This window comes from Osmerus mordax, chromosome 13 (assembly GCF_038355195.1).
Source record: "Osmerus mordax isolate fOsmMor3 chromosome 13, fOsmMor3.pri, whole genome shotgun sequence".
NCBI classification, from domain to species: domain Eukaryota; kingdom Metazoa; phylum Chordata; class Actinopteri; order Osmeriformes; family Osmeridae; genus Osmerus; species Osmerus mordax.
In genome coordinates, this window is record NC_090062.1 from 8,424,878 (window position 1) to 8,569,056 (window position 144,179).

A 144,179-nucleotide genomic window follows, 5' to 3' on the forward strand; every position below is an offset into this window, starting at 1 on the left:
TCCATTACAGTTCCATTCTCTCCGCAAGTCTGGCTGCCCAAGCAGACGCTCCTAGCTTATAGCATATGATTCCCCAGTGCTGCGGCCGCAGAGGAGCATTTGGCGTCTCAGAGAGAACGGTGAAGGGGGCCGGGGAGCCTCCGTCCTCTGGCAGGGGCCTCAGGGTCGGCCGACGGGCACGAGTCGGCACACCATCTGCCGCTCTACGCCAAATCAACTTGAGTCTCCCTCAGTCTCCCCCAGCCTCAGAGCTTCCCTACAACACAGCTTTGTGAACCCCATGGGGGGTCTCTGACGGCATCCCACACTCTCAAATCTATCACTAATACTCACCCCAAAGTAGCTCAATCATCAGTCTATTGAGTGCCCTGCTTTCTTCAGTTGCTGTTTGTTCGGTTCAACAGTGGCTTTGTTTTTACCCACAATTCCCTTTTCTTTCACTGTGTGTGCATTTTGCGTTCCTGATCTGGATTTGACATGGATGGCTGATCATTTTGCTGGGGGAGCTTTAAATGAGATTGTCAGCCGTCCTATAGTGTGCTCCTCCTTTCGAGTTGGTGGTTGTGGGGAGGATCACTGAAACAGCTAGTTGAAATGCAAACAAGAAGTCATAGTAAAAATTTTCATTGGATGTGAGGTAAATATAAGAAAGCATTCTTACTTTTTTGGCCCTTCAGGTAATTTTCCAGTATCGACAGGCTTAAAAGGAAGGTCAGCTATTTTGCAGACATACAATACTTCAAACAATTTTTGCCATGGTGTGATAGTTTTGGGTATAGAAAAATATTCTATCAGCCCAGGTCAATTCTGTGACCTGTCCTATGCGAAGATAACAAACAGTAACTGCTGTAAATGATGTACATTCTGAAACCACTGGGTTAGCATCACTTTGGACAGGGAATTTCCCATCATGCTCCAATGCTTTGGAGCATTTCTTGCCTCTGGATCCAGGGATGGTAAAAACATCTTACAAGAACAAGCTCATGGATTAGTTTTGTCACATTTTCTCAGAATTTGGAAAATACAGCCCGACACTCAAGGAGTCAACCTGAACATTCCTACAATGTTCCCAGAATGTCACAGAGTCTGTCAGCTTAGCTGCTCCCATGCCAGCTCCCGTCAGGCCTTTGCTGTCAACCCTGCTCATCACCTTTGCGGCTTTAACGCAAAATTCATTAGGCGGTGAGGTTTGGGAAATGAAATAAGTCTCTTTTTCTGCTTCATCAGTATGATTCAAACTGAGCGTGGGTTATGTAAGCACGGCTAAATTTATCAATGCTCATTTTATGCAAAGCCTGAGCTCCCTGTTGCAGCCTGTGTGATGCCTCAACTGGAGTGAATGCCTTTTGTTCCCCTGCAAGCCATTTGTTACTATTTTCATCTACAAAAAAAAGACAAAAAATAAAACATTTTGTAAAGGTCATGCTAATTTTATCTCTGTTTTTTTTCGAGGGTAAATATGTATGCCTTTCAGTTTACAATAAATGCAGACAATCAAAGAAGACTTCAATCATATTTTAGCTGGGGCTGTGGAGAATCATTTTGTACTGAAGAGTAAATGTGAGGTAAATGCTGCGTCCTGATATGGTGCACGCCTTAGTTGTCTGTGTGTGTGTGTGCTAATGTCTAATGTCATATTGTTGTACTTTGTGACCGCTTTATAAAAGCAATAGCTCTCACGGCCGTTATATTTGGTTATTACCCTGTCTGTGGCTAGAGGGCTGTGATACATTATGTCCAGGCCGGAAGTGAGTAAGTATAGCGTTTCTCTGTAGTCTAATATCCATATAGCATTTGGTACACCAGTTGTATAGCATCAATAGAAGCTCAGCATCAATTTCAGCCAACTCTATGAGGTACACTATTCCAAGATCAGATACACTGTCATATTACTCAGATTTGATTGTGTAGCTACTGGATAAAAATGTAGGCTATATAATCATATTTATACCATGGTATGGGTATGGGAATACTCGATTCCGATTGGCTGCACCTTAGCTTTAAATATGTGCGTAAAATAGACCATTTCCACCTTTTCATGACCATTCAGTTTTCTGACTGTATGAAATCCATATATTGCTGATCTGCGAAATTCCGTTTCTGGGGACCGTTTTCTTAAGCTTCAATAATTGACAAAATATATGGTATGCCTTTTCAACATGATGAACATTTCTTTTAAAATGGAGAAGGAGGAGAGCTCTACCAAACAAGTGCTGGAATCTGATTAAACCCTTTGCCAGGGTATGTTTTTGCTCTAGTCTAGACGAACCACACTGGCAGTTACCATGACAACAAACAGAAATTTCCGTTTTCACTTCACCCAAGTGCATTTTACCCACCAGAGTGACACAGCTCCAGTTTCCCCTCCACGTTACAAACCTCTTCACTCCTGTAGCGATAGCGCAATTTCAGGTTGGCAGGGGAATACTCCTCTGCTGATATCATGCTGCCAATGGGAGCAAACATCGCATGACTGACAGAGTTATTTAGAATAGTAGGGTACCTCTCTCTCTTGCTTTGAATCAATTTCATTGTGACAATTCCAGTGTTTTACAATGTAGGAAATATCTTCCACAGTGGAGAGTGATAGCTTACACCTGAATGGCCATTTGAAAAGATTAAATGATAACCATATTCACACTCTTGGTCAAAGGCTATAAATATATTTATAGCGTAGCATCAAGCAAGAAGGTAGTTGAAGGTGACACAGTTTTATCGGCCAACAAAACATAACAACAATGTATGACAACTTGTATTTGACAGAAGTGCTAATCAAGTTGTATAAGTTATCTTTAGCCCCCATTCTTAACCCTAACAGACAAATACAGTTGTCAAAAGGGATACTGACCTCCTTTCAAGGCCACTCACATGTGCCTCGCACAACACATTTTTACTAAAAAGGTATTGGCTACAATTCACAACAACATTGAACTTGCCTTGAATATAGATGTATTGTACAGGAAGTTAAATATAGGCCTACAGTTAGCCATTCATGAGGAGTCATTGGAACTGGCAGACATTACTTCACTTTGATGGTTTTTCTTTGACCTTTGACCTTTTGATATGCAATGCAGAGGAGTCATGAGGAATGAAGCTCTATGTGTTAGTGTTCACTGACAATTACACTACAAGATACACTTTGGTTTTCACTTTTATAAATTATAAAAATAAAAATAGATAGAAATCATATTGAATGTGCTATGTATTTCATGGCTAGTAAATATATACACATATTGTACATTTAAGTCAACAAAAAGGTAGTCAAGTTTCAATGCGTATGCTCCTCGATCACAAATGTTTTGAATCTCTTTAACTGTCATTTTAATAAATCTAGAATGAAAGTAATTTGCCAGGGGGTTGTTGTCCAAGGCCACTGAAAGTGTCACAGATGAACAACCCTTTGGGGAGGTCAAGAGCCTGACACCACCTTTCTCTTCATACTGTTGTTTTTCAAATGTAAAAAAATGACTTCACCCCTCAAAAAACTCAATGTTTTGGTCTGGTAGGACTCCCCTGGTTCTATTACAAGAAAGAGGAAGGGGATGGAACATTGCTGTATTGTCAAGAAGTGTACCTGTGCCTTTTGGGGATTTGGAAGGTGTCAAATGTCCAGAGCCTGTAGAGTACTGTACCAGGGGGCATTATGTTTCCAGTGCTGTGCTGGGGACAACAGAAACGATGAACACATTGGCTGGCATGCAGCGTAACGTTGGGCCTACCATGTGCTGGGATATTGTTCCCTGTCAGGTTTCATGTTACGCCTTTGAGTGATGGGGCCTATTCCTGGAAGACATATGCAGGCGCTAACAAAAGCAATGGAACCGGCAACAAACATTATTCCATATGTGGTCTGTGTGCATGTGAAAACACGTATGGAGGTTTGAGGTTAAAGGTACATGCAATAGCTTGTGAAGATATGTGTATTGTGTAAATGACTAAATGAAATGACTAAATGTGTAGTTTTGGAATGTGCATATGTGAGTAGCCTACATGTGTTTGTGTTTGCATACACACAGATTGCACCTTGTGTATCACCCACTGTAGGTTCACCCAATGTTTAGAGACAGCTGTGATGACTGTCTAGCTATATATAAACTCCACACAGGTCTAATTTACATCCCTGTGGTAGCCTAGTGTTATACTCTGACCTTTTCAAGAGAACACCATCACACCCAATGACAAATGCTTCACTTCTTTTTTTCTCACATGGTGAAACATGATGAAGCAAGGGTATGGACTAAAGCATTATGTATATACTGTAATATTTTAAGTTGTAATTTTTAGCATTGTATACATATTTCCTATCTTTAAAATATTCAATGTATACTTTGTGAAGTATAATTTATATGTGGATACTATTCACTCATGGACATTGAGTGTTGTCATATGTGAGCATTCTGTCAATGCATCCCTGTGGATCTCTGTTCTTGAGGTAAGCACTAGGAACAGGTAGCACTGGGTGCATTGTTCCTTTGTTGGAGGCTTGACTGATGTGCTGGCTCAAGTCCACAAATCAAGTAATTGCACCACAACGGACCCATTTAAAATATTTAAACAGTGTCGAACATGAATGCCTCAGGCATCAGGTTTCAAAACCAACCACCTAAAGGTCCCCTCTGAATAAGAATGTCCTGTCATCCTGATATTCTGCCCCTGCTGACAGACTTGATCCTCAGTGAGAGACACAAGGGCCTGGTCATAAAAATGTGCTGCATCATTTCATCTCTCTGGACAGTCGCTAACTGAGACACTCAGTGCCTGAGATATACACACACAGTAGAAGGGGCTTTGGCAAATTAGCCTCCATCCAAGTTGGCAACAAATGTTTCACTGAATGACATTAGCGTTCTACTGTTGAACTGTGATGACAGTGGATAAAAAGTACAGTGGATGACAGTTGTCTCTCTAGTTTGATAAAATACTTATTTTACTGTAAAGTTATTCTATTTGCCTTCTATTTTGCATCAATCAAGTAAAAAACTAAAAACATTCCTGCTGTTTTAATGTATTACTGTATCATATCTGTGCTACTGGTGGGATTAAAACTGCAGCATGTTACATAAACAATGGTTGGTCTTATCAAAATAAGGCCTGCACTGTTTATGGGGTTAAAGAGTTGCATGTTACATAAGAAAGTGACTTTTTGTAGTCACTTGAAATTGAAGGTGACACACAAGCCCTGTATACCCCTCATGCATCTCATTGTCGTTAGAATACTTTAAAATACACTGACCACAGGGAGGACAGGACCCAAACACGTATATTTTCTGACTTTTTATTTAATATATTATATATTTTTCTTTATTCAACATTGCACATACTCCGTTTTCAATCACATCTCATATTGCTGCCTACAAAATGATATGAATGTAGAAAACCCAAAACTTTTAAGGTTTTAGAAAAGGAAAAAGAAGACGAGTGGAAAATGATAGAGAGAGAGAGAGAGAGAGAGAGAGAGAGAGAGAGAGAGAGAGAGAGAGAGAGAGAAAGAGAGAGAGAGAGAGAGAGAGAGAGAGAGAGAGAGAGAGTTTAAGAGAAAGCATCCAAAGAACACAAACATATCTCAAGTTAGGATGCACTTTTAAAAACAAAGCTTCATGCAGAATAAATGCAAGGCTTGCCAAAACTCACACAGATATTCTGAACATCTTGACTGAAATATTTTACACATAAATGGCCTTGACTGCCTTTTAAGGGACTGATTCTTAACCCCTTCTCAATGTCTTTAGTTAATGGAATTTAATGGTTCAAACATCAAACATATACACAGTGATAACTTCTAAACTTCCAAAATGAAAATATAGCTCTTCAGATGAGAGTATGACAGTTTAGAGAGAAATTATGGTCATGATTGTACATACAATATAATACCATGTTTAATACCATGATCTATAATGACTTCACGCAAACAGAGATGTATCCATCTTCATCAAAATCTTGAATGAAAGAAAATACTCAAGGATCACTATTTCATTCCCTCATCATTCATCAAAGCCAGCCCAACTCCACTGCCTCAAATCAATTTGAAAGTACCTGTATATCTGTGTTCAGTACAAGTCTGCATGGTGTATATGATACATCCTTTATATTTTACATTAACTTCTGACAGTCATCAGGACAGACCCAAGGAGAAAGTACATTGATTAAACATTGTAAATGTTTGGCAGTTCATGTCAATCAGAGGGCAGCCCCAGTGTGCAGTACTGTAGTACCATCATAATATGAAGATCTTGAATAACTATGTAAAGAAACTCAGAAACAATATAACTATGTCATTATGTGAATCTTTTAGTGGTATGTTTTTTAGAATTGATCAAGTCAGAACTATTAAATTGACAACTGATCAGGAACATTTTGAATTGTTGCCTTGTTGTCAATGACAAAAGGACTGATTTCCTATTGTAATGTTGAATAATATTATACGGGTGACACCAAACTATAAATTGTTAACAGTTTTTCCATTAATTTTTGATTTACGTTTATTAAAGCTTAAAAGTTGCAGGTTAAAGAGTTTCAACTCAACTACAGCATATTAACACTAACAATGTTTTGCTAGCTTAAGGTTTGAACATTTGACTAGTACACTTGACTGACAGAAAATAATTATTCCAACTGCAATATTCTATTGTAATTGTAAGAGAAAAATGAAACGCTTAAAACAGCATTTCCTTGTTTCTCATTATAGGGTAATAAAGCATTAATTTCCCAACTTAACTGACAAAATGAATATGAAAATGTGAAGGCTAGTTGTGGTCTGATAGGGTTTTGAAAACTTGACTTGAAATGCAATGCCTAGGCAATGTGAACAGACATATTTCAACAGAGTCAAGGGAAGAAGGGTATCCTTTGGATTGTCTTTATAACAAGACAAAAAATACTGAGATGAAGGATTCTAAATTCAAGTGTTAAGTTCCTTTTGAAAGGAACACAGAAAGATGATTTTGTTATTTGTGTGGAAGAAAACAGGAAGAAAAACATTTTCCACACAAATAATAGAGGTTCAAAAAACAACAAAGAAAAAAACATAGTGTCGATGTACAATTGCATCCACGGCCGACATCACAATATCATACAGTACGCCCAAGAATGGGCATTACTTGGCTGTTGACTGAAAGTATGCAGATGGACATGAACATGGCATATCGGCTATAAAAAGCTAAATGCTGGTTGGACAAGGCTGCAATGAGCAATCTACACAACCCTGTTTTTCAAAGAAGGCCAAAAGAAAGTGGGTGGATTTTTGATGAGCAATGAGATGGAAGCCATACAAAAAACTATGACAATAATACCGCAAACTTAGGAACCATGTATAACGTTGGAGCAGCATTCACAATATACAAATTTAAATCAAGTGTATCAGTGATGGTAAACTTAACTGACAGACTTCTGAGGGTGAATAACAGTCAAAGAAAGTAAAATACTCAAAAGACTTCTTGTGACACATCGCAGGACGCATAAATATAAATGTCAGCCTATTTACAGTTCTATTCAATATGCATCTATTTTTTACAACATCTTCAAAAGAAGTGTCCACAAAGTACAATAAATCCAGGGTTTCACCTTTGGTTACGTAATATTCAAGGCTAGGTTTAAAAAAATATAGAACATACTTCCATGTTATTTTGCATACAGTTAACTTTAAGATGGAGACTCATCATCAAAGAAGCTGGTCTACTGTCAAATAATGCATTTGCAGCCAAAGTAATGGTTGCATCTTGAAGAAAAGCTCTTTGTATCTCTCTTGTACATTTCACGCCTTCTTTATAATTGAAAGAGCATGATGATACGCACAAGTGTGTGTATGCCTGACATCTTTGTGTGTGAGTTGGGAGGATTTAGTCCAGATAACATATAGAATGTGGTTGAATGTGTATCTTGTTGTATTATCTTTATACTATACTGTATATGCCTCATAATATTGGTGTCCCTGCTCTTTTCATGTCATGTTGTGAATTATGAAACTTTGTAGCCAGCATCTGGGCAAGCAGCTCAGGCCAGCCATGTTTGGTTGACAATACGAAATAAGATAGAAAATAGATCAACGCATACTGCTGGCTGCATATAAGCAGAGAGCAACTCCGTCATTTAGTTATTAGTGACACCTACAAAGCAGACCCAACTAAAACATTATGTCAACGTTACATCCAAACAATGTTCTCTATCATAGTAAAATATCTGTTCCTTACAAGAGACTGTTTTTCACATGTAAAGAAAAAACATCTTTGAACTTGATAAACTGTTAAGTCTCTAGTTTCATCACGTCATATGTAGGTATAGGTGTAATAATTAAGGCAATCGATTTGGGCCATGACTTACTAATTAGTCTATTCCAGGCTAAACTGTGAGGGACTTCAAACTCTGCCGGTCCATTTTAATGTCAAAATTCCCGTTTAACCTCTGATGTCTGAATGCTAGGTCCACTCTTGCATCAGTTGTTTACAGTTTGATGTTCTTCCTTGGGTCCAGATGAGGGGTCACACCAATTTTTCTCACTCTTCCAATTCCAAGAGTCTCAGGACACTCTCCTAAGCCCTGCGTTGGCAGACCTGCAACACAAGGGAAACAGGAAATAAATACTAGTCCGTCATCTCCCCAGAGGAAGTGGTAGTGTTTGTAAACAGCTGCTCACATAACATATCATGTGCAACAAACATATACTGTAGTCTCCTTTATGTTTTTTGTATGTTTTTTTTTGGTATTGGGTTAACATCTGCAGCATTCTATTGAAGAAAAGGACTGCCCTCATCGGGTCATTAAGTAACAATTATTGGGTCTCTGACACTCTTTTATCTGCAGTTAAATCCTTTGCCAAAACAATTAATAATGTCCTACATTAACCTATGCTGCCAGGGGCAGAGTAGGGAGCTGCTTTGTGACATCATGCTTTATTTTTCGTGTTGTGCATCTGGATTTGAATCTTAATGGGTGATTTTATATAAAGTGTAACTTCAGCTGTTTCTGCTGACAGACAAAGGTACAGTATGTAGATAAGTCAAACATTTTACATATAACAATATATATTCTTATTTCATACCTATTAGCAGTTAAGTAGACATGAAGTGTTCAACACAGCCCTTCATCTTAAAGCTAACCAGCTGGCATATAATTCTCCAACTCAATAATTTTGATTCCCACACAGTACAAACACTTAGAGAGTGTGTAAAAAGTTACAGTGGAGAAATGTCAGTTATCAGACATTCAATGGTAAATTAAGTGACAACACCTGGGCCTTTCACACGGCACATTCAGGGCTTACCTTGCCTAGATAAGGGTAGCAGTAAATATGCACACATTTCTTCACATGATTTGAACAAACAACTATGATAAATAGTTTAGTGTATAACTAAACCAAAAGTGACACAACAATACCTATCAATATTCAAATTACACTGAGCCTACATCTTAACACTATGATATTTGGGTTACATTCAACTCAATATGAAGTAAAGCACGTGAATAAAGATAACAAGAGAATAATGAAGACTTTAATTGGCTTTTCACACGAGTGAACAAAGCCTGTGGCTGTCCGTACGCAGGGATGAGATTAGCCAAAGGCTACGGAAGCTTCTCCCAGATTTCACAGTATTTAGAAAGACTGAAATGGACATTCACTGGATTAACTCTCAAATTTCACATGTACAGGATAAGATGGATACTTAAAAAAGAATTCAAAAATACATATTCTACTGTCACATACTCTAGGTAACTTTTTTAAGACCCTCTTGCCATAGTATCCTGCCTCAGTCTAGAACTGAAACTCATCACCCTTTGAACGGCCATTGATGGGGTCTTTATAGGTATAGTGTTCATGTTTTGCTTTGACATTATAATACAACTGTCATTCAGTATACATTACATGATTTTTAAACCCCAAACCTACTGTTAAGTGAGATCAGTTGTGTCTGGAAGGAACACCATTTTGAGTATGTTATCAACTACAGTGAGCATTTCAACATCAGATTTTCATTAACAAAACTCTTTTCAAAGTTCATCTGAAGTCTCTTTGAATACTCCTAAATGATTATCCCTGACATCCTGCTTTACTATAAATTAGGTGATATGCTGTCTAAACCTCCATAGTCATCCATCAACATGGTATAAGACAAAGAACACACAAATACAATTAGACAAAAAGGTTTTTGGCCATAACAAATCAGGCAATGGTTTTAAAAGATAGCTACATGCCTGAAATGGCCATCTCCACTATTTGCCAAAATTGAATAAAAAATGTATAACAACTAGACCAGTCTGGAAAAAGAAGCATGTGAACAGCCAGGACGATGTCAGCTGAACAGCAATCCAAAACAAACCTCCAAATACACACAAAAAAATTGGAAGATCTGGAGAGTTTCTGTGTGAACTCACACTCAATCACTAACCAAAGACTGTATACTATTAAAAGTGAAAGACAAGTAAACACCAGTGTACAACCCTGAAACGTAGTACATGAAGGGTGAAATGTGGTGCTTGTAAGATGTTTGTGATTACTTAAATCTGTCTTGAAACTGTTTAGTCTAAACTGAATAATCACAACCTCCCCGTTCATACTGACAAGACATTTAATTGTAACATGTGTAAGATGCATTATGAAAATAAGTCAGACATGGTAAAGGAGATGATTTATGGTCTTCTGTTAGGCAGCAGTCTCATGGAAAAAAACATTCCAGGAAATTTCCCTAATCTGGCCAAAGGGAAATCAAAACACAACATAAAATTCTTTTCTTCAATAATTGCTGCCAATTATTGTCTGTGACATTTATTTACAGAGTTTCTCTCCTTCTTTCAGGCATCTGTAAAATCAACTAATTTTCAGTGCTACGCAGTAGCAGAGGTCTCACAAACACATGTTGGAAGGAGGTATGCACTGGTCCTTTAGCTCAAAGATAGACATATACTGTATATAGGTCCATATTTTATATTTGCTTAAGTGCTTTGGAATATTATTTGGGGTTTGGGGTCAGAGAATTTGGTTTAGGGTCAGAGTTAGCGTTACGTTTAGGAGAGTGGCACGAGATGAGGTCATAGGTAAAAAAAAATTATAATACCTTTCTTACTATCTTCTTGGGTCTTTTCAAGAATGTGATGTGATAGAATATGTTGTTTTACGATTACACTGTTGTTGCAATGTCATGTTCCACAAAGAGGATGTCACAATGTGGCAGCTCTTGTTGCCAAATATCTCTACAGTCTCAAAATGAATCCGCCACTGCCATCAGATTCTCAGCTAAACATACATACAACTGTGTGTCATGGATGTTATAAGCTACCATCATCAAAGCGCTATCATCAATCATCAAGCGCAATACGGGAACAATACAGATCCCTAACCAATCAAATGTCTTGCAGGCTGTTCGTCAGACGTACACAGAGATAAAATATGCTAAGGCTTGGCTTGCCTGTCAGCCAATGAGGACAACATCAATACTTCCCTGAAGAGGATCGTCATTCAACGTTCAGAGCTGCTTGTTGACAGTTATGGAATGGACAGACACGAATGGTGAGGATTGAGGACTCTGAGCCTAGCAGTCAGGATAACGTTAGTCATGGTGACAGTGCTCTCACTTGAGAGAGGATTCAGACACAGACACAAGTAAGAGAGCAATGTATATGACGAGCTGAGGGGAGCTGCAGAGTTCTGCTTCCTGCACATTGACACTAATCCAATGGCAGGGGGGGATTTTATGCCTCTTGCTGCTTCTTGCCTCACTCCCCTGCAGCGACACTGCTCTCAGATCGCCCCCCCCCCCCCACATACACACACACAAACACCCCATCCTCAGCACACACACACACTACACTATAAATATTCAGGTCAGGATTTGGTACGTCAACACAAACACACACATGCAATGCAAACATGCACACACACATACAACAGAGACATGACCCTCAGCACAGACTGCACTTCTTCAGTTTCCCAGGTCTCTGGAGATCTCGGTTGAGCACACAGTCTGCTGAGAGTATTCATGTGTCTGCCTATCTTATTCTGCTCATCTATGCAAGCTTGTGAGCACATGCACTCTTTAGTGCCACAGCCACACAATCCTCATTATTAACTAGATGTGCTGCCCTGGTCAGCTGCGATGGTGTTGGCAGCCTGGACATGTGTGTCCATATGTGAGAGAGAGAGAGAGAGAGAGAGAGAGAGAGAGAGAGAGAGAGAGAGAGAGAGAGAGAGAGAGAGAGAGAGAGAGAGAGTTGCGGGTCCTCACATTGATGCAAAGCGACAAAGGGGGGCGACACTCTGAAAGCACATGTGCAATGCACTGTGAGTCATATTATGCCATGACAGGCCGTCACGGCGAATTAAAGGCTCAACGCTGGCGGGGGCGGCGGTCAGAAAACATCATTAACGCAGACACGCTTTCGTCCCCTCTAAACAAGCTGCATGTGGATGGAAGGATGGGCAGGAGAGGACATACATACAGACAGACAGACAGACAGACAGACAGACACACACACACTCACACACACACACACACACACACACACACACTACCCAAAGCATGATGAGTGCAAGAGAGGCCACTCTCATCTCAGTGAGAGGCTTTTTATCTGCCTTCTTAATATTATTACTTCAATCAAACAATTGATAAAGAACAATTGTAAGGTAATAACAATCCGAATTATTTTCTCAGCCAGGTGTCAATCTGATATCTAAATACAAAGTGGTGTGCAGTCCTGTAAGAATATTGTTCAAATGTCAAAATGTGATGTGTGCAACATGAGTTACAATGAGTTCAATATGGGTAACACTAGTAAATATAGCTCAATTAGCTGAAACATTATTAACCAGAATCGGGACCATTCTCTTGACTCACTCAATAAAAAATAATAATATATCCCTCTTGTGTCTCAATTGAGTGCCACAGACCTTCACAACAAAGTTATAATCGTGGTTGCAGCCACTGGTCTAAGAAGTTATTCACAATCTTTGTATTCTTTTCTAACAACCGTAGAAGCTCATTTTCCTCCTTCTGCCTCAATAGAGTGAACAGATAGTGTTCACTCCTAAAAACAAAAGCAGAGAAAAGCCTTGTACCTGAGGGAAACACATGGGGAAATGCCAGCATGGATTTGCCTTCCATGGCCTGTCTGTGTGAATCAGATGTGTGGGACTCGGTATAAGAGGACAAATGCCAGCGTATGTGATTTATGGCCACACATTTTGACCTAATAAATTACACAGATGCGTCTGAAACAAGAAATGATATCAGCAGTCGTCTCCTGCCAGACTTCCATCCTTCTTCGCCACTTGGAATTTATGCTGCCAATGACCTTCATCCTTATGTAGACGATTAAAGGCATAACGTTTCCGATGGGTTTGCAGCTCAAGCAAATGAACCCATGTTGCCTTCTGGGGCAGGGTGGGGGTAGAAGGTAGGGCCGCCTGAGAAGAACTACACTGAATTAAAATTTAACAATGATGTTGCTTGTTGAAACATGTATTTCAATGTTCCGGCGCTGTTATAGGTTATGAATTTTGAATGGATTTTATTGGTTGCGAATACATGTTTGCATGCACCAAGTAACATTATATCGAATCCAAAGCAAGACCTCAGTTTATGAGCTGAAAATATTAAATGTACTGTAATGGCTGCATGGCAATGCACATAATATGCTACTGTACATTCAAATGTACTTTGTATGAATCTGAAAGATTTTAGTCAGAATAGTGTCCTCAAGGAAGATCATCTAAATGATGTAACGGAGATTGTTCTCAGTCAAACCCTGCTCTACTAACCATAACACTCCAAACAATGTATTAGCCAGGACACTTGACTCAAACAGAGCTGACAGTTATAGCTTTTCCATTCCTCTGCATTACTCAGTTATCATTGGCTGTTATCTTTCTCTGTGTTACTCAAGACACTCTCTTTGTATATCCTACCACTCACCCTGAACTGTTTTCCTGATAGGGCTGAAACCATCCTTCTTAACCTCAAACATAGCTAGTCTCTTTTCATAATAACCACAATGGCAACATAACCATTGTAATCCACTCTCATTAACTATGGTTACAATATGGTAGCATATAATACATTAAGCCTGATAAGGGGATGTCATGAATGTCTTATGCATCCAAAGAAGAAGGAATGTTACTGTAAAATGTTAAAACACCAGGCATATAGAACCATTAGTAGAATTTAAAAGAACTGTCCTACTGCTACTTTTATGGCATCAATAGTGAAAGATTTGCATATGATTTTTTAGGGCCATGATTCCTGTAAAGAAACATTTCATTGGCACCTTGTCAAGGCAGCTAACTTTAACATTTGGACTTCATTAATGAGCCATTAAATACTTCTTTATTTCTGTACAGGAACATAATTTAGATTAAAAGTTTTGGGATGAATTGCTAAGGTGGCTAGGGTGGAAACAACTGGGTATGATTAGGAAACTGATTTAATGAGGATTGTTCCTGCTCTTTCAGAAGCTGGTTGTGAATTACCTTTGAGAACACAGGAAATGGTGACTGATTGCAATGCCACCATCTCTGAAACACGCAAAGTATGTACTATCCACTGTTCTAGTTTCTAAGGAGCTCTAAAGAATGTATAATTCATCCACCCAAAGTTAAAACTTTCCCAGTTCAAGTGATTGAAACCACTTAAAGGACACATGTAGCAATTAAAAAAAGAACTGAAAATTATAACAATACCATTGCTTGTCCATTACTGATGTGCAGTTGGATTTAACTAGCTGCTAAAGCCCACAGGTGTTTGTGGGAGGAAGAAAAATAAATTGCTGATATTTTTGCACGCCCTCCAGTTTGCCAGTGTTTTGTTTAGGAAAAACTGTGCTCTGTACAACACTGACACATATTTTCCAAACAGAGTGTGAGACATGGAAAAGCACCGCCTCTCTCACACACACTTAAAAAGACATATTCGCACGCAAACACTGACACACACAACTTTCTTTCTTCCTATCTCTCTCTCACTTCTCTCTCTCTCCTTCATTCATGCTCTCTTTCTCTTTGTCACACACACACACATGAACACAAACATCCCATATCAGAAATTCCAGTCCTGGTTGCTATGACAACGCTTGCATTTACCACAAACATTAGAGTTCTCCTCTACAAGTTATCATAGATAGCCCTCCCCTCCTACCCACTCTGGCCCTTGGGAGACATGTTTTCTAACCATTATGGCTGAGAATGTAACACCGGAACAGCTTAACACTGTACTGATTGATTAAGAATGACACCTAATTTAGTTTTGAAAGCAGAGTCAGGTATACAGAGGGTAAGTTGTGTTTTTTGGAAGAAAAACACAACTAATAGGAAAAAGAAATAGTAGCTACAATTCAATTTTTTTTCCATGCAGCAGCAGTACTCCATTTAATGAGTAACCTAAACAGCCTGTAAAGAAAATTGGCTATACACAGTGAGTTAAATAAATACAAATGATGTCAACACGTGTATTCTGATCTCACTCATTTGAGATTCAAAAGTATTATGTTAGATTTACATTTAGTCATTTAGCAGACGCTCTTATCCAGAGCGACTTACAGTAAGTACAGGGACATACCCCTGAGGCAAGTAGGGTGAAGTGCCTTGCCCAAGGACACAACGTCATTTGGCACGGATGGGAATCGAACTGGGAATCGAACGGGAATCGAACTGGCAACCTTCAGATTACTAGCCCGGTTCCCTAACCGCTCAGCCACCTGACTCCCCCTGTTAAAACTATATGCACTTTATGATCAGGTTAGTTCATCCAAAATTGTATTTGAATAACATCAACACCAGTGTTTCCCCTACCATTATATTAGGGGGGCGCCCCACCCCCCCAACGGCACCCCCCGCCCCCCCTGGAAGGTCAATTTAAGGTTACCTCATTTAAGGTTACCTTTCCTATAAAACAGGTTTATAGCTTGCTCTTTTCTAAAACAAACTAAATGGCCTTATGCTATTTATCTTATTTACACAACGGCATGTCATTTCTGTCTCTATATGGTCGCCGTCGCCCCCCCCCAAAAAAAACTAAAGCTATAAACCTAGGGGAAACACTGAACACAGTGGCATTTCAATCTCAACCTCAAAAATTCCATCCAACATCCAACAAAATGAAGATCATAAATGTGTGCCATATGAGTTGGTAGATGAAAAGTCATTGGTGTGTGTTCCTCTAGTGTAAAGATAGCTTCTGACAAAAAGATTGATCCAGGGAGTGGAATAAAAAACAATCTGTCCACTATATCTATTTTCAGCGATAAACAGTTTCTGCTGGTACTCGTGGGAGGCACAAAGTCCCAATTAACTCACCGGAAACTTGCAGAGCCAAACATTGAGATAACTAATAATAGGCCTCTCCCTGGATGCTGAAACACACAGGACTTTTTTACATTTAGTATGAGGCACACCATTTCTTATTGTTGTTGAAAGGCTGTACCTCTATAAAGTTTGATATTACTATATTATCATTACACGACCACAAGACAAAAATAAATGAAATAATTGTTTCAAAGAAAACGGTAAACAAATTATCCTTGTGCAGTAGACTATGCACAATAGTCCAGTAGACGATAGCAGCTTATGATGACCTTCTGTCCCAGTCATTGTTAATAAGCAGCTAGCCTCTAACAACTCATTTTGGTTGAGTGTCCAAGGGTGTCCATCTCCAAGAGACCAACAGTACAGCTCTAAGCTCCTGTGTTATTTTCCCCCAATTTTGTGACTCATAAAAGGCGATACAGTAGCCCAGAATTTTCCATCATTGTTATTGCCTTTATTTAATGTGCCAGCTGTAGAGAACCTCTTCCAAAATAGCAGAAACCATGGCTGTATAAACCCAAGACCTGGCTTGAGGGTTAAAAAGGACTTACTGTTAAGGGTAGGAGAAGAAAAACTAAAATAATTTAATGTGAATGTTGTTTTTGCACAATCCACAGAATGTTCAAGTACAATAATAATGAATTATTTATGATTCATTAATTATGTGGGTATAGTCCAGGTGAAAAAATATATATATACAAATCCCTTGAGCACAGACTGCTACTTAAGTAGCAAGTTTCTTGCTCAGAGCTAACAATCTATATCCTTACAACACCACCACTGAGGTCCAAAACTGCAAAGATTTATATCTTTATTTGAGTTTTTCAGTATAAACCAATCAATTATAAACCTATTTTTGTACAACATTTTGTTGTCTTTGACCAGTGGAGCCATCAGAGAACCAAAAGGTAAATTACTATAGACTGTCACTGTCCCCTACCACAGCAATATTTCTGTATTGTAAGTTATATAATAGCTCAATTGTAAAACATTTTCCTTGATTTATCTTAACAGATCTTTGCCAAAAACTTGTACTAACCAAATAGTGTCGCACATTAACAACATTTTAATTAATTAAAGTGTGTCATTGACATGGATATCCTTACATTACGACTCGAATGACAAGAAAGAAACTTTCAACCGTGTGCACATAAAACTCCAGGTGTAGAAAATAAAACCCTCTCTCTGCTTCCAGATGAAGTGTGTGGGGGCTCATGGTCTTTGTAGTCTGCCAGGCCAGCGTCTGAGTCATCATGTCAGTCAGTGAAGCTATAGTAGGTTGACTCGTTGTATATGGCAGACACAAACACACACATACACCGATACACCCCAGGTCCTGGACAGCTAGCGTTAGTCACTCCACATAAAAGCATCAAGTCACTCCAAAGCAGTAAAGCACAGGAAAAGAGTGTGAGATTAGGGCAGCCATTTTCCGAAGCAAGCAGATGCCGCAGAAAAAAAGAACAAAAAAGATGCCACTGCTTTTTATGTTTGGGAGTTGGGCTTAAGTTTACATAACCTGATCAATACAGAATGAGGCACTCTGTGATTGCTGCTGATCCTGCTTCTATGGTATTCTGATCCATGGGAGGGCTGTGCTCGCATTAGGTGCTTATGATTAAAAATGAATGGGTTACTGTCCTCCAGGTTGGAAAACATGTAGGAATTCATAATTATTAACATGAAGAAAAGCATCAGTATTAGTGTACATTGTGGACATGTTCAATTACAAATGATTCTGTATCTGCATTCATTCTGTATAAGATCAGAAGAAGGAGTATGGTGAGACTAATCCAGTATACTACATTAGGCAGGCCAGGCATTCATTCTAGACAGTTGAGAAGTGCACCTACTCAAAGTCAAATTTTGATCAATTAATGCTAACAACAACCCTAGTTTGAATCTCCTGTGAAGCTTGATATTGTTTATTTACACAGATTCAATGGACTACAAAATGGAGTGATATAAAATCCCTAACAACAATAGAATGTAACTGTTAAGATTCTAGTAACCTTCTTACTTGCCACCCCAGTATATAACTTAAACATTCACTAAAAGATACTATCGGTATCAATGCAAGAGACCAGTTTAAACACAGCAACCCAAATTGCTTAGATTACAACAACAACAACAACAACAACAACAACAACCAACCCTCCCTGCTTTATCTTCTCCTTGCTTATCCACCCCCCACAGCTCATGCTACATCTGGGGCTCAAGTTTGGCCAGCATGGTGCTCGCCCTCCAGCCCCCAGCCTGTCTTCGGAGAGAAAACTTTCATGGTCTAGCAGCTGCTGCATTGAATTAAATCCACTGCTTTTTCACAAACTGCTGCATCACCACAGGGCTTCAGGAAGCACTGAGCAGGACGGTGATGAAATGTGCTCGGGTCTATGTGACAAATCTTTGAAACGCTTACCTGTTCTGTGGCGTTCCAGACATCTGTAATCCCATTCTGCCCCAGATTGTTTATCTAAAGTACCTAAATGTTTGCTGGAGAATGTGGTGTATGAAGAGAGCGACACCACACCCTTCTAATCAAGCAGTTTATCAGTCTGCAAAACTGGAATGATTTACATTACACTTATTTCAGTGTTTACTCTGTCTTCACCCCCAACTCCCTACTCCGAGCAGGCTGACAACAACAACCAAATATGAAAAAGAAGAGAGAACATTTTAACTTTACTGTAAAATTTACACCAAAGAACTGACCAAATACTGACCAAGGCTGACAAGGCCTTCTTCTTAAGGTTAAAAAAACATGTATACACGCATATAAAACTTCAAGTTTGCCTGTAGGTGAAGGAGTGGAGTCATGTGGGGGTACAACATATCAACTACAGTACAAAAGGACTGCAAAATCAGGTAATAACTGCAATTACTTACTAATTAGAGTGTAGTGGCTAGTCATTACCTGGTAACATCACATAATTGCAGGTGACCGCCACACTTTGGATTGAGGAAACTACACATACACAAAAGCGTATGTGTAATTAGCAACCTAATCTACACGTCTACCGAGAGGTAACATAAGCAACCCTCAAGCCACTGTCAGATTAATTAGACTCTGTGGAAAGATCTGTTGTAAGATCGATAGATCTTTCACAACACAATAGAGTGTTGTGAAAAAAGACTTGGGTTGCTATGTTTCAATATAAGTACATTACGTAACAGCTCAATCAAAACCACAAGTGGTTTAAGCTTACACTGAGGTAAGGATTCAGAGGATTCCATGTATGCGTAAATAAATCTTCCAAGCAATTGAGAACCTAAATGGTTTCCAGAATTAAACTTATCCATGTGAGTGTGTGTGTGTGTGTTTATAACTTTTCAAGTCTTTAGATGTACAATGGAAGTATGTTCTTTAGCTGTACATGGGACAGGGCCCGTATAGCTATAGTAAGTATTTACATTACTGCATAAACATTTACTTTCATTAATATTCAAGGGGACAAGATATTAATCGTTTTAACGGTACACAGGCTTCATTTAAAGTATACATTTTTTATGATAATGACTATTGACAGGATGAAACCATAAGCACATAAGCACAGGCCTATGGCTCTTTTTCAGTAGTGGTCAAAGATCTAGCTGTCATGGTGACTACTACAGACTTTGAAGCTGATGCCACAGTTGGAGAGACAACCTGAACTTATACAGCCAGGACCTTGCTGACTGTTCGTTTACCAGATCGATATTGCGTACAGATACAGCTGTCTTGCATAAGTTGTATCATAGGTATTCACAAAAGCTTGTAACTCTATACCCACTTCGGCCTTTCTTTGAAGGTTGAATAATATTTTAAGACAATATTTTCATTAGAAGCCACGCTTAAAATACCACATATTCCTTACCTAGCCATTATGGTATGACTCATCATGTTGGGTTAGTGCCAAATCAGAGAAATAGCATGCAGGTGCTGCACTGTCATTTATAAGGAATACTATGTACTACCCCAAAAGTACAAGCACAAATAACTTTCACCTTGCTAATTGCAATCTGCTGATGCAGTACAAACACATTGGCTTTCTCTGTAAACTAAGGCGGCATAAACTTGCAGACAACCAATGAATGCAAGTGAATATATTTCTGTGTGAACAGATTTACTGATGAACTCGACCATAAGGAGCAGTATAATAAATAAGAGAATGTTACATCTGTGAACCTACACAACTCAGTAATTACTCAACAATGTAACCTGGCTGTATGAAAAGCCCCCCCCCTGAATGACCCCATTGCATGGGCCTGTGAAGGTTTGTTCTTCTAAAAGGTATGTTTTTCTGGGTTTTGTGAGACCTAAAAAAGTTTGTAGCCTTAACCAAGTTGTCAACCCTGGAAACTTTTGGAAATATATACAATGTAGGAGTCAAGATACATGAAATAAACTTCATATAACAAGGCATTATGGTTGCCACAAACAGTTACGATAGTTTCATATATATGTTTAACTTCTAATGTAGCTACCAGGTAATTAAAGGTAATACCCTCGTTTTGTGCTAAAGCAAGCCAAAAAGCTTGATTTATGTGCTAAGTTTAAGTAAGATACAGTTTACTATAGGCTACATTCCTTACAAGCAGGTAATAAAAAATTTACATTCTTAAAAAATATATAATATGCATTATTTAGGCTATACATCAAAAGGCTGTGTGAACACATTTAATACAGTTTAAAATTGTATTTTGAACTGCTCTATGGTGTAAGGGGGCACATTCATTACCCATGAAATCCTCCGTTGTTACTACGTCTCAATTTTGATTCTTGTTTATGCAACTAATGTGTACAAATTGTGCTCGTAGCTGAAAAACAGGAATATATAACTTCCTGACCAGACAAATTACCTCATCTCATCATCTATTATCATATTTCATCGATCACCATGTCACCAAACATTTCCACAGTGCATGTGAACATTGCACGCTCGTTCGTGGCTATGCACGTGCATGTGACACATCCTTGTTCATGTGAATTGATTATATTAAAGGAAGGGTAGGTAATGATGTTGAGAAGCACCTCCCAGAAGCACCTCCCAAGTTCTTATTTGTCCTACCTTGTCAGATTTATTATCTTTCATATATCTATAGATCCATCCTACCACATCGAAAAATACATGTAGGATGATTGTACAGTGCAAAATATGTCCTTAGATTGTCCTTCCAGTCTAAAATAAAATAAAATAAATGAGTAGGATTATTTTACAAGCCCTTGTAGGACAATCTTAGCCTGGATCTGCCCTCCTACGTAATTCCGCTCAATTTTTATTTTGCTTCTGTAGGTCTGGGATTTCGGTAGCCTGGCTCTGCCCTCCTACATACTTCCGCTCAATTTTGATTTTTCTTCTGTACTAGGTCTGGGATTTCGGTAGCCTGGTCCTAACCAGACTCTAGTACATTGCATTTGTACAGAGAGTCTGGCCTCGCTCCATTGACAAGCGTTGACTTCCTTGTAGGTGGGTTCTCTGTTGAAGTTTAAAACTATTGGGTCTGCCCAGAGCCACTCTTATCTGCCATAACCAATCGCTAGCGTTCGCCTTAGCCAATTCCTTCACCACTACTGTAACAGAGCTAGCTGCCATAACTGGAAAATCAAACTGTTCCCGAACCCCGTGGGGAGGAGGGCCACAACATCATGGCCACCAACAAAACTCAGCAAAACTTGTTCTTGCTCCGGCTTTAGCTGTTGGATATTCGGCAGCGTTGCCACAACGGACCGAATGGCTTTTCTCGCATCTTTCTCCGCCGCCATTACGGAACTACAACACAAACTAGCGCACGACATCAACGTCATCGTTGTCAGCCACTCCCTCTGTTCGCTGATTCGCCGGTATAAAATCAACTTGAAAAATCTGACTTACGTACCTCATGGCCAGACCTATGTACAGAAGCAAAAATTAAATTGAGCGGAAGTACGTAGGAGGGCAGAGCCAGGCTAGGATTTCGGTGTGTTAGTTGGATTTTAGAAACAAATGTTTTGTAGGTCCAATCAGCGAACAGAGGGAGTGGCTGAGAACGATGACGTTGATGTCGTGCATTAGTTTGAGTTGTAGTTCAGTAATGGCGGCGGAGAAAGATGCGAGCGAACTTGCGAAGCCATTCGGCCCGTTGTGGCAACGCTGCGGATTAACAAGAAGTTAAAGCCGGAGCAAGAACAATCTTTGCTGTTTTGTTGGTGGCCATGAGGTTGTGGCCCTCCTCCCCACGGGGTTCGGGAAATGTTTGATTTTCCAGCTAGTGTACAGCAGCTAGCTCCAGGTCCAGGAGTTGGCTAAGGCAAACTCTAGCGATTGGTTATGGCAGATCAGAGTGGCTCTGGGCAGATCCAATAGTTTTAAACTTCAACAGAGTACCCGCTTCAAGGAAGTTACCGCTTGTCAATGGAGCGATCCCAGACCTTCTGTACAAAATGAAATATACCAGGGTCTGGTTAGGACCAGGCTAGGACAATCTGACTGGTAGGATGAAATGTCAGGACACTGGACGCTGTAGCCTAGTCAGGTAGCGTAGCACGTTCATGTGTTTTGGAGGAGTGGCTTTTAAGAGGAGGTGGGATATTTTGGATTGAATCCTTTCAAACTCAAGCAAAAATTGCTGTTTGCAAAACGTACTATGTATACCTATCTTCATTAAGCAACCAGAAACATTGAAAACATTGAGTCATTATAACAATAAATTGAACATACCTTGGATGACACATAGCCTACTCCTTACGGTCTTCTGTACGTCCTGGGATGACCGAGTCCTCAAATTTGAATTGAGTGTGTGCAACAAGTCCACTGGACGAGATAGTTAACACATTTCCACGACAGTCCTTTGCTATAGGTTTTCGTCAGCGTCCATGACACGTAAAGGGATATTGTCATTTTGAGTTGGTTTTAAAGGGACGGGGTTTGTTGTCGCCAAAGGCATACCCACAAAAACTTGAGAAAGAGTAATTTCCCAAATAAGTCTGTGAAGTAACTAGAATGGCGTATGTGCTTCCCCTCGATGTGTGTAGACGTCTTAATTTCAGCCGACCTACTAACGTTTATTTGTGATTACTTTTTCTTGCATCACTTGCCTTGAGGATTGTGTTGCCAAGGCTGTGGAGCGTTGGAAAGAAAAATGCCTGTCATGCTCATGCGCCTTAAGATCTTTGCTCTTTCTTTTACAATTTCATTAGGCTACTAATTTTGAAATTGTATTCAACAGGGAAGGGGGGATCTGAGCCATCGGCATTCTAACACAATACAAATTGAATTTGTCGATGCGTGGTGAAAATAAACGAACAATTATCCGCTATACGGTCTGAAGGTCTGCCACATGGCCTACAGTTTCTGTCTCATAAAAAATTTCAGTGTCTGTCCAACTCCCTAAACAGTCGAATTATGCTTTTACAATAGTGCAAAAAAACTGCAAAACGATATATATATATATTTATCACTTTCCATTATTGACAAAAAAAACGGATAAAGTGCGAATGCTTAAGCCTGTATTTTGTCTCAATCTCGCAAACTATTTTTCCCGCTAGGTTTGGGCCCTCTACCTTAGGTCATAATGTCCTTGCTTAAAGCAGATTTGGGCGTCTATTTTCCATGGGCCTATACATCTAAGCAGCCACATGGCAAAATAAAACACATCTTATACCTTTCAAAGATATAGGCCTACAGCAAAATTGCTTGTGTTATTGAGAGAGCGTGTGTGTGAGAAACAGGGGCGTTAGAAACAGACCAAGAGAATGCATGCGTGCGTGTATGTCTGAGAGAGTCTGACCACCAGTTTTTGTTTGAAAAACACGTTCACGAAAAATATTCCATTCTTTAGTTGTCACACATCAGTCTGAAGAGACTTTGAGTTACTATTTTTTCTGCCAATATCTGTACCATTCCCTTTGCTTGGACTTTGCTTGTCTACGCCGCAGAGCGACTCTGTTACCCCTTCTTCCATTTCCATATACTCTGCTTTGTCGCCCAAAGAAGAGCCAGAGGGTGAGCCTTTGAATTTCTTCAGAAAGTCTGGGAAATACGGGCAGCCAGGGGGTATGCTTTCAACAACCGGTGCCTGGTCTTCGTTGTCGGTTTCCCTGTGGTAGAAGTAATTGAAATTGGACACAATTACGGGCACTGGAAGTGCAATGGTTAACACACCCGCTATGGCACATAGCGAGCCCACTATCTTGCCCCCAACTGTTATGGGTTTCATGTCTCCATATCCGACCGTGGTCATGGTGACAACAGCCCACCAAAATGCGTCAGGAATACTTGTGAACTGGGACGAGGGTTCGTCTGCTTCCGCGAAGTAAACTGCACTTGAAAATAAAATGACACCAATTACGAGGAAGAATATCAGAAGCGCCAGCTCCCTCATACTGGCACGGAGAGTATGTCCGAGGATTTGCAGTCCTTTGGAGTGTCTCGAGAGCTTGAAGATGCGAAAGACCCTGACAAGACGTATTATTCTCAAGATTGCAAAACTCATTGCCTGCTGCCCATTGCCTTGATGTTGAGCAAGGTCTGTGCCGAGAGTTATGAAATAAGGCAAAATGGATACAATGTCTATAGAATTCATAATGTTTTTAAAGAAATCAGCTTTGCTTGGACATGCAAAGAACCGGACTGTAATCTCAAAGGAAAACCAAATAATGCATACCGTCTCCACTAAAAAAAATGGGTCGTTGAAGGGAGTAAATCCATTGTCAGGTTGTGTGGAGTTGTTTCGCGGTTGAAGATATTCTTTTTCGTCCCTGAACTCTGGCAAAGTTTCCAAACAGAAAATTACAATGGATATAACTATAACCAAAACTGACACGACTGCAATTCCTCTCGCAGGGCTAGAGCTTTCTGGGTACTCGAAAAGAAGCCAGATTTGACGTTTGAACTCGTCCACTGGCAATGGTTTTTCCTCCTCTTTAACAAATCCCTCATCCTCCCGAAACTTCAGCATCGCCTCCTCTCCGAGTTCGTAGAACTTGACTTCCTCTGAGAAGATGTCAAAAGGTACATTGACGGGTCTCTTCAATCGTCCTCCTGACTGGTAAAAATAAAGAATGGCGTCGAAGCTTGGTCTGTTCCTATCAAAAAAATATTCGTTCCTTAGTGGGTCAAAGTACCTGATTCGTTTGTCGGGGTCTCCCAAGAGAGTGTCAGGAAATTGTGTGAGGGTCTTCATTTGCGTTTCAAACTTCAGACCTGACACATTGATAACCACTCTCTCGCAGCACCCATACTCACTGTAAACATTTTCGTATCCTGATTGGGGACGCCTGTCTGTGAGTGAGACAGTCTCCTCTTCATCATCCATATTACAGGGAAAACTTGATCTTTTGATTACCACGTCCTCCTCTTCTGCCCCTTCCGCCTCCTCCTCTTCTATCATAATATCCTCCTCGGATCCGAGCAGCGCCAACTCTGAGTGGCGCAAGTCCCCACCGAGAGTCGGGCGACTCCTTCTCCAGCGTCCTACACCTCGTTGCTTTTTCCGTTCTCTGAACGCTTGCTGTTCAGGCTCTTGTTGGTGTTGCTGTGGTGGTGGTGAGGAGGAGGGGCGCGAGGCGGTACCGCCGCTACTGTTGTTGGCATTTGATGAGGAGGCGGTGCAAGACTGATGCTGCTGGTGGTTGTTAAGGAGATGGCTGGAGGACCCCCCTCCTTCTCCATTTGGTCCACCTTCAGCAGCCACCGCTGCTCGTGACTGTCGCTCCTTCTCGCGCTCCCTCTCCCGTGCGCGAGCCTGGGTATAGCCATAAGGCAGGTGACTATTGCACCCTCCATCCGCACCTACCATTGCAAACTCCATTTTGATTGGTGAGTAATTTAGTCTTTAGTGAACACTATAATCCCTTTGGAGACACGCGCATGCAAGTCAACCTAACAAGTTGCAGCCTCGGACGCACAGGGTGGCTGAGGTGCATTGACAGGTGATGCACCTGTGAGGGTGAGGGGTAAATTAGTTCGGTTTCATGAGTATAATTCTATTTGAGATTACAATCCATGCCCATTATATGATACACTATGTATTTTCCGTATACGCGTCTGAAATATTTATGACATCATTATGAGATCCAAGCATGCGGGAACCATATTATTTAAAGCTTTACTCTTTCCAATGAGTTTACTGTTCCTTTTACGTTGTATACCACTGGCTGATATCCTGGTCAATATCTCATCAGATTGACTTATTTTGTGCCTCTCTTGTGGCTAACTTGCAGAAATACATCATTTTTGCCTCTTCGTGGTCACTCCTGGATGCCATCTTAAGTGATGAAAGATCTGGCCCTTTTATCTTGCATTTTCTCTATGGTGTGAAACGACTTTATTCGTCAGACGTCTTTATTATCTGAAAGGAAGAGACGAAAGCTTGGTTAAAAAATATTGAAATTAATACCAACTGTTAGGCAATTGAATCCCTACGCACATCTTGCATTACGGTAAAACAAAACCATAAAAATCGTTTGGATAGTAGTAAATAACATATATTAATAACATTAATAACTATATTAACATATATAGGCTATACATGCGTATTAGTATTGACCACAACGGCAACAGGAGACAAGCATGAACCACTCATGAACCACTCATGCAACAGCATGTCTGTAAACATTACGCACGTTTTTATCAAAGAATGTATACCTTGTCATTCATTGCTTTTCAACTTACATATTCAATAATCGCTAAACAAAATCGTCCCAGCCTCCAACAAAAATGTACGGGAGGTAGGCACAGATGCAAATCGTTGGGATACCCAAATTCCAGTCTTGTTTTGGGAGTATTAAAATTCCTCGACGCAACCAGCCGGCGAAAATATCACCTATACATCCGTGCTCTTTGCACTCGAGGAATGACACTTTTGGACTCGTCTCGGCGTTGTCTTGTTTCAATTCAACAGGATCTATCACCCCTTGAGTGTCGCCCCCCTTTCCGAAAAACGATGCACCGCTGCATATGCTGTCTGGCAGCAACAAAAAGCAGGTGTGCAGGAAACGAAAATAGGTAGCCTTTGAAAAGCTTAATCCATACACATATGCAGCATCGTGGTGAGAATCAATAAAAGTTTATGTTGATATGTAAAATAGCCCACGGTAAGTCAGAGCATTACACATCTGCCTGCTGCCCCTACCTTCCCTATTTCCCATTGTGCGTGTTATTGAAGTGCTTTGCCTCGACCATGTAGAGGGTGTACAGCAGGGAAGGCAGGACTTGATCGTCCCCCAGTGGATACTTTGGGTCACTACGGACTGTGCTGCAGTCTCACAAACTGTGAAGGTGATACTAATAAGGTACTCTTGTCGATTGCAATGTTGTCCTCCAAAATGACTAATGTCATTTGACCATTCAACGCAGCTGTCTTGCAGAAATCGCACGATGCACATATTCTTTCAGACAGCCTGAAGAGGAGCACTTGTAATTACGATGTTGGTCAGACTACAAAGTTATGATTCAATCATTGGAAACTATACTGGCCAAATAACAGTTAATTGCATATTGCTGGTATTTCACCTTTCCTTGATTATCATTTACGATCGATTGTTGTTTGTTTTACTTGGTAATATATCAAGAGAAGGGCATCAATCATAAATTATATCTTCCTATAATATAAGCTACGAGGGCATCACATTAAAACAGTACAATAATGTAAAGTCATTAATGCACATTCCTTTGTGACACATTAGGCTTTGTCAAACAAGCTTTGATCTTGTAGGTTAATCCACAACACCTCTAAGCTGTATCACTGCAAATCTTAAGTGTCAGACTGCAAATAAAATAAAGGAAACCAATCTAACACATATTCTCCCAACTCACCCTCTCCCTCCCTCTAAAAAGGAGCCTGTGTGCTGCATTGATACACACTGCACAACTACAGTATGCAGCAGAAACAATTTTCAATGAGGATATCCACACAAAAAACAGTCAGTTGGCATCAAATCTGCACCTTATGTAGCAACAAACTGTCAGCACAAGGGGGAGATGTGAGGTCAAAAATGATAAGGGGTGGTGTCGTGTAAACATTGGTGATTGAGTACACTGTACCAACTGTACACTGCTTAAGGTTGCACATAATATCTTCATACGTCATACAATCATACATCTTATAGCTTTTATAGCTTAAATGTGTTTGCTTACAAGATTGCTGAAGCACAAATACAACCAAATACAAGTATAGATCCTTATCATTTTCATTTAAAACATATTGTTACAATTCACAAAATACATGGAGAGAGGTTACATGCCATGTACATAAACAATAGAATTGGAATCCTGATGTTTGGAAGGGCATGCATGTCAGGAAGATAAATTGTGACTTCCAATCAAGTGAGTACTGTCAATGCAACCTAACTAGGCTGCGGTACAACATAAACTTTATGGAATGCAGCAAACCCAGTTTTGTCTCTTTTACAAACAGGCAGCTGACTTGTACTTGCTTTGCTATGTCAACTTGTGGGATACATTTAGGGAAAAGAGCAGTTACCTTAAAAGTTGAATATTTACAAGAACATCCAGATATACATTTCATAGATATCAGGAATGGTATAGCTCTGATGTGTTTGTTCCACCAGAATAAAACGTATTCTTTTTATAAAGGTGGAAGTTGTAATTGAGATACTATTTTGTTGCAGTTTCTTTTGTATGTCTTGTCATTGTTGCTAAAGTAAATGCCCCAAAACAGCTTTTACATAATTTTTAAAGAATTAATGTATTGCCCAAGAACACACACACATTGAATATTTGTGAAGGATTATGGTAACACTGTAAAGTCATGTTACAACGATATTATATGAAATAGAATGACTTTTACACCAATAGGTTTGCAAAGGCAAAATAGCTTCAAGGAATACATCCTCCACTGACACTATTTCCCATTCATAATATACAATTTACAGTTTTTGTAGTATGTGTATTATGTTATGTATTATATTTTCATGAATCCTCCATGAGCACCCTCCTTTGAGTCACAATCTGGTTTAAATAATCCACGTTGATTCATGTAGAAAGGGAAAGTATTGACTAAGAATAGCTGGCATTGAGATTAATGTAAAGAGTAAGGAATTAGGTTTAGAAAACCAAAAAAATAAATGGTTCAGTGTGAACACAGACATTATCATAAAGTATTTTTCATTCCCTCAGAGTGAAAAAAGCAAGCTTTCATGAAAGCAAACCAGGCCTACTACAAACGTAGTTCTGCCAAGGCTTCTCCAGATGTGAATCTTTTGCACACACAATAACTGTACTCAGAGTTCCATTTTCCCACATTGATCTAACCCATCTTCCCATTCCTACCTTTGGTTCGTTCCCTGGTGAGGACATGACTGGCTCAACAGAATATGACATGGATCTGATACACTTTGCCACTAAGCTTCTTTGATTCGTAAGGATTAACATCAAACTCGAGAAGGGTTTGGGCAAATACTTGCCCTCTAAAAAGGCCAAATAATAGGACTTAAATATTACCGTACCTGTCATTTAAAATATGCACAATTTGTAAGATGTACTTGCAAGTTGTACTTGTCAGATGAGTATACAGTATGTACTCTTGAAGGTGCATACATATACTGTATATGCAAGTCCATACTGTATGATACAGAATATGTCATTTCATTTAAATAGAAGAGTAATATCACATTATTATAACATAATAACAAGACCAAAAGTGTCAATGTCTGCCTTGTGCTTTACATGCATATATAATGATTATTTCTCTGTAGTATTGGTGTTGTGCTCAAGGGACCATTCGAGCAGGGTTTGCATGCATTTTCCATGAGTTGGTTGATATGTTTTTGTGGGAGCAGACACATCGTCTGATACTTTAAGCCCTTCAGCCGCATGTTTTCAGACATTATCCCAAGTCAAGTCAAGCGCATCCACCTTATGTGTGGGACTACAGTCCTTGAGCTGGCAACCTGAGCTTAACTGTTGGGTTAAAAGTAAATCCCTTACATTTGCACTGAAACAGTCTGGTAGGGAAATCCATCTTGAAAGGCCAAGGCAAGAGAGATTAAGAGATCTGGATCTACCCCTGTTGAAGATACAAAGGAAACTTTGCATCATAAAAATCCTAAAACCAAATATGGTCATGGTCAAATATGGCTGGTAGGATAAAAGACCTGTCTCTTTGCACATGAAGCCATTGATTCTAAAAGGTGAGCATGCTTTTATTATTTTTCATCACTTATGCTTATCTATTTTCATAAATCGCTGAGTAGCTGCACATATTTCTTTTATTTCATTGTTCTATATATTATCTGCAGTGCTCTAAAATGAGTCATGGTTAGTGAGGTTATGGTCAAGTAAGAGCAATGGTCTTATGATAGTTTCAAAAATGTTTCATTATGTAGACATGTCAAGTGAAATGGATGAATGTTTTTCAAAGGGAGGGTAATCTAGGTTATCTAGCTGATTGGTAAAATAGTTGTCATGCATATTTCTCACATGTAAAACCCACTCTTAGCTTTAACAATTGAAATAGTGAAACATGACTAATAGGGATATTAAACAAATATATATCAATAAGGATTTGCATTGATACAGTTTGTCCCAGCCCTGCCTGCCATCTGTTCCCTTGAACATAATATGAAGAATACACACAGTATACAGTTAGGCCCATAAGTATTTGGACATTGACACAATTTTCAGCATTTTGGCTCTGTATACCACCACAATGGATTTGAAATGAAACAATCAAGATGTGCTTTAAGCGCAGACTTTCAGCTTTAATTTCAGGGTATTTACATCCAAATCAGGTGAACGGTGTAGGAATTACAACACATTTTATATGTGGCCCCCCCCTTTTAAGGGACCAAAAATAATTGGACAAACTAACATAATCATAAATCTAATTGTCACTTTTAATACTTGGTTGCAAATCCTTTGCAGTCAATGACAGCCTGAAGTCTGGAACCCATAGACATCACCAGACGCTGGGTTTCGTCCCTGGTGATGCTCTGCCAGGCCTCTACTGCAACTGTCTTCAGTTCCTGCTTGTTCTTGGGGCATTTTCCCTTCAGTTTTGTCTTTAGCAAGTGAAATGCATGCTCAATTGGATTTAGGTCAGGTGATTGCCTTGGCCATTGCAGAACATTCCACTTCTTTGCCTTAAAAAAAGTATTTGGTTGCTTTCGCAGTATGCTTCGGGTCATTGTCCATCTGCACTGTGAAGCGCCGTCCTATGAGTTCTGAAGCATTTGGCTGAATCTGAGCAGATAATATTGCCCGAAACACTTCAGAATTCATCCTACTTGTTTTTGTCAGCAGTCACATCATCGATAAATACAAGGGAACCAGTTCCATTGGCAGCCATACATGCCCACGCCATAACACTACCTCCACCATGCTTCACTGATGAGGTGGTATGCTTTGGATCATGAGCAGTTCCTTCCCTTCTCCATACTCTTCTCTTCCCATCATTCTGGTACGAGTTGATCTTGGTCTCATCTGTCCATAGGATGTTGTTACAGAACTGTACAGGCTCTTTTAGATGTTTTTTGGCAAACTTTAATCTGGTCTTCCTGTTTTTGAGACTCACCAATGGTTTACATCTTGTGGTGAACCCTCTGTATTTACTCTGGTGAAGTCTTCTCTTAATTGTTGACTTTGACACAGATACGCCTACCTCCTGGAGAGTGTTCTTGATCTGGCCAACTGTTGTGAAGGGGTTTTTTTTCACCAGGGAAAGAATTCTTCTGTCATCCACCACAGTTGTTTTCCGTGGTCTTCCGGGTCTTTTGGTGTTGGTGAGCTCACCAGTGCGTTCTTTCTTTTTAAGAATGTACCAAACAGTTGATTTGGCCACACCTAATGTTTTTGCTATCTCTCTGATAGGTTTGTTTTGATTTTTCAGCCTAACGATGGCTTGCTTCACTGATGGTGACAGCTCTTTGGACTTCATATTGAGAGTTGACAGCAACAGATTCCAAACACAAATACCATACTTGAAATGAACTCTAGACCTTTTATCTGCTCCTTGTCAATGAAATAAGGAACTCCCTTTATGAGGGAATAACATACACCTGGCCATGGAACAGCTGAGCAGCCAATTGTCCAATTACTTTTGGTCCCTTAACCCTCGTGCTGCCTTCGGGTCACATGATCCAAAGGTTCATAACGAACCATCGTTGTGTTTACCCAATTTTACCCAATACAAAAACAAATAAAAATAATTTTCTTTTAACCTTCGCAATGTGGGGGGTCTGAGACAGCCCAACGGTTAAAAGAAAATGCTTCACTTTGTTTTTGTATGCGGTAAAGTTGTCGCAATACGACGGTGGGTCACAATGACTGATGGGTCAGAACGACCCGAAGATAACACAAGGGTTAAAAAGGGGGGGGGCCACATATAAAATGTATTGTAACACCGTTCACCTGATTTGGATGTAAATACCCTGAAATTAAAGCTGAAAGTCTGCACTTAAAGCACATCTTGATTGTTTCATTTCAAATCCATTGTGGTGGTATACAGAGCCAAAATGATGAAAATTGTGTCAATGTGCAAATACTTATGGACCTAACTGTATATCCATGCAATTCACAGCAATCGATTTATGTAAACTAAAACACTGTAATTAAACACTTCGGATGATTGAATACATTGGCTTGACATAGCCTACAGTATATTTGAATAAGGAACTATTTCTATTTTGTGAATTTCTCTAAAGTGTTTTGATAAGTGAACAGCCTATTTACATGTTTACAACATATATTGAAGCATTGGACACAATAAAGCAAAACATTGAGATTAAGGAAATGGGGTACAATTGAACATATATTCCAAAGCATTAGATGACATGCAGGAATGTGAATGGGTGATAGGTAATAATCATGAGATATAAAAAATATTGATCTAGTGTAAGTCAGCTGGCTCTCACTGAAAAGATTGATCAGTCACCCACAGAACAGTCCATCCTTCATCATTCTCTTCCTCTGACAGGTATCTGAAGGCAAATCTGTCCCCTTGTGGAATACTTTTGTACTTCACACATATGAGGATGCAGCTGGTTGTCATGGCAGTGCTGCTTGTTCTGGTGAAGGCCGAATCCAACTGTGGGTCTGGCTGCCAACTAACAAACATCTCCATCACCTTGGAGAAGACAGAATGTGGGAGCCACCCTGTTACAATCGAAACCACCTCCTGTGCCGGCATGTGTGAAACCAAGGTAATGAAATAGGGTGTGGTGGATGTAACTTCAAATCACTCTTAAACCCCATTATATACCCCAGTATGTTTTCACAATAAATAGTATGTAACATTTATTATTTATACAGAATCCAGGTGATTTAAGCCACAAAAACAGTCAGTCACTTGTGGTGGTTTGCATATGAAGATACTGTATTCTCACAAATCTAATTTCTGTTGTTGCTCTTAGGACTGGAACTATTTTAGCCCTTTGGTACAGGTACCTCAGGCCACCTGCAACTTCAAAGAGTGGTCCTATGCGACTTACTACATCCAAGACTGCCCCTTTGGGGTGGACCCAGTTTTAACGTACCCTGTGGCCAAGAGCTGTGCATGTACAACGTGTTCCATTGCCAGCACGGCGTGTGATCCCATGCACAGGGACATGGCAAGTTGCCTGTCCTTCTGAAGAGAAAATTGCTTGATGAGCATTAACATAAATATACAGTACAGCCATTATTTGCAATGCCAGAAAAATACATTATTGTGTCCTCTAATGCTTGAAACTTGAAAATAAAAAAGATTATCAGCCATGAGTTGCATGTATCACCTTTACCTCAATGTACTCAGTCTGCAAAAATATGAGCCAAATCTGCTGATCAGATAGCTTGAAAATGACAAAGTGACATATCCATTATGAAATAGTATAACATTTTGTGACCTCACCCCTTTCCTAGTTCCAATTATTCTATACACTGCAGCATTCTCATTACTTTAGTGTTTTTGTTTTCCCATAGTATTTCAGATGCCAAATTGATTCCACCAGTCGCATGCTTTAAAAACCTAGCTCATACTCAATAAGGCAAGTAAAGAAAGCTCAGATATACTGTAGGTGGGTCTTGGCAATGCCTTTGTTTGTGCTAGTGTGATGAACTGCTGTGTCATGCTGCCCACAATGCCGTAGGGGTGTACATTGATCATGAAGACATGACTGGATGGAACAGGAAATACTGTAGAGGAAAATATGAGGCTAGCAAAGGTCTCAATGTGTGCGTTACATATTGCAGTGTCCAAGGAGGGAGTGGCAAAGGGGGGTAGCAACTTATTTATAAAACACAAGCATAGATACATTATAAGAAAGTAACTGTGACGATAAAACAAAAAAGCCACCTTATTTTCAGATAAAACCTAAACCTTGGAGGTTTAACTTGTGTAGACATCAATAGATTAACATACCGCAAGTATAAAAAAAAAAATATTGCAATATTTTTTTAATATCATGGATCTTGGTTCTAGGAACACCCCTCCACCACATTCTTTCATTTTCCAGAAGATAATCATAGACCTTTATATTCTTTGTTGTAAATTCAAACATTTTCACTAAACTCCATCTTCATATAGGCACTCCTGAGTCAAGTTATTAAAGGGTGTATTTGTTGCGAATGATTTCCCCACCCTCCACCTCCACCTGCTCGTACATCCACTTCCGGTCACAGCGGCACTCTACGCCGCACTTGCGTGAGCCACAGTCGGGGCATTGGTAGAAGCAGCCCATGCAGTCCACATCTAAGCAGTCACACATATCTTTGTTGCATGAAAGTAGCCGTCCTCTGCTGTCATACACTTTGCTCCTGGCACCCATATTCTGCCTGTTAGGTGAAGAGATGAAAACATACAGTTGGCATCAGTTTCCTTAGAATCCAGCCGTGTCTGGTTTCTGTTGCTGTACCATTTCCTGTCCTTAAGTTTTACAGAGGCTATCCTTTAAAGCAGTCTATTAGCCAGCCATAGAAATACCATTAACATATAAGTTGAAGTAAAAACTAATCCGAATGGGTACCGAAAAGTACCCATTATTGGAACACATTGACTCAACGGTCAATGTGTTAAATGCCAACGGCCATGTCCCATGTGACAAAGTGGTGGAATCGAAACACAATAGTATCACACCAAGTATTTATTCCAGCATTGGAATTTGTTAACCATCCTTACCTGTCACTGGTGCTGGAAACTTTTCCCCCTCTCTTTCGAGTTACCTCACTGCCACCTCGTGCCTGACAGAACATAAAAGAGAATAATTTTGGTGAGAAAACTTTGTGAAGGGTTAGGAGCAACAGATAACAAATATGAATAGACCAATCATGAACCTTTAAATATTATTGCAATGTCTACCCTGTTTTTTTGATGGCATTGCCTTTATTATTTTTATGATAGAAATAGTGTTTGGAGAGGACAGGAAATGCAGGGAGAGAGAGAGGGGATGACATGCCGTAAAGGGCCTGGGCTGGAACCCAGGCTGCCATTATGCCTCAGCCTACATGGTGCCTGCCTCCATGTCTACTTTATTTGAAAAAGTGTGAGAGTGCACATCATTGATTCGAAAAATGAAAAACCTGCTGGTATGAGAGTAGCTCACACAAAGTACTCCCACAATGAATTCGCAAGTAAGGCTTTTACCTATGTTTTCCTTCTAAATGAAGGGGACAAAGGAAGACAGATGTGGTTTACTGCTACTATACTTGGAATTGGTGCAAAACCTGAACTATACAGCTACTGTGACCATTTCCCTCTGTAGCCATTGTATTGGAAATGGTTTGTCCCTGCAATAACAACTTATTTTTCTAGAAACACAAAAGAAAGCAGTCTACTGTATATTTAATTATTCTGAGTGAACACCATTTTGGAGACAACTTGTGAAGCATTACCATGCAATCCCCTTTTTTGAATATATAATTAAAATGTTATCAATGTAAATACACCCATTTTACAACTCACCTTCAAGCCAGCCTGCCGTCTGTCCTTTCTTTGATTGGCAGTATCCTTTGCCCTCTCTCTGTCAGACTGTGTTCCAATTCTGGTGTCCTTCATGATTGGTACCCTTTTCCTAAGCTCAATCTGCATTGATATTTGTGATAAGCATCGGTATCATTACATTTCTTCTAACACAAATGCAATGTGTAAGTACATTACATTTAGTCATTTAGCAGACGCTCTTATCCAGAGCGACTTACAGTAAGTACAGGGACATTCCCCCCGAGGCAAGTAGGGTGAAGTGCCTTTCCCAAGGACATAATGTCGTTTGAAGGAATCAAACCAACAACCTTCTGATTAATAGCCCGACTCCCTAACCACTCAGCCATCTGACCCACAGTAACTCAAACAGAATTATTGGCTAGCTAGCACAACCTACCCTTTATTGTTTAATTATTATGCATACAAAATCTATGTATGACCTCAAGTTAATATGACATGCCATTCACAAAATTGTATTTCATATAAAGTACCACATACCTTTGATGCATCTTGTACTTCCCCAAAAATGGTAGGCACAGCATCCTCCCTCAGAAACTGTTTGCCGTTATAGTCTCGAAAACAGTCAGGTCTGAAATGCTCTGAGCAGAGGCAGGTGTTTTGAGTAGGGATGAAGTTTTTCATACCCAGGCTATGTACCCATTGTGTGGCAAGCTGGGGTTTGCTAATAGGGAATCTAAAATGGAAAAGAAGGTTTTGTTATGAAAGTATTTCGTAAATATCAATGAAACAGACCTTAGGTTAATTATATACTGTATATTGTCACCAAAACCCATCTAGCGTTAGTTGTGGAATTAGCTTCACGAGTGACTGATTCTACAAACAAACAAGCATGGCTCATGCGTTTGCTGTTATGTTTAATCAACCTGTCCTTGTCCCAGGCTGCTGTTCCTACACCCTTGTTCCAGAACGGAGCAGTCTTGTGTCAGAATATGACTATAGCCTCTTTCTCCATCATAAAGTAATCTGAGAGGCTGGTGATGGCATCCACTTATATAAATATCCCTAACAACGTGGACTTGATCTCTTGATTATAATACCGCCCAGCATATTACTAGGCTAGCAAACAAGCTTGTGCACTTACCTATAAAATCGTATTTCAGATCCTTTAATAAATTTGTTGGTGCAACCAGTTGCTGCACAAATTACAGGCATGATGACGAACTCCTTGCGTGTCTGACCCAGCAATTATTTTGTAACTTTCTGAATTGGAAGCGTACAGATTGAGACTCGTATTTTTTGTTATCGTTTTTATTACGCAGGAACTGGTATGAAACGTTTCCGGTTCATTTCTTTAAAAGAATAAAAAAGGTCCAGAAAAAGATGTATACCGGTACTTGTTATTTGGGTAAACTGTACACCTTTCAAAACACGAATAAAATACATATGAAAATAAACAATTTGGGACAAATACGGATTTAAGTAAATAAGTAGAATTTGAATTGTGAAATTAATTCAGGAATTCTCTTCTGTGAATCTTTTGTGCCTTCCCCATCAGAGGTAGATTTTTTATTTAAATAAAATCATAGGCGTCGATTCTGTCACCAATCACAGGTTTTGGAACATGCTCTTATTTTGAAGACAAATCGCAAGTTGGACACAACACAGGAAACGTGTTTGACGCTAGTTTTACTCTACAGGGCAGGGAAGATTGCTGAAGGTGAACGTTTTCATTATTATTTTTTATTTAACTGTTATAACTGTATCTCCAGGGAAATGGTGTTTCTGTTTTTTCACGTTTGTATGTGTTATAAAAAAAGTTGTACACATCATCAACAACGCTCGAGACAAATACTACACCACCTACAGGATACAATCGTTCACTACATAAAAGTAGGCTTAAAATGTCCTGTTGAAGCAGATATACAAAATTAGCATAAGCAACACTTTCTTCCAAGCCATAACCGTTCGCGAACCCCATTGCTGTATTTCCCCCCGATCCTTATTGCCATTAATGATAGCCAGGCTCATTCAAGCTAGCAAAACATGTCTGAGTGACGTCAAAAACAGACACGTTCACTAATGTAGGAAATAATTATGTTTAACCTTTATTTATCACAATGATTACGAATCTTTGGTGTAGCAATGGTTTGATAGCGGTGTCATTTTACTTTAAAACCGCCAGGAGCGATATCAAGTTGACGTGATTTAAATTAGCTTGTAAGGAAATTCTGCTTTCGCGACCGACCCATAGACGCAGTCATAGATATCTATGGCCGCAGTCACCCAGCTCAGCTTGCGACTACTTGACCATTTCCTGCTTGAGTGTCACATGATTCAAAGAGCTGCGTTCACTGCTTGCTAATTGTTAGCATCGCCTGGAACCACAGCACGGGGTAACTATCGGTTACAAACTGTCAGATAAGCCTTCAAACTAATTTTTTTGGGAATGAAAAGTTATCTTTGTCTCAATGAGATTTAGACAACATGTATTTACCCTCATAGTCAGGGAACACCCTGGTAGTAATGATAAGCCAACGTACTATGTAGCCAAACCTTGTAGCTAGACTAGTGGTCTCTGTTGTAGTACTAGCTAGCTTAGTAGTAGCCACTAGTACAGTATCTAGATTTTAACTTGACTGACATAACTTATTAAATAGCAAGCTAGTTATGTGTGTTTTGGTGAGGGGCCTGACATTTTTAGCTAAAGAGAACATGTATCGTGCTGGCTGGCAAAACACGACTGTTTAGAACATTTGACGAACTATCCAGCCTCTACTGTATATTATTATTATTATGAGCACTTGTTACTAGCTTCGCGGCTATTATGCACAGACGTTGCCTGGAATAGTTGCAGTAAGTGAGTACCTGAAAGGTAGAAAGCTAGCAATATGCCTTAACAACTACAATGTTGATGTTTAGCCTGCTAGATATACAGACCTATGTTGCTGGTTAGTTGGTTATAACGTTATAGCTCTGTCCTTATAACGTTATAGCTAACTTGAACATGGTAGAAGAACGACATCGACCAATGCTGTCATGACATGATTGAGAAACAAGAATAGCGTCTATAGCCATGTAGCTGGTGACTGGTCTCTTCTAGACATGACATGGATTAATTTACAATATTGCTGGATAACGTTAGCTAGCTCTAACGAGTTGGTAGCTGTTATCAATAAGAGTCAGGTCATTGCGGCTTCTATGTGTTATTTATATTGCCATGGGACTGTCAATGATTGTGACCTAGCCTACTTCTTTTTGTGTGTGTTCTTTACGTGGTTGTTTTTGAAGTAACCTTCATTGGCAAAACTAGGACCCTCCTATAACAACTTGACTTAATGAAGAAATGTAGAGGTCGTGAACTATTTTACTTTAGTACATGGTGCTTAGTCTGTAAAAAAAAAAATCTTTACAAGGAAAGTTTCTACCTCCGATGACGTGAGAATGAGAGAAACCTAGATTTCCCACCAAAAACACTGAACTGATGCGAGTTTGCTATGGAACCTTTTGTTCTACAAAGTGAAAAACTTTCCAGATGACACGCACACACCCATGCTTATAATGCAAGGAGGTAGTGAAACTTGCCATGAGACAATTCTGTTTTTGGAGCTTTGGTATCTTTACCACTTGATTGTTTTTAGGATAAAGTGGTCATCCAAAGTAGATGTCATGATTTATCATCAAAATAAACCATACATCCTATTTGTATCTACCCTAAAAATCTCTATTTACAAACAAGTTTAAGATGGCCTGATGAAATTATCTTTTTAGACCTGAATATTCAACCAGGAAATCAAGTCTAATATTGAGATTCACACTAGGACTAGACTATCGTGATGGCACTTTTGATTTATTTTCCATCAGTCTTTGAAAGCTACCATTGGGGCAAAGGTACCTGTGACAGATAAGCTGTACAGAACATTGGACTTGGAGAGAAAACGAGCAAGGGGTGTTACTTGAGGTCAAAGCCTGTGTTGACCTAACCTGATCTAAATGACTGAACTTTTAAGAACTCAAGTGCGCTATCTATCTTTCAAGCATCCTTATAGGACCATAATCCAGTCATATTTTTTCCTTGAATGCCACTCCATTTTTCATTTTACATGGTTAATGATTCTTATTTATTTATTTATTTGCCCCAACACATTTTTTCACAAAATTCCTACTCTGTAACCCACTGTTTTGCACCCTTGTATTTACGAATGCATGATTTTTGTTCACAACAATAATCTGATCACTTCTCTCTGACATGGACTCCCCCCCTTCTCCCCCCCGGCAAGTGTGCACGGACTGAGAGTAAGAGCCCCTGTGGCTGATGTAATGCACTGTACACAGCTGTTTGGACTGTGATTCATTCAGGGAGGATGAGGTATGAGTGAGGATCCAATCTTGTAGTATCTGTGTAGTCTATGTTATAAGTGTGTGTTGGAGTCATTTGGTTAGGGTTTTCTTGAGGCCTACCCTACATGTGTTTTCTTTTTTAAAGGAATACTTATTTAGGTAAGCCCCTTTCATGTTAAAACTTGTATACATTTTTCATGCAGGTAGCTATCCGGGTGTTTGTGAAATTGACTGCTCAGACACTTACATTGGAAAAAAACTTGTGAATAGGGCCCAGTGGGGATTTCAGAGCAATGCAAACGACCGATAGTAACCTCTTCTGTTCCTGTTTTCACCCCTCCTTCCCCTCCCCTCCCTTCCCTCTTTCTCTGTTTCTTCTCTGCTCCCCACAGGATGCAGTGATAGTGATTGCTCCTCTCTCCCTCCCTTTTAGCTTTTATCTCCTCAAGATATTGGTTTGTGTTTTCGTGACGAAAAACACTCACAAAAAAGCCAGGTATCCTAATCAGTAACGTGTCAAGACAAGCCAACTGAAGGGTCTGACTTGAGTTTTGGTCTCACGTGGGCAAGATGGAAAGATCATAACACATTTCTAGAGTGGTAAGTTGAACCCCATGTGTTTTTTTTCTCACTGAATAACAGTCATTCAATTTGCTGTCCAAAAAGGTTATGGGACACACTAAACTGGTGCTATATTAGACCAAAAAACGATTGCCTTGGATTTAAGACCTGACATTCCCAGTGTTAGTACAGCTCTTGATTTAGGCCAAGTCTAGATTAATTTAATATTCTAATATTTTATATAGTATTATGCACATATACTTGAAAGAACAGCATAGCTTAAACTGTTAACATTTTGTACAGTTTTCTGACAGTCAATATCTGTCAAACAATCACAATGTTTGATTTCATGATCTGTGACATTTCTTCACATTTTGGCACATTTAGAGTAGCATTCCAGATTCTTCTGCCTTTACAGAAATGTCATGACTCAAGTTTAGGAAGCGCTAATATGAGGCCATTGTACTCACAAAGGTCAGGTTATAGCCTATATATTTTTTCAATACTTTATTGCCCTGAGTTGTGACCAGATAACTTTCTTCATCAACCACTTCTACCTGTTCGACCACTTTTCTCATTTTAACCACTCCAAATTAACTGTAAACATGACTATATACCTGTCTTACTACCCATTATTTATTTATTATTAATAAGCTTGTTAGTAATTATGTCTAACAAGCCTATTATTTTCCAGTTCTTGTTAACAAGACATGTATTTCCCATTTCTGAGCATTGACTGTATACTTATGATGGCACAGTAGATTTATTTCAGGCCTTGAACTCTGTTCTCATAGGCATATTCCATATTTTAGTTTCTCCCTTTTCGCCTCTTCTGCTTCCTATTCACATCTTCCACGTTTTCTTTTTAATCACTTACACTGGACATGCACACGCCAGGCAAAGTTACAGTTTTTTGTAGAAAAACCTACACACTTCACCCACATTGTAACCTACAATTAAATAGTTTGAGATTAGATAAAATAACCTGAACTTTGTCTGTTGGGATGATGATGGGAATGTATACTGTCTGATGGCAATTTACTGCTTGACAGTTCAAGAATCTACGAAGCGAAGAAGAGCACACATTAAATACTGACTCACACACAATAATAACTTTTTTTCACATGAGAACATACATCTGTAACAATCTTTTTTTATATTAGGTTGTTCTAATGAATAGGCATCCACCCAGTAACCAACAATGCTTATGAAAAACCTTTGCTTCATAAAAAGATTTCTACAGCATCTCTCATTTACTCTTGTATTTCTCCTTAAAGGTGCAGATTAAGTTCGTAATGACAAGCTGCTGTGCAGAAGATGTCAACACTCTCTGCGACTGACTTCACAGATGTTGGTCATGGTAAGATTCCTCCACTAGTTGAGTTTGGATTATGTCTTTTTGCCACTTGACCAAGGCCTGATTGATGGAGTGCAAGTTTTCCCATCTGTACAGCAACAACCAGATCTAGGATGAAGCTTGGTTGTTCAAAACTTCTTACCTCTCCTTATGATCCCACTGTGCACATTTAATAACCTTCTCCAAAGGTCTATGGAGAATTTATTTGCTTGGTTTTTGCTCTTACATGCACTGTGGGACTGTGTTTGGAAAGGTGGCTGGCTTTCTAAATGTCCAGTCACTACATTTTTTCACCTGTGGAGTCCAATAAAGTTCTAGAGACATCTTAAGGAGGAACAAAATATTTGAGATTAATTTAGAGCCTTAGGACAATTGGTGCCATAGCAAAGGTTCTGTACTTGTGTAAACAAAAAAAGACACTTAGATTAAGTTTGAAATGCAACAAAATGTGGAAAAAGCTTATGGTTCTGAAACTTGCCAAAGGTACTATAAGCCATTATATACTAACCTTATTCTCTCCATTTCGCAGGTGAGAGTAAGGTGTTGGATTGCACGGGTGACAAGAGCGGCACTATCGAAGTGAAAAATGAAATTGTCCTTCCACTGGATCTGCCCCCCCCTTCCAAGTTTTCCAGTCCCTCACAGAATGGGCCCTTGCTGGCTGAGATGAGCAACCCTCTGCACATGGAGCCCAGTGACATGAAGTCAGATCCAGCAGCAGGAGACATACCTGCAAACACTGGTATGTATGGTGTCCTTGATGTATTGCTGGTGTCATCAAACAGGTTGTACTGTCTTCAATGCATAGGATAACTAAGGAATTATGACTTGCCATATACTGTCGGTGCCATAGCATTATTTCTTGGTCAAAACAATGCAAACGTGCACTTGAGGATCATTTATAGTTCTGTATTGAAGGGTTTTGTATTTTAATCATAGATTCATCATGGAATTATGTTCAGTAATATCTTAAAACTCAACCTTGTTGCCCTCAGATGGCCAGCCAGTGAAGAGGAAGAAAGGGCCAGCTCCTAAGATGCTGGGGAACGAAGTGTGCAGTGTCTGTGGGGACAAGGCTTCAGGTTTCCACTACAATGTGCTGAGCTGTGAGGGCTGCAAGGGTTTCTTCCGCCGCAGTGTCATCAAGAGCGCCCAGTACTCGTGCAAAAACAACGGCCGCTGTGAGATGGACATGTACATGCGCCGCAAGTGCCAGCAGTGCCGCCTGCGCAAGTGCCGTGAAGCAGGCATGCGAGAGCAGTGTGAGTGATAACCACCATTTGTGCCAGTTAAAATTCCACATTTATTGTTTGGTCAGTAAATATGTACAGTACATGCATAGAAGTGAGGAAAAACATAAAGCTATTCCCCCCCCCCCCCCCGCCCAATTCTGTAGATTTGTATACTTTGATTGTAACAGTGTTTTTTGGTTGTTTTGTGGAAGCATGACAGCCTGCCATTATGATGTGACGTCCATCATGGCTGTGTGCAGTAAACAAGTTGGAGTAAGACTTTCACAGTGTTCCGCAGTGACTAGACTAAGTCATGTTGCGTTGTAGGCGTACTGTCTGAGGAGCAGATCCGGCTAAAGAAAATGAAGAAGCAGCACGAGGACGAGACCGCGCGCCCGTCGGCGGTGGTGACACCCACCCTGCCGCTGGAGGTGCCCACGCTAGCTCCCGAACAGCTGGAGATGATTGAGAAGCTGGTGGCCATGCAGAAGCAATGCAACAAGAGATCCTTCATTGACCGACCCAAAGTCACAGTGAGTGTTTGCCGACCATGATGTCCACTGCTCAAACAAAGACCTGATGAAAATATATCTGAACTTTCTCATATAGACTTGAGTGGCTGAGATGTTGTGTTAGTTGCACAAACCCTGCCAACCTGCCCTGGTTCAGTATTGATATTGGCTAAATATGCTTCACAGCAGCCTGTTCATGAATGTTTGCCGGTTCAGGGGCTCATAGTTCAATCTCTTTGATTACCGATGAGCTTCTGAGCCTCTTTGATCTTCTTCAATCACACTATGTGTTGTTTCCTCTCAAGCCCTGGCCGCAGAGTCAGGACCCACAGAACAGAGAGGTGCGGCAGCAGCGCTTTGCCCACTTCACAGAGCTAGCCATCATGTCGGTCCAGGAGATAGTTGATTTTGCTAAGCAGCTTCCAGGTTTCCTGGAGCTAACTCGAGAGGACCAGATTGCCCTGCTCAAAACCTCAACCATTGAGGTGAGTTGAGTGAATTTTGTAGTGGTGCACTACATTGTATTGTCAAAAAGACAGATAGAATAACTATCTATATAAATGTGTTATCATTGACCCAAGAGCACCCTCTAGGGTTGATGAAATATTACATAATGAAGCCTTGATTGTCTTGATATTTCTTATATTCAGAATTTTAAATTTGAAAGTGCTTTGCTGAAGGGTGATAAGATACTAGACTATGCATATCAAAACATGAGACAATGTAAAATGGTCACCATGTTATCTACTTGTATTTATTTCAACATAAGTAATTGAGAAGTTTGGCTAAGCATTAGATTTATATAAATCAGCAATTGGGAACATCAAGTCTACTGCAGCTTTCCATGTATTTATCTGAGGTTTATTGACCAGAAAGACACTGATCAACATGGCTGACTTCCCCCCCCCCCCTTCATTCTGCAGGGAATGTTTGGAATTGTCTATTGACATGCATGCAAATTACAACCTGCAGGATGTTCCACTCAGTAAAATGTTGTGATTCTTCTGCAGATCATGCTGCTTGAGACATCTCGGCGATACAACCCTGCAATTGAGAGCATCACGTTTCTAAAGGATTTCAGTTATAACAAAGAGGATTTTGCCAAAGCAGGTGCAGTGTCTTACTACCATTGTCAGTTGTACATTGTTGTCACTTTCAGATAGCAGGCCCTGAAGTATTGCCAGAGATCACTACCAAGGTTTTTAATTTAAATTTGATTAACTTCCCCCACCAGAAGGGAAAATGTGAAGTTATGGGCTACAAACAAAAACAACAATTCACAAGACCTTTTGAGAATGTTACATGGGTAACTGAATTTACTTAAGCAGCTCCCAAAATATAAAAGCTTGTTTTTCAGTTTCTAGTTGCCTGCTGAGAATATCCTTCCTGCTGAATTCTATCCTGCACCCTCATAAAGCATCATTACTGGCACACATGTTGTTCCTGAAAGCAAGCATTTAATTATTTTGTTTTGACAACCTTTTTTGTATTGTTTTGCTTCATTTCATTAGGGCTTCAGTTTGAGTTCATTAACCCAATCTTTGAGTTCTCCAAGGGAATGAACGACCTGCACCTGGATGAGGCGGAGTATGCTCTGCTTATCGCAATCAACATCTTCTCTGCAGGTCAGACATCAAGGGCTAGCAAAGGGACTTTTGATTGTGCTCATACTAGATGCTATTGCAGAACATCCTATTATCCCTGGTACACAAAAGAAAGGTGGTGTCAAGGAGGATATATTGATGATGGAGGGAAAAAGAAAAGACAGGATCACTCAAAATGTGAGTGGATTTATGAATATAATTGTTGGTGTCTTCTCCAGATCGGCCCAATGTTCAGGATCATGACCTAGTGGAACGTCTTCAGCAACCGTATGTGGATGCACTGCGCTCTTACATCATGATAAAGAGACCAAACGTAAGTTACCTCCTAGTAGAGACATGATTAGAAATACCCTCTTGCATAGAAGTACAACTGTCCACAAGTTGTTGTGAGTGCATTAGATCATGGCTGGTTCTGTTTCTTGGCAGTATGAGGTGCGTACTATTGTACAATGAAGTTACAAAGACCAAAACAGGGTTAGACACTTGGTACCTTCTCAATGTGTATCAATGTTACCTAGAGAAATATTTATTATACATGAATGAATGAATTGATGCAACACCTTCATTTGAATCTCCTCATCCTATAGGACCACTTGATGTTTCCTCGCATGCTCATGAAGCTGGTGAGTCTCCGCACTCTCAGCAGTGTCCACTCAGAGCAAGTCTTCGCACTACGCCTTCAAGACAAGAAACTCCCCCCACTGCTTTCTGAAATCTGGGATGTCCATGAGTGACCCTCCAATACCGTGGGAGAATTTGAAACATTTTGGACATCTTAAGTGGACCTGAAAATAACAGTGCATCTCCCAGGCTCCTCAGCTCTCGTTTTTACTCGATTGATGGATTTAGTCCTTTTTATGTTTTCTATTTCTGCTTCTTTGAGGTTTGGCAAGATGGCAATGCCCCACTCTCATACCGACAGGGTGACTGTAAATTGCTTGATGGGGAGTGATTTGATGGTAGTTCACTTGGTCATCCTGCCCTAACTCATCCTTTGTTGAGAGGGGCCTATATGTGAGACTGCTGCCGATGGGCCTTCTATGTGCTATGACTGGCCTGTGTTATCTGTGAATGTCAACCATTAACATTTTGTGCAGATATTTTCTATAGCTTGCTTACAATCCAATGTGTGGATGAGGGCCACAAACTACAAAAAAGTAATATTATTGCCCCTGTGTTCCAAAGGATAGGAAACAGTGGTATGAGACCTGTTGGAAAGAGATGTCTTATTCTTGTGATGATTAGTTAATGGGTAGGTCTTCTGGATTGTGTTGTGCTTTGTTATAGAACAGTTAGTGGTTTGCTTTTCAGAGCAGGACAATAATTCTGATTGATTACAGGTATTATTATGTTTTGATAGATATTGCTCCACGCTCTACTACTTTAGTTGTCTCCTCCAAAAATGTCAAAGGTCATAAATGTCCAAAAATGTTTTGTTCATGTACAAACAATCTTGAAGGACATATTTAGCAAGAAACTACGATTAATTGTACAATCAACACACTTTTAATGCACAACAAAGCAATACTTCTCTGTCATCACCGAATATATGACTAACAAGATGAGTCCTCACACACTTGACTGGTTTCGTTTTGTACTTTAAAGCTTTTTAGTTGTGATCAACAGCTCTGGTTGGTCGATTGGTCAGTCGGTTCTCAAACATTTCTCCACCCTTTGGTGGCCACAGTTTTTAGGAGGCAAAAAGTTTGGAGTGGACGTCAAGTCTGTGTGAAGGTGTGTTAGTGTTCATGCCAATTGGCTAAATTGGGGTATGGCAGTGGGAGTGGCCTATGACAAAAAGGCAATGTATTCACATAATATGGCCAATCTTGGTAGAAAGACACACATCGACACACACACTATTTTGCCACATCCCTTTGTAACTTATAAACTGTTTGTCGTAAAGCCTTGCAAAAATTGTCAGTCCTACACTTTAGCCACACACTGTGGGAGGTATCCTTGGAGTCAGTGGAGTTCCATTTTCACTGGTGTGTTATTCTCACCCTTCCCACACATTTTAGCAACTCCCCTTTTCATAACTCATAAACCATTTGTTATACAGCCTTGCGTGAGGTTTCATTAGACCCATTAGAGAGTAGTTATTAGCTGTGACTAGCAGATCAATAGCTCACTGTCAGTCGGTTGGTCTACAAAAACTGCATCCGTGTATGTGGTTGCAGCGATTGGGCAAAACAGTTTCATTACAAAGATTTAACATTGAGCACAACTCAAGAAGGTATGTTGAGTTGTTTGTTCAGTGGTGTATCACATTAATATTTTAGGCAACACTTTACATTAAGGTTACAATAACTACTTAAAAAAAACGATAGTAAGAACACTTTATTATTGATTTAGAGGTACATGTTACACAAGAGGAACATGATTGGGGGATGATGGGGTTTCCAGGAGTAAGTGGATGTTAACATTGATCTTTGGTGACACAACCTTTGTCAACTGCCCCTTTAGAACAACCACTTACACCCCTTCCCCATACTGTGCCACCTTACATTTTGTAATAACTTGTACGGCTAACACTTAATACTATTTTACCATATAGCATTTCCAATGTACCTACAATGTTTTTGCTTTTGCTATGCATTTATGTGGTAGTTAATGTAACCTCAATTTAAAGTTTTGATATTGCTGCTTTTTTAACTCAATGTCTAAAAAGCATTCCCAGGGAGATGTGCATTCCTACATTTTTTACTTTAGCAGTTAGGCCTAATGGTTTAGTAATCTGAATCTGTTTTCTCCAAGGTCGTTCTAGTCACTTTGGCTTCAAACATATTGCTTCTCATTGATGCTTAGTCTACTAAATCCAGATAATTCTGTTTTGCATGGTATTTTTTTAAATTATTTTTTATGTTTAACTACCTGTCATAGGTGGTGGTATATGTATAAACAGTTGAAATTATTTTAACACTTACCAATAACCACTACAACAACAAATTCATTGAACTAGTCGGTTCAACTAAGGTTGGTATAGTCTCATTATCAACCAAAAAATGGCAAACTCCAGCTGAATGACAAATAAGTGTTCACTGACATAGTACTACTCAAACTTGTTGTACTCATTTTTGTTGATCAACTTTGTGGCTTACATTTTATGAATATTTCTTTCAAATCAACTCTTAATAGTTTTTATGTTATTGTAATTTATCAAAGACAATATTAACTATCCTTATTAGGAATGAAGTACAGTTGCTTTTGATCGTGGCTCCATTCTTTACTATACTTGACTGTAATAATTTGAAATAGTGTGTCAGAGATTTTTGTTAACCAAATAAGATTACTATGGAATAAACTGCACAGATATCAAGTATAAGTAACAAGGGGACTCTTAATATAAAACAATTAGGTGGGGGAAAGGGGCTCAGTGAATCAAGAAAGATCCATGCAAATGTGACAAAGTATTTACATAATATATTTCACAGTATCCTGTTTGCTTACTGTATTTTAGTTACAGTACAATATTTCAAATGTCTGCAGACCTGACTCCATGAATGATGATAAATAATGTTATTGTTTGAACCTCAAAGCTCCTTTCTTTCCCACAGACTAAAATATGTGTGTACATGGTATATGCACACATACTGTGCTTTGTACAGTGTTTTATTCTTTGGAGAGCACAGTGTCCACTTGTCTTGCCTACGGTTCTACTGCCAGTGTAAATGTGAAAGAAGGCCATTGGTAATGTTAATAATTCTATGAAATGAAACTTTTCTTTGTTTGAGAAATCACAGATCTTACATGAGCATTTTGGTAAGTTTTGAAAGAAGACAGTTTCACCATCAAATTACATCTGTCGTTGCATTTCCGGCAAATTCCAATGTAGCCATTGTATCAGGGATGTGACTTCAAGAAGGCTCAGAGGCAGGTCAAACATATCAGCCTCAAAACCACCTGGCCCCCAGAAAAAGACCAGAATGGATGTGGTTTATTGGTGAAAGAATATCTTCATGAACGAATATCTTCATGAACATTTTAGAATGATTGTTGGCTACACTGAAATTACGTTATTTCAGCATTAACCACAAGGTATGTGATGAAATGGTGTGGTTCTTCAGTCAAAATTGATTGTTTGGAACATGTTACTGTAGTAGATGGCTAACAAAGTTAGTTGAATGTAAATAAGTATAGACTGGAGTGCAAAACTTAATTATTCTAGAGTAAAAATGTAAACAATGTTGATATAGAAATCCAGACCTATTTTAATATTGTAATTCCTTAAGACTGTATATTCTGCTTTATGTATAAATTAAAATCTTGACAAAATACTAAAGCATACTTTGATTTGTTTGAAAGATGGAGAAATCATATTTTTCCAATATTCTCGCATCATATTTTCAATAATTTGAGTTTAGCGTTAACAATCTGAATAATATGTTAAATAATGATTGATAATTTTAAATGCATGTTTGGGTATTATGCAGTTGACTTTAATGTCAATGCCACTGACAGTGGTTTGAGCTGTGTAATGTAGAGAGGTATTCTATGCATACAAGTCTGTCCATGTCTGTAGCTGTTCCACTGTTTTTCGTTCGTAGACCCATCCAAACACTAGTATGGTACAGTCTCCTCCCAGTCATTCAGTATGCGGAACTCCTCCTTGCAGTATGATCTGAGGAAGACAGGTCCACCACCAGCTAACCGTAAACCATCATCCAACCACCGTACATCGGCAACGAAGGTTTGACAAAAATTGCACTTTGAACAGCTAAAGGAATCGTTTCACACGGATCATGCATTCATGATATATATTGGATATAGCTAGCTACATCGATTCGAAAGCAAGATACTACACAGGCTTCTAACCCAAGGCAAGAGGCCGACGACATCAGCACTAGCAGCAGCTGGCTTTCTAGCATTGGCTAGCTCGCGAGCTAGGTAAGGTGTTACCCTATCATGCTCCAATGAATGCACTGGCTTTTACGAACAAGGTAGTCATCTCGTTTGCCAACGTTTCGACACTCACATTTTCACTTAATATCGTCAGGGTGGGCTGTTGGTATTAATACTAGCCTACACTAATAATGTTAGCCACCTAATTAGACCCCAATATATTTAATCCCCTCGTGACGTCAGAAATGATGGAGCTAGCTAGCTACTATTACTAGCCTGGGGAGGATGTTTATTATTTATGGATGGTGCCAGCCAGTTTGGAGTTTATGGACGCAAAATGCATTAGCGACTGTATGCTTGTTTAGTGTATGTATATTGCATTCGCTTGTACACTTGCCCTTGCACTACTACTTACTTGCACTACTTAATTCAAGCTAGCATAATGCATGCTTATGAACTGACAAGCGGGTGCTCAATTTGAGGTGGCTAGTTAGCTAGTCGCCTATAAGCTATTGGCCCGTCACCTTCACCGCAACAGTGAGGACGTAAACACCCTCACTACTCTAGCTTGCTTAAGTCGACGATGACAACTAGCTAGCGCCTACAAAAACGCCTCCGTTCAGTGCCCATATCATATGATGATGATGATGATGCACGTTTTTGTTGTTGATGGTACTTGAGGTCAGGGGCGTTTATTTTACATTCGAAACCAGTGAAAGCCCACACAGCTTTTGTATTTATAAGACAATATAGGAATGATGGGACAATGATAAGTTTGAGCACTGAGCTACAGATATGGCCTGTCATTGACCTACCTCCATATGTATAGTATCACTGATTTACTATAGCCTAGAAATTGATTACATGATTTTGCTTAATAATTTTAAGTTTGACCTATACACAATAATTGTATAATGCTTAGCCTAGTAGTCTTTGAATTACTCTACTAAGATCAGTAGAGTGGGAAACCATGTCCGTGTCTTGGGCCTTTCACTGTTTCAGGCCTGAGTTGTAGCCCATATTAAATTATTTGCTCGCCACTCAAGTTCAATATTACTGGCAAAAATAGGTGTGTATGTAGTAAAGTAACTGTGATGAATATTTCTTTCCATCTGTCCTTACATAACCAGAATGCTGCCTGCAGACCACTGTCCAGATTCAGCTATTGTCAACCTTTGCCATTTAGCCTGTGAAGATAGTTAAATTGTTGTGGGCTCGGTTTATTCCTAAAGAATAAGTGCGTAAGTTTGTCTACAGAAGGTTTGGAGTGTTTTTCCCCAATGCTCACCTCTGGTTCAATGGCTGAAAGTGGTTATATTACGCCACAGGAATGCCAAATGAGGAAAACAGTGTCACTTACAAGGCATAAGGTAGACTAGTGGTGGTCTATGGTAGTTGCTTACCTTTTTCATTGGATTCATATTTTTTATGTGAAAGAGAAGATCAGAAGGATGAAGATGAGATGCCAGAAACACAAGTAAATACCTGATTGGATTGAATTGTTTATGGACTGTGCTGTCTACGTACTTCCTCTTGCAAATGGAACTCCTGTCAATCAACTGTTAGGTGCTGATCTCTTAATTTTCTACTTTTTTACAAAAAATATCCTGTAGGGTTAGGATTAAGAATTTCATCCTCCAATATACTTTGAAAAAATTAGTTTATTTCATTCTTATTTCAAGAGTTTCTGTCTTTGAGGATGCATCAATGATAAATGGCATAGCATACACTGTTTGAAACCGGTAAATTCATTTTGCAGTGTTTGTCTTTCTGGGTGGAGTTTAAAGGCACAGTATTCATATTTACCTTTCTATTCAGCTGCTGGTTACAGTCCAGAGGTAAGGCTTCCGGTGCCTGCAAAATACTTTATCTGTCTGATGAGATCTGGGGAAGGTCTACCAATTTTATTTCCAATGCTGTGATGTTATTCTTTTATGATAGGCTATATCTTGATAGCATAGACACGACTCTTAGTTTTATGTATTATCACAATTAGCTAATTACTTTAGTGAGGTCCCTTGTTGATCTACCCCCACACGTTTAATAGAGTTATATTAGTTTTTTTTTTTATAGCCTTAACACAGTCAACTAACTATATAATGGCAGATAAATTTTTCCACTGATGAAGTGTTGATCGAAACTGCTGGGGGTATTACAGAGGGTTCTTCAATTTAATTACCCAACTACAGTGAAAAGAAACATTGTTGAAAGGATTTCTTTAACACCAGATTACATTTCACTTTCTTTATTTTATATTTTACTGTAACAGTATTGCAAGAGATGTACTGTAATTTCTGTGATGTTAGGCTGTAATAAGCCTTCATACCACACACATTGGATCCAACTATCTCTTAATGTACTTTGTTTCGAAGACATAAATGCACTCTTACATGGCAATCACAATCAAGCCTTTTCCATGGCCGTCATGTCTAGGTTCATAGACAGGTAGCCCTAACACTTTGTAATGAAAGGAGACTAGCTACTGTTAAACAAATTAGTCACTGCTCTCATGAAATTGAATAAAGCACACTGGTGAGTAGCCCTATCACACAGTCTGTGTCCTTTGAGTGAAAGGCCTGCGACTCACAGATTTAGGATGAGACGGGGTGTCCTCACTCCTGCCAAGTTCAAGATATCCGCAGTTTGATGTCAATTCTACAACTGAATGTTTAGTGGTTTGATATGAATGGAACCAGAGATTCATGTTTAAATCATGCTGCATGAACAGTTCCTTTTTGGTATTTTGTTTAAGAAAATAGATTTTTTATAGCATTTACCTAGCCTAATTTTTCAGTTATGCTTCACACATTTCCAATTATGCTTTATACATACTTTATAAAGTACACACTCCACCAATAAAGAGCAAACTGTGCTTTTGATTTCCCTGGTCTTGTCAAATGTTATCAACCTTGGTTCCAGATAAGTGCTGGCTACTGTATTATTCTGATCAAGAATGGACAATCCAGTTGAACAAGAAAGCAGTTTGGGTTGCTATGGCAACCATGCTGAGTTGTATTACCATTGGGGCTGATGGCAGTTCTGTATTCAGCATGAAAGATTGACTGGCAGGGTATAGCTGAGCATGGATGTTACTGTAGATTTCCTGTTGCCTATTTTTTTCTTTCTTTAATCTTATATGAAAAGCCATCACAGATAACCATGAAAGATGTACAGATAAAATAATGAGTAGACCCTTTTCCAGCAATGCAACTCATCTTTGATTAGCTTGTTTATTTGTTTTAATATTCAAACCAGAAAGCTTAGATAAGCCTAGTGATTTTACGAGTGCACAAAGGAACAGACTTAAGGTGCACACCGGTCTTCATACATGTTAGCCTATCTGTTGTAATAATACATTTTTCTTAGACAGTGTTAGGCCTCTACCTCATGATTCGGCATCATTATCTCATGTGATAATTTCATGTAGGCTAGGCTATGTCTGCTTGACATATTGTAACTCAGGCTAACTGGGGTCCTGGTATTAGCCCTAGGTTGCAATCAAAATGTTACAAGACTCTTGAAAGAGCTTGATTCAGAGACTTGAGTGTTACCTCGAGGGTTATTATTTGAAATTATTAACAAATAACTAAATTGTTTGTTAACTGGTACTCTAGTTGTCACAGAAATGCGGGCACCAAATCCATTCCATATTTTGATCCACCAGTTGCCGGATATCTTTTTTACATGCTTGAGAACAGTTATACGGTTCTCCTTCCTCTAAAAAGATATTGGATGTATGTAGCCTGTAAACGGACAAATTACTGACACTTTACATTACCAGCCTGACAGTCTCAAATCTTTCAACACCACTAGTTGGTTTCTAGGATATATTCACTACGAGTAGTGACTGCTCTTTGTTTAATTTGAATGTACTTGTACAAAACCCATCTAATTCTTTGTTAAAAGCAATTTCTTGTTTGCCAATGCAGTATGTCCCAATAGATGTGTTGATGTAACGCCAGCAAGCATCTTAGGTTTTCCTGGTGATATTGGACATACAAAAACCTGAGAGGAGAGATTTTCATGCATTGTTTTAGACATCCTTTGCAGCTACCCATTGATAATAATTCCCAACAATACCAAACAACTAGTTTTGTGTTCCGTTCTGCAAACAAACACTTTTGGACAAACTCATTTCTACAGCTTTGTAGGCCTAATCCCTGCTTGCTTCCTTGTTGCTGTCGAGCTCTTGTTTTCCAAGTGGCTAATACGGCATCATCGCCTTTTGTAGGGTCCTACCAGATGCCCCGTGCCTCAGAGCTGATTAGTCCTTAGTGGTGTACCTGTGACGGAAGTGGGATTGACCACACACACAGTATTGTTACTACAGACCACACACACACAGCATTGTTACTACAGACCACACACACACAGCATTGTTACTACAGACCACACACACACAGTATTGTTACTACAGGCCACACACACACACAGTATTGTTACTACAGACCACACACACACAGCATTGTTACTACAGACCACACACACACAGTATTGTTACTACAGACCACACACACACACAGTATTGTTACTACAGACCACACACACACAGTATTGTTACTACAGGCCACACACACACAGTATTGTTACTACAGACCACACACACACACAGTATTGTTACTACAGACCACACACACACACAGTATTGTTACTACAGACCACACACACACAGTATTGTTACTACAGACCACACACACACAGTATTGTTACTACAGACCACACACACACACAGTATTGTTACTACAGACCACACACACACAGCATTGTTACTACAGACCACACACACACACAGCATTGTTACTACAGACCACACACACACAGCATTGTTACTACAGACCACACACACACAGCAGTGTAACCTTGTTTGTTAGATTTAACAGACTGAATATTTTTGCTTATTGGTTAGGCTAGATTGCCTACAGCAGTTACCAAAGTAATGTAGGCAAATTTCATTACGCTTCTATGTCACATATGAGTGCTAAGTACATTTAGCAACAACATTATTTAATGTATTGTTGCATGTTGTACATGGAACAGTTCCTACAAGCTTGTCCCAAGGGTCGTGACCGTCTGTGTTTATAGGGAAAAATTACATTGCTGTTGATGCTGCACTACATTCTTAAGTGGTTAATTATATTGTGGAGGATGTTTGTTCCTGTTTCTTACTACCTGTAAGAATCAGAGGGCCGTCTGGACAATACAGCAAGCTCACAGGAAGCTTATACTCACGGAAAACCTGTAACTCATGGACCTAGTCCCCCAAAGTGGCTTACCTCATCAGATAAGTCCAGTTAAACTCCATCACAAACAATCTGTTAGTTCTTCAACAAAGACATATTATACCCAAGGAAACTGAAACAATTAAAGATGATGGATTTTCAAATAGTTTCTAGTTGTCAATGCGGAACTATGTTTGGGATTATTTGTCATTGAACCTCTACCTCACTAAAATGTAATTAGATGGTGACTTTAAGGCAGAATTAAGAGTACCACCGTAACCTAAACCCCTTTTTTAAATTTTATTATTATTATTACACACAGCTGCAAAATTTACATTTGAAATTAGGAATAGACAATAGGTATCTGACCCCCTGTTATTTAATATGCCATCTTTTTTTCCCCGTGTGTTGCAGGTATTTCCATTATATTTTGTCAATGACAGCAATGAATTTGAAGGGACTGGTTTCCTTTCCTACGTCTAGGCCTGCTACAGCGTGACTTGATTGTTCCAGATTAATCCAAAGGGTAATATAGTCTGAGTTGCCATGACTTAAGGACAACCTCATCATTCCAAGATGGAGAAAAAGAAAATGTGCCCTCGTTTACTGGACTACCTGGTAGTAGTCGGAGCCAGGTAAGAATGTGTTTGTTACACACAGCTTTTTAAAGCAGTACATGCACCAGCATAACAAACCTAAAGAATATCGGATGGACCTTGTGAGCCGCCAAAGAAACAACTTCAGCTCCTCTACAAAATACATTTCCTTTTGCTGGTCCTTTTTCTCCTAATGATAACCTCTCTTTACCTCCTACCCGACAGACAACCAAGCAGTGACAGTGTGGCCCAAACTCCCCAGCTTCTACGTCGCTACCCTCTCGAGGACCATCCTGACTTCCCTCTCCCACCGGACGTAGTGTTCTTCTGCCAGCCAGAAGGTTGCCTGAGCATCCGCCAGCGCCGCGTCAGCCTCCGCGATGATGCCTCCTTCGTCTTTACGCTGACAGACAAGGACTCTGGCATCACACGCTATGGCATATGCGTTAACTTCTACCGCTCCTTCCAGCGGGGACACCACCGCAGCCGTGGAGACAAGGTATCGCATACCGAGGCCGCCACACAATCAACAGAAACGGCCAGTGACGGATCGGACGGCAGCAGTGTAGGCCCGGCCTCGTCCTCGCTGGCTCCACCCTGCAACGCCGAGACAAAGGCGCCAGCCGAGAACAGCACGGAGCCCAGACCCCCGGGCGGGGAGCCGAGCGCAGGACGGTCCCCACGGCACAAGCGCAATGCTGCCAAGATGGCTAACCGAAACCGCAATAGCACCCTCACCTCACTGTGCATCCTCAGCCACTACCCTTTCTTCTCCACGTTCAGGGAGTGCCTATACATTCTCAAGAGGCTGGTGGACTGCTGCAGTCAGAGGTTGACACTGCGAGCTGGGCTGCCACGTGCTACTCAAAGGTGAGAATTATCATTTTGTAGAGTTTTTGCCGTTTCACGATTGATAGCCTAAATCTAGATGGGATTAAGAATCTCTCTTGAAAAGTATGATTTGGGAAAAGATTATCTAAAACTGCATAATGTGACTATTATCAAATAAGAGCCACAAGTGTTCATCCACTCTGATATGAAAGGGGAGCTTCTGGATTCCAAGACTAGGTTGGATCAGGGTGACATTGCAGAATTTCTACATTGATAGTTTAAAAATGAGGGAGTGACTAAGATGCACATTTCAGGAATTCCATGAGGTTGATCTTGAATATACAGTGCATGTGCACTTTTTTCAAGCATGTCTATTTCTACAATGTGTGAGGTAAGCAGAGTACTTCCTAGTTTTTCCAGGGTCAGCATGGCTGTGCTTTGTCCCCTCACCAAATACAGCAGAGGGTGATTTCCATGTTTGCTTTAGAAAGACACCCAGGTGGTTTTCATTCAGTGTTTATTGAGTGTCATTTTAAAATGATAATTTATACAAAAGTTAAAATCTTCAAACTTTATTTCTTGTGTTTATCATCTTTAGTTACGTAATGACTTGAAGCTGCAATAAGTAACAAAATACAACAAATTCAAATAGGCATATAAGAAATAGCGCCCCCAATTATTATCAAAACATTGATGCTTTCCTCCAGCTTGAGATTGATTGACAGTGGTTTCACAAAACAAGACAAGGAGAAAGGTCTGCCTCGCAAAGGCAATTGGCTGGAACATAATTACTGGAATATAATTGTCTGGAAAATTGCAGCACTGAGCTTTCTGTGTTACTAAACAACTCGTTGGCTTTACACAACATGTTTATAAGGGAATAAACGTTTCTTTCTACAGAAAAAAATGACCAATTGTACCTTTTTAAAGGTTTTCAAAACAAAGGTGACCTTTTCTTACAGTAGCTTCGGGGCAGTGTCAGAACCTCTGGATCAATACATTGTGAGTAGACAGTCATGAGGTTTTTCTCATCACCCCAAGCAGCATGTGTTGTCCAATCCCTGGGCAGAGTATTCCATTCTAGTAAACAACAAAACCTAGCAGTTGAGGATAGTAAAAATGTCTTTCACTACTCACTCACTATCCTGACATTTTGGCTTAGAAGTGACTGAACAGTGATAGAAACTGGGGTATAATTATTGTGTAGGGACAATGCTGTGATGGCGCTGACAGATTGAGGTCTTTGCCTGCCTTCAGGGAGCTGCTGCAGTGGGCGGGAGGACCTCTGAAGAGTTAATAATTTGTTTCTCCCCTCGTCATTGATGGCAGACACTCTTTCCGAATGGGGTTTAATACCGCCACGTGTTTACACGTGTAGAGAGCTCTAGAGAGCTGGCTTGTCAGCGTACCAGAGGTCACTCAAGGGCCTTTTGCGTGTTTGGTTTACTTATAGCTGAAGATCATGGAATGTAGGGTGGACAACATTAGTCCAGTAACAATAAATCCAAAAGATAAAAGACCTGTCTGAAAGTGTAGTCTCGGGAGAACAAAACATAATTATGAACTGCAGTCATTTATCCCCTTCAGAGCTATCCTAGATTCATGGTGATTTATGGTTCAACAGTGTTGTTAGTATGTTAGCGCTGACTCATAATGCACACCTCCCACATTGTTTTGTTTGGTTCAAATATTGTTATCAGGGACACCATGTGGCGTGTGTTCACGGGAGCTCTGTCAGTAGAGGAGAAAGGCAACCAGCTGTTGTCCGACTTGCGGGAGATCGAGTCCTGGGTGTACCGTCTGCTCCGTTCCCCGGTGCCCGTGGCGGGTATGCGGCGCGTAGATGTTGAGGTGCTTCCCCACGACATGCAGCCAGCGCTCACCTTCGCACTGCCCGACTCTTCACGCTTCTCCATGGTGGACTTCCCCCTACACCTGCCCCTTGAGCTGCTTGGCGTGGACGCCTGTCTGATGGTGCTCAGCTGCATTCTGTTGGAGCACAAGGTGAGCAGCAAAAGGCCCTCAATGTGGACTCAGGATTTAATAGTGACCCATTTGTCCTTCAAACCTAATAGTAATCAGTTGTTTTTGCCATATCTCTGCTTGCCATCCCTAGTTTTGACAGCAAGTATTTCATGATTCCTGCAGTATTGTGGTAATCTAAATGAATACATACATTTTCTTAATCTGCACCTGAAAATGCACACTTCCTCTGTACTAGCTAAGTGAAATTGACTTGCCATTTGCCTGATATGTGCTTAGCTGTATGTCTTAATTATCGTATATTTTCCTCTCCTTATTACAATTCATCATCTTCCAAACCACAATGTAAGTGTTGGATGTACAAGGATGGATGCAAGCAAGGTCACTAAGGACATCCATTGCAATGTTTTCCTCCAAGTCTGGGAATTTAAATTAGTATTTAAAAGTGAGAAGAGGTGATGAAAGGAAACTAAATTAGACTGTCCTCCTCAATGCGGCCATGTTCTTCTTCCCTCAGCAAGTTTGTGTCCCTTATCTGCTTCTACTAAATGAGACTCCCAAAGCAATATCCCAGATGACCCACAACAACACCCACATATTTTGTATTAGGATTGTTGTTGTTGTGTTTGGGGGTGGGGGGGGGGAGGGTGTAGTAGAGGGGGTAGAGGGGGTAGAGGGGTAACTAAAGGTGGGATAGAATAAACAATACTGCTTGTGTTCAGAAAAATATACTATAATGCTTCCCCTCAAGCAAAGCTGGGTCTTTGAAACCATCTTTTTTGTGTGTCCCCCCATTTATACTTAATATATATGTTGAATTGCAGTCTGTATGTAGAGTCTCTTTTGGTAACTTCAATCCTCATCTCTGATTCAACCAATCCAATCTTATTACAGCTTTTGATGTGCTGTGATGACTAATAGCACAATCATCCTGCCATCATGGCTCCAAACACATACTGCACTCCACACGTCCTAGTCACTTTTCTTTTCTCACATCTTCCTTGCTGCCACATTTCCTAATAGCCTCACCCCCTTTTCACTATTATCGGTTTCAACCCGAACCATTTTTCTTTTCTGCAAATCAAACTCCACATCCTGACACCATTACTGCTCTTTGTCCAGCCCATTGTTAGTCTGAACATCTGCAGAGACCTGCTCATGCATCAGTGCCTTAAGGAGAATATGTCATGTTAGCCTTGAGCATGGCTTTGTTTTCTAGTTCTACTTGAATAATAACATTTGCTGAATCCCCAGGCATATCTTGCTAATAGGCTATATTGTTATTTTAAAAACCTTCCTTTTTCTTGACCGGGAAAATGATAAAACTTTTTGCAACTCTAGACGCTGTTAGACAAAGCAATGGCAACAATGTTAGACAAAATGCTTTGTGGAAATACATATACAGTTTGTGTGCAGTATGTACAACCATACTACAGAACTGTGAGGATGTTTCACACCATTCAAGTTTAAAAATGTATTCTAGAATATTGACAAATATTATTTTCTAAGACTCATTCTCTTTTTTCCAGGTGGTTCTTCAGTCGCGAGATTACAATGCCTTGTCTATGAGCGTCATGGCATTTGTTGCCATGATCTATCCTCTGGAGTATATGTTCCCCGTCATTCCCCTACTGCCCACTTGCATGGCCTCTGCTGAACAAGTAAGGAATTGAAATCTATGTTGGATTTGTATATTTAAATTTTCTGGTGTTAGAATTTGTGTTATTTATAGACCGGTACTTGAAGTGTCTGTAATTTGTAATTATTGAGATTATGCCCTCAAAGTTTTATCAAATGACTTGTACTGAGTACTTTAAAATATCACTATAAAGGATTTAATGTTTTGTTTTGTTATGTTACATCTTAGAAGATATAAATTGTGAACTGATTTTTTATTCTTTTTATTTCCCCTGCAGCTCCTTCTGGCCCCCACTCCATATATTATTGGTGTGCCAGCCAGCTTCTTCCTCTACAAATCTGATTTTAGAATGCCGGACGATGTGTGGCTTGTTGACCTTGACTGTAACAAGGTCAGTATCTCAAAATTCTAGATACCTTTTTTACCACAGCTCTTTAACTTCACTTCAAATGTATGATGATTTACTGACTGAATTGTCAAATATTAATTGTCTACTGTTCGTCAAAGCATCTTTTTATATTTTCAATATACATGTAGAGGCCATCACAGTCTTACTTTGTCTTGAGTATTATGGGGTGAACATATTTGTCAGTGCCTTTTTTTAGACTTCTGCATCACTTGCAGGTCATTGTTAACATGCAAGTCCTCCCACTTGGTGTGAGTGTGTCACTACTTTTGAGAGCTTAACACTCACCCACTTCCTAGCCTTTTGGAAACAGGCATCTGCCTTTAGTGGGTGGTGGGGTATACTTCCATCAGGTGAAGAGGTGGTGTGTGATCGGTGTGTTTTTTTAACATTTGAGCATTCTGCTTTGCTCAACAGGTTATAGCACCCACGAATGCTGAGATCTTACCTCCTCTCCCTGAGCCAGAATCCACTGAACTCAAGAAACATTTGAAACAGGTAAATCATCTGCCCCAAGTCCTTAGTTAATTCTGGTGCTGCTTATCTCTCTGTGTGTGTTTGTGTGCAGTTAAGAGCTGGAGCAGAACTAACCAGGCTACAGAAGTGGTGCTAGTATGTTACCAATGTTAGTCAAGGTATTCAGATTTGTCACTGCTGCTGTATTAGTAAAAGCAACAGCATATGTATGTACAAGCCAGTTGCAGCAGCTCCTTTAAAGTAAAGTATTGTTGTACTTGATGTGTAACCATCTCTTTTTTCAGCTTTATGAAGAGGTTTTTGGGTAGGGACAGGCTCTGGTATCTTACTCCTGTAACTACTGTTGGATGTAGTTTGCATAGTGTGTGGGAGCATTTTGAATTGAGCGTTGTTCTAACACAGACGGTTGTTTTTCTTTTCTTTTCCTCTTTTCCTTGCATGCTCTAGCTCTTGGAGGTAAAAGTAGATATACTATGTCTTACCCCCAGGACCTCAGTAATGACCGTAGCAGTAGAACTAACCAAACCCCCTTAACCCCTAAACCACACATTAGGATCTGGTTCTGATTCATGAAACGATTTGTATGGTTTTGTAATTTTGAGTTTTTTACCTGTAACTTGAATCCTATCCTCCAAGATATGAATATCAGACCAAGATATCAGGAATTGATTTTTATTAATGGGCCTACTGGCGACACACTCTACACTGTTTAGCACAAGTAGAAGAACATTGTTAAATGTCTGTAAATATAATTACTTATACCATATTTCATCATAGTAGTTGACAGTTGATCGTGCAGATGACCAAAGATGTGTATAATCTTTAAATAGAATCTGTTCCTCATGCTCACCAACTCATTAATTACAATTTCAGAAGACAAAATATTTTCTTGTGATCTTGAAATTCATTCATATCATGTCTTATTTGACCATAGATAAGCATTGAATCAGAACTAGTCAAGTTGCTGTGTGTGATTAACTTTTACCCTAATGTTTGTGTGACATTAACTTAGGTGTGTGTGTGTGTGTGTGTGTGTGTGTGTGTGTGTGTGTGTGTGTGTGTGTGTGTGTGTGCGTGCGTGTAAAAGCACATTACATTTACAATAATTTAAAACTTAGGAATATCTAATTTTAAAGATTTTAAACAGCTTTTTCCCAAAACATATTTTGAGGAAGCAGAATATAAAATACAATAGTTAATAGGATATCAAGCAGTATGGCACTGATGCTACAACTTACAATGATACAGACTGTAATCTGTTAAAGCATTTCACTGGTGAATCAAAGTAGAATAGAGAATTCCAAGGTATGTTCTCACAGTGTATTTTTATTATAGGCATCGTTTCAGCTCATTATGCAGGAAAACCACTGTTCCCTTCTATCTTAAAAATATTATTGTACAATTCAAAGTTTATAGATGAAAACGTGTTACATTGCCACAGACAAACAGTGGGTCCAAACGTCCCCGTCCCCCCATCTCCTTTTTCGTTATTGTCAAGAGATCTGCTCCCTTATTTGTGTATTTGCATGACCACTCCATTGTAACCACTGGCTTTACCAGTTGGTCACCATGGATGGCCTGTAGTGTCCCTAGTGGCAGAAGTGTAATGTGTTACTTTTGTATTGCATTCTTGTATTCATGTGTCTCTGTCTCACTGTGTCTTCTATGGTTTGATCTGTAAACATATGTCGTCTGTTCTCTCTCTTTCTCACTCTCGTTCTTCCTCTCTGTCACTCCTTTGAGTCAAGAGTTCCTATTGAACTCTGGATACATACCTTAACATATGTTTTTTCTAAAACTGTTTATTTTGTCGTAAAAGCCCTGGTGAGCCCGATGATTGGCTAAAACAATACATTTACTGTATAAATAAGTGTCCCAAAAAATCTCACCAAAATTGACAACACTTTTTTCTTTATTTATTCAGCTTAATTTAGTAAAGTGCTAAATGACTAAATGTAGTAATCATGATTAAGAGCTTTTTTATTATAATTTACTAAAAAACACAAATGGAAATTGGGGGATTGCATCTATCTAATTTTTTCTTCATGTGGTTCCTGTCACTCTCAGCAATTGGTCATCCCAGCCTTTCATGTGATCCTCCTGCCATTTCTCTTGTCCCCCCTCCTAGTGTCTGGTTAGGTTGACCGTGATCACCCAAAAGCAGATCTTCTCCTCTGACAATAAGGTTCCTAATTTTTCCTCCTGTGGAATGTGCTTTCCCCATGCACGAATTCTCTCCCTGACAAAACAGGATTTTCTTGTCTTGCTTGTTACTATTGATATTATGTTTCTTAATTACCAAGTTTTATAACCTCTTAAGATTTATGTACTGGGTTATAGAGACTCAATAAACCACATTTTGATAGCCTTTTGTGCAGACCCACCATTGCTTAGTTCTGGCTTGAGCATGACTGAATTTGTGTGCATCTGTCTTGCCTTCAGTGAGTGTTCTTAAACTAACTATAAAACTAGTCACTGCAATGAAGTTAGGTGAGTTCAGGACTAATCAGCAATAATCCATTATGCTAAGCAAAACACTGAATGAGTCTGCAGCAATCCCAGAGTGCTTTTCAAGCAAACATGTTTGGTGAATCCCCAACCCATCGCTCTTTCTCCTGACCTTTTTCTAAAAGACACTCCCATTTCAGGCATCAGCACACACTATTTAAGTACTGTTCTTGTTGACTTCCTCTTTAATATGCTCAATTATCTCATATTATTACACTACAACAGGATTCGCCTTTTTGGATGAGAATACTTGAACAACTATCTGTGTGGTCTTAATGTAAAACATTTTTGCACTTGCTGATGCCTGAGGTGAGAATGCTTGCTCATCGAGCTGTGGTTTCTATTTCACAGTACTGCAGTATACCACAACCCTTCTCTTTTTACCCACTCCAGGCCTTGGCCAGTATGAGTTTGAACACCCAGCCCATACTGAACCTGGAGAAGTTCCAGGAGGGCCAGGAGTTGCCGCTTCTTCCACCTGGCCGGGACAAGGTGTCACCCTCATCAACTGAGTTTAACCCACTGATCTATGGCAACGATGTAGATTCTGTGGATGTTGCCACCAGGTAAGACTGGACCTTTAGTTATCCTAATCATCCTTGTTCTAGCGGTTGTAAAATGCCTCCTACTGCAAGATGTGTCCAAACTTTTGACTGGTACTGTAAGTGAAGACGTATTTTAGAGAGCTTATATGGCTTAGTCTTTGAGTACAACCCCTTTCCAAAAGTTTTTTCTTATACATATCATTTGTTATTCTCGAACAGGGTTGCCATGGTGAGGTTCTTCAACTCTCCGAATGTGCTCCAGGGATTCCAGATGCACACTCGCACCCTGCGTCTGTTCCCACGGCCTGTTGTGGCATTCCAGGCTACATCCTTCCTTGCTTCACGACCCAGACGCTCAAGCTTTGCTGAGAAATTGTCCCACACCCAGGCGGTAGAGTTCTATGGAGAGTGGGCCCTAAACCCCTCCAACCTAGCTTTTCAGAGGATTCATAACAGTAAGTCTTTAAAAAAAATTCTGCTGATATCATGTTAACAGTATCTGCTATTTTAATTGGACTGAATAAATAACAAAACTATGTCTAAGAGTTGGAAATGGAGGGATTCCAAGAAGATTTTACTATGACTAACTACTTCCATGTTTCAGACGTGTATGATCCCTCCCTGATTGGAGACAAGCCTAAGTGGTATGCGCACCAACTACAGCCAGTGTTCTATCGTGTGTATGACGGCAGCTCCCAGCTGGCCGAGGCCATGGCTGGGCCCCTGGAAGACGATGGCAATGACTCAGACCCAACAGATGATAGGTAATAAAAAAATAATTTGTTGTCACAGGAATCCCATCCAAGCTTATTGAAAGATCAATAGAAGTATTTGAAAGTAATTTAGATACTTGATTTTCCTAACAGTTTGTACTGTAAGTCTTAATCGATTGGTTGAGTTGGCAGTCGATCAAACTAATCAAGTTCAGTCAAGACACTCACGTATTAGATTTGAGCATTTATTGATAACCATGACATGGAAATAGGTTTGACTTTGGCGGAGTGGATGATCTAAGGGAAGCGCTCCCTGCCTCCTCGATGCGACACATACATACATACATACATACATACATACATGACATATGAGGCAGGGAGCAATAGAGATATAATCCCCCTGGTGGATAGAACATACAGACAGCATGGGGGAGAAGGGGATGGTGGAGGGTGGCAGCAGCACTGATCATACCACAACCGGGGTGTGTGTGTGTGTATCCGCGCTGCCTTTTTAATGCCGTCTTATCAGACGTCGCCCAATGGGCTTGTGCTGGCTAACACAGGTGTGGTAATGAGCGGATGATGCACGCTGCCCGGGTGCCATGCCTGAACTAACTTCGCTCATTGCATTCAAGTAGTTGACAGTGTTTGCAAACATTAAGTGACCCAGATCTGCAGTCCATTGTAAAGTTTGTCTTTCATTATTTGTTGTTTTTAAGCACATTGGGTTTAACAAGGTTTTTGTCTTGGTAGTAGCGACAGTGAAGCTTACGATGACTCCAGCTCTTCCTACTCCTCCCTTGGAGATTTAGTGAGTGAGATGATCAAGTGTGACATCCAGGGAGACACACCAAGTGAGTATATTTCAGCCATTAGCTGTCTTTGACATTTGAGCCATCACAAGAGCCACCACATAGACCACAGATCCTCTTCTGACTACATCAATGAAGAAAGTAACATTTGAAAAGATGAAATACATGTGTTTGATGTGTAAATTATAAATGTTCAATGTGCACATTTGTTTGGATTTCTAACCTTTTAATAATCTTGTCATCTTTTTTCTGTGAATGGAAATACATTTCTTTCTCCGGGATTTTAGGCGTACATCCCCCAACTCATGCGGCTCTGGGTGATGCCAGCGAGGTAGAGTTTCAGGACTTCCAGGAATTCAAGGAAGGAGAGGGTCCAGATCGTCCTTCAGAGGTCTGCGATGGACCATCCGAGCCGTCTGATGGACAGCCTCTCCGTTCCAGTTCCAGTACCACAGCCAGCTCAAGCCCCAGCACAATCATTCAGGGAGTCAACAATGTTAGTGACAATCATCCAACCAAGCATAAAAAAAGATGATAGATTGTAAATACGAGGACATTTTCTTTTTTTTGTTTCTGAATAATTGACTACCATCTGTCTTGATTAACAGGAGCAAACGGAACAAGCGGAAATGGAAGCGTCTGCAAGTGCTGCTCTTCAGAACCCTGTCCCGGTATTGGGTGGTCCACCCTTCTCCCGACCTACCCCCGACTCTACAGCTGTGGACTCAGTCACAAAGAAGCGAGAATATGACAATCCCTACTTTGAGCCCCAATACGGTTTCCCTGCTGAAGAAGACCCTGAATCAGAGGAGCAAGAAGAGTCATACACACCTCGATTCAACCAAAACCTTAACGGAAACAAGTGCGTTCAACACACCTACACTTTCCTTTCTGCCCATAAAAAACTGCATATTTGAGAGAGAGGAAAAGGTTAGAGGCTACCGTGACAAACCTGTCTGTTTTACAGGGCCCAGCGTCCACTTCGCCCAAGCAGTCTAAGGCTTCCAGGAGAGTCTGATGGAGAAGGTGACTCTCGTAACAGCTCCCCTATCTCAAACAACAGCGGTGATGGTTTTGGGGGTCTCATGTCCTTTGCCAGTGAGTGTCCTTTTACTGGTTGTAATTTAAAGGTGACATGACATGCTGTTTTTGGATGCTTTTATATAGGCCTTAGTGGTCCCCTAATACTGTATCAGAAGTCTCTTTCCCGAAATTCAGCCTTGGTGCAGAATTACAGCCACTACCAGAAGTCCCACAAGGAGCTTTCCTCAGAACGCGCTGTTTTGGTGTCTGTAGCTTTAAATGCTAATGAGGAGCGGAGGGGCGGCACCATGCGCTAATGTTTACTATGGATGTATCGCAATGGCTGTAGCCCCGTTGCTGTAAGATGCCTTGAATTTGCCCATTCTCATCTGATAACCCTGGTTTGCAGAGGTACACACTCAGTCATTTCAATGAGGGGAAAGGCGGATATCGCGCGCACCATAACACCAACAGCAGAACGGTTATCCAAATAACAAAGAAGTGTACAACACTCACGTTACAGCATGTGTATTCACACACATACTTGATGCTATCTATCTTTCCATTAGCGACAGTAACTCAGCTGTTAGCTGCAGAGCTAATGTTACAGCCACATTCTAAGGGTAGCAAGCTAGGTAACCATATACAGTAAAGCTACAAAATGATATAGCGTTAGTTAACTTACTTGTCCGAGGTTAGTAGCTGGACGAAGGAGAGTTAGTACTGATCCAGAATTTAATTTCAGCAAAGCCAGTTTTGTATTAGCTCAAGTTGAGGAAACAGTCGTGGCTGAAGTGTCTGGCGCAGACATACAAAACAAATGCGCCTACAACAGAAGTTGTGTAGGCTCATTTCCAGAGAAAATAAAATTAAGACACTGGGTCTTCAGAGGCTCGGATGAAGGAACTGTAAAAAGATTTTTGTTTTCCTTTGTACATCCAAACTGAGCAAATGTAATGCTTCGTTCGTTTGCAAGCCATGATGTCTCTCGAGGATAAAAACACTTGCACGGTCGCAGCTCAGTTTCTTATGGGCGGGCCAGATTCTCTGGGCGGGCAAAGCAGAGAGAGGAGAGGTAGCCTTCCTCCGTGTGACGTCACAAAGAGGAGATTTTCAAACAGAGCAATTGAGCCTTCATTTTCTCAAAGGCGGAGAAGAACACCCAGGGCTTGGTTTACACCTATTGAAAATTCTAGCCACTGGGGGACCAAAGGCAGGCTAGGGGAACTCATATTAATGTTAAATAACCTCCTAAAGTGAAGTTTTCATGTCATGTCACCTTTAAGTCTCAAAATGAGTTTTCATTGGTATGGTCCATCGTAATTTTCTATTCTCTAACTCGTCTTGATACTCTCCCTGTTGCTGTAGGTAATCTGTACAAGAACCATGGCACCAGTTTCAGTCTCTCCAACCTAGCTATCCCCAACAAGGCTGCAAGAGAGAAAGCCACACCCTTCCCCAGTCTCAAAGGTACAGTGACCCAGTCAATTGGATCTGCTGTCTCTCATGTGATCTCCACTCACTTTTTTCCTTTTCTTTTCTTTATTTATTGTGGAATATCCTGTTAGTGTCTATCCTTCCTTCCCTTAGTGTGCATTTGTTCACATTCTTTTGTGGATTAATGTATGTGCACACTTTAGGGAAGGTGTTAAAATTCAGGTATTCCGGCTGTATTCAGATTTCCAATTTGAGTGAACTTTCCAGCTACAATCTCCATTATCAGTTTTTAGTTACGTTTTGTATATATGCCCTCCAGCTGATGTATCCTAAAGTTTATCACCACAATAGATTAAAATATCCATTAAAAGCAATACATTTTCAAGGCTCAAAGGATAGTAACAAAATGATTTTGTTTATCATCATCAGACAATCCTTCAAAATAAGAAAAAAACATATACTTTTGCTCTAAATCTCAAATATATAGTTTACAGAGCAATGCAGTTGGCTACTTGTATGTTCAGCTGCGATAGTAAACCTGCCAGGTGTTGAAAAGAGAGACTGGCATTCAGACATGGCTTTGTTTCCCTTTTGTTCATGTTTCAATTCAGATTTAGATGGAATACATTAGCGATCTTTGATAGTGTTTTTAGCATACTTAGCCTTCAACATGTATCTTCACTTTCTTTCTTTTTTGTCTTTTTCCTCATTCTGTTCACTTTCAATTTGATTTATATATTTATATTTGATACTCCAAAAGAATATTTTAATTTTGATGTTGAGGGAGAAACGGAGCAAGGTTTGTAGCAATGTTTCTTTTCAGCTTGAATATGTCCCCCCTCTGGATTGCAAAGTGAATAATATGGCACTATTTTCAAGGAGTGTATTGAGCACCTGACAAAGTTAGATCTTTCTCTCAAATATTTAGACTTATAATGTTCCATGGTCTCTTTTGTAAATGTTTACGTTTCAGTTTTGAGAGAAAAAAGAAATGCATGTGTTCATAACTCAATAGCTCCATCCTGTGTGGAATAGCTGCCATAGCAACTTTTTGTTTCTTTGATGGTCATGTGTTTTGTCTTTGTTCAGATGAAAGCCCTGAAAGCCCGGGTATGTTATTGTCTGGTGTGGTAGTTTGTTGTTTGACTAGACCCTAATTTGACCCTGATATTAGCACCCCCTATCCCAGTGGGTGAAGAAGTAGATATACCTGTATGTTTATTCCTGTACAGTATATCTATACCCTTTCTTCTGTCCACTTATCATTCCTCTCTGTGTGACTGATTGGAGTCCTTTTGATGCGCTATGATGCACACATTTATAGACTACAGATCTTTTAATTGTCATACAAATGACTCTTTTCGCACTGAGGTCAGTTACTGGAATGTGGTGTTTTTCAGAACGGTTGGGGTCCTGTTCAATTCCACTGAACTTTAGGATTATAGGACCTATATATCTGAGATTGAATGGAAATTCAGGTTCAACCTGCCTTCCTTCCCCATGACGTCTGGTCCCTTGCTAGTCTTCTTGGTGACGCTCCCTTGTCTCTGTCAAAATTCCCTCTTCTTTTATTAAGACAAGTTTTTTGGTAGTGATGCAGAACTTTAAAGGCCTCTTGTTGAAAGCAAGAGTACACATTGAAAAGAAGGAATTCTCACACCGTCATAGGTTTAAGTTAAGCTGTCTGAATCTACTTCCTACACAGCTTGGTCTTGGAGAGATGACAAAGCATCTTATATATGATGTACTACAAATCCCCTTTAGCTAAATGGTTTTACTTAAATCCATGCTTAGCAGTCCCAAGGAATTGAAAAGAAGACCTGAAAGGCAATATGAGAACTGGTCCTAACACTTGAAGATCTAATGTCTCCAAATAATGTTGCGCGTATTCCACTCTTTCATTTCTAATGTCTTTCCTTTGTTCTACCTGTCCCACTCTAAACTCAACCCTTCTATCACACCCAGTCAGTAAGCATGTGTCTTTTTTTGTTGTGGGTTGATCTTTGGACTGGTTTTGTCTCGGCCGGTGTCCCTCTCTGTATCTCTTTCCGCTGCAACTAATTCTGGGTTTTGTGTCCAGTATTTGGGCTAAATTCTCTAATGGACATAATAACAGAGGCCGGCCCGGGGAGTGGAGAAGGTGGGTTCCCCCCTTGACTGCGTGAGCTGCATGCTTCTCCAAGCCAGTCAACCACGTCTTCCAGCACTCTCCTCTCTCACGCCCCCACCCTCTTGAGTCACCTGTCATGTAGCCTACCATAGAAGAATTATAACAGCACCACATTCCAGTCATCCCGTTGTCTTTCATTATTCACGGTGACTGTTGCCCCAACCACTAACTTCATCGAGTCATCCATCCATCTTACAGTTGGGGTTGGGCCCTTTTTACAATTTCGATTTAAGATAATGTTTTTGTACGATAAAATGTGCAATTTGTGCCAAGATAATACTGTGTCGTTTTTGAGCCAAACCTCTTTGCAGCCAAAATATTTGCAGAATCCTTGCATCAATAGCTCTGATGTGTTCCAGGATGCCAATATGTTTGACACTGTTATTTAACACACAAATATAAGTAGGTTTTCTCTCACCATGTCAGCGAAAGCAGGCCTTGCAACTTTGTGCGATAGAAACTACTTTTGGAGGAAGGTATGACATTATTCATACAATGCTGTAAAGAATATGATATAACAGCATATCCGGTTTAGTGGAAAGTAATGCGTTGATTTGTTTATTATAATGTACATTATAGCTCAATAAACATACCTTTTTTTGTTATTGAACGTAAGGAGTCTGGGATGCATGCTGGGCACCATATCTTTAGATCACAGGTTACTTAATCAAGAAATGTTGTTTGTAATGGTCATCATAATTTTTGTGAAACTAAAACATACTTTGTACACCTGGTATCTACAGTATCCACTGTTGTCGGTTTTAACTCTACTATTATTAGTCATTGAACTGAGGCTTAACTGGGGCCCAACCCCGAAATGGCGCCCTTGTTTTTTTGGCCATAGTATGGTTAAATCATGTGATTGTGATCCAGCCGTTCAAAAAGGTGTTTGGAAACACCAGTGTAATATGTTTTTCTATCCTCAAGTTTTTAGTTGCTTGGCTGCCTCTTCCGCATGACACATAACTGGTCTTGTTGCCTCGCAGACCCTTCCTCTATCTGACCTGTCCTCTCTGTTCTCTGCCAATGTGTGATTTTACCAAAACAGCGCCATTTTGACTCCTGTGTGTGATGTCCTGTTGGATGTGTCCTTCACCTGTAGTTAGTTATCTTTAACATTTAGATATCCATGAGCTGTGTGTGCGTGTGCGTCCTTACTTGGTGTGCAGAGTGTTCCTCGTCTTTATCTTTGTTGTACTTGTGTGTAGCGTCCTTGGCTATAGAGCCATGAGCAGTAAATCCAGTTTTGATGAACTGTAGTTGCAGTAGTGTGTCCCCTTGAGTTCTTTTGGAGCAGTGAACTTTTGGCAGGTGTTTTACTCAATCAAAGTTAATATACATATCACATTTGCATGTAGACCTCATGTATTTATAAAATGTTTCCTCCACCCCATTCCCAAGGCGCTCGGGCTCCCAGGGCCCTTGTAGACCAGAAGTCCTCTGTCATCAAGCACAGTCCCACAGTCAAGAGAGAGTCGCCTTCCCCCCAAGGCCGCGCCAACAACACCAGGTAGAGAGCCTATTTATGTATAACTGTCAAATGAATATGTCCAACGTACTTCTCTGTTTCTTGACAATGAATTATTAAAAACTCAAAACTGGAGAAGGTGAAGGGGTCTGAATACTTTCTGAAGGAACTGTTTGTATTTACAAATGTAATCAGGCTCCTAACAGTGGGTATTCCTGTCAATCAATGTAATTAATATTATGTGGTAATACATTTACAGAGAAATAATTATGTTTTAAAGCGGTATGTGAGGTTGCGGATGAAGGTTTTATAATGGATGTTTGCATTCAGTTCTTTCTCCAACTGTATGCACGGAGGCAAAGATTGATTAAAAATATTCTTTACCCAACCCCAGTGAGAACCAGCAGTTTTTGAAGGAAGTGGTCCAGAGTGTTCTAGAGGGCCAGGGAGTAGGCTGGCTCAACATGAAGAAGGTGCGTCGTCTGCTGGAAAACGAGCAGCTGCGAGTTTTTGTGCTGAGTAAGCTAAACAGAGCCGTGCAGTCGGAGGAGGATGCCAGACATGAGGTTATCCGTGATGTGGTGAGAACATTTCTACGGGCAAAAATTCAGTCCATATTACATTTTGGGATATATTGGGTTTTAGTTTGTTCTTTTTACTATGTGTGTATTGGCTGTGTTCCTCTCATTAGGAGGTAAGCAGAAAAGTGTATAAGGGCATGTTGGACATCCTGAAGTGCACAGTTTCCAGCCTGGAACACTCTTACACCAATGCGGGGCTTGGAGGCATGGCCAGCGTCTTTAGTGTACTGGAAATAGCACGCACACACTACCAAACCAAAGGTAATATTGAAGAAGTCCACCTCATAAAAAGAACTTTCAACTACTTTTAGAAAAGTATAAGAAATATGTTCTTGTACAAAATGCGCTTGTATCATTAGTGCTGTAATTATTGATCTGTGAGTGGTTCATATCAAAAACTCTTTTCTAATCTTCAAATCTTACACCGCTGTAATTGTGGTGTCAGCGGGAAAAACTCAATATTTTTTGTACTCTTTCCACTACTCTATTTTCCCCTTTCCCCCTCATTACTCTCTCCTCTTATTGGTGGATTATTTCATTTTGGCCCCTTCTTTTGGGTGGCCTGGTAGACCCAGAGAAGCGCAAGCGGAGCCCCACAGACAGTGCTGGCAGCCCAGGCAGCAAGGAGAGTCCATCGGCTCGTATAGAGGGTGCCAGGCCTCAGGGTCTGCTTCTTGTGCCTCGCCTCCAGCTGACACATCCCACCCCGGGCAAAGGTGCCCGGCACTTTGACACCCGGAGTCTGAACGAAGAGAATTTTATTGCTTCTATTGGTGTGTACTACTCTCTGACACCCCTTGCATGCGCTCCAGAGGACCCCTCCTGCCCTGCCCTCCCCAGCTCAACACCCTAAACCCTTTTCCTCTCGCCCACCTCTCTGTTCAACTAGGCATCCTGGGGAAAGCCTCTACCCTCTCAAAAAAGGGTATTGCATACGTGAATGTCCATTAACTTGGACCTACACAGCGTAATTTGCTGAGTCTGTAGAGTATAAAACATCAAAAAGTGCTCGTCAAACCACACAATGCACACCGCATATTTTCAGACCAAATCTCTACCAGCAATTCTGAATTACCAGAAAATTATTGTTTGTATTCCATGTGTGGTATCAAATTTGCCTTGAGAGGTGTAGGCGTGCGTGGAATATTCCCAGAACCCCCAGCCTGGATAATGTGTTTGTGCCCCCCCTCCTTCCTACTGAATGTTGAAACCACAAGCCCTCAATTTCCAGCTCCTCGTGTGGATTCTCATTGTTTGCTTTCTAGCACCTTGATTGCATGTCTTTGTTTTGTGTTGTGGAACCCAAATCTGCAGTACTGTGCTGGGGAGATACAGTAGAAGGCTTGTGCATAGGTAGAGTCTGTGCCCGTCGGCATCTTTACTGCAGGTTTCTGTAAGGCCTGCTGTAGGCAAGGCAGAACCCTTTGATCCAAGCATGGAGGGTGACAATATCACTCCCCAGTAAACAGTCCCAAGAAAGACACAAATTCCACCTACTTGCCTGTTTTGTAAACCCAAGTTACCCAAAGTAGGGTAGAGGGAGATACTTGGTTCTCCTTTTGGGTTCTATTATTTCTCAAGTGTTACTTTGGGTCTGTGTACAGGGGAAAGATTTACCCGACCACCCTCACAATACCCTTCCTCCCCTTTTTTCTCTCTGGAAAGATGCACCTTCAATTCTACGGAATGTCTTTTGAGACTTGCACCCCTGCTTTTGCAACAGCTCCATTCCACCTGCTGGCTTGCTGGCCAGCCTGTCACTTTCATTCCATGCCCCCTTCAGAAAAACCCTCCCTTGCACACCCTGGTTTTAGAGAGCCGCACACTCTGAAGCATGATCCCCCCCACACCACCCCCTTGACTCAAGCCCACTTTTGGAGGAAATCATGATCTTCTCTTTTGTGTGGTTCTCCAGGACCATGGTCTACAGAGGATTGGATGTGTTGTAATGTTAATTCCATAGCAGTTACTGGCCATTTTACTGTCGTATTGATCATAGTCTTTTGTGTTCTCATAACAAAATGATGCTACATACAGACATTACAAAACATCCTCCGTTGATAAATTTGACTCTGGATTTGAATGGTTAATTTTGTTTTATGTTTTTCTCTTTTAATGCTCATCCTCCATACCTGCCTACTCAAACAAGCTCTCTGACTCTCTCTCTGTCTTTCTCTCCTTGCTTGCAATGCATCTTGGGTAGAATTGTGGAGCAAGCACCAGGATAAGCAAAAATCTATGGAAAAACAGAGTAAGACATTTTCTGCACACCAAAAACGATTGGGGTGTTACATAAATACCACCTGTTAACTTTTGCAGTCCTCCTTCCTTCCTTTTCCAAATTTGACCTGTTTTTGTAGTTTCAGTACATACTTACTTACTTACTACAGCCACAAAGTTTGTCAGAAAGGATTTAAATGGAGAAAAAAACCCACCAAAACGATATGTTGTGAGACAAAAGTCTCCATTGGTAAAATGCAAATGTATTTTATGCAAAACTGAAGCGAGGATGGCATAGAAGGTAGTAAAATCAACAAGTCAGGCACAAGTATCTAAAACAAGCGTTTTGATAGAATAATGATAGAATGTAGTTTGGTCCCTAATAAATTGTAGTGACTATGAATTTAACTATTTACAATTTTCTGTTTCATGCTTTCCAAGTATGAGACTGGTTACCTACTTCCCTTATCTCTTTAGACAGCAGGTCTGGGACAGTGTGGGATGCCTGTGTGAGTGGTTGAAACCAAGGTCTCATGAATTGGTATCTTATCTAACATCTTCAATGTAGTTCAAAAAAGATTTAATAAAAGTCATGTAAACGGAAGTATGGTGAAACGTTATGAAGTCATGTCAATCATAAAACCTTGTTCAGTCAAATCCTTTGGTGACCTAGAGAGACATTTGAGTTATCCTGAATTGATATTCAAGACAAAGGGATGAATAGGAATATAATCGCATCAGAATTTATTCATACAGTTTTCAAAGAAAATGAAGCAAAGGTTTTCTAACTGAAATATTTTATATGCAAATTCTTATCAATCTGTTGCGAGACACAGATGAAATGTATTCAGAAGTAAGTCTCCCAGCTATCTTGACTGTCCATCAGTTTGTCTGCATGTACTGTAACTGCCTGTGTGTGTCTATATTTGTACTTGAACCTTGTAACTTTGACTCTAATGAATTATTGCTGTTCTCTTACAGTGTGATCTTGAACCATCTTTTAAAATTCTGATTTGTTTGCGCCACTTGGTCTTTGAGTCACAACTTTGTCATTTTTATAACCTGCAATCTACAGTAATTTAAAGTAAAATACCTATACTGTACCTCTGTTTTTTAGTTTTTTATATGTTTTCTAATAGTTACAGTTAGCATTATGCTTTTTCAGATGAATAGATTTGGTGTTTTGAATATTCCTCATTGGGCCATTGTACCTATTTGAGCTTTTTGGCTAATGTAACATTAGCCAAACATGTGTTACATTCACTAATTAGATTGTGACTACAGCAGAATTGCCCTTCTTAAGTGTTGTGAAAAACCGTATGCGGGTGGGGGATGTACACACGGCGACCATGCTGACCATTCTGTTCTGCAGGAGTGGAGGGAGCTAAACAGCAGCGTCCAGAGGTGACAGACACTGAGGAAAAGAAGTCTCAGATCAGTGCAGATAGTGGCGTCAGTGTCCACTCAGGGTCTCAGGTAGGCTCCTCCTACTGTTTACTGATGACTACTTATTCACAATATTCAGACTTTAGCCGTTTCCTTTACTGTGGTTGTTCATTTTGTGTTGCTGGTGTGTCATACTGAGGATGGTCACTGTTATGAAAATGTCCTTTTATCCGTACAGATGTGATGTGTGCTTCTGCTGTATCTTTCTCTGTTCTGTTTTGCAGAAGAGTGACACAGAGTCAGTGACCAGCTCTGAACCAGCAGTGCTGACCAGAAGCACCAGCCAGGATTCAGAAGCCAGCACAGTGGTAGGGCACGGCCAACACAGAGACACTGAATCGCTCCAAGATCTGCTCGATTTTATATCTGTTTTGGTTTAGATCCAGTAATCTCCTAGCCATGACTCATACCCTTTCTTTTGAATGGTATAATAACCGTTTGGTGTTCTCTTTTGTTAGATCAGATGTTTTGAGCCTTTTACAGTTTTCTTGTCTCAAGGACTACAGGTTTTCATGCTGTGTTTAATGAATCTGCATTGTACAATATAAAGTACTATCGACATAGAAAGTGGCAAATGGGAACAATGAGTAATCACATGTGATCTTATAATGATATATAATTATAATGTGACGTCCATGCGTCGCTATTATGCCTTGTGACAATTCTCTTTGTCACCCCTCCAGATAAGTAACAGCTCGGGGGAGACGCTGGGAGCAGACAGTGACCTTAGCAGTACTGCAGGGGACGGGGGAAGGCCTGCTCCCCATCTTGCTCTCTCCAGAGGGACTCTCTCTGATAGCGAGATTGAGACCAACCCGGCTACAAGCTCTGTGTTTGTGAGTATAACTTCAAAGCAAATTGCTTGAGATGTGTTGAGCATGCGGGACAGTTCAGACTCTCATGTTGTACCACTATTGATACCGAATATGTTAATGTGTTTTTTTCCTATCTTTATTAACCGGACATTAATAGATCCTCCAGTTCTCTCCATATAAAATAGAAATGACATCAGTTAATTACATCGTTGGCCTATGTTAGATGTGCCATGTAAAATGCAAATTACGAAAATAATAGTTTTTTCCCCCCACCAGGGTAAAACCCAGAAATTAAAGCCTGGGATGAAAAAACCTATACCTGTGGTAGCTAAGGGACCCCCTGCCCAACCAATGGAGGATATCAGCATGAGGATCTACTTGTGTGAAGGCCTTCTGGGTATGCTGTACTCCTTTTCTCTTGTCAAGACCGTTATTGATGCAAGTCAACCGCTGCATCGTGCCATTGGTCTTATTCCCTGGTCTCCATTGACTACATTCCATCTATGCAATCTGTGAGGCCGGCCAACATTTGGGGTCCAAAACTACTTGGTGGCCAATAAATTCAATCGGTCTGTTCTGCTGATTCATGACTTAAACTGTTGTCTTTCTGTTATGCTTTGTGCAATAACTGCTTTAAACTCTTGTGTGGGCTTTGTATATTCTGCATTCTGTTGTATTGTGCTGTCATCAAAAATATGTACAGCCTCACCATACGTTAATGCTTACTATCTAATCATGGCTGTGACTAACCTAATGCATGCACAGCAAAACATTGGGATAGGTCTGAAAAACTGCTCTGAATGGTATGTGGGAAAATTGCCTTTCCATCTTGTGGTCTTTCTTTCTGTGTCTGTCTCTACTTCGTCATCTAACCCACTCACATCCTCCTAACCCTCTTTGCTCTACCACTCCTCTTCCTCCCTGCTGCTCCTCCTGGGAATGCCTCTCAGGGCGGGACAAGAGCTCCATGTGGGACCAACTTGAAGATGCTGCCATGGAAACCTTCTCTTTGAGTAGGGCTGAGTCTTCAGCTTTGACGTTTATGTTTGGTTGTGTTTTTGGGATAAATGCATTGCTTCCGTGTGTTGTTGGGATTTGGGCTTTGACATGCTGATTGGCTCTTTTGCTGACACTCCCCAAATCAAATGTACAATGTTGCAAGTGTTTACCGAATGTTTCTGACTTTGAAAAGCCCAGACATTTTAGAAAACATGCACACGACTTGCACACGAAAACATGCAGACAGTACCTGATGTGTACTGTACCATTGAAGTGTATGGGTATTTGGAGCACATTGACAGTGTGTTTGCTATGTCTATATAGGTAAGGAACGCTCCACTCTGTGGGACCAGGTTCAGTTCTGGGAAGACGCTTACTTGGATGCTGTCATGCTGGAGAGGGAAGGAATGGGAATGGATCAAGGACCTCAGGAGATGATTGACAGGTAGACTATCCCACTGCAAAAATGATTGTTTTGTAGGTGCTCAAAGCATTTCACACTGTGATAGTCAAATGTTGTGATGGAGTGAAAATGTCAGATTTGGTCAACCTAGACTTTAATGCTTGGTCCATTTTACAATTGTGAGCTTAAAATATGTTTCCACACAGGTATCTGTCACTAGGGGAGCATGATCGCAAGCGTCTTGAGGATGATGAAGACAGGTTATTGGCTACTCTACTGCACAACATGATTGCCTACATGCTAATGATGAAGGTAAACTTTTGTGTGTGTCTCAACAAAACAAAGTATCCAACCTTTTTTAAGTCATAAAACATGTCAAATATCCCACATAAAAATTTAGGTTTTCTGTCTGTCTAGGTGTCCAAAAATGACATAAAGAAGAAGGTTAGGCGTCTGATGGGGAAGTCCCACATTGGCCTCTCCCACAGCCAGGAGATCAACGAGTCACTGGATAAACTGGCTCAAACAGTAAGACCCTACCTACTTTACCAAGCAACAACATTTTAAACAAATTATGGTTTTGTATATGTATTGTGGATGCACTTCAATGTTTGTAAGTGTCTGTAAAATGTGTCCATCTGTTTTCAGGATGGTCGTGAGCTATCTATCAGGCCCAGTGGAAGCCGACATATCAAGAAGCAGACGTTTGTGGTGCATGCTGGGACAGATACCACCGGGGACATCTTTTTCATGGAGGTATTCTGCACTGCACATGGCAAACATCATTATGATTTATCGTCTTTCCAAAAAAAACTTGTAGACGTTGCTCTTTTTGTAGTGGTTGATGACCATCTGTCTGTAGTTTTTAAAACTACAGACAGGTTTAAAACTGAAGGCAAATGTTTTACAACAGGGTTACTATTGCAGTACAGTGAAAATTATGCAGTAATCAGTTATTGAACAGGGGATCAATGGTGTTTTCTTTATCAGGTTTGTGATGATTGCATAGTCCTGCGCAGCAATATCGGCACAGTGTACGAGCGCTGGTGGTACGAAAAGCTCATCAACATGACCTACTGCCCCAAGACCAAGGTGCTCTGTCTGTGGAGACGCAACGGCCAGGAGACGCAACTAAACAAGTTTTATACCAAGAAGGTATGCTGCATTTCCACACATTTAGATTGTTAAAATCTTATTAACTATAACTAAAAGAAAAATCTAGATTCTATTTGTATTTTTTTTATCTTTATGAATGCCTTCAGTTTGGGTGGGCAGAATAGACAATACGAGTGGAAATGTATGTAAATGATAAATAGTATAAAATAAGATATTTGAATACTGAAATGTTGCCTATTCTTGGCCTGAGCTGCAGATTCCATACTTAACTGTTGTGTTTTCTTTCAAGTGTCGTGAACTATACTACTGTGTCAAAGACAGTATGGAGAGAGCGGCAGCAAGACAGCAGAGCATTAAACCAGGTATGTTGGTGTATGTGAACAATACTCACAAAGACATTGAGTTGCCTCAAAAAATGCTATAGCAGGGCTTCTGAAATTTTCTTTTGACCTTTTTGCAATCATTTATTAAATAGTTTTGACCTGGATAACAAAAACTTAAGTCTATGCCATATGCTTGAATGTGTGCACTAACAACCATTATGGTGAACTGCAAACGTCCAAGGTTATTCATCTATTGGGGAAACAATGTGCTTTGTCAGGTCCAGAACTGGGCGGTGAGTTCCCTGTGCAGGACATGAAGACAGGCGAAGGAGGTCTGCTGCAAGTCACTTTGGAGGGCATCAACCTCAAATTCATGCACAGCCAGGTAGGAGGCTTGCACTATCATAGAGCCAGAGGAGTACTTGCAGTACATTCAAATGCACACACATGCATTGCACGCACATACGCATGTGCAGAACCTTGCAGACTACTGGTTGTTCTTCAAGCACCAGGTCATTCCCTCTGCTCCCTTCAACCCCACCTCTTTTTTCTACTATTTCTTTTCCTCCTCTTTCTCTATCATAAGTGTGGCATTAACTTCCTCTAACGTCCGTCTGAAAGTTGTGAGTCAAAGTAAAAGTATTACAAGACCAAAACTATTTAAAAGTAATCTTATGATGAATATTATACTTTTATATTGCCCTATCTTTTAAAGGGACTTTAGAGGAAGATATCATTGTTGTGCTTTGGCTGCCTTTGGTTGCCTAGATGTTCAGTTGTGTTTAGTTTATCAACAAGATTAATATGTGTCTGTAAAACGTTTGTTTCACAAACGTTTTGATTGTGGTGCCCAAACCTAGATGTTTGTTTTTGTGTGAAGGGGAAGCAAACAGAATTTTTACTGTGTGAAAAATATTTATGCATCCGTGGTAAGATGCAGGAAATGACCTTGAGCAAAGACTTTTCATTAATAATTGGCATTTTCACTTAACCATAATATCCGCAGTTTGACCCTTTTATTTGAACACCTTTGGACAATAAACGTGTACAGGGACATGTCTTCACAACAATTCAGGTTTGAAACCATTGAGTTAATCAGCCAAGTGAAATGTATTTGAGGCAAAAAAACAAAAACATAATTAGCACACATTATACCGATGGTAACAGCACAGATCAGAAAGCAAATTGTAAAAATCCATAATCTTGCTGAAAGGTAATAACATGGTGCCGATTACTGTATAGTGACGGATGCAGAACATAAACTTGAATATAGAAATACATTTAAATCAATCAATATCAACTGTTCAATGTTACCTACTTTAACCCAACATCTGAAAACAATTTAGGGGGGGAAATATCAGCACAAGACAGTAAAAGCGTAAGTCTTGCAAGGAGAGAGTTATTTCATCCTCAAAGTTTTAAACACTGTGCTCAACATTAAATATACTACAACCGTGTGAACTGATTTATTGACTATTTAAGATCACTGCAAGCTTATTAGGAATATTTGCTATTTACTGCCATCTTACTTTCTTTTTTGCTTGACCTTTATGCTACTTTGGATTTACATTTCTTGAAACTGAGCCTCCTTTACTATTTTTGCTTGAACTACATACTTTGTTCCGATATAGACTGCTTCCTTTTATTATTTTACTTTTATTTGGGCACTAATATTTTAACTACTTCTCCAGAACAGCTTAATTATGAGACTGATGCATTGAACCATTCAATGTTCAGCCATAGATTGCTTACTTAAATAAGTTTGTTCAAGAATATTCATATCCAGGTTGGTGGCAAACTGTCGTGCAGGGGAAGTCATATCAGCAGTTGCCCTCTGGTATTTGTATTATAATGTAATGTGGGGAAGTGTTGTTGGTGCCAGCCCTCGTTGCTGGAGGATGAGGCATGGAGGGCCCCCCCCCCTGAATCTAGGTGTTAAGATGAACTGTAGTCCAATTTCTAATCCATTTTCCTTATTTTGAAATTTAGGAATTGTTGTCTTTTTATTGTTGAATTATCTGCAATCAGTATGTAGGTACATAAGATTTATAGGTATATGTATATATATTCACATACATTTTGAATTTAGACATTTAGTTGGCAGTTTAATCCAGTCCATTAGGGGGTTATGTGAACTAGAGCAGCTCCCTCTTGGATTGCTGTCGAGTGTTTGTGCTCTTCTGTCCGATAATAATCCAAACCGTTTCTCTCCCATGCTCTCTCCCCCTGCAAGGAGCGGAAGGTACACAACCTCTGCTGTGTTTGCTTGTTAGCGGTTACATTAATTTGGATTTATTATTTTTCTTTATGTTCACAATTTCTTTCCTGCTGTGTGGCAAACCTAATTTTCTGTCCTCTTCTGTTTAAATATGGAATTTTCATGTATGCGATACATGGGCTGCAGCACATTAGCATTTGCTGGGGGAAAACATTGTGGCAGATCACAAATACTTTACTCACAATAAACATTTAGCCATAACAAGTTTGCTAAACAAAACCATCAATATCAAACGTAAAAATTGCTGCTGCCAAATTGCAGTTTACAGTGTATTGTTTTGTCGAAAGCTTCTTTCCTATGCAATTATTTTTTACTTATCCCCCGCCCATGTATGTGTTAAAACATGGAAACTTCTGTACGGTTCTGTCCTTTTTCTTTTTGTAGTTTTTAAAAGCTTGCATTTCTTCTGTCCTTTTCCCTTACTTTGTATTTGATAGAGGATATTTAACACTGTTTATTTATATTTGACATGATTAATTTCAGTTGGTGTCATTGAGTTGCTAATGTACTGTCTTGTTTTTGTTTGTTTTTTTGTTTTTAGGTTTTCATAGAGCTGAGTCACATAAAAAAGTGCAATACTGTGAAAGGAGTCTTTGTCCTGGAGGAATTTGGTAATTACCCCATCTACTGATTCTAGGCCTGTACTCGACACGGCAGTAACTCAGAACAAATGCTTTGACAAGATAGCTAATCACAGGGTCTGAGGAACTTGACATTGGATTCATATTATGGGTTTTCACGGCAGAAATACATTTTCATAGTGATACTGTTCCCGAGATGTACTTCTGAGATGTGGTCAACTGCTTTGATGTAGTTATTGGGTAGGAATCTTCAACTTGTGAGATTGGAAGTTTAGTACTTGTTCTTAGGATAATCTATTAAGTGTGCTTGAAAAAGATTGTCTGAGCAACAGATACTCTGTTGCAATGCCATGTGAGATTATCTCTACTAAATGTGGGATCAGCACTCCAACAAAACCCATTTAAGTTCCTTTGGCTAGCAAACTTACTTTTAAGCTTTGAACAAAACAAGGCAGGAGTGGTAATCTTGACAGCAAGTTTGAAGTGTTTCTAAAGGAGATTTAGTTTTTGGCTGAATTAATCTTTTGGATTTTGTCTCTAGGATAGGAAGTTTAAACCAAAATAATGTATCCTAGCTGATAGATGTGCTTATCTTATGCCCCCATGATGGTTTATAACTTTTTAGCAAGGCCACAGCAAGATACAGTATTAAGGTAGAAAAAATATTTGTGCGATTGTCTCAAAAACATTAAGTATTTATTGTAAACCTACTGAACATAGTCCATTTGGATTCTTTTGTAATGCTATGAGGTTTTTTAGGAAAGGTTCTCATTCAAGATAAGGTGCAGGGAAGACAGTTACTGTTGTTCCCTTGGAGGCCACCAGGACGGTCAGCTGATGATTAAACACTTACCATGTGAGACTGTTGTAGGTGCTTCTGATGGCTAGTAAGATGTCTGGATCTGGTGAGAGTTACTGTAGTACAAGTGATAGTTTAGCCCATCTGAGCTCTGAACTGGGTTACTGCCGTGTCTCTGTGCTGCTTTGTAATATGTAACCCTCATCTTTGCCGCTATGAAAACCTTCATTCTCCAGCAGGTAAAGTGCTGTCACCTTTCCCCTCTTCTTATTATTCTTCCTCTTTATAGAAAGACACACCTTTCATTCCTTCCATTGTTTTTGCAGATCCTTCCTCCCTTTCTTCATTCCTCTCTCTTCCTTCTTTACTGTAGTCCCCTCCCAGCTGAGTTTCCTACTCACCATCCCTCTCTTTCACCTTTAAACTGATCCTCTTCTCCCTTTGTAACAACTGATTTAGTTCTGAAAAACTGACCTGTCACTTCAAGTGATGATTGAATGTTTATCAATGCTGGAGAGTTTGACCCAGTAAAGGGGAAAGTGGACTTGTGGACTGTGTGGGGAGTAGAGGGTTTCAATCCGTCATGAACCCTTCGCTATCATATACACCATCTGCCCCTCTTTCATAGGTTCACAGTTACTAATGAAAAGTCTAGCCTATCTGTCCACTTGACAGTGGCCTTGCCCTTGGTGTAGGGATTTGGGCCTTTGTAAAAGCTTTTCTGTGATGACTTTTTTGCTTTCAGTTTCTTGATCAACACACCATTTAACCCAGCGTCTTTTCCCCATATGTATGTTGTGGTTGCTCCTGGGCATATGTCCTCCCACCCTGTGGCTCTGGCCTCTGTGGCTCTGGGCTCTGTGCTCCATGCTGTCTAGCTTTGTGTTTTTCGTGGGCCACGAATGTCCTCCTTTCTAACATGATCACCTGATGTCATGATTCAAATGTTTTGCCTGACGCAAACACTTGAATCCATTCACCAACCAAAAATGTAGTTTTGGGACATGGTTACGTACAGTAGATAGACAAAAGGCGATTTGCACGAATACATGCATACCTATACATACTTATATTATCCTAAGCAATCCTCAGTAAATGTGTTCTTATTATGGGTATCCCTTGTGGTAAAAAAATATCTTAACCCCAGAGTTTGAAGCACCATGCTCTGCTAACTGAGCTATAAAGACATTATCCACTCAAGTCTATCCCAATGCCTGCCTTGTAGCATCTTCTGAGGAGACTTGAAGCTCAAGTGGACTCTCTTGGCCCACAGCCTCTTTTTGCACCCTCTCATAGTTTATAACAATTATCACATGCAACCCCCTCACACCCCTCTCAAATTTGATCTACGGGGGTATCCCACTCCTGTTGAATTCTTTGTTTTGTCTCTTGCATCGGCTATTGTAGTTCCTGAAACTAAAGAAGTGGTGATCCACAAGTACAAGACACCAATGGTGAGTAGTTTGTTTCTTTTAATGCTAATGGCAAATGCTACGTCTGGGCATGCAAAGGCTACCAGGTCTGTGTGCCAGTATTGCACTGCATTTTTCCGTTTTATCGTTTCAACAGATCAGCGATGCAGTTTGAAATGCATGTTTTCGAGGGTTTGAGTTTTGCACGTTAAAAGTCTTTGAATAAAAAAGTCTGTCTCCATCTGAATTCGTATTAGTTCAAGTTCAAGTAGTATTATCAGTAATCATCAGGAATCATTGATGACAAGGCAATCCACTTTATGAATATAATAGATATAATTAGCTTTGTTTTTTTGAGCAAACAGTGGGACATGATGTATAAGCACCTTCAAATGAAAAACGAGATCACTCTTGGGCTCTTCCGCTCACATTTTGAAAATCTTTCTTTTCTCTTTTCTCACCAGGCGCACCAGATCTGTTACTCTGTCCTCTGCCTTTTCTCCTATGTGGCTGCAGTGAAAGGGAAAGAGGGGGACGGCAAGGCCAAGCTCCTATCCCCAAGACCCCTGCCTAGCTAGTAGACATCCTCTAAATATGCCCGGGTATACTCTACCCCACCCCTAGACTTCCTCAACACCCCCTTCTTGCGTGCCTCTGAGTCCCCAGCAATTACTGTGTATTTCAGTCCATTCATATTCATCGATAAATGACCCTTGATAATCCCTCAACCTACAATTAAGCACACGTCCATCGCTTCTCCTTGCCCACGTGAATCCTTCCTATGGAAACACCATCCCACTCTCCTGTGTGTAAATCTGTATTTATGAACCTTGCCCAATGCTGTTGTTGTCCCCCACCCCACACACACACACACACACACACACCTGCAGTCCTTCCTTATGGCAATCTTAATATTTGCTCACTCTTTGGTGGGGTGACAGAATTTTACCCTCTATGTTCTTATTTGTGACTGTAGTCATTCACTCTTGTCCCTGCTGCCAATATATTCGTTTTTAGTTGGGAAGGATACTTTGTTTGTGTGTGTGTGGGGGGGGAGGTTAAGAGGCTCTAGCTAGCATGCTGGTCACATGCAGAGCCCTGCCAGTCAATAAATAGAGAGCAATGTCCCCTACCCCCTCTCCACTCTGACTGTGCAAAAATAATTCTATGTGCTGTGTGATACTTGTGTCTGTCCAAGTCTAAACGAGTGAAACATTTCAAAAGCATCTTGTAGCGCTGGGTGTCACGTTTGTTAAATGCTACCGTTTAGTGAACCAGAACATCGCATGTAAGCGGTTTTTAAAGGTTTCATTATTTGAATCCTAAATACTGTGAGTGGTCCAAGATGCGTGTTATCTCTTAAGCTTGCCCTGTAAGGCTAAACTACTGTACTAGTTCTACTGTAACATTTCTTGTCTGTAGTCAGCTAGGCTATATTGAATTGCATGTTACTATGAAGACAAAAAAAATATTTAAAAATAATAGAAATGCTGTACACTTCCCATAAGAACATGTTACAAACTGTGGTTGATTCACTAGATGTGCAATACTTGATGTAGTTAGCCAGTACTGGATTCATATCATTGTTTCAATTGAAAATATGTTCCAGTTTGGGTGTTACCAGAGCAAGGAATGAAATAAAGAACTTCATTGTCTTACATATTGATTGGAGTAATATGATGACGTGTTTAAGTGCGAAACGATTGTGTTTGGAGATTCTGTTGTCTTCAGGTGTGAACCTGCCGCCGGCAGTCTCTGATGTTGTGGTGGTGTCCGTCAGGGGAAGGGGTTTACGGTCGTTATGTTGTGTCTGTATTGTAATAGGAGCTGAAGAATTCAGTCTGGCCGGACTGCAACCCTGTGTAATTTCAACAGCGTGAGTGTGTATCTGCGTGTGTAGTTTGTTCATGCAGTGTTTTGTTTCTCCAGATCAGCAATATATGAGTAACACAGCTATATAATTGGGAGGTCATTTTTATGTTGTGGCTTTTGTTTTTAGAGATGAAATGTGTGTAAGAAATCTGTTGTTTAAACTTTCGTGAGAGACAATTATTTTAGGCATTCCATTGTTGTAAAAACACACACAAGTGTATATAAGAGAGTACCGGCCTAAATGAAACGTCTCCTAAACAGTTTTGAAATAAGGACCAATAATTGGTGGTGTTCATCAGACTGGAATTCAAGAGAGAATTATTTGAGACAAACCCTGTCATTGCTAGCTTGCTGCTTACAGAGATGGAGTGAATAATTTAAATGAGACATTGGGTGTATATATTTCAGTGTTGAACAAAGTATTTATAGAACATGTACAGGTTTGGCAATGTCAAATAAAAGTTGTCCAAACTGAAGCCCCTCTATTTTATTGTATAATCATCACTGGTATCAATAAACTCCTGTACAGTAATTCACTACAGTGGGGAAACTGGTTATATCTCACCAGATAAAATATTGCAGTATGAGCTCTCAGCCAGAAATTGACTAATTCACTTATTTAACCGTCATGTGCAAATGGCAACCAAGGAGTTCAAATCTGTAATGTAGCCTAATAAATTGTATTCTTTAATCATGTATTGGGGATGTTCATGGTAAGTGGTTCATGGGTCACATGGGATGAATAGTTAATCACAAATATGAAACTTTTAGAAAGTAGCTACTGTACACGGAGTGCATGTTACTGGCAAGCTTAAGGACATTGTACTAAATGCAACTGTAATTCTCAGAAGTTTGACAATCTGTATAGGGCCACAGATGGATAACTTTTAAAAAGTGCTTTCCTAAAACTCTTGGAGTGGTTGTCTGGAAACAAGGGATCCTCAACAGGAAACATAAGTGGCAAGGATTGATGCAGTTAGACTGGAAAGACATGGCGTTATATAGTTTTCTTGCATAAAACCTCCCCCCCCCAATATATTTCATAGTTATTAATTTAATTTATTATAATTATTTAGCAGACGCTCTTATCCAGAGCGACTTACAGTAAGTATAGGGACATTCCCCCTGAAGCAAGTAGGGTGCAGTGCCTTGCCCAAGGACACAATGTCATTTTGGCACGGCGGGGAATTGAACTGGCAACCTTCAGATTACTAGCCCGACTCCCTCACCGCTCAGCCATCTGACTCCCCCATGGTTTTGTCATGATTTAGCCTACAATAATAAAACGAGGTAGCTGGACTGCACCTGTACCCAAACTGGTATATTCTCCTGTGACTCATTAAGGTATGCATTAAGCAAAAGGTTCAAATCCAGCCTCACAAATTTTTCCACACACACATTTCCACTGTGAACAAGAGCAGGGTTCGATTATGGTGGTGGATTGGGGGGGTCTGACCCCCTAATTAAGACTGTGAGATGGGATGATCCCCTGAAGTGGATCATCCCATTTCTTTACCTCGACATGAGTTGAATGTCTCTGCCTGCCTCACTTCGGACAAAGTTTACCTGAGCCCCCCACCCCCAATGTCATTCCACTCTGAACAAGAGGACAGGTCAACAGAATATCACAGAATTTCAAGATTAAAAGAGGGGACAAATAATGTGCAGACGTTAAAGGCAATACACAGATACAATACATAGCAGTTCAACCACAGCTTCCATAGCTTTGTAAAACAACTGGCTAAGAGTCCAAAACCCGTTATCGATTTTTGTTCTTACGGGGTTTACTTTCCTTTGTAAGGTCTTCAATAGAAAAAGTTTCATTTAAATGATCACCTTATCTAAAGAGAATTCTTTCTTTGCTCATTGTCATGGCCAAAAGTATGTGGACACCCCTTCCATTAACTACCAATAAGAGCAAATCCCACATTAATGTTCCAACGTTTATTGGAAAGTCTTGCCAGAGGAGTGGATGCAGTTATAGAAAAAGCGGGGACCAAAAAAGTGCTCATGATATTGGAATGAGTGGTTCAGAAAGCAGGTGTCCGCATACCTTTGGTCACAGTGTGAATGTAGGAGACAATTGACTTTCTAAAGTCTTGTGGATCTAATAGTTTCCGTGGACAGACTTGCGAAGTATCCGCAAGCGTGACATGACCTCATCCCAGTCCAGGTAGGCTCCCTCCAAGTGTCTCAATGCGTCTGTATGGCTTATGTAGCTTCTTCGCCCATGTAGAAGGCGCCAGTTATCAAAGGTGACCAAGTCCCCTGTCGGAGCAAGACACAGACACTACAACTTTACACCAAACACAATAAAGTGGAACTAAATTTGTACAGTAGGAGATGGAAAAAATAGTATTTGAAATAACCTCAAAATCAAGTTTACTCATATTTAGATAATATTAGTTTTTAGGCAATGACTTGTACTCACCAGGTTCCATCATGTAGGTAACTAGGTTATCAGGTCGGATCATGAGTTCCACATAGGCCTTGAGAGCATGGTAGAAGGGCTGGACCTGATGCAAGGGGAGATCCAACACAGAGTCTCTTGTGGCATTGTTGTAGTTAATCCTTACGACCTGTTCCTCATTGTCCACACTGCTCAGAAAACAAGGAGGTAGACAGAAAACCCATTTATAATAATGTATGTATCATATATTTTACCTAAATTTACTATTTTAGAAAGTATGCAATAAGAATGTATAATGAAAACCAGTAAGTATAGTCTTTGTTTAATATGCTGGCTATACAGAAATTGACAATATGTTAACATAATTTATTAAGATGCATGTTCATGACAGACTTTGCAATCCCCAATCTGAACAGCAGATGGTGATGTCTTACACTTTTCCTAATTCACACCATCCAAATGCCAGTCACTCTCCTGAATACCATGTTGGGCAATCTTGTACTTGATGCATTACTCTCCTTTATAAAATGCCATAACACTTTGTGAGCTAAATGTACAAAACAACGTTTTACTCACTCAATGATGCGGTTCTTGGACTGCACCTTGAAGTCACAGTAGTCAGCCCCTGTGTCTGTGAAGTCCACTCTGTGGGAAGTGAGGGTACTAAAGGCTTCTGGGTCTTCTCTCCGCAGAAGTTCAGCCATGTGGAAACCATCTACCACTTCACTTTCTCCTCCTTTGCAAGCCTGGTTCAGGCAGTGCAGGAACTGCACCTGAAGAAAGACCATAGTGTACAATACCATGTTTCATGCAATATTACAATTCAGTTTACTTGTTGAAATTATTCCCCAAGGGAAAAATACAATAAAGTAAAAGGAGTCATTTTTTCTCAAAATAAATCAGACAATGCAATGAATTAAAAAACTTTCATGAGTTTTCAAAAGTCATGCTGCTCTGCACCATTTACTTCAAGAGTGTGTTCATGAGTACCAGTCTCTCTTAGATTGTTATGAGAAATGTCACCAATCCTCTTTGAAAGTATTTGGAGTACTGTAAGATGAGAACAGTAGGTAATTTTGTTCAAACATCTCAGTTATGATATTTATTTAAAAAAAACGATGTAAGATATCCATTTTGTTCCTTTCTAAAAGTATAATGCATATGAACTTGTGCATGTATAGTACTCACCCCAGGTGGGTTATGCAGTGCTGGGTAATCTGTGTGGAGACTGAGTTTCCCAGAGGTGTAGGCAACGTTGTTGGCCATAGGTTTGTCCTTGACCTGCCACGTGTGCCTGTAGGATGTGAAGGGATGAATCACTGGGAATAATATAAATGTATTATGCACTCATTTGGTCAGTCAAATTAATCTATGGGAGTTACCTAAATACTGTAGAATCAAATATTGACTATATACAGTATATACTCTAGCCTTTTTAATGATAAGTCTTACATGTTGGGTTGCAGCCTATAGCTTCCACTAGAATGAGCTAATCTATTGGCTATGGGTTCCAACCTCAGCCCTGATTGAGCGCATCAGGTATTTTCTCTGGTTTAATGCTCTCTGAAGGGTCTTAGACTGGTTTATCTGTCTGTCTGGTGGTGTGGGGAGTAGTTGTTACTCACCCATAGAAAGTCAGTCTGAGATAGCCAATCCTTTCACTCAGTCTGGCAACCTGGCCTTGCTTCACTGGCGCCCCCTTCATGTAGACTATGCCAACTTTGCGTAGTGCTATCAGCCAAGCCAGAGCCGCTTTGTCATCATGGAGAACCTCCTCAAAATTGGCTGTGGGGATCTGCAGCTTTGAGTCCCAGTAAACACGCTCTAAAAGAAGGAAACGGTAATCCAGTAATTGTCAGGGCAATTGGATTGTTAGAAAGCTGACATGCAGTATGTGATTTAATTCAGGATAGATGTGTCTTGTCTTCTATAGTAGTTAGTTATAGAGCACGTAGGAAGGTTAGAAGGGAAACTGGTATTTCAACTAAGTACAATGATTACCATGTCGATACAATGCAAACACACTAAAAGGTCGACAACTAGCATAGCTAGCTTTGACAACGACCGTGGTCGAATAACATAATTATCGGCTTCACAAATCACATTCATAAATTCTTTAAGACGCAGAACCTGCACAACATGATCAAAAAACTGTCTGCCTCTGAAAAGTAGCAAAATGGAATAGAATGGCCAGCATTGTTGTCTCTAATATTTCCAGTTGGCACAATCCGTACAAGCACACACAGGTAGTCACCTCTGCCTGTCTGCCGTCAATGAACAATATACAGCAATGGAAATGGGTCTTGTGAAAAGACGGGATACTTTGTTTTATGATCCCAAATACACAGTCCCTCCACTATCTGCACATAATGTACTATATCTGTCCAGAACGTTTGAGGGAGGAAGGCCAGCACGCTATGGTTGGAACACTTGGTGTGGAGTGGGGGAGGAGGAAGAGGGGGGGGAAGCTTAGCGTCGGCATTTCTCAACAGACAGCAGTGGAAAAACCCTCCTGTGGCTCCGCACCGAGCTGGCTCAGGTCCTTTTTCCATCTAGACTCTCGTGTGGCTCCTGCAGACACAGCTGCTGAGCACATTCAATGTGTGTGTGTGAGGGGGGTCTGGGGGGAGGGGTCTCTGAACACTGTGGAACTGTCTGATGTTTGTGGATCTTCATCGCCTCTCACTTCCACACCCACCAATTTTGTCCGTTTGAGCAAGCGGTCCAAACAGAAGCAAAAAAAGCACTGAGTACACTGCTTTAACGGTGAGATTATCAGAATATGGAGTAGGACACCTGAAGTCAGATGTGAAAGTAATTTTATTACCACTATTGTAAATGCTTGAGTCTTCACAAGTTCGTACTGTTGAATGACTCTGCAACAGTATTCAAGTGGAATGTCAGTGAGAATATAGTAGGATTCTATGGCTAAACTATGAGATAAAGACACAGATGTCTGAGCCGTAACATGAGTCAGACACACCATGACTTCAGCCGTGGCAAGGTCTTCAAATGTCCCTCCAAAGTTTCATTGCAAACATTAACTCCATCATAACAAGTCAAGAGGTTATGTCCCCCCCCCCCCCCCCCCATGAAACCTTGTTTAGAGGGTTGGATAACACAAAACTGATGCTGTAAAGACCAGCTGTTCTTAAAGATCACCCAAAAGAAGTTCTAATAATGAGGCTCTAGAACTAAGGCCTTCTTCAAATTACAAGTTACAATTGCTCCCATTAAATCAGACCAGCTGGCATGTATCCGGACACAACAGGGAAATGCAGTGCTTCACTTAGCTGGTTTGTCTGGGGGAGGACTGTCTCAGGACAGAGCCATTGGGTTTCAGATGTCACACATGGCAGAGAAAGCCATAACAGAGAAGGTGAAGCGAGAGATGGATCATATGAGCAGTGTGGACTGGGTCCCCCTTGTAAACTGATCATCTTCCTTGTTTGGTCATATTGGCTAACATTCCATTGGCTAACCAAGAATATACAAAGTTAAAAATCATTCTTCAAACATCTTTCAAGCCTAAAATGCTGTAAGGCTGCCAGGTTCACAGATAATTACAAAAAGTATTATAGTATAGTAGAGACACAAGAAACAGATCTCTCTTCACTTATACACATTATCATTATGTCCAATCAGTCTGTGAATAAGTGTCCCAAGTGTGTGAGTAAAGCACCAGCAGGGTTATATTCGTAGGATATTTAGGGGCTTTGTGTGAGAAAGCTGCATAAGATAGATAGACAATGGAATAGTTAAACAAGAGAATATATGAAGATATGCTCTATGAAAACAGTGCATTCCTAAGCCCGATCAGGGTGTATTCAGGGGGGGGGGGGGAGAACTTTCCGCTCTTATTGGCGTGAAATGCTCAACACTCGTTCTCACCGAACACAAATATGCTGCTGTGATTTTCTGGAACAACTTGTGTTGCCACAGACCTCTTCTGAAATTTGTCTCACTCTTGCAAAGTTTGGTGAAGGGTGAACTGAGGTACAATGTCAGGCTTTGAGTTTGTGTAGTCTGTTTTTCTGTACCTGTCTCCATACCTGGGGCAAATTTCCTTACTTGGATCCTTATTTATTACTATTATTCCTACTTGTCTGATGGGAGCCTGTGTAAGTCTGTGTATCTTTATGTCTGCGAGCATGCATGTGTAATCTCTTTCCCTCTCTCTTGGTTGGCTGCTGTGGCTTTTCCAGACGAGGAAACTCGAAGCCCTGGCTCCCGTGGCTGGCAGGCAGCTGATGGCAGTCTGGTTCTCTCACTCTCTTTCCAAGAGCTCTGTTCAAGCTGGGTACTGTGCTACTGCTTTCCTCACGGAGCTGTGAGCTCTTTCAGAACACTCTTTGGCTTGATAAGTTATTTTGAGTAGTTCTTTCACAGAGCTTTAATCAGGCTAATTAACTTCCTCACAGGGTCACATGCAGAGTGAGGTTCCCTCAAAGTTGCATTTGGCAGGGGTTACATTTCAGCAGTTAGTACATATGTCTAAATAAATTTAAAGACTAATTAACTAACTCTCAAAGCTGCCATTGCAAAGGGTCACAGGGAATGCTGATGCCAGCATGTCAGAACGGGCTAATTGCAACTGTGCTTCTTTAGAATGATCAAGTAATGGCAATCCTCCATGATATTATCCACACCATTTTCTTTTCCTATAACTTCAGAGCATCACTGTGTTCGATTATCTGTTTTTTTTCCTTTTTCACATGGTACAAGACGAATACAACTTTGTGTACAAAAAGCAATTACTGTTGTTCCAAATGAACACCATGATTGATGGATGTAAATGTGATTTAAAGTTGTCAGGCATGTTGCCTGCCAAGCACAGTTACGCCCCAAATTATTTATTATGCTGAATCTGAGAGGAATTGGAGTCCAATCATGTAATTGATAACAACACACACATTCTCGCAAACTGTTCTGTATTGTATCTTTGTGCTTATGTTTACAAAGGACCTATGTTTGAAACAGACCACAACTTAGAGACCTGTTGCACCAACCACAGAGAAACTAGCAACTTTGTAGGAGCTTTGAGGAGACAGAGAGAATATTGTTTCTACTAGGAGAGTCAAGGACCCATGTACCAAATTTAAAACGAATCTCTGGCTTCATGGTCAAATGGCTGAGCGGTTAAGGAGTCGGGCTAGTAATCAGAAGGTTGCCGGTTCGATTCTCTGCGATGCTAAATTACGTTGTGTCCTTGGGCAAGGCACTTCACCCTACTTGCCTCAGGGGGAATGTCCCCGTACTTACTGTAAGTCGCTCTGGATAAGAGCGTCTGCTAAATGACTAAATGTAAATGTAATGTAAATGTATATATAAATGCATGATCCCAACAAAATATCGGTCTGAAGCTCAACCAAGGTCTGTTGCATTCAGCGACCTTTACTTTCACCACATTTTGTTACATCCTTTCCCTATCATCCTTATTTCTTCATCATCATTGAGATGTCACCAGAGCTCGATTAGAGTCCACAGACTAGAGCTGTCCATCTGGCAAAAACGAAGCAATCCTGAAAGCCTTTTCCAAGTGAGGTGGCCAAGAAGTTCCTCTGCAGAAATGGGAGCATCTGCCTGAAGGACAACTGTCTCTGTAGTACTCCATTATTCAGTCCTTTATGGCAAAAAGGCTAAACAAAAGCCTCTCCTGAGTACAGTAAAAGACATACAACCCAGCACGTTTTAAAGGAAAAATATTTGTAGGTTTGACAAGACAGAAATTGAATTCACTGACCTAGAGCAAGCACTACATCTGGTGTAAACTAGGTATGGTTATGCTCGTCACTGGTAACCATTCATAGACTGACCAGGATTGAAAGAATGCTGAGCCAAATAATTATACAACCTTAAAAAAACTGCTACAGAACACACTTTTAGCTTGGCCAACAATTCACTTTTCAGAATAACAACCCCCAAAGCACACAGCCAAAACAGCTGGAGTAGCTTCAAGAAAATATGTTTTAGTGGCAATCTTTGGAGAGACCTGAACTTTGATTGAGAGGATCTACAAGGAAGAATGGAAAAAACTGCTCAGTCAAAAGAATGTGAGCGTAGAGCTTAATTTGCATCCTAGCACCATACTGCTGCATAAGGTTATCCGCACATTGAAAGAGACATCCAAGCCATGTGTAGTGCAGCCTATTTTTAGCAATACAGTCAGAGGGAGGAGGTGGGATCATGTCTACTAAGCTGGTAAATTGGCATTATAATATTGTCAATCATTTTCTTCCATTACTCTCTTTTATTTAATCATGTGCATAACTTCAGGCCTATTCTTTTGAAAACCCTAGTAAAAGTCAGTCAGCACTTCCTAAGCTAAGTACAAATCAGTATTCCATATGGTAGAGTGAGAGGAAGGGGCTTGAAAAGTGAGTGCATGCAGGCACACTAAACATTGTTGAAGGTCTCCTGTCTCAGAAATTAAGCTCTTTCACATATGGGCCATGGCGCATACCTCAGCTGTGTAGTCTGTTCTAGGGCAATACACACACAATATATTCATGCTGCCTGAATATCAGCAAATAGTTTTGCTGATATTCTCTGAAATATTCATTTTGTGTTGAAACATAAACTAACTAATGTCCTAACTACATGTGCATCTAACAATGTAAGGACAAGCTTGAGCTCAAGGCTTGGTTTTAAAATTTTAATCGCAAGGATTGTGAGAATACACATTAGGTTTATTCACCTCGGTCCAATGATAATTTTATTGATGGTCAAATAATCATTGATGGTTATAATTTTCACAACCAATGAACAAGTATGGTAATTTATTTATTTTAAGGATAGGATAGGTAAGTTTTCAAACCTAGCAATTTTAGCTCAAGTTTGAAAGGATTCAAACCAAAATATCCCACCTCTCCCTTCAAATACAGTCCCCCAAAACACATGAACGCTCTGCTTGAGTACTGCCAGGAGGTAGGTAGATGGACAAGTAGCCCCTCCAATAATGGCATTCGGTCCGAATGTCTTCCAGTCATTAGTGTCAGTCCGACCTTAATGATTGGTTGTGTTTACTACAGTCCTGCAACGCCCACAGATCGGATTGGTTTCATTTTACTGTCAAACCTTTAAATGTATTGGTTGCTATCATGATGTCTGCAAATATGTAAAAAAGTGCTTCTCAAAAACATTACCTACCCTGCCTTTAACTGGCTACTACTGCCCCCATCACTAAGCATAAGGTTAGCAATGGATGATCTGTCCATTTACATTTATAAGATGTTTCTTACTTCTGCAGTAAAATAAGTGAGACTGACCTCAACAATAGATAAGTGGTATATATTCTAATGTGAGAGGATTAAATAAAAGGGATGATTCCTTTTTTATTACAAACCAGCTCATATGATCATTTTGACCTTGCTGTGTTCCCTGTGGGCTACACTTTTACAATCTGCAACACTTTAACAGGCTAACCAGGGCTAATAAAATTGTTCTCCATTACAATATACAGAGAACTTCCAGGCCCATTCACAGGAGACAAAAAAGTTAAATAAAGACATAGAGATGAGAAGAAAGAGGTAGAAAAAGTTAACTTGAAACACTGAGGATACAGAAAAAAACAGTAGAAGAGAACATTATTCACCTTTCATCAAAAAATGCAAGCCTTTCCAGGATTTTTCAGTGGAAGGAATTTCAGACCAGACCTCAGGAAGATATAATTAAACCCAGATACAGGGTTGTGTGTGTGAAAGAACAGGATCAGACGGAGCATGAGCTCAGGTCTGCACAGACCAGTTCTAGTTCTGAGTTGGCAGTGCTGTAGTTGGAGAACAGAAACCCAAACACTAACAAAGAGTGGCTGGGGGTGATCCCTAAAGGGGGCTGATTTCACTATCCACACAAAACCGCACACACACAGCCTCTAATCGCTCTGGAACAGAGACAAAGCAGGAGCCGCTCAGCCCTGCGGGTCCTTCAGGACCACGTGGGGACACAAACTGTGGAGCTTTTCCTTCACTGAACCACAGCTGAAATTCTCCTTCTTCAAATGTTTCTGATAGAGTCTTGAGATGTAAGTTGGGTTGTAAATGTAATTTAAAAGATACGTTTGATTTGCTTGTGTTCAGAGCAAGCATGCACACAAATCCTGTAATCCTACAAACACTCTTAAGGAAATCTGTTTAGATCCAGAGTGACTGTTTTGTTAACCCTGACACAATGTTTCAGGGAAGAAGTCCCTTTCATACAACACTTATGTTTTAGATGTTTTCATGTATTTCCCCCCCCTCAAGAAACTAAAGTTGAATAATAAAACAAAATACCTAATGAGATGTGTGCCCGTGTGTGCACAGTTCTGGGACAGAGGCACAAGGTGATCGCTTATAATACCGTATACAGCACAGAAACATTCCTAGACGTATTGTATCACACAGAGGAGGAAATCGCAATAGATGACCACAACCCTGAAAATCTGAAAAGATCTGTGCTACCTCAAGGAAAGATTTATCTTAAGGATTACTCAGTAATAAAAGCAGAATGCAGGTAATCATAGTGAGGCTTGAGTTCTTCTTCAACACTGTTTACCCAAAAAGCATAAGTCAAAGAAAGTCAAAGCTACTTATATGGACTGCATTTATATAGCGTGTTTTCTACCTTAGCGGCACTCAAAGCACTTCACATTTGCTCACACTCACCGACGGTGGCGGAGCTGCCATGCAAGGCGCCGGCCTGCCCATCGGGAGCAACTTTGAGTTCAGAGTCTTGCTCAAGGATACTTGGGCACATGGCCGGGGAGGAGTCGGGGATCGAACCGCCAACCTTGCGATTAACAGACAACCCTCTCAACCCCCTGAGCCACAGCCACCCATATATATATATGTGGTCTCACCATTGAGGAAGAGCTCTTCCTGCATTACTTGTCTGACAGCAGGAGAGAAGCACCTCTTCTTCAGCCACTCTGGATCAAACTCGCTGGTGTGCTGGTCGGGCCATACTATGCACACCTGATGACGAGAATGATGATGAGGTTAGACAAAGATTGCTAACACTTAACATTAGTGTAATTACAGAAAGTACTGTGTACTAGAAAATGTAACACCACAACAGCCACAATGCATTTACATATTAAGTATGTGTTGCTCCATTTGTTAAATTGTCTACTATACAGTACTTGCTTAGTAAGCTACAAAAACACTATTGTGAAGTCTTATCTAAGTATTACATTGCCAGACCTTCACTGTGTGTCTGTTTGTCTTAACTTAGCATGTTGATTAAGCATGTTTGTCACATTATCGTGCTGAGCACTGATTGAGCTGCAGTGACATTTTTCAATCTTGAGGACGGTTTATTTGTGTTTCAGCCGAGGGAGGCACTTTCACCAGCATATCATTTACAGTACAGGTCAATTCAACAAGTGCAATAAGGTGGTATTATATAATAGAAACCTGATCATGTACTGTAGCGCAATACAGTGTTGGTTTTCTAGACACATATTAAGAAGCAGACTAATCCTAGACTAAAAACACATGGGCTTATTCTGTGTGCATGACACTGATTCCTATTCAACATTGCATACAGTGTGAAACCTTTCAATATTACAGTTTAAATCCCAGATTCCTACCTTATTGGTATCAGAGACCTGGACACTGTCCACTCCAGTGTGAATGTCCAGTTTGGAGAGCAGCAGACTACGGGCCTGTGCAGACTGCAGGGTGCAAAGTGGACACTGGCAATTGTCCCGCAGCCAGGTGAATGGGTAGAAGCTTTGCCCCCCATCTTCCCACTCTATTTCTACTAACCTCTCTTCTTCCAAAGTTTTGAGCTGCCTGACTACCTGAGCTGTGGGGAAAGGGGCGGCCTGCGTCTGCTGTCCACGAACTTGCCTCAGTGTTGAGCGAGATGTTTTGGTGGCTATTGCCTGCAATGGCCTGCCAGCAGCTCTAATGGCCTGGCAAGCCAAAACAGAGCTGCTTCTTTTCAAAACTGCTGGAAAGGTGCATCGAGATAGCATGGTTGTCCACATCTTGAAGCGGTACTTCCAAGTGTCAGACACTGAGGCACTGACAGGTAGGCAAATCTGGAGGAAGAATAATAAAGAAACATTGACATAAGGGTTTAAAGAACACCGTTTATATGATCTTTACTGTGTACTACACAGGTGGGTTATGGAATTCCCATAACCCATAAAACTGTGTAAAAACAGATTTTAATAAATAAAATGATTCAACTTTACTGCTATCGATGTCTAACTGCAACTAGTAAGACTGCAGAATTAATCTTTTTATTTAGTGAAATATGTTTTAAATTGTGGTTGTTTCACAATTAATATAATAAACCCACCTTTGTAGTATGCAGTAAAGATCAAATAAAAAAAACGGTGTACTTTAAACCCCCTTTTCGGTTTCGTCACGTACAAGTTCGTTTGCAACAAACATGATCGTCTTTAGGCAATAAACCATCTTCTATGTAACCACAATAAAATTTGCAGTGCGTGACTCATAATAAATCCAAAGGTACACAGTAAACATAAAACGAATGTGTTTCTGCTTTGTAAAAAAGTACTAGATGAAAGGTCGATCGCACTGGACAAGCCAACCCAGATTAGTAGTAGTGCACAACAAAACAAATGTGTCATGTGACCTGTTCAGAACATGACGTTAATGTAGATTTTCTTTTACTGATCTATTTCCTTTATTTAGTAAGTCTACTGCAAGTAGCATTCTTTTTTTCCAGCTAAGCTAACTAGCTAGCTACTCTACAGTAACGTTACACATTACTGTGTACACCTGCAGATGTTCCAAATGTCTATTCCTCTATATGCTTGCTCATTTCTAATATCAAGGTAAACAATGACAATGTTCTGTTACTAGTTTAACGCACTGAATAAAGCACAGCAATTCTATTCACTTTAATGCAACTTGCGAGCTAGCTTGTACAGTATAGCTCGAATTGTTATTTTTGGTTCAGTTTCCCCGGTATTATACTGGGCTAATAGATTCACGTTTCAAATGAATGCCTTTTATCTCAGTTCGTGAAATATACAATTATATAAAAAAACATACTTACTTGAGATGCTGAGGGACTACGAAAGTGTTGAAACGCAAACCCAACTGTGTCAGAAAGTAGGTGAGAGGTTACAGCGAGCTTGAGGACCATGACATAATCACTCGGCTACTGTCACAGACTCAGTCTGCGAACTTTGATCCACTTTTCAGTGACAGATCATAATAAAATGATCCAATGGCCAAAGTGTTGCTTGTGTAACCTACTGTTTGACTGATAGGTTTGAGTGATATAACAGAAAAATATTTTAAATGTGTAAAATAGTGTGAAAAACATGCAGTTACTCAAAGACGTATGTTCAAGGCAGATTACTTCATCCAAATGCTTGCTTTGTTTTGTTTTACATGGCCTAGAACAGAATGCAGTAGCCACATGACGTTATCAGGTTTTTGTCTCATGTATTTGTATGTACACATGAGACAAAAACCTAAGAGTGTGTGTAGCCTACATTTAGGCTTACTGAACAATTAGGTATAATTTTGATATTGATCACAGAAGAAACAAACAGCAAACAAGAATTGCCTTTGTAAGATTAGTTTATCCCTTACATGCTTAAGGCAATTTATTTCTATAACCCTTTTTACAAGCAATATCACAGAGGGCAAATTGGACAAAATTGGCTGATAGCCTTCAAAGTTTACAGATGATGGAAGGATTGTCTTTTACCAAGTTTATCTCCAAGATTCAATGTGTCACCTACAATATAGAATTACCACTAAGATAGATTTTTTTTTTGAAAAGTTCAAGTTGAAACGTTCCATCTTAGAACCTGTCACGTGCATCTGAGGTGTATAAACTTAGGTGTGTATAATTGTGTATTTATCTCCTCATGGGTTGTATTTTATTATATTATTATGTTATTATAGGCTGTATCCAGTTTTTCCTAAGAACTGGTTCATAACTTTGTTGATTGCACTTAATTAACTTAATTGCCTTTTTTTTTGTCATTTAGCAGACGCTCTTATCCAGAGCGACTTACAGTAAGTACAGGGACATTCCCCCGAGGCAAGTAGGGTGAAGTGCCTTGCCCAAGGACACAACGTCAGTTTGCATGACCGGGAATCGAACTGGCAACCTTCGGATTACTAGCCCGATTCCCTCACCATTCAGCCACCTGACTCCTATAGTACAGTATAGAAACAGTACAGTTATGAAACAATACTCAGTGTACAAGATGAAGACCTTGTCATCATCATTGACAAATTATCTAACATTAGTTGAGTATACTTCTTTGTGACACAGAAGAAGTTTAGAGTTTATGCTGCTTTAATGGTTGGGAAGTAAACACAAGGCTTAACATTACATCACAGGACCATTACTTGAGGGACCATTACATAAACATTCAATGCCTGTTTATCTACCCTAAATCCTAACATTTCTGTTCACGTTGTATGCATTCTCCCTTGCATGAATAATTTACCAGTTGACACAGCATGTGCCTGTGTGTGTGTGTGTGTGTACAAAATCTTCACAGTACATTCACACCCTCACAGCGGTTTACTCACAAAAGTTTTATTACAAAGCCTTGCAGTAAAACTCTTTAGGCGAATGTACAAAGACACTTTGAAGTCTTCCCTGGAAGCCCCATGCTGTACGGTGTATGAATAACCATTCACCTAGAAAGCTGTGCACATCAATATCTATGCCAGCACAAATATACATTTATAGGAAAGTGTCGCATAGAACTTCAATCCCAAAACAAATATTCATATAATGTCAGACATAATCTCCCAGGAATGTCACCACACACAGGTGTCTGAAGTCCATGAGTGCTGCCTGCAGTCTTTAAGTATTTCTCATACCTTTTGCCATTTATATACACATTGAGTGGATAAAAGGAATATAGATATACATCAAAACAAAATATTTTATACTGAGTAAATAGTTATGTAGGGTTTTCTACAAAATATTGACACTCACAGTATTCTCATTATGCACTGTACAGTACAATTACCAAAGTGTTAATGCCTTTACCTAACCCTAGTCACAAACCTTATCAATGAGTTTTGCTAATCATTAGGCCTATAAGTCACGTATCATATAGGGCATAAACAAGTTTAATAGTTAACATCTTGATCAGAAGACAAACATATTTCCAAATCCAGACACGTTCAATACTGTAGGCTGTAAAACTCACAGATATAAATCAGAAATGTATGCTGCCATAGTTGTGTTTTTTTTTTGTGGTAACATTCCGCTTGTGCAGGCCAAACAACACACGTATGTTATGTATGTTTCCCATACATAATCACGATTTACGTCAAAAATTTGTTCTTGGGAAAACATTCGATTTCTAAATTATATGTAGAGTGTAAAGGAACAATTTGCAAAGGATTGTCCATAATATTAAGCAATGGATTTATAGAGAGGTTTATCAAATTGGCATGATCAGACCTGCTAGATATAGGCAATATAGAGGCATATCATAAATAATACTTTTTCCCCATTGACGTCACAACACTTGCAAAATCGAAGGCAACCTTTTTTGTGGTTGTTGTAAAAACACAAAGGAGCACTTTTTTACACTTTCATGTATTCATTTTTCAGTCGACTCAGTCGGGTGCCGTGACTTCGAACAATAAGGGACAGCAGCTCGTGCTTGTCTTTTAATCCCATGGAAATATCCACTGTCCCTTTTAGCACGTCTCTCGTGTGGACAATCATGTTCAGAAAGTCGTCATTTATGCGATGCTCCTCCTTCAACTCATTCTCCTGACTCTGTTTGAATTTCACTTCCAGTTCTAATAGAGATTTTTCGGAATTTGTAAATGCCTCACTTATCTGAGTTGTCTCCCGTCTCAAATATTTACCATAGCTGTCTTCGCCATCCAAATCATACGAGATGCTTTTCCCAATTCCCTCAAGCACTCTGGCAGAGTCTTCGATGTGCCTCTTGATTATCGTGAAATCATCCCGGATGACTGAATCCTGGTCCTCGTCAAGACGGCATTTACGGTCATCTGTCATTTTAAATAGCATTTGGCATTTTTCTGGGTCGTCGTTGTCCTCATAGTCGCCATCTGGTACAAAGTAATGATGAAAAGTGCCATTTGACATCTCCGGATACAGAGGTCCATTAAAAAACGCACCGCACAGCGACAACGATAACATCCCAGCAAGTAGTATATGGAAAAAAGCCATTCTCGTTTGTTTTGCTGAGAAAAAGGCTACTAAATTGTCCTTCCTTAGATGAGCGGTAGCCTATTATTCACTTGTCCTCGAAATGAACATTTCACAGCTAAAAATAGTTGCGGAAATTAACGAGTATCCCGTTGCTTGTAGTAGTTGTAATGCAATGTTCACTTAAATGTGACACAAATGAAGTTACGTTATTTCAGTTTCAAACACTAAATTCAGTAAATTTTTCTTAACAGAGTAGACGTCTTTCACGACAAGAAGAAATGTGCCCAACTTAACTTTGTGCCTCAATTTCAACATCTGGACTTTTTTTCTCAAGCACCGCTTTTGGTTTTGGCTGATGATACCCTTTCCCGACTCTCAAATTACAGCTACGCTTCGTCACTTAAAAGACAGCGCAGTTTTGGGAGGGCTGACTGAAGGAGGACCTTGTCATTAGAGCTAACAAAGTGCCCTTGAAAACCAAACGGCACACGAAAAAACGTAACACCAGCGCAATTTGGGCACTGGTAGGCAGTAAGGAAACTTGACAAGCAAACAGGCCTATATACCTTTTGCAATTATAGCCAATTTAAAAACAACTTTTGCTAGCGTGGGCTAGCGTGTTATACCTGATGATATCCTAAGTTGAACTTGTGAGTGATGACTGAGGGCCATGACCTGCATTAATTGATATTGAACAGACCTCATACTGTGTTTACGTCAAGCTGTCATAGGAGTTGGATTTTCCATCAGTGCACATGAATAAAGGGCCTATAGCGCAATAGCTGAAATGAGAAGGATGCCAACAACGTGAAGTCATGTTCCAGCACAAACGTTGTTTAGTGTGAAATCTGTCTCATGACCAATATTTCCTGTGGAGTTTGAAAGGTGCATTGGGCAAACTATCTCATTATAATCAAGGCAAAATGTCACACTGTAATTGTTCAGATATAAAAGTATTTTTTTAGAAAAGTGTAGAATTTGATAGAACACTTAAAACCAGACAACTAATTTTTCCTCACCATATTAATCTTTATATGATGCCTGTGTTGCATCATCACAAGTAAAAGTAACTCTAGAATTTGTAATGATAGTGATTACATTGTGAAACAATGATGTGATCAATTGGACTTTTACTGTCACACCGTTGTTGGAAGATGGACTGACCTTGGGAGTTGATTGGATTGATTGTTTCTTACTCTTACTGGCCAAAGGATCTTTAAACTTAATGTGATTAACCTTGTCTTATGACCTTGTGTTGTTGTATGTGCTGTTATGAAGTATTGGTGAGTTTTACGAGACTATGTAAAACAAACATAACATGTAGTGAGATGAAAAGCTGTGCACCAATGCTAACCATGGATGGTTATTCTCTAAATCGTCAACACAGCAGTCTGTGTTAGAATGCTTTATTTTCTGGTTTACTTTGGCAAAGGAATTTCAGTCTGGTGTGTGTCAAAAAGGTTACAAGAAAATAAAAAAAATGAAGTCATACCACAAAACTCTAACTTTGTCAATGACAGCTAACATTTTACATACCATTATGGAACACCCACTCCCAACAGACACATTTTAGATTAAGATTCTTATAAAGACAGAACAGGGTTGGTGATCTCCCTGTCATTACTCTGTAAACGTAGCACAATACAGGCCCTAGAGAAGGGGTGTCAAATCCTGGTCCTCAGGGGCCGCTGTCCTGTATGTCTTAGATGTTTCCCTGCTCCAACACACCTGATTCAAATGAATGGGTTGTTATCAACATAGACATAATAAAGAGTAGACGCCGCATCGGCCACTACTGCCTACTGGCGCTGACGAGCCGTGGGGCCGCCATCTTGGACCGGTCACCCACTCCACTCAGTGTAGCAGGGGCAATGAGCTGTCAGCGCATTTAATTAGTCATACCTCACTAAATACCTAACTGATTTTCACGCAGGTTTTTTTGCTGCAAATGTCATACATGTAGTTATGATACAGGACATGGTTATTCTATTCACAAAATACAACCAATAGTACGGTAATGTTAAATCTTACTTGTGAAAAGTAATCCCCGAGCCCTGTTTGCGATGGTCCGCCGATTTGAGCAGGAATATGCTGCACAGTGCTGGCATCTTGTTTATTCTGCTGCTACGCAACTAGGAGTATGCCCGGTCCAAGATGGCGGCCTCATTTCTTGCGCCCAGCAGCCAAAGCCAGCGGCGTCTACTCTTTATTATGTCTATGGTTATCAAGCTCTGTGTAAGCCTGATAACGACCATTCATTTGAATCAGGTGTGTTGGAGCAGGGAAACATCTAAAACATACAGGACAGCAGCCCCTAATTACCAGGATTTGACACCCCTGCCCTAGAGGAATCAGTTGTGCTGAATTGCTCAAACAGCTTGCCTGTGTGGCTTCATCAAGTGTATCTTTGATCTTTCATGGTGCTTTGGCAATTCAGACAAAATACCTCATTCCCCCCTGCTTCTCCTTTGGTCCCTCCTCCTAGGATGTCCATCCAGTTGTACGAAGCCAAGGTTCTTAAGACATTTGAAATTCCAGGATATTTGCAGCAACTTTATAATTACACTGACACTAGTTAATATTCAAATCTTATTTGAACCTTTGCTCTCACTCTTTCGTGTTTACACGGCAAGCAAAACAAAAGGTGTATTAGCTATGGGTTACACAACCGCAACCAGGCAATACTGCTGCACTGTGGAAGATCAGCTATAACTTGAGCTTCACAGGCACATTTTGTCTTAGCTAGGGTGTGGTGCTTCAGTTTCCTAGTTGTTTCTGCCCCCACCCTTCCTCCAGTAAGAGTAGGGGCTCTACTTTAGGCTTAATGAGCAGCCCACCCCACCACATCCACATACTGTTCTTACCACCTCTGTTCACTGCAGGAAAACCTATTGAGTAATCACTTTTTCGTCCTTGATCTTTGTCCACTACAATCATAGAAGAAGTAGGCATTAATTCACTAAACCATGAACCTCACATGAACCTTGTTCCTTTTCCAATACAATACAATTCAAAGCAATAAAAATGCTGTAGTTTTGAGCTTGCAGAGTTTTCATGGAAAGTTTCTATAATTAAAACTCAATTTTAAGCACTACAGGCATTAGACGGCAGTGAAATCTTTACATGACAGAGACGCACTTCCACTCCAAATAAAAGGGTAATGAAACACAGCATGACGTCTGTGGGTTTTATTTACTCTGCATTTACTAGATAATGATCTCAGACTGAACATGCCAAAGCATGCACCCAAATCTGTGACCATACACTCACACAGACTACACAATTCTTTTTTTAACCACATCATTACTTTGATTTTGAAAGCGTAGTAATTTGGAGGTGGAGACATAAACAAGAGTTGCAGAAGAACAAAAAATATGAGTCTTTGTTTGTTTACTTGTTAAATTTGGTAGTCATTAGTTAGCAAAGAGAAGCAGTTATCAGTATAGAATGTCTTTAGATCAATATGTGCAAGTTATTTCACCACTTTATTACAAAACCTGTACCACCAGCCTCATACAATGCAAGCGTATGCGCATAACAATGGTGACAGGTGCGGAGAAAGAATTAGCCCATGCCTAACAAGAGAGCATATTTATTGCAACGTAATAAAATATCCTTTCATTGGGGACTTGAATGGAAAATGGAAGCTTGGTGATTATATTGGTAGCATTTGGCTATCAAAACTGTCCAATACTGCATGCCAAGATATACATTTAATAAGACACATTTTTTAAAAGGCCAAATCTCTTACATAAATTGATCCACAGTACAGAAAAACAGTTCTGACTGCAAGCAAGAGTCCCTCAGTCTCTTTACGAGAAGTTTTAAAAGCCTGGCAGAAGTCACATTAGTTGTGCGTCATCCCTGCTCTCTTGCTCAGAATTATCACAAAGAAATTTACCTTTTGCAATGCCCAGAGGTTACCTCAGCAATCTCTATTATAAAATACAACCACGGCTAAACCAAAACAATGATGTGATCAATTGGACTTTTACTGTCACACCGTTGTTGGAAGATGGACTGACCTTGGGAGTTGATTGGATTGATTGTTTTGAAATAACTGCATAACATATTTTTTGGATAAAAGTTTGTGGCAAACACAGGCAAATATGCAGCACTCATTGGTAACCATATTGTTTAGCACTTGCCCATCAACAGCTGTCACTCTAGACATATTTAGTTGTTTAGGTACAAAAATACAGGTAAAAGACTACATTCTAATTATAAAAATGTAGATAAAAGGACAAGATAATAATTAAACTTTGAGGTGTGCATACTACAGCAAAACATGTATGGAGTTTGTCCTTTGTCCATTTATGGTATCTTTATCTTTCCTCCAGGAATACACAGATGTGAAAAAAGCACCTGTCCTCTGTTACAATCACAGCAGTGATTGACAGTCCTGCTCTTGTAGATGAATCATGGGGTATCACTGTACTGTAGGTATGAACAGCATTTATGGTCCTCTCAGGAAGATTATGAATTTTCAGTAAGGTCAGTGATTTCAAAAATAGGTTTTGACAATATCCATGCAATGTGTGACGTTTATTTGGGCTGTACATTACATGTCAGTACAATAAATACAACCCTGTGTATGTATACTGATCATGTTAGTGTGTGTGTGTATGTATACTGATCATTTTAGCATGTGTGTGAATGTGATTGATTGAACTGGGGAACCACAACGTATTAAAACCTTTTTTAGGTTAAAAACGTTTTCATTGTTGATGATACCTCACAAATGCACTTCTGGAAGAATGGTAAAAAATTCCCATAAACACACTCCTAAACCTTGTGCAAAGCCTTCCTAGAATAGTTGAAGCTGTTATAGTTGCAAAGGGTGGGCCGACATTATATTCAATCCTATGGTTTAAGAATGGGATGTCACTCATGTTCATATGCGTGTGAAGGCAAACAGGCAAATACTTTTGGTAATATAGTGTACGTTCAGTAATCAATAATGCTAATGGAAATAGATTATGAATTTATTTATTTATTTGTAATGCACTTAATCACCAGAAAAGCCTTCTATAAAGACATACTGTAGCAATACAATTTTGTAGGATATGTAGAAGATGTGTAAGCTAACAAATGATCTTTGGGCCAAATGACTCACTGTCGTAACACGAACAGAAGGAAACATAAGGAAGTGTTCTTCCACAGGCCATGGCTTTCAAAGAAACCCTGAACTAATTGTGTGACCATTACACTGCATGATGGAAAATGATGGAAAAACTTTGCAAGCTTTACAGTAAAGTGGAGAGAGACATTTTGAGAGATAACGAGAGACAGTTACACATTGTCTCTAGAGGATGATGTCATAGGGGTAAGAATGCTTCTTTACTCTGTAATAGAACCCACAAGGTACAAGAGAACCATGCCCATAAAATAATAATGCTTTGCATATGTTGTCATGATGACATTATTCTGTGATGTGCTTTTCTCATTAGTTGCCTGATGTCATATTTTCTGTGATGCTTTACCTTTTATGTCTTGACTTAAATATACTGTATAGCTTAGTGTACATCCAGTTTGCCCACTATGTGATTGCAATGCAGTATTATAGCATGCATACCAGACAGTGACTTTATGAAGGACAAGGGATAAATTACGAAGCTGCTTTACTGTCCAAGACCTAAACTTTTTGCCTACTGAAGATGACAACAATATATTGTGACACACATATTTTCATTTAGTGGTCTCTGTATATGCTAAAATATCCACTAGGCCTATGTGACTTATACTTAACCTGAGTGCACAACAGCGCTAACATTATTTTCTTTTTTTTTAAGGTTCCTTTTAATTTTCGATCTGTAAACATATATATTTTTTGTTTCTGTTTACTTTTCTGCTTTTTTGACTCTCAAACTGGTTATAAGCCCATTGAGTACATGTATACACATTTCAATTGGTGTGATTGCAAGGTCTCATCCTTGTCTATCAGTAATGGAGAAAACGTGATCATATGTATTATATAAGCCATCTGGATGAATAGGTCACACAAGTTAATGTTGCCTATTGATACCCCTCCAAGAAATGTCCACATACTTTTAAGAGCTCTCTTTAATGGCTTGCTGGTGTTTTATTAGCCTTGGGGGTTACGTAGTACACACCCATCATGTACTTTCAACCTTCTATTCCAATTCAAGTTTAGTGGGCATATCTCTTCTCTCTTTCTCAATTTCTCTCTCTCTCTCTTTTTCTCTCTCAGTTATTGAACTTTGGAAAAGATCGGTATATCCTTTGACATGGAAGATTTGTTTTAGTTGAAGACATCAACACAGCTCCTCAGTGTGCTTGATAAAGAATTTTTGAGTTTAATAGGGTGTGTGTGTGTGTGTGAAAGAGAGAGAGAGAGAGAGAGAGAGAGAGGGGGAGAGAGAGAGAGAGAGAGAGAGAGAGAGAGAGAGAGAGAGAGAGAGAGAGAGAGAGAGAGAGAGAGAAAGATGAGGATTGCTGTTTATAACGCCAATGCGCTCAGCAGAGTTAAGGCAAACCAATAGATAATGGAAAAAGAAGTACCTGAAAAACAGGGCATTAATAATTTTTTACACTAAGCCTAACTGAAGTGGCTGGCCAAAAACAAGTACACTATGAACCCCTTAACATCTGTGCATATTCCATTTATGCTGAGAATTATTTGTCACTTTTTAAATTTCACGTTTGACGACAGATTCACTTTAACTTTTTTGCAGATTGTTTTTCCATTAAGTGTTGCCAGTAATTATCATCCTACACTCTTGGAGAGGTTGAAGGCGGCGAATAAAGCATTCTCATTGAGACAGGTGTGTAAATATAAACAATATTAAATGCGTAAGTATTATATCTTTCACATAGGGGATTACTCAGTAGAAGGTGTGTGGTGCATGATTTAATGGATGGCAGAAGCACACCACTTATTTCAAAGATGACTTACATGTACTGAAGCAAAGAAAGTCTGAGTTGAAGAGTGTTGAAAGAGGTCTTGACTTGACTGTGACCGCCAGAGGTCCTGAAAGTGTTATTGTACACTCCGAATCAGGAAAGGGGGAAAGGGGTACAAATGATTTGGTTATTTCCTCCCACTACCTTGTGTTCCAAACTGGTTTAAAGTTGAACTTTAAACCCAACCTTAGAATATTGCAGTTAACCTGCTGTCTGCACCTCAAAATGAATTGTATAGTTTGTCCCAGTAGGAAAAGGAGTGGGTATCTTGCCATTCACAACAGCAACAATAAGTGCAGGCCTTTACTGATTTCAAAGTCTAATAAACAAACCAAACTGTGGTAAACCTCTGGTTTAGAAAATGCCATCACAGTCCATGACTTAAATCTAATTTATCATATCTAATAAAGGAGTGAGACACGTTTTTTTCGTATAGTACACATCATTGGTTAGGAATACATGTGTATATGGTAAAGCAGTTGGGCCAGACTCTGTCTCTCCTGCCACCCTCAAGCAGTGCGCTGACGAGCTGTCTCCGGTGTTCACCAACATCTTCAACACCTCCCTGGAGACATGCCACGTGCCAGCCTTTCTCAAGTCCTCCACCATCATCCCTGTGCCCAAAAAGCCAAGGCCAACAGGACATAATGACTACAGACCTCTCGCCCTGACCTCTGTGGTAATGAAGTCTTTTGAAGCCTGCAGTTTGTCTACAGAGCCAACAGGTATGTGGACGACGCAGTTAACATGGCCCTCCACTTCACCCTACAGCACCTGGACTCCCCAGCATCCTATGCCAGGATCCTGTTTGTGGATTTCAGCTCTGCCTTCAACACCATCATCCCCGCCCTGCTTCAGGACAAGCTCTCCCAGCTGAACGTGCCCGACTCCACCTGCAGGTGGATCACAGACTTCCTGTCTGACAGGAAGCAGTGTGTTAAGCTGGGAACACAAGACTCTGACTCCCGGTCCATAAGCACCGGATCCCCTCAGGGCTGCATCCTTTCCCCTCTGCTCTTCTCCCTGTACACCAACAGCTGCACCTCCAGTCATCCGTCCGTCAAACTCCTTAAGTTTGCGAACGACACCACCTTATTGGGCTCATCTCTGGTGGAGATGAGTTGGACTACAGGTTGGAAGCTGACAACCTGGTGACCCGGTGTAGCCAGAACAACCTAGAGCTCAATGCTCTTAAGACAGTGGAGATGGTTGTGGACTTTAGAAAGAATACAGCCCCACTCACCCCCATCACCCTCTGCGACTCCCCAGTCAACACTGTGGAGTCCTTCTGCTTCCTGGGTAATATCCTATCCCAGGACCTCAAGTGGGAACTGAACATCAGCTCCCTCACCAAGAAAGCACAACAGAGGATGTACTTCCTGCGGCAGGTGAAGAAATTCAGCCTGCCAAGGACAATGAGGGTGCACTTTTACACAGCCATCATTGAGTCCATCCTCACCTCCTCCATCACCATCTGGTACGCTGCTGCCACTGCCAAGGACAAGAGCAGACTTCAGCATATCTTCTGCACTGCTGAGAAGGTGATCGGCTGCAATCTGCCTACCCTTGAAGACCTGCACACCTCGAGGTCCCTGAGGCGAGCAAGGAAGATTGTGGCCGATTTCTCCCACCCTGGACACACTCTGTTTCAACCAACCCACTCCGGCAGAAGGCTGCGGTCCATCAGGACCAAAACCTCAACAGTTTCTTTCCTTCCGCTACTAGCCCTATTAACAAGGCCCCAAACTGACACTGACACTCTGTTACTTTACCTCATACACTCTTACTCTTTCACTTTAACACATTCAGTATTATTTTTATTCTATATTATTTTATTTATCGTATTTTGTATTTTATATTATATTGTATAGCCCTAGTATTTTATTTTATTTTGTTGTACATTTTCTACATTTTTATTTTGTTCATTATGTTTAAATGTTCACTGTATGCACCTGCCCACCAAAGTAAATTCCTTGTTTGTGACCACTTACTTAGCAATTAGACACGATTCTGATTCTGATTCTGATACAATATTTCCTGAGGAAACTAAGTAGGTATTTAGTGTAAGTATATTTTCTTCCAAACTACACCACTGGATAAGTGCAGGGAATTATGTGGTTCATTCTTAGTGCAACATATGCTTCCTGAAAGGTAGCTTACAGTTAGCAACGTGTAGTCAGGTCAAACTAAAACATTTTATATTTCAATTTCCCCTTTGTGTTGACAATTGGACGTCAAACCCTGTGCCAATAATGTTTAGTTTACTCCCAAAACCTGCAAATGGATTGTGCTGTAATGCTGTCCCCCACACCTTGTCCTTTAAAATGTAATTCAGACACACAATTAAGTTGTTGAGAGCTTTTTGAAACACAGCCACGTGGCCGGTTATTTTAGCACAGTGCAGCACACATGCTTTCCATATGCAGTAAGCATTTTGTGTGGTAGCTGGCAAGACAGCATAACCGGTGCGGTAATTGTTGGATCTGGCTGCTTGGTGAATTGCGGCTGCAGTTCAAAAATCCTTTCCTTCTGCCAAGATACCAGCACACAGGAACGGACTTGTCTTACCAAAGTCTAACGTCCAATTAATGCCCCAATTGTTCCCAATCCTGGCACCTTCAGGGATACAGGAAATGTGACTTCTCTCCTTTTCCTGTCCTTTCCTCTCTCAACATTATCTTCTTTTCATTGCAGAATTGCTTCCTTAGTAACTTTTTTTAACATCCAAATGAGTTCAGAAAATAACTAAATGTAAAAAGTAACAACACTTAATCCGTTCAGGTGGTGTTTAAGATTTTAAGGTACAGTGCTATTTATCTAAACTGTTCATATATGTCAAGCATTGGGCCTATGAAGTCACAAAGCACAGTTGATTTATGTGTGTATAAATTCCCTTTCAGACAATATCAACTTTAATACTCGAAGGTAGCAATCAGTCTCCACTCCTTCACCTCGTTAACCTTTGAGTCTTCTAAAACACAGGACTGCTTTGCATTTGGGATCTCCTGGCCCATTTTCCCTACTGATTAACTTTGATGACATGTGACAATATTTATTGAGACATTTAATGTTCGTGTACACCCAAGGATCGTAGCACACTCCCAAAATAGCTCATTGGGGAAAAAGCTGGTGGGAAGAGTAGCCATGACTTTCCATTGGTTTTGGTTGGGCTCTCCTATTCTGAAAGCATCACGACAAAAGCTTTTCCAAGCCCAGTTTGCCCACAGTAGATAAGAGGAGGAGTCTACCCAACTCTTTTCATAAGTTGCTGAAACATAAGCTTAAGTCACACGTAGGAACACATGCATCCACAGTATTAGATGTGATAGTTTTCTAGAATAGTTTAAACTAGATCTGTAATTTGAAATGCATAATGTTGTTAGTTTCATCAAAAACCATTTTATTAAATAATGCTATGTCTACTTATTTTACAGTTTCATGTCAAATCTGCAACAATTTTATTTAAGATTACAATTGTACAATACATATTGAGCTCACAACTATTCTTCCATCCTAAAATCTCTGAAAGAAAACTTCTGATCGGTGTTCCCAGTGACCAGGTTCCACATTAGAATGACTGCAACATGGTTCAAGATATCATCACACACATCCAGGAGCAAAAACTCCCTCATCCTTCCCTCTATATAACCCTGTTTGAAGGATCAGAGAATGGTGTGGTGGTGATGTCATCACTGTAGAAGGCTTTTCTCTGTCTCTCTTCTACCACACTCTCTCTTTCTCTCCCCCTATCCCCCTCCCTCCAGGCCTCACTACCGCCTTGTTGATCATGCACAGCAGACTGCTCTCACATGTAGTCATCAGGAATGTTGATAGGCCCTGCCATGGGTTAGCCTTCTTAAGTCCTTCTGAAAAGTTCTCACTCTCAGTTTCTGGAGGATCACCAAGCATTCATTGTGAGAAAAAAAAGCGCATGAAGCCAATCAGAAAAACATTGCATAGAGAAGTATCTACATGAATCACATTTAGATGTAGACAAGATGGATTATTTTAGCAAAGGTTTTTCCCTATCATCAGTAATTGTTAGTAGCACTCATAAATTCTGTGCATCATAATGTAATTAACAACAGATTTACTGTTTGACTTGACTTTGACTTGTGTTTAGAGGGGAGTCAGGTGGCTGAGCGGTGAGGGAGTCGGGCTAGTAATCTGAAGGTTGCCAGTTCGATTCCCGGCCGTGTTAAATGACGTTGTGTCCTTGGGCAAGGCACTTCACCCTACTTGCCTCGGGGGGAATGACCCTGTACTTACTGTAAGTCGCTCTGGATAAGAGCGTCTGCTAAATGACTAAATGTAAATGTAATGTAAATGTGTTTGCCTTTCAGATTTTAGTAGACAAATTACAACATTTCAATATGAATGCAATACAAAATAATTACACATCAATTCAGCTTTGACAAATCGCTAGAAAATCCTTAGTGAAGCAATACAGTAATCTTTTAAAGCTAATGTGTGTGTAATGGCGTAGGGGTTTGTGATGTACCACAGTATCTAATCAGTTTTAGTATATTCAAGTATTCTGGTGTGAACAAGGAATAATAAATCACGTGCACACAACAATATTAATTGATTTACACATGTTAACTATTTAACATTTTTCCATGTTTTTCATGTCACATATTGTTTAAGTTTGCCACTTTGTAAATTGGTTTGTGCTGACACCTAGTGGCAGGTAATACTTTCCATAACAAAGTGACCGGGCAAAGAACAGATAAATTATACATATTCATTGATAAAATAACTCATAATTATTTATTTATCAAATATAGGATTCATGATTTGTTCTTAGGTCCAGTTTTATAAGTGTCATGGTCTGGCTTTACACAAAGGCACTAAGGATGAGGAACACAGTGTTGACTAGTTTGTTTCTCTTTATACGTTTGCTCTGATCAGTCTCTGGGTGAGTCTCACAATAAATGGTCCGACATACCAGAGAGGTCTTGGAAGTCCCTCATTTTCATCCAAGTGCATTGTTCATAGGAGAAGTCTCAAAGTCAGGATGGGGTTGAGTACTGGAATTATATTTCACTTGTATTAATATCTAGTAATACAAATTATGTCGATTAATATAGGTATTTTTACAAACTGTGATTTCAAATATTAATTTGACTTAACTTTACCCATTTGGATGTTGTGAACTCATTCTAACTTCATATTTTAGGATTATGAGATTTCTACCTCCCTTCTTTGACTTCAGGCAACAGTTTTTGTCAGGCCTACTGTAAGGGCAGAATCTGAAATGACAGGAGAGTTATTATCATGGCATGAGAACAAACACAAGATGAAAGTAACTAACCCTGCATCTCAAATAGCATTCTTTATCTTTTTACTTTTAGTATGCACTGCCCTTTATACGTACTACTGTATGCAGTATGGACAGGCAGGACATCATTCTTCATCAAAACATTGCACCTTGAACGTTAACCCTCTTGCTCATACAACCATTACAGTTCACAGTGCATTTGCTTTTTATATATTTTTTAAAATGGTTAGTGCAACATTTATTTTCTTGGAGATACCAAATACTGAAAAATGTGGAGCTGACCAGAGATGAGCATACTGTTGGAGGGCATCCAGGAGAGCTCTGCTGTTGTTACTTTGTAATGTATGTAGTTCAGTCAATGTGATGTATCTTCCACTGTGCAGAGGATTGTGGATAAGAATAGACAGAAAAGCATGCTGGCTTGCAAAATGCGACCGGATGCAGTAAGACATGATATTTTCGGCATACTGTATATGACAAACAATGTATTGGGACGTTCTAAATATTTTTTTCGGGCATACTATTTAGTATGAAAGTATGGCTTTTTGGTTGCACCTTAAAAGTTAGTGGGGTACGTGACACCAAGCGCAATTTTTAAGTAATTTTAAAGAGTAATTTAAAAGCATTTAATGCTGACAAGAATGGGGAAAGAATCTCCATAGGGAATTACCTAAACTAGTTTATTTTTTATTTTATACTGTTCACTTAGAAAGTAAAGTAGTTATGTCATTTGAAGTAATCTAAGCTGTCCATAGAGTGGTTCTAAAATGGCTGCCACTGTGCCACTTTTCAGATTGCAGTATTTCCAACACTAGTATCCAAAGTACTTTATTTAAGCCATGTTACTTTTCTGTTTTTACAAATTAAGATGAGAAATTGCCATCTCACAGTTTTTTCAGTCCTCGACAATAGGGTCTGCAGAATAATATGTCAGAGCAAGGCATGGCCTCCTACACCATTGCATTGTACTCTACGTGCACTTTGCTTTTCTGTTGTATTCAACATTGACAGGTGAGGAGGTTTAGGTCAGTCAGGAAAAAAAACAAGAACACGTACAATAGATTTTGAGTGAAAAAAGTAACAACATGCCATGACGCAGAGCTTCAGGGACAGATGATTGGCTCAACACAACCTCTTTGTTGCCATGATGATGATCACAGGGGAGGAGCACTCTGAGGAACCGGTGGCACAGGATTCTCTCACCTGGGGAATTCCAGCACAACCTGAAACCTTAGAATCCTGACAACTCAATATCAACTCAAACCTACAAATGTTCTATTCAGGAATACCAAAGCTTGATTGTTTTCAACCACCATATCGTAATCTCATAATGTCAAAGTTTTTCATCATTACCCAGTGCAAAGTTGCATTTCCTGGATGGTTGGTTGGATGTCAGGGCGTTTAGCTAGTGCGAACAGGTGTATGAGCAGGTAGAGCAGGTTCCTGGTAGTCCTCTAAAGACTGCATACTGCCCTCCTTCTTTCTGGGCTTATTGTTCATTCGCTCTCAAACATTGGTAGCTCCTTAGAGAGCCCTTCTTGCCTTCTGAACAAGCTGTAAACTTGTTATCACTTGACCGAGCTTGAGTATTAAGGTAAGTGTCTGAGAATGTAGTTTTAGTTTTGACAGATTATGTAGGGTATGAACTGTATTCTCCTAATGTGTCGTTGATGATAAAATATCATAATTGTGGTTATTTACATGTTACGAATATGTTGTGCAATCTCGGTCTCTAGCATGTAACGGAGGTCTACAGTATCTAAGCTTTGGACAGTCCAAATAACCAATCAAATTGAAAATAATACTACACAAAGCTTTTATTGACCAAGCCTATTCTATGAAGTACTAGTGTTCAATAGAATAGTTAAATCCCTTCTCTCAACTTTCTAATATGTTATTAACTGGTATTTACATTTCCTAGATTCTCTGTGTGAAAGGATCATAAGAGAATGCGTTCCAGCCTTATAATAAAACAAATAATATTTACTGCCCTGAAACATAATAGGAATGATTCCAATAACATACAACATGTTGTAGCTATAGTTAATAGGTCTATGAAAAGTAATTTGACTTTTAGCTTTAGTTTTGAATATATTTATATATTGGAAAATACTTTGCACTGTTAATTCCAGTAAGTTGTAGCAAAATAGCAATGTGTATTTTGACTACCAAGAAGCAAAATCACAGTTTATTTCCAAAAATTATTTAAAAAATATCAGTGGAGCCCACTCTGTAGTTAGTGCATTTGTTCAGGCTACAAAAAAGATATTTAAAACTGATTACAAAGTTTGGTCACTCCATTTGCCCCTGACATGTTTTGAAGGGGCTTGTTTAAAAAACATAAATCCTTTCCCACAATTCAGTTAAATTAATTGTCCGCCTAAGTCTGAGTCAGCCTTATCAAAATTGAGGTCAAAGCTGAATAGATAACATCCACATTTATCTCTGCATTGATAAAAAAAATAGATTCTTTCTATTAAAAGATAACGAAAGATGCAAATCAGGCCATCCCCCACAGACTCTTTTTTATGACCTAGGCCTAACATTAGTCACAGATCATAAAATAGGAATTTAATAGTTTCCTTATTATGGCATTCATAAACATTACACAGCTCATTTGTATTTTAGCAAGACTTAGGTGAATAGAGTTAAATAAGAATTTTAAATTCCTGTCAGAATGTGTTGTTTACTACTGTTTGTCTTGTGCCTTTGTTTGTGGTTGTTGTTTAAAATAGGAATATGTGGAATAAGAGGACAGAAATGGACCAGTCTCTTAGAATCACTGCTGGTTTGCTATTGCTGCTTCAAGTTTTTCATGTGGCCTTGCTTCAAGATCCAACTGACTCTCCAGGTCGCATTATTGACCAAAGCTGGCTTCGTCAACCTATCAAATCTCAATTGAAAAATGAAGATGTGGAGTCAACCAATGGCCAAAGAAATAGTATTTTAGCTGGCTCTTTGTTGATCTCTAGTGGGGACGTGGATGACGGGGATATCCAGAGTTTAGATGGTGTGACTTTTGTCACAATGTCACCTAATGTGTCATCAGAAGAAATGGAGGACCCTGTCTCTTCTGTGAACAATGTATCTATAAATGCTAACCAAAGCACAGATGCCACAGCAGAACAGATTGGATACAACAATTCAACAACAACTCTTCCTGATACCACAACTCAACCAATCACAAAGCTTTTAAACATGTCAACGTCCAACATCACAGATTTAATCGAGACCACTACAGCATTAGACTTCAATGTTACAAAAGAAACCACTACAGAAACAGGCACCAATGGCACAACCAATAGCACAGAAGATAATGTTAAAGGAGACAACGATACAGTTATAACTACCGCCACAAGCACCCCTACCACCAACGAACCTGAGAAAAAGCCCTCAACAGCTCCCCCAGTCACAGAGCTCACCTCTGGGACAACAACATTAAAAAAGACCACAGGAAGTACAACAATCATGGCTCCCAGCACAATTGATTCCTTTAACTCCACAACATTTTACTCAGCGTCAGGGAGCAATTCAGAGAAAGGTACAGTATGTTTACAGTTTCAAGTGACACCAAATCTGGTACCGGTACATTCTTTGCCTTGAGTAAAATAGTTTGTACACCGTTAACCTTTCAAATGTCGTAGACATGAACATTACATCGATTTTTTGAGAGGTGTAAAACCTGGTGTATTTTTTAGGACTTTTTAGTCATTCATGAAGTAGTAAAGAACTAAACAAAGAAGTATCAGTTAAGGGAAAACCATTTACTGAATGAGTATCACATTACAAAACTGGAAGACCTAGTTTTAATGAAATCTTATACACATTGCTCCAAGGTAACTGTTATATTATAATTTCTTTTTGATCAAATTGTGTTCTCTGAGGTTTCTCCCTTATCCACATTTTGTCAGATCTTTTTTGGTATTAGCGCAACACAAACTCCCCTTCTTTCAGGGCTTGAGTTTCAGACAGTGCCTGTGTGCCCACAGTAAGCAGAGGGGTCCATTACAAACACCTCCTCAAAAGGACAATCAACCCCTGTGTTAGACTTGCTACAGGAAAGAGCGGGTCAACAACGAAGGTCAGAGCCAGACCAGTCCCACGTACAGGGGCGTGAGAGTTTCTCCTGTTTTTAACTTAAGAAGCCATGTTTTTTGTTCAGAGTGGTCAATGACATTCTATCATACTGCTCTTGGTCTTAATTTATAATAGGGATTTCAGAGTATTTTACCTTGTAAACATAATCCCAGGGTTACTGGGTTAACACAAGCCAGTTAGGCAATGATGAACACCGTTTAGTCAGTTTAGACAACTAAGGTGCCATGTTTTATGGCCAAATTCAGTTTTTGGTGGTTTGTTTGAACTTATTCTAACATAGGCAAATGTTGTTTTACAAAATAACCTGGTCACAACACTACTACCATGTTTTCAAAATCTTTTAGCATGTAAACCATGTTAACTTTAGACATTTTACAAAATTGTTAGGATTACAATTAGTGTGATAACCTTCAGGGGAAAGTTGCTTAGGGGTTAGGGTTAAAGTCCCAAAAAGAAAGTAAATGTCACGGTGTGTGGGGGGTAGGACCCAAACGTGGGAGAGGTAGCCAGTCATAGTAACAAAAAAGGGTTTCTTCATGAAACAGCAACAGACAGGGTACTCATGGTAAGACTGGACACAAAACAGGAATCTAAATACACAGAACCAAACAAGATACAGGTGGACACAATGATACTAACGAGAACTGAAACCACTGAACGAGACAGAGGTGAAGACAATGACAGACACAGGAAAATACTAGGGCAGGGAAAAACCAAAAACAGGGGGGCAGGGCTGTGGCTGTGACACTAAAGTAGTCAGGAAAAGTTGAATTAACTCGCAAGAAATCATTTGTAACCAAAGGCAAATTTTAACTATACTGGGTCATTCGTCCTATCCAACCTCATAACTGACCAATACAGTATGCAGTGATAAGTGTATCTGGTTGCTATTCTTCAGAATTACCTAACAGATAACATAAAGTGTCTTTTGGGTGTTTTCCGATATATGATATCCCAGTGTAGCATGTTAGTGTTGTCAGAATATAATATAAAAGTTACACCTTCTCTCTCACAAAATATTTAGAGGTCACAAAAGATGACATAGATATGGTGTCATGCGTCATCAACCTTGTCACACAAAGGCTGACAATACAGAGTCTGGGATCTTGCTCACATTTTCCATTATGGCAACACCACACCTTTATGTTGTTAATGTTGTTGTAATGGCACTCCAACAACTAAAGGATTGCCATGGTGGAAGGAATTGGGAGTCATTTCCAACTCGCGCTGGTGCAAATGATGAAGTCCGCCATCACGTCCAAGTTCGACACTTTATTAATAAACACTTTAAAAACACTCTTTACAGAAAGGACTGTTTCCAAGGGGTTAAGATTAATATGATCCGGCAACACACAACTACGGTTGAAAAACGATGTGGCTTCCCAAACTGAATTCCAACACCACGCTCACCTGAGATTCCCCCTCTTATAACCCCCATACATGCACTAATTAACACATACCCACAGGTGCGCAAGTGACGTAAGTCAACAACTACACAGACCTAACACACACGCTATACAAGTCTAAATTGGCCACAACAGTTGTGTTTAAGACCTTGTTTTTCTGTGTCAGTCCTGTAGATTGTGCAAAACAATAAGTTGTTGGGAAGTTACATCCTAAATAGCATATTTAATTGTAAAATCAGTTTCTAGATTTTTCAATTAAGTATCCATACAATATATGTAAAATGAATCTATTCTTTGAATACTTTATAAGACAAATCTCCAAGAGGAAGAAAAAATTGGTTGCAAGCACACAATGTTTGTCCTTCTATGCTTTGCTTCATTTGGTTCTTACACTTGCTTCTTCATCAGTGCATGTCGAACGTCTGAATAAACACAACCTGCTGTTTGCAACCTTCTTGTGCTTGGCTCAAGAACCAAAGGATGACTTTGTCAGAACAGGCAGAATTGATATGTATACCCTTGATCTGCATTACAGCTGCAATGCTCTTTTCTCTCACAGGGTAAACATAATCCAATCAAGCTTTCAGACAGAATATCCCTGAATAAATCATCATGGTCAAGCATTTTGCATATCAATCAGAGGCCTCCCAGTTGCTTTGTAACTTCCCAAATGAAGATAGATGATAATTAATTATTGATATATTTCTATATGTAGAAAGCATGTTACCCCTGGTGATTTAACCGCAGTAAGCTTATTGACCATTTCTATGTATTTGGCAGATTCCAAATTTTGAAATATTGTGTCATCATGCAAGTAATTTGGCACTATTTAAATTGTAATTAAGTGAAAATGTATTAAAATATAAATTGAATATATTGAATAGATGGATAATAGTAATACATGGTATTAAGATAAATGGCACACGTATTCCCAATTCATAACAATGAACATTGAAAACAGCATGTGTTATTATAATCTTTTCAAGAAAATAAATGTGTTTTCTTTCCAAAGGATTTGCTGCAGATATAAAGAAAAATAAAAAGAGTGAGGCATGGGGTGCCATCCTTGGTACAGCAGCAGCTGTGGCATTTGTAGGACTGGTTGTCTATGTCATCCTCAAAAAGAGGCGGCAGCGAGAATTCACACACAGAAAGCTGGTTGAAGAGTTCCCCCCAGACCCAGGTACACCTGCTATTCTTCCTGTACTTCCTTTACCTATTCTTTGCTGTGTCTCTAAAAGAGGCTAGTTATCTGATAGGACATGTCCTAAAACCATTAACCCTGAACATAGTACCACAAATGCAAGTACATTAATTGAACAATGTAAACAAAGCAACAAGCCATAAAGCTCTATACACTGTGGCTATGGTAGTACTATGGTGTTATGATTGGAAAACATTTGGGGTATTGGTGGAAAAGTAGTTTTGTATTTACACCCTATTTTGACATAATAATACAACCTTTAGTAAGACTTTGTTCAATAGGTGTTTGTCTTTCTCTTACTTCCAGTACTTCGGCTTGACAACAGTGAACCTTTGGACCTGAAATATGATGGTTCAGCTTACTACAATCCTGGACTCCAAATGGACAACATCCAAATGAGCAACTTTCCACAGGGACTTAGAAATTAAAATAACTTAAAGATCAATTTGGACCAGCCAAGGTTGCCCCTCAAATCTGCTGATGCTGTATGCCAGTAATATCGACTCAAGTCTGCTGTTATTACAGTACAGCACAGTTTAAAAACTACTGAGAGAGCTGAACCATCTAAATTCACAACTTACTAAGTGGTTAATATACTGTATGTATTGTTGGCATATTTGTGTATTGACAAAGCAGACCATTCTCTAGTAATAGCCAAAAAGTAATGGAGACTTGCCAAAGTAACCGCCATGTCTAAATTAAGATCCTAGAATATGATGACTTCCATTCAAGGTAGATAGTTTATACTTTTGATATCTTGACATCTTGATAATTAGTCGATAATCTAAATATCTCCTTATTGATATAAATGAAATTATTTTGTGTTTCTTTCTTCAGCTACACAATTTCTGCTCTCTTTAAATCAAATTCTGAAGAGTTCTGTCTTATTACTTCTGAATAGTTCTGTAATATCTGTAAAGGTCAGGTTTTTCCCACATGTACATACTGTATATATGAATGATACACCATGCCCTCTTCTGAACTGTAGTTTCAAAAACACAACTTCTTCTACTCCAAGTTAACTGGATAGTGTATGTGAATCAATTTAGGCACATTTTACCAAGTAGCACAAAGATTGAGACATGCCTCAAGGATAATTCCAGCCATTAAAATATTTTAACAAACGGTTCTATAACAGCCACCATTTATCGTTCAGAGGAGGATAATTTAAACACTGAATGTTGACTGAAACGCTTGATACAGTACATATTGTATATGCATGCGGCTGCATTGACATATAACAGTTGCAGTGTTGTATCATATGAAATAGCACATACTGAAGACCACTTAACCATGTTCTTAGTCTGGGCTGACGTCAAAGACTTGGTCTGGGTATTTTGCATTGGTCTCAGACAAGACCATAGTTGTTTTATAAAATACAGTTTGATTAATGTTTATCTTTATTTTCAGAGACTCAAGAGACTCAAGCCTTGAACTAGTTGAATAATAAGGCATCAAAGTATACTGAGTAAATATGTGTTTGTTTTAGTTATGTCATGGTCTGGACCTGCTGCGTCTGGATCTTGAAGGTCTTGGTGTGGGTGTGAGTCCTAGGATTGGGTCTTGATCAGTTTTGTTCAAGTGCAGTTTTCCCATCCAAATGCCGCTGAATAGTTAACATTAGTGAGAGAGCAGTGTCATTTGGAGCCTCTGAACAAAAAATGCTTTCATTATTTAAATTGTTCTTATTTTTATGTTCTTATTTAAGCTTACTTTTACTTTTTCTCAATAGACATATTATGTTTCCTAAATGGAAGTCTGAACTGTGAGCCTTCACATCTTCTCACAAGGATGATTGTGTCTAATTGGTAGTATTTATAACATGCTCAATTAGTTGGGAAATCTATGATTTTAACATTAACTATCAAACTAGGTGAGAAAAGGGGAGTCTGAAATTGGGTTCCAGATCCACATTGATATACTTGTTTCAAAGACAGAAGGATTTTTTGAAAACACACGCCATTATTCAAAACACAATTTTGGTAAATCCTACAAGACACTCAAATTCCCCTGTCTCTCTCCCTGATAGAGCCAACTGTGGCAAAATGTGGCATATGGTGGGTGAAGTGCAGCTGCTATCACAGAGGGTGTTTGGAAACGTACTTCCCTCACCCCACCCTCAGACATTCTCACCAATCTGTTGACTGGATTTCAAAGAAGCACCCTGGTGCTGTATCACACCTCCTTCACAGAGGGGGGTGCTGTTAGCATAGGCAACACACTTTATCGGTAACGCTTGAGTGAGTATGGGCTACTGGCTCTTTGGACAGATGATAGGCATGCTTACCTAGTTCACACTTGCAGGTCAGACAGCCCAGGAAACAAAAACACGTTGTTACTGATGAGGTCAGGTAATTCCCACATGTAAGAGCCAACCAGCCGTCAAGAAATGAAATGCCATAAAATAAATAAATATATGAACAAATAAAAACAAAACAGGCAGGGCAGAAAAGAACAATCATTTTCCTGTGGAAAATTTTTAGCTGTTATTATGGCCAGTACAGATACATGCTGCAGTAAACTGGCACCCAGCATGTTTAGTTGTTAAATTACTGTGAAGTTATAAAACTGACCATCACGGTTTTTACAGTTTGAACATTCTAGTAGTTTTGTAGAAATATTTTTCCCATATGTATAAACAAACAGTTAGACCACATCCACTACAACAACAGTTATTGTCTTCTATTACCTCTGTGATGGCACACAGTATGCACATAAACATTCATATACACATTCACACAATGCAACATATTATCCTTAATTAATATAATATTCTGACACCATTCTGACTGTACATGTTTGCTTTTTGTTGATCATCAACACATAAGCCAATACATATTGGCTTAGGTCTATGGCTTTCACCACCAACAGTTTTTTACACCATTTTGTCTTCTTTATTATCCATACTACTACAAACTGTCAACATACATTACGGAAATGGCATCTGTATTTAACTAAATGTATTCCCATTTATGTCAACACTCCAGGCAAATTCCTTACACTTCTTTCTGATAGTGGGCTACACGCACATACACACAAGTAGAAAACACACACCGAAACACACTTATTGGAATAGAGAAAGTATTTAAGTGCCAAGAAATTATGTTCTATTCACTGCCTGTCTGGCAGCTTATCAGGAACACATCATGATCCAGACAACGCTGACTTGGTCATGCACATTGGCAAACAAAATTACACTACCCTGCAGGTTCCTTAAGAATAACACACCTATTTGTGTTTCTTGATTGTCTCCACATCCTCTTGCCCTTGTTACATGAGAGTCCTTTTGCCCTACCTGAAAGCTATTCCATGTATTTTGGTCGAACACAACAGAGGGCAAGTACATGTAAATAACAACAGATGGGCCCAGTGTCCAAAGCATCTCCCTACCCCCCTCACCCACTCACATGATGCAATACCCTGTCCTCTGCCTCTCCGATTCTGCACTCGACATTTCTCCACATTGCACGGATCTGCAAGGCAGGCAAAATCACCAGCATTGTTCCTCACCTCCTGTGCCCTTTTCTCAGCATCACCATTTAGCCCATTATCAGTGTCTTGACTTTTTTCCTCGAATGGACAGAAACCAAATATCTTTATAGTTTTAGCACGTACAAAAACATCTTACCTATGGATTGACTGTGATTCTTTGAATCAAAGATGTTTTGACTTGCTGAGTGCAGAGATTTGTGGAACGTAGAGCACCAACAATAAGGCATTGCCCTTGTTCTTCACATCAATACAGCAGGTGGCTTGAGGTAAGTTTCATACCATGAGGCAACCCAGACTTCTACAAACAGCATTGCTAGACCCAAGATGATTACCTGAGATATGCATGTGATTAGCTTTTTAGTAACAGGAAGAGTTACACATCAAGTTGTTGAAAACTACTTCTACTATGAAAGGAAGTAAAGACGCACAGACCTACAAAACATAGTTGTCATAAAATATGAATTTAGTTGAAAGAAGAATAACACAAGCTTGAGGATAATTGTAATTTTATTTTGGCCCTAACCAAATGTGATGTGTGCAAGGAGCCCACCTCAGCACCTATTGGAACAGCTCAATGAAAAATGAGGGTACTATCACACCAGGAGAACTCACTGGGGAAAATATAGAGCAAAAGTAATCAATTATCACACCTTCTACTGCTTTCCCTTTGCAGAGGCCCCTTGATTATGTAAGGGAATTAGCTATCGATCAGCTAAGTGAGTCAGCGTTACTGCCACCAGCCAGCTCCACCAGCCAGTCAGCTAAAGCAACACAACCGCACAACTCTGCTCGCTAAAGCAGCACTGGCTGGTTTAGCACGCCACATTTCACTTGGCGGCTGAGTTACGACAACTGGGGAGGGGTGTCGAAATGAACAGATGCTAATTTTATAGGGGAGTCAGGCAGGCTAACCAAGGTCAGCAAATGTGAGGTGACATGGAAGAATCATGCCATATGCTATAAGAGTTTTGAGATGCGGAGTGTAGGCAACATGCAAGATCTATTTGCACGCTCGTTATTTCAACAATCATCTAGAAACGATTCCATGTTTACGCAGGAGAGCAATTAGGTTTGGAAATGTTCTGAGAAAATCCCTGTAAATTTGAAGGGTTAAATTGTGGATTGACACTATGTATGGCAAAATCAATGCAGTGTTATACATTAAATTTACAAGATGGACTTTTCTATATGCCTTGTACTTACATATCTTGAGTCATATCAGAGCTCTCTTCTCTGTTCTCTGGGGAATCTTATGTGAGCCACTACTACAGTACCCCTACCACCTTTTTTCAAGGTGTTGTGCTCATACAAGATATGCACAGCCTCTGGAAGAACATCAGGTCTCTTACAGACATAATAATGACATAAAGATACTGTGTGGCTTATACCATGGATCCATAAACCAAGCCAATGCATAGTTTACATTAATTGATCATATTGCACAGTGTCTTGACACACACACTCTACAGTATTTTACATGGATATTAGAATGGATTAAATAATTTTAATGTAATGTGGTATTGACTTCCCCATTGTGTTCACAAAGGTTGGGAGAGAGAAAAGCATCTTGCCAACTCAGTATGAAATCTGCACCAAGCATGTAAAAGGGTTATTATTCAATGTTTCACCAGTAGATAGTGACACACAGTTAATTAATGGGAGAATCATTTAATGCTATAATGCCACATTCTCTCTACAATGTATTTTATGGAACTCAACAAACTGTCTTAAGAGTTTGAACTTATCAGTTGTCACGTTTTGCTAAATTGCAGTTGCTTGGGTGCACAACTTTCCCAGGCCAGGCATGCATGAGCAACTAACTGTATCCTCCAATTAACCAATTTCCTCAAATAATCTTCCAAGTAGCAGATTGCATTGCTTGTAACATAAATCCAAGTTACTTTTATGTGCTTTAACCAAATTGTATTTTCAAATAAGTAGTCTCCTGTAAATTGGAATTATTGTGGGCGAGAAAAAGGTGAATTCCGACAGGGGGTCGGCAAGCAGCGGGGGGGAATGGACATGCATAAGAATATCGGCAACCTCAACGCCAGCCACAGTAAACACTGGAATTAAACATGGCACACATACGTGTTATCCTGAATGAAAGTCCACAACTAGTCTGTGTTTTAGCCACATTTATGGTGAGGGTGGAACTGCCTGTTTTGCTTGAGAGAGAGCTGCAGACAAACACCCTTTGGTAGAGAGATCACACATCGAAACTCAAAGCAAATTAACAGTAATGGCTACTCCAGGGGGAATTGAAAGCACATCTTCTGTGGAAAATACCTGAGTGGCCAGTCTCTCTGGGATTAGAACTGAGTGCAGAGGAAGTTGTTGAATACACAAAGCAGAGGAGGCAGATGGCAGGAATCCTACTTGTATAGACCTTACCAAACCTAATTTTCCCTGTGGTGGGCAGTTTCAATTGACAAACACTACTGTTTGTTTGTTAATTTGTTTGTTTTGTGTTTGACTGGGTGGGTAACCTTGATCTGTGTAGAACTACACATATAACCTCACTCACCACCTAGTGAGAAACAGCATAAACACATGCTAGTGCACTGTAAACCACATACAATGATCCTAAACCATAAACGTGTATTTTTTGTTCTTACAAGGCCTCTGAAAAGCACAAAGCTATTATTGAGGTACCCATGGGTGTTGTAGTGTCGCACACCACAATCGAAGCTCCAACTTCAGTGACACGTTCCAGTGTCAGTAATTGATGTCCTGCATTATTAGCTCTGTTCCTGTGCCATTAAGAGATCTTCAGTGTTAGTAACTGGCTGCTCCCAGGTCCCTGAGCCTCAATGGTGTGTGTCGTGCCACGGCCAAGGAAGGGAGCAGATTAAAATCTGCCACAACTGAGTGCACAGAGGACACTCAGAGCTGTTTGGAGCCCGCAATGCAGAGGATGATACTCTTTTCAGATGGAACCCTGTCATCTAACCAATTTTACCAGCCGTTGTGCTATTTTATACATTCATACCCCACAATGGTATACAAAAGCTGAGTTTTTCAGTGACAAACAAAATGTAATATCTGGCAGTATTATACACTCGCCCTTTTTGTACGGCCTCATTTATACCCATTGAGTCAATAGACCTTGCTTATGCACATACCATAAAGTAAATAGTAATTTTACATTCATAATCGTTTATGGGTTTTCTTGCAATTTAAATTAAGCTTATTGATAGTATTTTTACTTTCAACAAGTCTGCTTCTTGTGGTGTGCACTTGCTTCATCCATGTACAATACTGTACGTATACAACCCTGAAGGAAACTGAATTGCATTTCATGTACTGTAATTTGAACTGATGCAGATTAAACCTGTAGAGAAGCTTGGTATTTAGGAAAATATTATATTAGAGAGTGATAACGAGGTGTTTTTCCATTCAAAGGCTATTTAAATAACTGGTTTTACATTTTGGTGGATGTACAGTAAAAGCAGGGGACCTAGGCAGTGTTCAGTTCAGGTTTGACCAAATATGATAAATGCTTTTTTAAATATGCCAATGTTATTAGTTTATCCCATAGAGGGGGATTTGATAAATGCATCTGTTGATGCTTTAGAACACATCATATGGGATTTGAGCTCAATTAGATTGGTGTTTCAACATTGTACAGTCTCAACCAGGCAACCCAGTCAAAAGTTAACCATAGCTTGTGTCCAAATGGCACTGAGCTAGTTGCCATGGATCTCATGTACTCTAGCCACCTGACTTATTTAAAGAAGATAAACTTTTGTAAGATAAACTTCAAAGATAAACGGTATTTGAGGAGGATAGTTGAGGACAAATCTAATGCACATAATGATCCAACATTTCATGACCCACTTCCTAATATGAGATGATAAAAAATAAATAAATGTGGGAATGATTAATACAAAAACTGTATGAAAGTTTAAAAAGTAATAATCTTTTCCACAGCTCAACATTAAACCTTCAGTTCAGATGGCTCTACCCCACCCTATAATTACTGCTTACACACATACCTTTATTTATTTCCCATTTGTCTGCACATACCGTAAATGTTATTTCAATAGGAATCAATTTGGATGATGAAATCGAGCCTTATCTGCTTCTCAGTAAACCGTGTTTGTACCTCTGTGAATAAAAACTGCAACCCTGAAGACGTTTCTTGAGAAGAAGACGGGTTTTTGAGAAGTATCCAGGTTCAATATTCTAATAATCTCACACACGTGCTGCCATGCCAAGTCAAGACTGAAGTTAACGAGAAGCAGAATACGCTGAAACCTTCTGTGGGATTAAAAGCGAGATTTGCATAGCTAAACAATGAGATCCCTTGAAGCTGACAGCCGTTAGTGTGCCAGCTTCATAAATCAATAGGAACATCAAATGTGACAACTATAGATTTAACAACTTCTTCGCGAACCTCAAAGAGAAAAAGTTCTCTTCACTAGTTGCCTCACTTTTTTTCTAGTATGAAGCCGCAATAAGGTGCTATTGACTGTGACGAGGAACTGTGATCTGGCATTTCAATTCTCCTCTAATCCCCCCTCGGCTGCTTTTTGAAATCATCAGCATTTCTGGCAACTGCAGCTTCTTTGCTGGGAATACATGTCTCTTAGTTAATATTATAAACACGTAATCTATTGGAAATCTCTCCCCTCTCTCTCTCCAAGCCTGAATCATCCTGTAATAAACATGGTGCAAGAAAACAGAGTCCAATGGGAGGAGCAGAGGAGATCACAGGAGCTGCAGTAGAATTTTAAAGATCCATTATCTCAAACTGGCCAAATTTAATAAGCACTAGGGGACACGGTAGTATTAAATCTATCCTTTCTCTAATGAGAACTCCACCAAAACAATGACGTTTTTAACAGAAAACCTTCTTCCTCTGGTTGAGAATTGATCTGCAGAAGGTAAATCTGGCTAGGGGATGCAGAGTCAGATGTCAGAAGAATTGCAGAGGAATTTAGCTGATAATGTATATTTTGTGCAGGGGTTGTCTCATAATGATACATTTTTCTATATATATGTCAATGAGAATGGATGGAATAAAGAAAGTATTTGATGTTTCAAGTCTTGCATGAGGTACCTCTAATTGATTACATCAGTGATGAATTGCATGTCATTGCCTACTTGAGCATATGTGTAAATCAGATGGTTGACAAGCATCTCCTTAAGGTTTTGTAGGGGGTTTACATTGACCAACCAACCAAAACGATGTCCCTTGATGTAATGGAAGAGGGGGGAACTGGACATTGTATATTAATATTAACTAAATATGCTGGAACTGCAGTTACTGTACTTGAGTCTATGGGTTAAATTATAGTAAAAAATGGTATAAGTAAAGTTAAATGAAAATGATATTAAATGACATGACATATGAACTGCATCAATTACAAGGCAAACGTAACAAAAACAAGTTTTTACATCTAATCTAAATGAGCTGCAGAAACCACAGCAACTTCTGGAAAACCCCATACATCCCACAAAAATATATATTTCCGGCAATTACTTTGTTCAATTCTTAAATTAACTTAAGCCCTACTATGATGCATTTTAAGCCCTAATGTGATCTGTGATCTGTACTTTGATGATTGCTTTATTTAAATCTCGTATTGTGTTTTGTGTTTATAACATGTAGGTTGTGAGTGTGTGTCCTGTGTTGTGTGTTTTGATATGTTCTTGTAATGTTTTAATTTACACTCTACTGAACCAGGGGGGTATTCCAGAAAGCAGGTTATGCAAAATAACAAGGTAAGTTAACCCACCAGCTGATTCACAATGTTGCAGCAACCTACTGGCAATGTTGCTACAACGCTGGGTGTCAGCTGGGGAGTTAACTTACCTGGGTATGTCACATAATCTGCTTTCTGGAATACCCCCCTGGTGAAGCCGAATAAGAAACAAATAAATAATGGATTATAAAGTTCATCTTTCTATAAATCTATCTTACCTACTCTGCCATGATCATTATAAATTTGATACAGAGAAAGAGAAAGAAGAGAGCAAGGAGAAGAATGAATTAAAAGGGGAGATGAATATACAGTTTGACTACCAATACAACAAAACAATGAGGTGTGAGAACCAAAGCAAAGATTTCATCCAGCAACTCAAGTGTTTAGCATATAAGAGGTGTGGGCAGGGTGTCTCCCAATCCACAGTTTCAAAATCAAAGATCTATAATTGAAGAGAAGCCTCACTGGCTGTAGCACTTTAAACCTGAGTTGAAAGGTATAATTTCTAAAACAGCGGTAGCCGTTACTAAAGTGTGGCTATTCAACAAAATGTTTCAGAGAATGCTCTTAGTGTCCCAATAACTTTCCTCTGTCCTTCATCCACTGACTGAAATACAAATGACCCAAGAACAAGCATATTTCCAGTCTTTAATGGTCACATTTCTCACAGCAAAATTTCCTCTAATCCATCCAGTAAATGACTAATCAATCATAGCACAAATGGCATTCCTCTGAAATCTGGAGGGACGTTATAAACGCAATCAGTTGAATTGCTTGGAGTGCAAAACTTGGACTCATATTAAATCTGAGACTATTATTGCCTTTTCAAAACAAAAACCAGATACTCCACACAAGTGTCATTACACTACTGCACATCATGTGAAGTTTGATACAACAGTTTGAATTTAAAAAATATATAATACAATAACAATCTATAACCTATAAACAATCTCATAGGATGGAACTGCATAATTTGTCATCATAAATGTCAATCATAAATACAATAGTCATTTGATTTTACAAATTGCATTGTGGTTGGAATTTGTCTTATTTTCTTATCCTTTATGGAGCATAAATAATATATTTTTACATGTGCAATTATCTAATATCTGCTGTCTCTGTACTATCCTCTCTCCTTCAATTTTCCAACTCAACTGTTTGCAGTCTTTGCCCTCTTTTCTTCATTGCCAGTAAAGAGGCCTCACAGATTGCTGAAGACCCATTTGTCTCTAATAATTGGGTTGGAAGACTTCCTGACAGAAGTGCTGGAATGAGGGGCTAACTGTTTGCAGGAGGGTCAAACACCTGTGACATTTAATATAAAACATTCAAGAACTACGAACATCTTTAACCCCACATTCTTGGCAGGGTGAATTGTGCCACAAGAGTTACTCACACTACAAGTCCATCTTCTGATTTCAAAATGTGATAACATCTCCCAAGTAATCACCACAACATTCTCCAAAGAGACACCGTTCAATGATTAACCTAAAAGTCAAACCTACTGCCATTTTCCAACTAACCCCCTCCCGAATAGCTAGCATGCAGGCCACGGATTCTCCCTGCCAGCAGAATACTGATACTTTGCACCTGAAATAGGGCTTTTGGAAAGTGGCACATCCAGGTACTTCACAATAGCTTATTCCTGTAACTTTTATCATGTTCCAGTACTCCTGTTTCTAAATTATATATAATAATTGATCTTAAAAGGACTCAATTGGCAATAAGTTGTAACAGTTGTGGCGATAATATATGCAATGTACTGGCTTGTCAAGAAATATATAAATCTATATTTATTGAGGTAATTTGTCTTTAGCTATTTCCTGCTGTATTTGTAGCAGCTGTTAAGCTTGAAAGTTAATGCTGCGTTCAGGCAAGTGATGTAAACACCCTCACACTTTTGAACTGAGGTTATTAGGAGCATGTTAGTCTTTGGCATTCTCCATGGCTAGTCGATTTTAATATAGTTTCCAGATGTCCTGCACACTTTATTAACAATCAGGAACCTACCTGTCCTAGCATACATAATTTTGCATAGCATCACTATTATGACTTGATAACCTTTTTTGCCTCAAAGATGTCTTCACCAGCCTGCAGCTACAGCATAATGAATCCACACTAGCATTGTGACCCACACAGCTGCCTGGAGGAGAGAATAACACCTAATGTGCTGCAGGCCGTGATTTTGTAATTCTTCTATACCAGTGAATTCTGAATGCACTTTATAAAAAAAATGAGAACCAACTTTCTTATAAGAAATTATTTGCTCATGTGGTGAAGCCTTAGTGACCCTTAACAATTAGTAGCCCTACACTACTTGTCTCAACACCTCTCCTGTGACAATTGCAGTGGAGTTTAAGGATTCCCGAAATTAAAACATACCATTTTATCAAAATTATCATTCTTTTTTACTTTTGGCCATTTACAAGAAGGTCTTTACGAAAGATATTCTATTTGTGACTTGTTAATTAACATGCACCATAGAGAAGATCTAGTTGACTGGGGTGGGGGTTTTCGTCTCACTGCAAGTAATCCTTGCATCTCCAGAGACTGTACATCTATCAAATGAATTTGGAGCCTCTATTCTTCTGATCAAAGCCTTTGATCCCCTATTAAGCTTACTCTGTGAAATGGTTGTGGTGCTGGCCAAAGGACGGAACTAATAAATATAGGGATCTAGACCTGAGCCACTGGGCCATTGTCCTTCCAAAGAAAAGTTTGGCAGATGATGTCAAACTTGTTTATAATAAGTTGGTCTGTGCTGTGTGAAAGCATCTATTTGGAGGGTAAGGACTCTTTGAAACAATATTTCTAGTTGAATATACTGTGTAGACATATTAGTATTGATAGAGCAATGCCCTAACTATTACAAGTTGAATTCAAAGTGTTTTTCAATAATCTTTATAAATCTTTAACAAAGGTCTACGCCAGTGTAAATACATTGATCGGGTTACCACTGTATGCACCTTTAATTTATTCCTACAGGAAAGAGTTCTACTGTTCTACCCCACCTAAAAGCCCATTTGTGATGTAAATTCATACTCTCAATATACATAGATGCATTGAGGCAAGGACCATTCATTCACTTACCTGACCAATAAATTATGACTTTGAACAAAGGCAGACTTAGTCTAATCAAAAATGCATTCCAAACCAATGTGTGGGCATGCCCCTTGGGAATGCACTCCTCGTAGTCAAGGTTTTGTGAGCAATCAATAAGTTCTTCTTTTCGCACCACCTCTTTGACTGTTGGATCAATTTATGACTGATGTGTTTTCAACAGCCTTGTGCCATCAATGAATTAATGGTCACATAGCATCTGCAATCGAATTTTTGTGTCTTAACCGATTATGCTAACAAAAGGGCTTTTGAACTACAAGTAAAGTAGACAAAATGAAGTCAGACATATACCGACCCTACAGCAATCTTATACAGTATATATTGGCCTTGATGTGAACTAGTGCACAGTGCCCATGATGCAGTCGGTGATTAAGATGTCAGTGAGACACACAAATACAGATTCCTGGAACTATAGATAGTGCACAGTGCCCGTAATGAAGTAGGCAACACACACATACACAGATCCCGTTATCCATTATATTGTCTTACCCCAACAAACCTCTAGACATTTACTTCATTACATAAGTCATTTGATGCATAATGGTTGAGCCAGTTGTCCTAACTGTAGGCCTAATTTACCATACAGTGCTGCATGTACAGTTCTGCCAAATGGGTGTTTGCTATGTTTACATTGACATTTGTATTTTTTCCTTCATGTCTTGTATTTTCTGTACATAAATAAGACACAGACAATCAATCTAGGAAGCTAAATTTGTAACACGTGTTCCTGTCGTATCCCCGTATGCGGCTCACTATATCCAAGCCTCAAGAAACCGAACGAGGAGGCTAAAGTGGTAGGAAAAGTGGTTGTTGGCTCGTTTCGACACCATCAACTGACCGAGGAGCAGGCTTAAATCATCAAGTTACATGCAGTGCCCATGACGCGACTGAAGATTAAGATGTCGCTTAATTGATTTGGTGGCCCAGACACACACAGATATTCCTGGAATTATCGATAGTGCATGCCCGTGATGCAGCTGGTGATTATAATGTCCTGTTTATTTGATGTTAGTTTAATTGGAGTTTGTGCATATTTGCAATGTTCAGGTAGAGTTTTTGCATCAGTAAACACATTAATTAATGTAACAAAATTCACTGATCTATAACCTACTAAAATAAAGGAGGCCTATCCACTTGATATTTTCGTTATGTTAGCTAGCTAACCCTAACCCTTTTGAAAGTTTGAGACCAAGCTGCTTTGCCAGTTGGAATTGGTCCTCAACGTTTTTTAAGGAACTCCTCAGTTTGAACACTGGTTTTCTTTTATTGGCAATATCATGTTACCTCTGCTGTCATCAATCATGTCCTCAAATGTTTTAGATAAGATCAACAAGAAACACAATTTTTATGGTTGATTGTTGGTGGATGAACCTAAATAATGAACATTACTTCTCAATGAGCTTGTAATGACCATCAGACTGAGCAGGATGCATCTTTTGTGTTGATAGGCACACATTATGTAACAGTGAGCCCCGCCTGCCTTCCTCTTTGCTTCTCCCTCCTACTCTTCCTCCTACTCCTCTGACCGTCATCAAACATACTCTTTCTCAGACATATTTTCTTCTTTGTGCTCACTGTCAAGATGGCATGCACAATGCATTTAAAATATGTATAGCGTCTGCATCAAAGGGGGTTCAAAGAACTTCTGTGGCTAAAAGTGATGACAGTGAAAAGAGTGCTTGAAAGGGGTCCTGTATATGTGTGAGCAACTAAGAGCTGCCCTACACCCAATGCTTTCCCCTGGAAAGTCACTGCAGAAGAAATTGGCTGTATGTCTCTGTCTCTGCTTCCCAAGGGACCTTGGGTTCAATTTATACTGCCTTTTGGAGATCAACTAGTCAACGGGTCTCCTTTTTTGGACTTCAGATAGTAACCTTAGTATTTCTCATCAGTGGCTGGTTTTTAAGATGTCTCAGTGTGATCCACAGCACCTCAGTAGTTCTGAATAGGAATGGTACAGGTCTGAATGACATGTTTGACGCCACATTGACTCAGCTTGCCTTGGAAATCTATTCAGCCCTTTGTGTTTGACATTTAATAAGCCTGGACTTATTGTAAAAGCCTTTTAATGCCACTTAATCAGCATTCCCTTTGCTCTGATCAGCCCCACATCCTCATTCCATTGGAGATTATGCTGGACTGGAAAAGAGTCTTAATCTTAAAGATATTCACCTAAAATCTATTTTTATTAAAAACTCCTGAGACCTGGCAATACATGGCTTTTAAAATGTTTACATGATGACGCGTGTTTGGGTTTGGCAGAGAAGCATTTTAAGGATATTTGTTCTAGTTATGCATCTCTAACTCAACTAACTAGAATGACAATTAAACTTGTCTTTGACCATATCATCATTCCTCAGCTTTGGGAAAAAAGTATTAGACTTTTGCACATTTTGGACTTGTTTGTCTATGACATATTATTTTTCAATCTTGTTTCATAAAACTTTGAGAGTAACTAATAAAAAATACAAAATAAACATTTCAGGCAGTACTTTACAACTTCAACAAATGTACCTTGTAGTACATTGCATGTTCACAACATGGCTTAATCTGTATGTCCAACTGTAGGTAGAGATCTAGCAACGATTTGGATTCTACTAATCACAACCCTGTGAGTTGCATGCCACACTATATCCTGAATTCATGAACCAGATCGATAATTGGAACCAGGGGTCAAATGTATGAAGGCATGCATATGCATAAAAAGGCCATGTGAAGGCCTGCTGTTTGCACAGTTTCTGCTTTGATTAGTCGTAATTCAAAACAGTCCCCACCACCCATTTATTAATTCTAATCCAACACTTTTACAACAGCCCCACCATTGCACCCACTTACCTCCACCTCCATGTTCTGGTGAAGATAACAAATACTGCATACTGTAGAGAATTATTGAAAAAAGCTGTTTTGTTGAACTGTATAATGTACTTATTTATAAACTTATTTATAAACTTGGTTTAAAGTGTATTTTTGATATATATTATTAGGTGTAACAGAGTGAATAGCTTACACAATGTAACACAATGTTTTTAATGCAAACTTGCTGGTCTATCAGTTAAAGATGTGTTTGACTAAGGTAAATGGTCTGAAAAACATTACATGGTGGGCCGAATATGCTCGCTGGACTGAAGTAAACAGTGTATCTTCTAAGAGGCCATTCCTAAAAAACAGGCAGAGTGCAGATTTTCTCTCAAAACACCCCAGGAGTGAAATGTTTGACCTGCCTAGTGTGAACTGTTTGAAGCTCAGAGTGAATGGACTGAAGTTTCACGTGGGTTGTGGATTGCAATAAACCTAAAACCCCTGTCTGTGCTTTTGCAGAACTATTTTAAATCCCATGGTGCTTCACTCTAAGCATAGTTTACTGCATGGAAAGAGCTCTATAAGCTTAATTACACTCTTTCAAGGTCTCAACTGCCACCCTCCACATTCATGAATTAATGATGTGCATCTTGAGTTATTTGGTTAGTCACATCAGGGGACGTGCTGGTCTAAGTCAATTTTAAATTCCACTCTTAAAATGCTGGGATGTGTTACTATCTAAAAATCACAATGCCTTGCATGATGAAATAACTTAATTCTTGATAAACAATTTAACGATTTTTATACAAGGTAACTTATTTTATGCTGGCAGTGAATTTGACATAATTAATTAGGAAACTTCATCTTAACTTCATCTGTCTCTGAAAACCTTATTGTACTAACACACAATTTTTTTATAATGTGTAAAATCAAACGAAAGTTTATCAATTAATTTGACCTTTTTCCAATATAGTCTTTGAGGTATGTGCACTCTGAGGAGAAACATTATCATCCATGTGAAGTGTAGGCAAAATTAAATTAAAACCAAATGTCAGTGCTAATATCCTCAATGCATATTTTAAGCCGTTCAATTGCTTTTTGTCAAAATGAATTCCATCCAAGTTGATTCCCCTCAGTTTAGACATCTAAGTGAAAATGCTATTGAATGCAAGAGTTGGGGGATTCTCCCAAACACTTTCACAGCACATTTCACAGCATCAGCACTGCCTCGGGGCATGATATTGAAAATGGCAGCCTGGTAAAGCTCTCATGGAGCTGAGAGGGGAACCTGAGTCTGGTGAAGTGCATATAATGACTTTGCTTTTGACACACTGTGAATACCAGAGTGCATCAGAGCTCAGCAACCACTTCCTGACCGCTTTGATCCCTTGTCATATACTATTGATCAGATGTTAGGGACCCCGTGTTTTTTTTACAGTTCAGCTACATGTGGTCTAAGGTGTGACAGAATCTTAGCATTGCAGCTGTCTTGCAACATTGTATGGAAGGAATGTTAAAGACCCATTAATGACATGGGATCTCATCAATCAATAAATGCAACAAGCATTTATTGAACATTTACAAACCTGTCAAGATTAACGAGAGACTGCAATGCCTCTGAGTTTGGCATTTACTGTCAAATGACCCGCCCACTGTTTCACAACAAATATGTCATATGAAATTCACATTTCACATTTTCAAAAAATAGGATAAATTGCTGACTGTCAAGCTTGGATGGGTGCTTTGCAGTCATTATTACTACTCAAAATCATGTTGTACAGTTCTTTTGTTTCAAGCTTAAAAATAGCCTTTCTGTAGTTGTGCAATAATATATTATTGTGGAATACACACGTCCCCTATTATTTCAATTACTACAATTAAAATGTATTAATGTTGAGAAACCTAACAATTTGCAATGCAAAAACTCGAAAAATGTTAGATCTTCATTATTTGCTGCTGTAGGAAGGAAATCTGTATTGTTTAACTATACAATATAGTTTAACAATATATAGACTATAGCAACAACAAAAAATCCACAAAGCAAAACTTTTTAGTAATAGTAAATCTTTCAAAAGTTTGGTAGGTTACAGCGTTAAATGTTTGGGAATCACTTGTATTCAATATGTTGGTTGGACTTTTGCTGTTTGCTAAGCATCCACAGAAGCCTGTATTGTGTGACACAACTTTCCTTGTGTCAACTCTGCTGCTGCCTTAAGTTTTCTATGGTATTACAAATAAATGGGGCGTATAATAACTTTAAGGAAGAAAATGTTCTCTATCAGAAGATGCCAAACATTAATTAATGAACACTGCAAAAGACAATTATCACCCAATAAAAATCCTATATATTCACCCTTGTAATTGCACAAACAAAATGGCAGGCTTTTGGAGTTCAAGTGTGAAAACAAACTGGATTAAAATAACATGTTGTAGGGTTTGGAAGTTAGTATTCGTTCTAAAATCAATTAAGGGGAATTGGGTTGGAAAATTTGAATTCAAAGTGGTTCTATAGGGTAAAACCACCGATCTGTGGCATTTGTCTTCTTGAAATACTTTAATGGACCATGTTCTACATGAAGGTGAAAGAGGGGCTACAGTTAGAAATAAAACAAAATAAAAATATTCAGAAAACAAATGTAGTTTTATTTAAATGACTTCAGAAATACAGAAATGCAACTTTTTGACTGGGAAGCAGAACATTTTAAGGTTAAAAAAATACATGGTCATGCAAACATACTAGAAATCTGTGTTTGTTTTGGAGTCAGGTTACAGATATTGAATACAGTACAAAACTTCTCATATTCAACATAGACACTTACAAATATACAATGTAGCCTGCTACTACATGTTTTCTGCCTGCCATACAGTAACTGGATTTGTGCAGTTAAGGTTTTTGGCTTGTGTACCAAATATGACCTCATCCAATGGAAGAAGAGTAGTTTTTTGAATAAGGGGGAAATCACTAGATTTAAGACAAAAAGCATACAAATAAGTGGTATTCAGGGAAGAGCACTGACAGGTCACTGGTCTTTACTGTATGTCAGAGTAAGATCAGTGACTTCATTTTCCATCTGAATTCCCCCTAATAGATTTTTTTATACTTCTATTACGGGGGAGCATTTCCCACAAGGTTAATTTCATTTCACAATTAAAGCATCAATCCTCATTAACAGACTGCATTGAATAGATGAACCTGCAAATCTCTCACTTAGTATCATCTCTTATATTGTGTTTCAGCCATGCCCTGTCCCCACCCATTGGCCAAAGCACAATGCCAGAGAGGCATTGATTATATTATTTTCTCTGTGTCTGCCTGTTTACTAAAAATGTATAGAATGTAGAGCTTGAAAGAATACTGCATGGCAAGATGAGGAGCTTCCTCATTTGATTTAAAAGTATGTGCTGTAGATAACATCAGTTTCTGCAAAGCTATGTCAGTCAATCTTGGCGTCCAAAACACTTACATAACTATGCACTTTAAGACCAAATGTTTGTGGACATGCTCAGAATAGGGACACCTGCTTGTCAAACCTCTCATTCAAAAATCATGCAGCAATCACAAAGCATCATTATGGAATTTGTGTCAATTTTTATGGGGTTTGGGCACTGATGTCGTGCAATCAGGTTTTTGCTAGCGGGTGGTGTTGTAAACCATCCTAAAGGTGTTGTGCATGTCAGAATCAGAATCAGAATCAGAAAGGGATTTATTCGCCATGAAAGTTTGCACAGACAAGGAATTTGCTTTGGCAGGAAGGTGCATACAATAAACATATACCTAAAATTTAAATATGTGGACTAACTATACTAAGGGTACATAAACTAGCAGTACTAAGTGGGATAAATATAAGTTGCCGTAAATTACAATATAAAAATACAAAAATACAAATATTACAAAAAATACAAATGTACAAGATACCATGTTGTGGTGCAGTGCAAAAGCAGTGTGTTTTAAGCAATAAGTCATTTGAGTCAGTGTGGTCCCTTGGCCTTGTTGAAGAGGCCAACAGCGGAAGGGAAGAAACTGTTTTTGTGGCGTGAGGTATTGGTCCTGATAGACCGCAGCCTTCTGCCGGAGGGGAGTGACTGAAACAGGGAGTGTCCAGGGTGGGAGGAGTCGGCCACAATCTTCCTCGCTCGCCTCAGGGTCCTCGAGGTGTGCAGGTCCTCGAGGGTAGGCAGATTGCAGCCAATCACCTTCTCAGCAGTACGGATGATACGCTGCAGTCTGCTCTTGTCCTTGGCAGTGGCAGCAGCGTACCAGACGGTGATGGAGGAGGTGAGGATGGACTCAATGATGGCTGAGTAGAAGTGCACCATCATTGTCTTTGGCAGGTTGAACTTCTTCAGCTGCCGAAGGAAGTACATCCTCTGTTGTGCTTTCTTGATGAGGGAGCTGATGTTCAGTTCCCACTTGAGGTCCTGGGAGAGGATAGTGCCCAGGAAGCGGAAGGACTCCACAGTGTTGACTGGGGAGTCACACAGGGTGATGGGGGTGAGTGGGGCTGTGTTCCTCCTGAAGTCCACAACCATCTCCACTGTCTTAAGAGCATTGAGCTCTAAGTTGTTCTGGCTGCACCAGGTCACCAGGTTGTCAGCTTCCCACCTATAATCAGACTCGTCTCCACCAGAGATGAGCCCAATAAGGGTGGTGTCGTCCGCAAACTTCAGGAGTTTGACGGACGGATGACTGGAGGTGCAACTGTTGGTGTACAGGGAGAAGAGCAGAGGAGAAAGGACGCAGCCCTGAGGTGATCCGGTGCTGATGGACCGGGAGTCAGAGACTTGTGTTCCCAGCTTAACGCACTGCTTCCTGTCAGACAGGAAGTCTGTGATCCACCTGCAGGTGGAATCAGGCACGTTCAGCTGGGAGAGCTTGTCCTGAAGCAGGGCGGGGATGATGGTGTTGAAGGCAGAGCTGAAGTCCACAAACAGGATCCTGGCATAGGATGCTGGGGAGTCCAGGTGCTGTAGGGTGAAGTGGAGGGCCATGTTAACTGCATCGTCCACAGACCTGTTGGCTCTGTAGGCAAACTGCAGGGGGTCCAGTAGAGGGTCAGTGATGGATTTAAGGTGTGCCAGCACCAGGCGCTCGAAAGACTTCATTACCACAGAGGTCAGGGCGACGGGTCTGTAGTCATTATGTCCTGTTGGCCTTGGCTTTTTGGGCACAGGGATGATGGTGGAGGACTTGAGACAGGCTGGCACATGGCATGTCTCAAGGGGATCTTGATGTGGCATTATCACACTGAAACTGAAAAAGACTACTATACTGTTGTTACAAAGTCTGAAGCACAGCAGATATAAAATGTCATTGTTTAAGCATCAATATTTCAGTGTAACCTTTGGACCTAGCCCGAACCATGATAGGGGGCATACTATTTCATGGTAGACAACACCTCTCAGTATGCCCCCTATTTCATAGACAACACCCTTTTATCCATAGTAATATTGCCACTCCTAATACAATAATTAAGGACACACATCCAAAGATAATGACTATACTTTGGATTATGGTTTGGAAGTTTAGATGAGCCACTCATATCCATATAAGAGGGTCACACACTCAATGTATTTTAGCCTTATATCTGTAATTTTATTACAGTATTTAACTCTCTCGTGTACACTTACCATCCAGCTGAATGGCATTACCCTGTGTCTGAGTTCAGTGCACTCACACTAGTGGACTCAGAGGAATGTTATCTTCTACCTTATTTTCTGCTTCCTGGCCCTGTGTCTCCATTAAGGGATGTTGATGGGATTGTCATCTATGCCTGATAAAGATGGCACTCTGCTCAACAACTCTTGATGCTGACAAAGAAAGGGGGAGGAGAGGGCAGATCACATTCCTTCAAGTCAACTGGTGGCAGTGTGCTGAATGAAGGCAGAGTGCAATGCACTTTAAGTGAATATGTGACAGAGTGAGTATGAGAGAGAAAGTGAGAATGTGAGGGAGGAAGAAAGGGAGGTCCTCAAAAGGTTGTAGTTCCTGATACCACTTTATATTTCACAATCGTATAGTTTGTTAGACCAACCTGCCTTATGAAAATGTGACATTTTGTTGCTTTCCATGACCAGGCACCTTCAGTATCACTATTACACTACAAGATAAATGCCTTACTCAAGTCTCCAAGACACACAGTTGTGGACTGTGCTATAGAGACTAAGGAATTTGCAAGGAAATACAAAATAAAAAGAGAATGTGAAACATTTGCAACTTAATGCAAACATTTTAGATGTATACTACCTGCCCTTTTGAGATCCATGAGGTTATATCATATTAGAGAGGCAAATATGTTTGTTATCTGCAGTTATCGTCTTTAACAAGGCCTAGTTGACATTAATGCTGAATGTTTAGTTTTGAGTCT

The 144,179-nt window shown here is 39.8% G+C and overlaps 8 protein-coding genes across 31 annotated transcripts; 4 read left to right on the top strand and 4 right to left on the bottom strand.

Moving 5' to 3' along the window:
* Nucleotides 1-23,924: 23,924 nt before the first annotated feature.
* On the bottom strand, nt 23,925-26,050 carry kcna4 (potassium voltage-gated channel, shaker-related subfamily, member 4). The gene has a single exon (XM_067248819.1). It carries the CDS (start codon nt 26,048-26,050, stop codon nt 24,083-24,085), a length of 1,968 nt encoding a protein of 655 aa, XP_067104920.1. The 3' UTR covers nt 23,925-24,082.
* Nucleotides 26,051-33,180: 7,130 nt separating this feature from the next.
* Nucleotides 33,181-34,729, top strand: fshb (follicle stimulating hormone subunit beta). Its single transcript, XM_067248750.1, has 2 exons — nt 33,181-33,401; nt 33,612-34,729. Exons 1-2 carry the CDS (start codon nt 33,228-33,230, stop codon nt 33,828-33,830), a joined length of 393 nt encoding a protein of 130 aa, XP_067104851.1. The 5' UTR covers nt 33,181-33,227; the 3' UTR covers nt 33,831-34,729.
* Nucleotides 34,616-37,407, bottom strand: arl14ep (ADP-ribosylation factor-like 14 effector protein). Its single transcript, XM_067248749.1, has 5 exons — nt 37,257-37,407; nt 36,653-36,848; nt 36,137-36,256; nt 35,354-35,415; nt 34,616-35,010 (listed from the first exon to the last, which is right to left on the bottom strand). The coding sequence occupies exons 1-5, from the start codon at nt 37,325-37,327 to the stop codon at nt 34,782-34,784; spliced, it is 678 nt and encodes a 225-aa protein (XP_067104850.1). The 5' UTR covers nt 37,328-37,407; the 3' UTR covers nt 34,616-34,781.
* A 1,036-nt stretch (nt 37,408-38,443) lies between these two features.
* On the top strand, nt 38,444-49,982 carry nr1h3 (nuclear receptor subfamily 1, group H, member 3). 2 transcript variants are annotated; one of them, XM_067248966.1, is made up of 11 exons: nt 38,444-38,508; nt 40,846-41,053; nt 42,292-42,374; nt 42,901-43,113; nt 43,367-43,633; nt 43,931-44,136; nt 44,421-44,600; nt 45,126-45,225; nt 45,627-45,740; nt 45,938-46,032; nt 46,307-49,982. In XM_067248966.1, exons 3-11 carry the CDS (start codon nt 42,332-42,334, stop codon nt 46,451-46,453), a joined length of 1,365 nt encoding a protein of 454 aa, XP_067105067.1. In that variant the 5' UTR covers nt 38,444-38,508; nt 40,846-41,053; nt 42,292-42,331; the 3' UTR covers nt 46,454-49,982. The 2 variants fall into 2 exon arrangements, with proteins under 2 accessions (XP_067105067.1, XP_067105068.1); XM_067248967.1 differs by lacking the exon at nt 38,444-38,508 and having other exon boundaries at nt 40,543-41,053.
* A 378-nt stretch (nt 49,983-50,360) lies between these two features.
* madd (MAP-kinase activating death domain) lies at nt 50,361-87,567 on the top strand. Of its 23 annotated transcripts, none has more exons than XM_067248845.1 (36): nt 50,361-50,606; nt 56,195-56,415; nt 56,602-57,246; nt 58,908-59,211; nt 60,720-60,851; nt 61,107-61,220; nt 61,653-61,733; nt 63,841-63,897; nt 64,614-64,786; nt 64,985-65,220; nt 65,370-65,529; nt 66,232-66,332; nt 66,578-66,786; nt 66,899-67,152; nt 67,258-67,388; nt 68,682-68,783; nt 72,322-72,430; nt 72,783-72,969; nt 73,080-73,230; nt 73,539-73,742; nt 75,173-75,220; nt 76,562-76,665; nt 76,860-76,943; nt 77,319-77,471; nt 77,727-77,847; nt 78,401-78,463; nt 78,774-78,894; nt 79,059-79,164; nt 79,270-79,380; nt 79,501-79,608; nt 79,843-80,007; nt 80,258-80,330; nt 80,570-80,676; nt 83,111-83,180; nt 85,357-85,403; nt 85,826-87,567. In XM_067248845.1, the coding sequence occupies exons 2-36, from the start codon at nt 56,357-56,359 to the stop codon at nt 85,937-85,939; spliced, it is 5,004 nt and encodes a 1,667-aa protein (XP_067104946.1). In that variant the 5' UTR covers nt 50,361-50,606; nt 56,195-56,356; the 3' UTR covers nt 85,940-87,567. The 23 variants fall into 23 exon arrangements, with proteins under 23 accessions (XP_067104946.1, XP_067104947.1, XP_067104957.1 ...); XM_067248846.1 differs by having other exon boundaries at nt 76,860-76,940; XM_067248856.1 differs by lacking the exon at nt 83,111-83,180.
* A 138-nt stretch (nt 87,568-87,705) lies between these two features.
* bbox1 (butyrobetaine (gamma), 2-oxoglutarate dioxygenase (gamma-butyrobetaine hydroxylase) 1) lies at nt 87,706-100,707 on the bottom strand. Its single transcript, XM_067248868.1, has 8 exons — nt 100,660-100,707; nt 99,215-99,670; nt 98,483-98,597; nt 91,269-91,467; nt 90,832-90,937; nt 90,220-90,416; nt 89,665-89,831; nt 87,706-89,501 (listed from the first exon to the last, which is right to left on the bottom strand). Exons 2-8 carry the CDS (start codon nt 99,614-99,616, stop codon nt 89,341-89,343), a joined length of 1,347 nt encoding a protein of 448 aa, XP_067104969.1. The 5' UTR covers nt 99,617-99,670; nt 100,660-100,707; the 3' UTR covers nt 87,706-89,340.
* Nucleotides 100,708-101,914: 1,207 nt separating this feature from the next.
* On the bottom strand, nt 101,915-104,116 carry fibinb (fin bud initiation factor b). The gene has a single exon (XM_067249038.1). The coding sequence runs from the start codon at nt 103,795-103,797 to the stop codon at nt 103,177-103,179; it is 621 nt and encodes a 206-aa protein (XP_067105139.1). The 5' UTR covers nt 103,798-104,116; the 3' UTR covers nt 101,915-103,176.
* A 13,332-nt stretch (nt 104,117-117,448) lies between these two features.
* Nucleotides 117,449-124,906, top strand: muc15 (mucin 15, cell surface associated). The gene is made up of 4 exons (XM_067249253.1): nt 117,449-117,578; nt 118,720-119,525; nt 122,501-122,671; nt 122,999-124,906. Exons 2-4 carry the CDS (start codon nt 118,724-118,726, stop codon nt 123,118-123,120), a joined length of 1,095 nt encoding a protein of 364 aa, XP_067105354.1. The 5' UTR covers nt 117,449-117,578; nt 118,720-118,723; the 3' UTR covers nt 123,121-124,906.
* The last annotated feature ends 19,273 nt before the right edge of the window (nt 124,907-144,179 follow it).

What these genes read in the sequence shown, in the direction of transcription:
- kcna4 (XM_067248819.1), bottom strand. Translation starts at nt 26,050, where the DNA reads ATGGAGTTTGCAATGGTAGGTGCGGATGGAGGGTGCAATAGTCACCTG.
- arl14ep (XM_067248749.1), bottom strand. Translation starts at nt 37,327, where the DNA reads ATGCCTGTAATTTGTGCAGCAACTGGTTGCACCAACAAATTTATTAAA. An exon ending in AAGTACAAGATGCATCAAAG is followed by an intron (nt 36,257 to 36,652) that starts GTATGTGGTACT and finishes ATATCAATGCAG; the next exon opens with ATTGAGCTTAGGAAAAGGGT. An exon ending in GTTTCCAGCACCAGTGACAG is followed by an intron (nt 35,011 to 35,353) that starts GTAAGGATGGTT and finishes TTCACCTAACAG; the next exon opens with GCAGAATATGGGTGCCAGGA.
- fibinb (XM_067249038.1), bottom strand. Translation starts at nt 103,797, where the DNA reads ATGGCTTTTTTCCATATACTACTTGCTGGGATGTTATCGTTGTCGCTG.
- madd (XM_067248845.1), top strand. Translation starts at nt 56,357, where the DNA reads ATGGAGAAAAAGAAAATGTGCCCTCGTTTACTGGACTACCTGGTAGTA. An exon ending in TCAAGAAACATTTGAAACAG is followed by an intron (nt 61,734 to 63,840) that starts GTAAATCATCTG and finishes CCCCCCTCCTAG; the next exon opens with TGTCTGGTTAGGTTGACCGT. An exon ending in CACACACTACCAAACCAAAG is followed by an intron (nt 73,231 to 73,538) that starts GTAATATTGAAG and finishes GTGGCCTGGTAG; the next exon opens with ACCCAGAGAAGCGCAAGCGG.
- bbox1 (XM_067248868.1), bottom strand. Translation starts at nt 99,616, where the DNA reads ATGTGGACAACCATGCTATCTCGATGCACCTTTCCAGCAGTTTTGAAA. An exon ending in AGGTCTCTGATACCAATAAG is followed by an intron (nt 98,598 to 99,214) that starts GTAGGAATCTGG and finishes TCTCGTCATCAG; the next exon opens with GTGTGCATAGTATGGCCCGA. An exon ending in CTCAGACTGACTTTCTATGG is followed by an intron (nt 90,938 to 91,268) that starts GTGAGTAACAAC and finishes CACATCCTACAG; the next exon opens with GCACACGTGGCAGGTCAAGG.
- muc15 (XM_067249253.1), top strand. Translation starts at nt 118,724, where the DNA reads ATGTGGAATAAGAGGACAGAAATGGACCAGTCTCTTAGAATCACTGCT. An exon ending in AGGGAGCAATTCAGAGAAAG is followed by an intron (nt 119,526 to 122,500) that starts GTACAGTATGTT and finishes TTCTTTCCAAAG; the next exon opens with GATTTGCTGCAGATATAAAG. An exon ending in AGAGTTCCCCCCAGACCCAG is followed by an intron (nt 122,672 to 122,998) that starts GTACACCTGCTA and finishes TCTTACTTCCAG; the next exon opens with TACTTCGGCTTGACAACAGT.
- nr1h3 (XM_067248966.1), top strand. Translation starts at nt 42,332, where the DNA reads ATGTCAACACTCTCTGCGACTGACTTCACAGATGTTGGTCATG. An exon ending in AGAGGATTTTGCCAAAGCAG is followed by an intron (nt 45,226 to 45,626) that starts GTGCAGTGTCTT and finishes TCATTTCATTAG; the next exon opens with GGCTTCAGTTTGAGTTCATT. An exon ending in AATCAACATCTTCTCTGCAG is followed by an intron (nt 45,741 to 45,937) that starts GTCAGACATCAA and finishes TGTCTTCTCCAG; the next exon opens with ATCGGCCCAATGTTCAGGAT.
- fshb (XM_067248750.1), top strand. Translation starts at nt 33,228, where the DNA reads ATGAGGATGCAGCTGGTTGTCATGGCAGTGCTGCTTGTTCTGGTGAAG. An exon ending in CCGGCATGTGTGAAACCAAG is followed by an intron (nt 33,402 to 33,611) that starts GTAATGAAATAG and finishes TGTTGCTCTTAG; the next exon opens with GACTGGAACTATTTTAGCCC.